Here is a 144,179-nt window from a genome sequence, read left to right as displayed (position 1 = left end):
AAACAATAGAAATAAAATGTCCATTACCAGGGCGCAGTCTAGCATAGAATGACGGCTCCTGAGACGGCTTAATTCTGCTACATGTTGTTTCTCATTGGCCAGCAGGCTGGCCTGAATGTGGTGGCAGGTTTGCAAAAATGAAAAGGCACCAACTGTGTGAGAGCAATCAGAAATAGGTAAGGCTTCTTGAGGATTACACTCAGAACTGACACACTGTCCTTTTTGCTGCATTCTGTTGGTCTGAGAGAATTATAAGGCCAGTTGTATTCAAGGGACAGGGAAAACAGCTATTTCCATAATAGTTGTGGCTATTCTATCTCCTGGTGAGAGGAACTACAGTCAGCTTGTAAGGGACAGAGATACTGGGAAGGAAATAATTGAGGCTATTTTTGCAATCAATCTTAGAATTATTATTAACTCATGGATATAATCCTATTTGATGTATTTTAATCAATTACAATTATTCTTATTGATAGTAGTTGAATTGTCCATATTAGGACAATGGAAGCTGCTATTTGCTTGGAGCCCCCTGCCATATACTCTAGTCTGGAAACTATATTTCCTAGATTCCCCTTTCCTATGTGGTATTGGGTCTGGATTTGACAATGTCAGAAATTCATGCAAAGTTTGAAAGTTGGATGAGGGAGCCGAAGCCATTAGTCTCGGACCAGATCCATTCACTTCACAGACCTGTCCATGAGCTCCCATCTCAAAGTCACTGTAGGTAAAGTGACAGCTTCTCAAACTCTTCTAGAATGCTTGCTTTTCAAACACATCCAAGCTTCATGCTGAAGACTAGTGATGCTCTCCTCTGGCTGCTTTTTCAGCTTTTCCACACTCGTATAAATTCAAATTCTTATAACAAGCTCTTTTATTCCCATAATAGTTGTTGTGACTCTTCTCTTATTTGAATCTGGGCTGATAAAGCATTTCTTCAAGTTGACTTCTGAGTCTTTTTGACATAAGATTGTGTAAGTTTAAAAACTTTTTTTCCTGGTATAAGAAGATAGTCTAAGGTTGTCTTGTACTATTACTGCCCAATCTGGAATCAGCAAATTCTTCAGGGACCTCCTGGTTTTTGGTATTTGTTTTTTTTAATTTACTTGGAGTAGTTCCTCTCTGAGTATATGGCTTATTCATAAATTTCCTTTCACTATCTGACATTAAATCATTAAATAGTGTATTTTTTCCTATTGTCTGTTTCCTCCTTTAGGAAATTTAATGAGAGCAAGGACTTTTCTTTGTTTACCACTGTATCCCTAGTATATTTTTGGCTATTAAAAAATTATTTTCTTATCCTCATCAAGTGATTTCTTATAATTTCTACTTTATTATATGAATAGGTTTTTGAAGGTTATGTGCAATGAAGAAAATGTTGGCAAGATAAATAAGTTTAAACTTTTTATGTTAAAATTACTATGCAAGGTGACAAGCCCATTGCTAATTTTTTGAACTTATTATACTGAAATTAAATTCAGCATTTACAGTTTCAAAAAAAAAAAAATCCCAGAGAAGTGCCTGTGATATCCCAGGCATTTTTATTCCAGAGACAAGCCTTAGAATCCACGTAGTAAGAATCTACTTCACTGAGGCAAAATTAAGTGTGGCTTTCAGCAAAAATGTGCTGCAGTGTGGCTGTCACGTGGCACCTAGTAGTTCTGTGGTTTTTGTGGACACAAAGAATAAACAGTGAACTCAGAGAAGTACTACCACATTAGTCTATTTTATATAAGTGCCCTGGTACCAAACATTTGATGCTAACCACAGAGCAAAAAAGTTAGTGTGTAGATTAATACATGGTAAAAATTGAAATGTAAATAATCATAATCACACCACTATAAACCACAGGTTTTTTATAAAATGTCTCCATTTTACTTACTGGCAGGCTAGGTACCTATAATTGGAGAAAGGCTTCAGACTAGAAAAATATCATCTGTCTACTGTAAACGTCAATGATTTGAATTAAGATAGAAGCTATAAGTTTCTTGGTTTTTTTAACAATTTTGTGTTTAACAAAATTTTCTTGGTGTTTTAACTGCTGAATGAAGAGTGGTCCTTTATGTTTTACCAAATCAATATGTTTTAATATAAAAATAAACATGTTGGAGTTATATTTGTAAGAAGAGTTTCCAAAATATAACAGGTTTTTAAAAACAATACTTATCTTTATATTTTCCATTTTCTTTATAACTTGCTTATATAATCTACAAAGATACTTTGAATTATTGGTATCTGGATTCTTCAGTTTTAGTGTTTTGTAAAGTAGCAACACATTGACAGTGGAAAGTGTTAACTCTTAAATGAGTCAGAAACCACTCACAGATTTCTTAAAGCCAAAGAAGTAAACAAGAATGACCTAATCACTACTGCCAAACCAATTTCCAAGTTGTCATCTGTAGTGATCTACAAAGTGAGTCGGTTTGGTAAATTATGAATGAGTTAAAGAGATAATATTATTATTTGTACTCTTTTTATACTATAAAAATAAAATATGTCAAGTTAGGGAAGCCTATTATGAAAAGAATCTATTGCTTTATGATTAAAATATATCTATTTTTGATAGCTCAAAATTCATTTCACGGTAAGCTTTGATGGGATGAGAATAAGGGAAGCAGAACATACTGGATAACAGTAGTACATTCCTGTGACAGCAAATGGAAAATCATCAGATTGCAAGCCTTCTGGGCTGGGCTTTAAACTTAAATAAATACCACACACACGACACTCATTTTCTCCTGCTTGTATTGTCCCAGAGGTAGATACCAAGATGGAGTTAGAAATGCGAGTTACAGTGGAGGTAACACCCATGCAGAAGCAAAAGTGAAAATGATCAGAGAAAGCCTACAATCCACAGCACAAGTCTGATGCCGGTGAAAGTGAAAGGGGAAGGATGAAAAATTGAGGAGGAAGAGCCTCAAACCCCTTGCTGCAGCTCTGAAAAAGTTACAGTCAGCCCAATGGGGTGCACTGGTGCAAAAATTGCCCATAGAGAGTTTCAAATTGGGAGGAAATTGCCATGTTCTAGTACCCTGATGTGCTTAGTCTCTCCAGGGAGCTGCTTGAAGCCAACTTGATCTTGATTTGAACCCTGGGCTATATCCTGAAGGCAGTGTAGTAGGAGGCTGTACCCTTCATGGCAGCTTCTTTCTTGAGGGGTGATCTAAGCAGCTTGCCTTCATGGCTGCCACCTTTCCTATTCAAATTATAGTGATCCATAGAGATATCTTTCTCTTTAACAATAGGATAGAATGTTTTGTTTTGTTTTTCAGTTTTTTTCTTGCTTGTTTTATTGAAGTGTAGTTGATGTGTAATATTATATGTTACAGAGGTACAATATAATGTTTCACAATTTTGAAAGATTATACTCCCTTTATAGTTAATGTAAAACATTGGCTATATTCCCTACGTTGTACAATATATCCTTGTAGCTTATCATCTAGAGGGACATGATACTTTGTACCTCTTAATCCTCAACCCCTGTATTTCCCCTCTACCCTTCCCCACTGGTAACCATTAGTTTGTTCTCTATAACTCTGAGCCTGTTTCTTTATTATTATTATTTTTCACTAGTTTTTAATATTTTTTAGATTCCACATATAAGTATATCATAAAGTATCAGAAGTCTTTGTCTGATTTCACTTGCATAATATTCTCCAAGTCCCTCTATATTGTTGCAAATGGCAAAATTTCATTCATTTTTATGGCTGAAGAGTATTCCATTGTGTGTATATGGGGGAGGGGAAAGATGCATCAATAAGAATTCTGGGATAAACTAATAGTAATGTTAATATGGTTGGAGGCTCCTCGAATGACTGGTGGACATTGAGAGATGGCTAAGGTACTGATTTTCTTTAAAGGGAACATATCAATATTCTTTTGGTTTGCATTTTCCCAGAATCAGACCCTTAGCCAAGGATTTAAGTGGAAATATTTTACTTTGATGGTGACTTCAAAAAGCACAAATAGGGAAATGCAGAAGTGAGACAAGGAGAGGAAGAAAGTCAATACAGGACATACTAACGAACATGTTTTCACTTTGAACGATGAGAGTAAATCCCATTGGGACCCTCTGGGAGACATAGAACAGGCTTCAGATTTGTCCTATTTAAAGAGCAAAAAAACCTGGGTGTTCACCCACCATCTCCAGTTCCTTATTTTTTAACAGCTGTTCCCATGGTCCACACATTTGGTCCATGCAGCTGTTCCCATGGTCCAGTCTGCCACACATTTGGCCAAGCACCCTCCCAAGATCCAAGAAACCCCCTGGCTAAGGGTCACAGTTCTTGGAGTAAGAAATTGTTAGTATGTATAGGAAACATAATTGCACAGGGGATGTGGGTTGGACACCAATAGCAACTGCTGCAATCAACCCCTTGCACTAAAGAGATTTATCTATGCCCACCGTCTAACCACTATTCTTTAATCTAGTGGCAGAATCAATAAACTAGAGAATGACAAAAAGAAAAAAAAAAAAGAAAGTGAAAAGGAGAGATCAGCAAAACCAAGAGCCAGTTCTTTGGGAAGCTGATAAGACAAACAAGTAAATACACATGCAGCCTATGACTCAGAAACCCTACTTCTGGTATAATGCCAAGAGGCCATCTTACACAGGCCTATGCAGAAACAGATACAAGATGGTTTATCTCAGCATTATTTGTGAAAGTGGGCATTTGAAGGGCCTTAGTTGTCCATCACTGAGATAATGGATAAATAAAATATGATGATGCATATTATAGTATGTTCTGAAGTAGTCAGAAATAAATGAACTAGATGTAATCAAAGCCACATGGCTAGATCTTGAAAACATTAAGTGAAAAAATACATAGTGTAATATTATTTGTGTAAATTAAAAACACATGAATACAAAAGAAACACTGTGTGTATTAGGGATATAAACTTCTTCAAAGACATAAAATATATCAGCATATACCTTGAGAGAAAGGGCACCTATATGAGTTGGAATAGGATCTGAAGAGAAAATATAGTAAAATTAAGACAAAACCAAACAAGAGAAGCATTGTGCCAAATGACAGTGTACCATGAACCTAAAAATGAGATGGGCAACTATTTTCACCTGAGGTTAAAAAATAAATTGTATGGCACTAATTAAATGACGTGGAAGTTGTATTTTATATGATGTAAAGATCACATTCTTTCATAGAGTCAGATACATGGACACCTGGCTTTGAAATAATTTGAAATTTCATTTCTGATTCAGGTTTCCCTTGGGTTTTATTATGTTTTTTCTGTGAGCAAAGTTTGGCCATGATATTCTCAGTCCCTAAGGAATTCAAATATCCAACTTAAAACTTCATATAATATTATCATTCCAGAGGAATTAAAATAATGAATAACATTCAGTGAAAAAAGTTCAGAAATATTATTCATAAATTAAAAAATCAGAAAATGTCTTCTACTTAAAGATATCTAAACAAAATATATTTCTTTCTGTTTCAAATGTTACAGGCAGAAATTGCTAGACTTCTGAATTCTTAACATTTATTCACATAATTTGAGGAAACATTTTTCTAGTTAACTTCAAAATAAAAATCTAAAAATAGACACTCAGAATAAAACATTCCCTCAATAGGGTCATAATCAATTTTATCATTATACATTTTCTAAAATTTTTATATATAAACAGAAAAGTTTAATCATGGAAAAAATATATAGTTAACCAAATATCAAAATATCCTAAAAATAATGAATTGCAATATCTGATCCTAAAATCCTAGTTTTAGATGTACATTTTTAATGTTTCAGTTCCATTTTTTTGACCTTGAAATATTTTAATGATTTTTAAAGTCAGTGTACGTTTTGGGGTCTACACATTTTGGGGTCAGATTTAACTACAACTTTACTTATGTTGTAAAGTATATATTTTATACATTTTAAAGTATATATTTTCTAACTATAAACATATTTAACAGAGATAATAATTTATCTCTGTTTTGGACACTTTCAGAACATAATAGCCAAATTCACATATTTTTCTTTGTTTTGAATACTAATGATAGCTTTGTCCTAAGCCAAATACAGTTTTGTACAAAAACAGGCATATTTAAGTTTGGTAATCAGTTTTGGAGTAGAAATAGAATAAAATCTTCCTTTAGGCAAAAGCAATTGTCCTAAAGAAATGTCTCCAGGATCACGTGACTGTATCATCACAGTATATCATTCCCTTTTTAAAGTCCCTTCATTGAACTCTTTTGTCTAGAGTAGCAACAGGAAGGCTCAGGAGGCAGGGGATAGGGCTTGGAGGATGGCGCAGGCGGAGTGAGCATTTGTCTATTCTTTTTCTATTTTCCCATGTTGCCTCTCACTGAAAATATATCAGGAAGTGTACATTCTTAAGGGTACAGATTAGGTGATTTTCAGAGCTGCTGTACCTCAGGTTAAATATACATATGTAAGGCATTCACGTTGGTGATGGGCTACTAAGAATTTATTCCCATTACTTTCACTTTCAGTTTCTCACGGTATAGTGGTCCAGTTTGACAACGAGTGTTGTACTACTGGCACCAACTGTTCAAATTTACCTTGCTTTAAATCTCTTTAACAAGAAAAGCGTCATCTACCAAACCTTTTACAAAATGCTATCCAAAGGCTTATTCTGCACATTTAATTCACTTGGGTATTTGTTACCCAGATTTTATTTAGCAATATTTTTCTTGTTCTCAACTTCTTCTCTGATTATGGTTTTCAGAACATGGTTTGTGTCCAGCTTCATTCTGGGCTTGTAGATAATCTCTCCTGCTGAATTTCACTCTGAATCTTAATAGAGTCCCTGATTTTTGTGTTTTGTTCTTTTGCTGCCATGATGTGCAAATGAGCTCTTGCAGTTCTGCAGGTGGAAGTTGTCTGATTTTACATATGTGATTTAACCTCCAAATTTGATCTCTGAGCTCCTAAAAACCAGAAGCTGTTACTTATCTTTGTACCTCCTATATATATATCAGAGCCTAAAAAAATGGCAAGCATTCAGTAATTGTTGAAGTGATTACAAAGAGAAGCAAATTTGGGACTGGAATCTGGGGGAAACTTATTTTAATCATCAAATTCATTCCATACAATGTCATATTATATGGTCAGGTTATTTTATGGGATACATCTTTGTCAATGAACAATTATCCAGTCGATCTAGGAAAAATGGAAACCTTGATTCAAGCCAAATTTGAGGATTATAACCCAGGAAGAGCAACTCAGTTCTCAGAACACTCTGAGAACTGTTCTGCCCCTTAGAACTCAAGGCACAGCTATGTAAGTTTCTTGAGACAGAAATGATACATGATTGGCACTTTACATAATCCAGATCTAAGAGCCATGTGACCTCTTATGAGATCAAGAAGGAATTTTACTTGTAAGGAGTTGTCTTACTGATGATAGGAGAACGTTGCTCTTTATGGTTGAGCAGGTATTTCTGCCGCTGGGGAAGGTTTGTTTGATGCATAATGCAGATACACAATACACAGTGAGGGAGAGAGAAGACCAAAGAGCAGAGATTTTTGTATTTATATTTTTCTTGTCTTGTCATAAAATATGAGTTTTAGGGGGGTCACATTGTGGTTCAGCAGTAATGAACCCGACTAGTATCCATGAGGATGTAAGTTCAATTTCTGGCCTTTCCGTGAGCTGTGGTATAGATTGCAGAAACAGCTTGGATCCTGCATTGCTGAGGCTTTGGGGTGGGGTGGCAGTTGCAGCTCTGATTCAAGACCCCGTAGCCTGGGAACTTCCATATGCCACAGGTGTGGTCCTAAAAAGCAATAGATATGTGGTGTGTGTTTGTGTGTGTGTGTGTGTGTGAATTTTATTTCACACTTTGTATGTATATATTGCTACCAACCTCACAACAAAGAAGGAATTATTATCCTCATTTTATTTTTTTAAAGCAAATCTGATACTTAAGAGTGTTTGAGTGATTTGCCTGAGGTGGACAGGGTTAGTATAAGTAGTAAAAAATATCTTTCAGAAGTCTTGGCTCTTCTATATAAATTCAGTCAATAGAAAATAAATATGGTAATAGAAATAGGGAATTTCTCCAGTCCCAATATTCTCGTCACCCATGGAAGTCAGGAATATTGGTAGTGGTGGTGGGTATTGCCAATTTAGAATGAGGTCGTTGAGAGTTCCCATCGTGGCTCAGTGGTTAATGAACACCCAACTAGTATCCATGAGGACGCAGGTTCAATCCCTGGCTTTGGTCAGTGGGTTAAGGATCCGGCATTGCTGTGAACTGTGGTGTAGGTCAAAGACGTGGCTTGTATCCTGCGTTGCTGTGGCTGTGGTGTAGGCTGGCAGCTACAGCTCCAATTCAGCCCCTAGCCTGGGAACCTTCATATGCCACTGGTGTGGCCCTAAAAAGACAAAGACAGAAAAAAAAAAAAAAGAAAAAGAAAGAAAGAATAAGAGGTTGTGGATCTTACCTAATGGAGTGTGGATTTCCATTCAAGACATAAAGAAATTCTGATCCTCTAATTGGCAGGAATCCACCCAAGAGTGTAAAGGAGAAAGAGCAAAAAGATGTGTAGAAGTGATGCCGTTCTCTGTCTAGAGGTAAAACTCAACAAGACATCTAAAAGATCCAAGATTAGAAGATCTGATTCATAAACTGTCTCCCCAGTGTACCACATACCAAATAAAATTCCAAGGGAAAAAAGACTGACTTCTTTTTTTATCATATTGTTTCAGTTACCTATTGCTGCATAACTTACCCCAAGATTCAGGAGTGTCAAACAGCAATTTTGCTGTATCTCACAATTTTGTGAGTAAAGAGGTTGAGCAGGTTTTAGCTAAGAGACACTTCTCTTCCATGTAGGATTGATTGGGATCATCAAGTTACTTAAACTGATAAATGGAATGGTCTGGAGGGTCCTATAAGACCTTTCACTCACATGATTGTTACCATGGTAAGAAATTCTAGATGGCTGAGTTCAGCTGGAGCTATTGACCAGAGCACCAACATGTGATCGTTGTAGCATGAGAAAGTTACAAGGCAGTTGAATTTCATACATAACAAGCCAGGGCTTGCAGAAAGAGTTTTTCAAGAAACAGGAAGTAGAAGCTGCCAGTTTCTTATGGTCTGGTCCTGGAAAATGACATAGTGCTCTTTCTGCCATAATCTAATTGTCAGAGTGGGTCTAGAGCCCACAGTGATTTAAAGTGTGGGTACAGTACATAGATCCTCATTTCTGGATAGGAGGAATGTCAAAGAATTTGGGCTCATTTTTAATTGACCAAACAGCCAAATTAACATTCAGAATTCTTGCTTATAAATGATATCCTGCAATGTATTTTTTCAGTACCCCAAAGAAAGGAACTTTTTTGTTCCTCTCTGTTCTCAGATTACTATTGCTGTAGCTGTATCCCATTGTGCTTTATATTATGGCTACTGTCTAGATTTTAATCAGCACTTCTAAAGTCTACACGAAGATATTTTTACATTTATTCCCAAGTTGTTTACATACCAATATGAATGAAAAGTTAAGGCAGAAATTTTAGAATGCTTATTGTTGTCCCCATTCTTTCCTTCTTGGCCTCCAAATGTTTAAATGCTTCCAGACTCTTTGCTCTTCTAAAGCAGATTGAATATGCCATCCCAGCATGCACAGAATTTTTCTCATTGTCATTGAATGATAGAATGTAAACCCAATAAGTATTTTGGGAACCACATAAACCAGAAGTGAAATCTAAGGCTCAAAGAAGTTTGTATGAACTTGTCCAAATCATGCAAATAATTTATAGGCCTACCAGAACTCACATTGAGGGCTCATTGTCCTCTTCAGTTATACAAATGGCATATGTATTTTGTGTTCGTATTTTTTTTTTTCAAATGGTATTTTATTAGAAAACTAAAAATGAAAAACTCTTTTTAAATTACAAATTTACCAAGTCCAGAATACCAAACCATAGAAATGATTGAATTTCCTCTGGTTACCCAGTTGGATCCTTCCTGGTCTTCCTAAGATAGTTCTGGTCACTTGAGCCTGATGGGACCACTGACTCTTAATTGTTCACAAGATAATTTCTTATAGAAAATAAATGCATTCCCCCTCCATAGGAATGCATTAACATGCTAGTCCCTATCTCAGACACCCAGCAGAAAACTTTAACCTCTTTTAAACTCTAAAAGCAAAATCAACTTTATACTCCATCTTAACTTATAGGCCAACATAGTTTCCCTAAACTTCCTCAGACTACTTGCTTGATGTTGAGGATATAGTTAATAAATAGCACTTAAGTAGATAAGATTGTAACCCCCTGGTTTGTAATTAATGCATTTGTTCATTTAATTGATTTTACAAATAAGAGAAATTCAGTCATAAGAAAACTCATTTTAAGGAAATGGTAAATCTCATTCAGTCAAGGTAGCAAGCAACTCTTTCAAACCACAGAGAGAGAGAGTTTTTTCAGTACTTTTACTGAAGTCTAGTCTCATCACTAAAGAGAGAACACCTACTTTATGTGATCAAAGTCAGTAAGCTCTAGCACTGAAAGTAGGACAAAATTCTTAAATAAATCAATAAACACACTATTTCACTTGACTAATTCTATGAAATACCACACACATGCTAGTGTGTCACAGCAGTAGCTGGGGAAAGAGGGAGGATAAAAAAATGTTATATGATTCCTGCATTTTCAGAGTATCAAGCATACAGTGAAACAATGAACACCTTCTATACAGATCCTCAAGATTTTAATTCCAAATTAATATGATCACCATACCTTGGCCATTTCTCACACTCATAACAGCAGCACATATAAAACAGAATCTCTTAGAGTTCCTGTCATGGCTCAGTGGTTAATGAACCCAACTAGCATCCATGATGACATGGGTTTGATCTTCGACTTTGCTTAGTGGGTTAAGGATCCGGCATTGCCATGAGCTGCGGTGTAGGTCATAGACACAGCTCGTATCCCTCATTGCTGTGGCTGTGGTATAGGCCAGCAGCTACAGCTCTGATTCGACCCCTAGCCTGGGGAACCTCCATATGCCATGGGTGTGGCCCTAAAAGCACAGAAATAAAAGACAAAAAAAAAAAAAAAAAACAGAATCTCTTCATAATGGATGTGATAGGCTTCCATTTCCCAGTGGTCAATTGTTTACCCGAAAGGACATTTCCAGGTTAGAAAATATAAATATGCATATACCAAGAAATAAAAATCCCTGAGACTCTATTACCCAGAGATAGTGGAAACACTTAAGGATGGATTTATTTGTAATTCATTTTTTCATTTAATATAAAAATATAATGTGAACTTTTTTATGTCTAAATCCTCTTCTACAGCATCTTTTTCTAAAAGCTATATAGTATTCTACCCTCTGGCTGGTTTATAAAAATGTACTAGTTATTGGTCATTTAAATTAATTATAACTTTTTACTAATTATAACAATACTGAATGAATATCCTAGAATTATATTTGTTGCATACATTCATGACTATGCAAAATGACAGAATCAAAGTGGAATCTCTGGGCCAAAAGCTTTGCACATTTTAAGGTTTTTACTGCATATTCCCAAATTGTATCCAGAATCTACCAATTTTTATTCTCTAAGCATTCTATAAGCTATCTATTTTCCCATACACTGACTAACATTAAAAAATGATAGTCATTTTTATTAGCCAAAAATAACTTATCTCACTAATATTTCAATTTTCATTTATTTGACTAGAGTTAACTTACTGTACTATACTGGGATTTTTTTTTTCTTTTTCCATTTTGTCCCCCACTTAGAACTTCTTGAGAATAGGAGCCTAGTCTTGTGTCCCTCAGGTCTAGAGCAAAGAGTGTCTCTTCCAACACTTGATCAGTTCGTACCTAATAATGTATGTTGAATAAATAAATGAAAGTAACATCAGAATAAGTTAGTACAGAAACTTAATAGTGAGTATGGATCAGCCATGATAATGAATTTGTTAGACACACTTACACACAAATATGCAAAAGAGCAATTCACACATGCATAAATGTTATTAAGAATGAAATTCATTGTCTCATGAGTATCATACAGGAAACTTATTTAGTAGTAACTGGAAAAGGACCGGTCCAAAGTAGTGAAAATCTTTAATCTTGGAACTCTTTTATTGTGGTTTTACTAATTTATGACCAAACCTTCAAAACTTGAAGTAGGAGCCTCCAAAATCCTTTCTAAGCCTACTTGTGGGCTTGCTGCAATAAACAGAGGTGATGCATAAATAATTAGGGCTTTCCCTTACCTATATTAAATTCATAGTTTAAACCTCAAAAAAAGTGTATTCTCTTAAGTAATATGATGAATTCTGTTGATTATTCAAATGCTGACAAAAGACAAAACCTAGTTATCAAATAGAACATAATAAAAAGGGATATAGTTCAAATCAGTAGACTACTAGACACAAGTGTGTGGAGTGAGCGGCTGTGTTTCTGTGTGTGTGTCTTTCCATCATGCTACCAATGAATGAAAGAAGAAGTTCACTACCCTGAAGATTTCTAGGAGGAAATCTTCCTGGATGTCAAGGCAATATGCATCAATATTTGCTATTACCTCCTTGGGAACACAATTCCCCTCCTGAACTTCTTTTGTTTTATCATTCTCATTTTCACTAGAGCCTGGGGTTCAGTAAACAAAGGAGGAAGATAATAGATGATTCATTGCATGATAGAGATTAAAGTTTAAATTCCACTCATATTCCTTGGCCAGGATTCTATCACCTGGGAAAGGAGGCTGGAAAAGGTAATCTCACTATCTGCAGGTGTAGTAAGCCGCTAGCCATTCCATGCCACATCAACTTTTGGTTTTTGTCATATTTGTGTAGCATCACGTGGTGCCTTTGAGTATTTTGCTCTACCCAAGTCTCATAAGTGCTACAATTTCCTTGGTGTGTTTTACATTCACTTGCTTTATATATTTCAAAAGATTTATTTAAAAAGAAAACTATCAAAACTATAATTGGAAAGCCCAACTGAAATATCCATGAATAGAATTGAGCTATAAAAATAAATGTACTAAAAACAAAAAGTTATAAATACTAAGGTGTTAACAGTGCTTTCAGAAGCCTCTAAGCTGAGGTTGGCACTTTCTTTGTTGAGAGGGGGCTTATATAATGATAGAAAGAGGCACAGTGTATATTTGACCAGTATCGAAAAATATTCTTTTTCATTTTACAATTGTGAATTTCATTTGTTCTTGATTATAATATTGACAAAGTTATTCTCGTTTTCTGAACATTTGATTAATATAAAATTTTCAAAGTTTCAGTACAATTTTGTTGTAAGTACAGTTTTTCAATCATAGTTTTTTAAAAAATCTAACCATTCTTTTAAAAAATGTGTTATACTTGATTTACAATGTTCTGTCAAATTCTGTTATATAGCAAAGTGACCCAGTCATACATACATATACATTCTTTTTCTCACACTGTCTTCCATCATGTTACATCACAAGTGATTATACATAGTTCCCTGTGCTATGCGGCAGGACTTCATTGCTTATCCATTCTGAATGCAATAGTTTGCATCTACTAATCCCAAACTCCCAGTCCCTCCCACTCCCTCTCACTCCCTCTTGGCAACCACAAGTTTGCTCTCCATGTGTATTGAGTCTGTACCTGTTCTGTAGATAGGCTCATCTGTGCCGTATTTTATATTCTACATATAAGTGATACATATGACATTTGTCTTTCTCTTTCTGACATACTTAGTATGAGAATCTCTAGTTCCATCCATTTTGCTCCAAATGGCATTACTTTTTTTTTTATGGCTGACTAGTATTCCATTGTATATATGCATCACATAGTCTTGGTTTGGTTTGGTTTGGTTTGTTTTGATTTTTAGGGCCACACTTGCGGCATATGGAGGTTCCCAGGCTAGGGGTCATTTCAGAGCTGTAGCTGCTGGCCTATGCCACAGCCACAGTAATGTCAGATCCAAGCTGCATCTGTGACATACACCACACAGCTCACTGCAATGCCAAATCCTTAACCCACTGAGCGAGGCCAGGGATAGAGCCTTCGTCCCCGTGGATACTAATCAGATTTGTTTCTACTGAGGCACAACAAGAACTTTATACCACATCTTCTTAATCCACTCATCTGTCAGTGGACACTTAGGTATTTCCATGTCTTGACTATTGAGAATAGTGCTGCAGTGAACATAGGGGTGCATGTATCTTTTTGAATGAAATTTTATCCTGATATATGCCCAGGAATGGGACTCCTGGGTCATATGGTGGTTCTATATTTAGTTTTCTGAGATACCGCCATACTGTTTTCCATAGTGGTTGTATCAATTTGTATTCCCATCAACAGTGAAGGAGGGTTCCCATTTCTGTACACTCTCTCCAGTATTTGTTATTGTAGACTTAACAGTGATGGCCATTCTGACCAGTGTGAAGTGGTACCCTATTGTAGTTTTGATTTGCATTTCTCTAATAATTAATGATATTGAATATTTTTTCATGTTCCTATTGGCCAGCTGTATGTCTTCTTTGAGAAATATCTATTTAGGTCTTCTGCACATTTTTCATTTGGGTTGTTTGTTTTTTTGCTGTTGAGTTGTATCATATATTTTGGAGATTAAGCCCTTGGTAAAATACAGTCCCTTCAGCAAGTGGTGCTAGAAAAACTGGATAGCTGCACATAAATCAATGCAACTAGAATGCACTCTCACACCATACACAAAAATAAAGTGGCTTAAAGATTTAAACATAAGACAAGACACCACAAAGCTCCTAGAAGACAATATAGGCAAGACATTCTCTAATATCAACTGTACAAATGTTTTCTTATATCAGTCTCCCAATACAATAGAAATAAAAATAAAAATAAACAAGTGGGACCAGATCAAACTGACAAGACAAGCTTTTGCACAACAAAGGAAACCATTAAAAAAATGAAAAGACAATCTACAGAATGGGAGAAAATAGTTGCAAATGATACAACCAACAGAGGCTTAATTATTCTTTTAATAGAAGACATTTATATGTTATAACATATATTTGAACTTACTTACTTCTGCCATCTCATATTTTGTCTTTGGCACTGCTTTTTTTGTTGTTCTTTTTTTTGGATTTGATGTGCAATGGCTTGATGTGGGATCTCAGTTCCTAGACAGTAGTGAAAGCACCAAGTCCTAACCACTAGGTACCAGGGAACTCCCTTTTTGTTTCTTTCGTGATGTTTGATTGATTGAATTCTTTTTCTAGACTTCTTTTACGTTAATGGGATTGTGCATTTTTTCCCTCAGATGTGGGACACTACACCAATGAAAGGTCCTTCGTGGTACTGAGGAACAAAAAGCCACTGAAACTATAAAACCTGACTCTTGATCAGCCATACTTTCAGAGTAGGATCTTGATCAAAAGGGGAAAAACTAAAAAATTAATGAGCAGGAGTTCTTTTGTGGATCCAGGTTAAGAATCTGGCTTTGTCACTGCAGTGGCTTGGGTCGGTGCCGTGGCACGGATTTGATCCCTGGACTGGGAACTTCCACATGCCATGGGCACAGCCAAAAAAAAAAAAAAAAATTAATGAACAGAAACCTCCATTAAATCGCATATTCTGTGACAATAGCAGAGACCAACAGGGGGAAGAAAGAATCTTTTTTCCTGGCAAGGGCTCTTTGTTTACTATAGCTGTTACAACTTCCTTTAGCCCTCTATAAAGGTGTTCTCCTTACTTTGCACTATGGGGACTTGTATGTGGCTTTCCTTGGTTGAAGACCCCAAATTACAATTCTCTGCTGATCCTGAATAAACTCTTTCCTGGAGAAATATCTGGCAGTCTGTTTGATTTAGGTCAATACCTCCTTATCTGCCCAAAGAAAGAAAGCTTTACTTGGATGACATATTAGAATTCTCCAGAGACACAGAAGTGGTAAGACAGGTAGACAGATTGAGATATCTATATACCTTACTGGTACATATTATATGGATATGTATATATATATGAAGAGATTTATTATAGGGATTTTTTTTGGGGGGGTTATAGGTAGGGCCTATGGAATTTCCCAGGCAAGGGGTCAAATTAGAGCCACAACTGCTGGCCCACACCACAGGCAAGGCAGCGCCAAATCTGAGCTGAATCTGTGTCCTACACTGTATCTCGGGACAATGCTGGATCTTTAACCCACTGAACAGGCCCAGGGATTAATCCTGCCTCTTCATGGATACTAGTTGGGTTCATTTCTTCTGAGCCACAATGGGAAATCCTATTATAAAGTGCTTATGCCATTATGGGAGGCTGACAAATCCCAAGAACTGCAGTCAACAAGCTAGGGACTTAACAAGAAAGCCAATGTTGTAATTCCAGACTAAATATTCGTAAGCTTGAGGCCCAAGAAAACCCATGTCCCAGCTCAAGATAGTCAAGCAAGAGAAAATTCTTTCTTAGTCAAAGGAGTATTAGCCTTTTGTTCTATTCAGGCCTTCAACTAATTCGATAAAAGGATAATATTTTTTACTCATTCTACTCATTCAAATGTTAATCTCCTCCAAAACACTCTCACAGACAAATCCAGGATAATTTTTAACTGGGTATCTGTGTACCCCATGGCCTAGTCAAGGTGACACATAAAATTGATCATCACAAGTCCACCTTTTGTCAATTTGGCACCAATATCCATCTCATGAAACCATGCTTAATCTTCAAATAAAAACAATAATAAAGTTATAATTCCTGGAGTTCCCATCGTGGCGCAGTGGTTAACGAATCCGACTAGGAACCATGAGGTTGCGGGTTCGGTCCCTGCCCTTGCTCAGTGGGTTAATGATCCGGCGTTGCCATGAGCTGCGGTGTAGATTGCAGACGCGGCTCGGATCCCACGTTGCTGTGGCTCTGGTGTAGGCCGGTGGCTACAGCTCCGACTGGACCCCTAGCCTGGGAATCTCCATATGCTGTGGGAGCGGCCCAAAGAAATAGCAAAAAAGACAAAAAAAAAAAAAAAGTTATAATTCCACCTAACATGATACAACTATCTTGAGTACAACCAAAAACATACTAACCTCTTCCCTAGATATCTTATAATTTAAATACTATGATGTAAAACTAACAATACTTAAATACTGCAATATAAAGTCAATATACTTGTGTTACAACATAGGGGAATTAAGAAAGAAGACAAAGGTATATAGATATATAGATATACACACAGATGTATTCATAGAAAAATAAGGAGGAACTTCTCAATGACAATTATGGTCCTTAATTCCATCATTGTCGTGTGGTTGTTGTTCATATTTATAATTGCCTTCTTTTATTACCCACTTTATATCCCCTTGCCTTTAGCAAGCACCTCGACTGGTCATTTTTTTTTACCTGATGGGGTGATCCAAACCTTCATTTCCCAAAGGGTTCAAGCCATTGGTAGTCCTTCCAGGATTGAGTTGTTGTAGTCCTCTATTGGTTTTAATCACAAGGCAAGGTAGTTCTAAGAGATATTTGTATTTCACACACATACTCTTCGATACCTCCATTGTGAGCAACAGTCCAGTTTCCCCTTGGTAGTCAGGATCTGACAGCCAGCACTGTTAACTCCCATCTTGGCCTATTGATTTAGAGGCATGAGGAATCCAAAGCAGCAGAGTGGCAGTCTTAATTTCTAGTTCAATAGAAAATCATGGTCGTGTCTCCTAAGTGAAGCATTCCTCCCTTTGGAACAAAGACCCCTAGGCCAGCAGAAAATAGTTGTAAGAACAGAAAGCTAGAGAAATTTTGCTTGTGGTCAGTAGGGGTAATAATGAGTGGTGCCCATGATTATGGCACTACCTATATGAGAAACTGCCCCACATATTGGATGTTGATTCAGACTATATGCAGCCTTCTAGAGAAGCTTGCCCCAACCCTGTGAGCTATTGCCACCTAGCTGGCCTTATTAGCCATTTACCCTGATGATTACTCAGAGGCAGTATCTCCTACTATTCATGATCATTTTTGAGCTTGCTGTTTTTCTGAATCTGCTCTGAATTCAGCAGTGGTTTTCTTCAGGATGTGGTTTTCTTCAAAACATTTGAGCTTTGGTGTTTCTCACTCTGCTACTTCTCAATCTAATACAAACTACAGTTGTTACTTGAACAATGGAGGAGTTAGGGGCATAGATCCTGCCTCCCCCACTGCTACACAGTTGAAAATCTGGGTATAAGTTATGGTTAGCTCTCATATCTGAGTTTCTACATTCTTGGATTCATCCAACCAAGGATCAGATTGTGTAGTGCTGTAGAATGTATTTAGTGAAAAAAAAAAAATTCCATGTATAAGTGAACCTGCACAGTTTAAACCTGTGTTGATCAGTTTAAACCTGTGTTGTTCAAGGGTAAATTTTTTTCCATCATCTATAAAATTTATTGTTCCATACAATCAATTTTTCCACCATCCAAAAATTCCTTAAGTCTTATCTATTCATGGAACACTTTCTCATTTTATAATGCTACTGTGAATTTCTTCTCAGATTTTAAGGATTTGGGGGCATAAAGTGAAGGAAGTACATGTGTTTAACCTCTTATAGATACCACATTCTGGTTTTTATGTTCAAATGTTACATTTTGAGATCAGAACCAAATGACCTCTGGTTTAAAACAGTGAATTTGCATGTATTTAACTCCTATATCTCAAAAAACTTCACCAAGATAAAGATACATGAATTTTAAATATATATATGTGTGTGTGTATTTAAAATGCAAGGACAAATGAAATGAAAAAGGACACATAATGTATGAGAAATTTCCTCAACTTTCAAAACATAAAGTGTAGTTGGATAGGTAATAAGTGACTGAATGGAGGGAGTACACAGACCCAGTCAGATCACCCTGCAGAACCCCTCAGAGTCTCAGCACTCGCAGGCTGCAAGGAACCTCTTGGCATGCTCCAGACCCACTTCCCTGGGCTTCACCAGTAGGCGGCTTTTTCTCTACTCATGTCCACACCCCTCACCAAGCAAGGGACCAGAATGTTATTCTCTGAATAATTTGAACCAGAGAAGCTCCAGATTCAGGAAAGCCAGTTGAATAGGGGATTGTGATAGGCAAAAGACTAACAACATGAGATTAAAAGAATTATTACATATTGAACCATAAACTCCTATACTGGTTTCTTTGCACTGCTGTAACAAAGTACCACAAACCACAAAAAATTTGCTGGCTTAAACAACATAAATGTTTTGTCTCACAGTTCTGCAGGGTAAAAGGCTGAGATCAAGGTATAGGCAGGATTGGTTCCTCCTGAGGCTGTGAGGAAAGATCTGTTCTGAATCTCTCTCCTAGCTTCTTGTGTTTTGCTGGCAGTCTCTGATGGTCCTTGACTTCTGCCACATCACCTTGAGCTCTACCTTTATCTTAAGATAGCATTATCTGTGTGTGTGTGTGTGTGTGTGTGTGTGTGTGTGTGCAAAAGATCCTCTTCTCACAAGCACTAGTCATATCAGATTAAGGGCCCATCCTATTCCAGTATAACCTTATCATGACTAAGTACATTTGCAATGACCCTTTTTCTTTGTAAGTTTATATTCTGAGGTATTGGGCGGGTTAAGGCTTCAAGATAAAAATTCGGTGAGGAGGAAACAATTCAACTCGTAATAGCTCTCTTACTGATCCTGTTCTCAGAATTCCAGTAAGTGGGCATATTACACATTCTTGTGTTAACAGACTATCAGATATTTCTCCACCAAAGCTGGGTTTATTCAGGATCAGGAGAGAATTGCAACTTGGGGCCTGCAACCATGGTGAGCCATGTGCAGGCGAGCCTGGGGCAAGTCCCCACGTGTCAAGAAAGGAGAACGCTTTTATAAAGGGGGAAAGGAAGCTTGAGAGAGCTAGAGTAAACGGAGTCTGTGGCTTTTCATTGGCTGAGTCCTTTCCAGGAAAGAATAGGAGACTTTCTTCTTCCTGTTGAGTTTTGCTCTCATCACAGGGTATGAGAGGCACGAGGGGCATCCCCCTTTTGGTCTCCAGACTCTATTTAATTGAAGTTTCTGTTTGTAATTTTTTTACATTTGTCACCCCTCCCCCTGTGACTTTGAGGAAACTGAAAGCACTTAAGATAAAAGATTTTCAATAACTAACTTACTTTTGGAGTTCTTAAAAAATTGTGTGTTGTTTCTTATTACTCTACCTGTTTCGAGGTCCCATTCATGTGTGTACAGATTACAAATCATTATTTAGTTCTTAAATATGGATGAGCATCTATGAATCAGTAAATACCAGGAAGGGAAAGATTAAAATTAAACACTCTGAAATAGAGGAACCTGGAGAAAACAGAGACCGTGCAGGAGTAGAAGAAAGCTTTTCAAAAATTACAGTTGTCTCAGAGATAAAAGAAAACAGTGCAATTGTAAACCTAAAATGGGATTCTATGAAAAGGAAATGTTCGGAAAACAAGAAATTTTGGAATTCTTGGAAATCAAATTGGAAATTTTGGATTCTTGGAAATTGAAAGCAGTAAGGAATTATAATTCCTTCCATTATTAAAGGATGGAATAAGTGAAGGAGAGTAGATTATTAAGGAAATAATATAATATAAATATATATTCAATTTATTTCCCTAGAGACTTTCTTTCTCAGCCCTCTTTCATCTTGCCTCAATGTGAACCTGTTTTTCAATACAGTGGTTTGCCTAAAAGTGTGGATTAATGACTACATGGATTCTAGACATGAATTTGCTACTTCAACTCTTGTGATCTCACAGGCAGATTTTTTAAATCCCTTTCTACCACTTTGATTTCAGAGAAAACAAGTATAAATTCCATTACTTTATAAATTTGTGTCAGCCAAAGGTATAACATTAAGAATATGAAAGGAGAGGAGTTTCTGCTATTGCACAATGGATTACGAATCTAATTCAGATCTGGTAAAAGCAGACAGGATTAAGATGGTGGAATAGAAGGACTGGAGCTCAACTTCTCTCCTAAAAACAACAAAATTCACAACTAAAGACTGAGCACTCTTCACCCAAATGGACTGGAAACCTTAAAAAAGATATCCTACTCCAGAAGAAAAAGAGGAGGACACATCAAGAGGCATACATACAAATTGAAAGTGAGAGGATGGAAGAAAACATTTCATGCAAACAGGGATCAAAAGAAAGCTGGAGTAGCAATACTCATATCACCCAAAATAGACTTTAAAATGAAGAATATTTTAAGAGACAAGGAAGGACATTACATAATGATCAAAGGAACAATCCAAGAAGAAGATATAACAATTTTAAATATCTATGCACCCAACATAGGTTGACCACAATATATAAGGCAACTGCTAATGACCTTGAAAGGACAAATCGACAATAACACAATCATAGTGGGGGATTTTAACACCCCACTTACAGCAACGGACAGATCATCCAGATAGAAAATCAATAAGGAAACACAGGCCCTGAATGATGCATTAAACCAGATGGACTTAATGGATATTTATAGGACATTTCATGCAAAAGCAACAGAATAAACATTCTTCTCAAGTGCACATGGAGCATTCTCTAAGACTGGTCATATCCTGGGCTACAAATCCAACCTCGGTAACTTTAAGAAAATTGAAATCTTATCAAGCATCTTTTCCCACCACAACAGTATATGACTGGAAATCAACAACAAGAAAAAAATCTGCAAAAACCACAAACACGTGGAGACTAAACAACATGCTACTAAACAACCAATGGATCACTAAAGAAATCAAAGAGGAAATTAAAAAATACCTAGCAGCAAATGACAATGAAGATACGTCACTCCAAAACCTATGGGGTGTGGCAAAAGCCGTCCTAAGAGGAAAGTTTATAGCAATACAAGCCCACCTCAGGAAACAAGAAAAAGCTCAAATAAACAAGCTAACTTTACATCTAAAGCAGCAGGAGAGAGAAGAACAGACAAGACCTAAAGTTAATAGAAGGAAAGAAATCATAAAGATCAGAGCAGAAATCAATGAAATAGAAACAAAGAAAACCATAGAAAAGATCAATGAAACGAAAAGCTGGTTCTTTGAAAAGACCAACAAAATTGATAAACCCCTAGCCAGACTTAATCAAGCAAAAAAGAGCGAGGACTCAAATCAATAAAATTAGAAATGAAAAAGGAGAAGTAACAACAGACATTACAGAAATACAAAGGATCATAAGAGACTACTATATGCAACTATATGCCAATAAAATGGAAAACCCAGAAGAAATGGACAAATTCTTAGAAAATTGCAATCTTCCAAGACTAAACCAAGATGAAATACAAAAGATGAATGGACCAATCACAAGAACTGAAATTGAAACTGTGATTAAAAAACTTCCAACAAACAAAAGTCCAGGACCAGATGGCTTCACAGGTGAATTCTATCAAACATTCAGAGAAGAGCTAACACCTCTCCTTCTGAAACTATTTTCAAAAATTGCAGAGAAACTCAAAACTCATTCTATGAGGCCACCATCACCCTGATACCAAAACCAGACAAAGATACCACAAAAAAAGAAAACTACAGGCCTGTTTCACTGATGAACATCGATGCAAAAATCCTCAACAAAATACTAGCAAACAGCATCCAACAACACATTAAAAGGATTGTACATTATGATCAAGTGGTATTTATCCCAGGGATGCAAGGATTCTTCAATATCCTCAAATCCATCAGTGTGATACACAACATTAACAAACTGAAGAATAAAAACCATATGATCCTCTCAATAGATGCAGAAAAAGCCTTTGACAAAATCCAACACGCATTTCTGATAAAAACCCTTCAGAAAGTGGGCATAACGGGAACCTACCTCAAGATGATAAAAGCCACATACGACAAACCCACAGTGAACATCATTCTCAATGGTGAAAAGCTGAAAGAATTCCTGCTGAGATCAGGAACAAGACAAGGATGTCTGCTCTCACCACTACTCTTCAACATAGTTCTGGAAGTCCTAGCCACAGCAATCAGAGAATTAAAAGAACTGAAAGCAATCCAAATTGGAAAGGAAGAAGTAAAACTATCACTATGTGCAGATGACATGATACTATACCTTGAGAATCCTAAAGACTCTACCAGAAAGCTGTTAGAGCTCATCCACGAATTTGGCAAAGTCGCAGGATACAAAATTAATACACAGAAATTGACGGCATTTCTATACACTAACAATGAAAGAGCAGAAAAACAAATTAGGGAAGCAATCCCACTTACCATCGCATTCAAAAGAATAAAATACATAGGAGTAAACCTACCTAAAGAGACAAAAGAACTGTACTCTGAAAACTATAAGACACTGATGAAAGAAATCAAAGATGACACAAATAGATGGGAAGATATACCATGCTTGTGGATTGGAAGAGTTAATGTTATCAAAATGACTATACTACCTAAGGCAATATACAGATTCAATGCAATCCCTATCAAATTACCAACGATTTTCCACAGAACTCGAACAAAATATTTTAAAGTTTGTTTGGAAGCACAAAAGACCCAGAATAGCCAGACACCCTGAAAAAGAAAAATGGAGCTGGAGGAATCAGGCTCCCTGACTTCAGACTACACTACAAAGCAATCATCAAAGCAATCATCAAAACCATATGGTACTGGCACAAAGACAGAAATATAGATCAGTGGAACAGGAGAGAAAGCCCAGAATTAAACCCATGCACCTACAGCCAACTAATCTATGACAAAGGAGGCAAGGATATACAATGGAGAAAGGACAGCTTGTTCAATAAGTGGTGCTGGGAAAACTGGACAGCCACATGGAAAAGAATGAAATTAGAACACTCCCTAACAGCATACACAAAAATAAACTCCAGGAGTTCCCGTCGTGGCGCAGTGGTTAACGAATCCAACTAGGAACTATGAGGTTGCAGGTTTGGTCCCTGCCCTTGCTCAGTGGGTTAACGATCTGGCGTTGCCATGAGCTGTGGTGTAGTTTGCAGATGCGGCTCAGATCCCACGTTGCTGTAGCTCTGGCATAGGCCGGAGGCTACAGCTCCGATCTGACCCGTAGCCTGGGAATCTCCATATGCCGCGGGAGTGGTCCAAGAAATAGCAAAAAGACAAAAAAAAAAAAAAAAAAAAAAAAACTCCAAATGGATTAAAGACCTAGATATAAGACAAGACACTGTAAAACTCTTAGAGGAAAACTTAGGCCAAACACTCTCTGACAGAAACGACAACAACATCTTCTCAGATCCACTTCTTAGTGTATTGATAATAAAAACAAAAATGAACAAATGGGACCTAAGCAAACTTAAAAGTTTCTGCACAGCAAAGGAAACTCTAAACAAAATGAAAAGACAACCCACAGAATGGGAGAAAATCTTTGCAAGTGAATCAACTGACAAGGGATTGATCTCAAAAATTTACAAACAACTTCTGCAGCTCCATACCAAATAAACAAACAACCCCATCAAAAAATGGGCAGATCTAAACAGACAGTTCTCCAAAGAAGACATACAGATGGCCAAGAAATACATGAAAAGATGTTCAACATCACTCATTATTAGAGAAATGCAAATCAAAACCACTATGAAGTACCACCTTATACCAGCCAGAATGGCCATCTTCACAATGTCTACAAATAGTAAGTATTGGAAAGGGTGTGGAGAAAAAGGAACCCTAGTACACTGTTGGTGCGATTGTAAATTGGTGCAACCACTGCGGAAAATAGTATGGAGATTCCTCAGAAAACTAAACATAGAACTACCATTTGATCCAGCAATCCCACTCCTGGGCATCTATCCAGAGAAAACCACGACTTGCAAAGACACATGTAGTCCAATATTCATCGCAGCACTATTTACAATAGCCAAGACATGGAAACAACCTAAATGTCCCTCGACAGAGGAGTGGATCAAGAAGAAGTGGTACATATACACAAGGGAATATTACTCAGCCATTAAAAAGAATGAATCACCGGCATTCTTAGCAACATGGATGGACCTAGAAACTATCATGCTATGTGAAGTCAGCCATACAGTGAGACACCAACATCAAATGCTTTCATTTGGTGGAACATGTGGAATCTGAAAAAAGGACAGACGGAACTGCTTTGCAGAACAGATGCTGACTCACAGACATTGAAAAACTTATGGTCTCCAGAGGAGACAGTGTGGGGGGTGGGATGTGCTTGGGCTGTGGGGTGGAAATCCTGTTAAATCAGATTGTTATGATCATTATACAACTACAGATGTGATAAATTCATTTGAGTAAAAAAAAAAAAAAAAAAAAGAATCTAATTCAGTGGCTCAGGTCACTGCGGTAGTGAGGGTTTGATTCCTGGCCCGGGATGGAGCTGGTGTAGTTCACAGCTATGGCTCAGATTCAATCCCTGGCCCAGGAACTTCCATACATGTTCCAAACATACTGCACTTTGTATAGCATTTGTGTTTTTCTTCAAAAGTGAGAAAATTCACTGGATATATGTTTTTAATTTAGCAATGTTGTAGGTGTCTCTTTTGATCCATGCTTTTAGATCACTTGAATAGCTCCATAATATGGCTGTGTCATAATTTTTAGACCATCCACTATTGCTGGATATTCATAATATTTGCGATTTTTTATCACTATAATATTAAAATCAACTTCCTTCTACATATATCTTTATATATTGGCTATTTTGCTTCTGATATATTCATAAAAAAGGAATTTGTTAGATTAAAAGGAATACATAAAATTATTATTACTATGGAATAGATACTACATGAACATGGTAAGAAAAAAATCAAAGAGAAGGCATATAAAAACAACATGCTTCATTACGTATTGATTCTTTTTATGCTTAAACAGAAAATTTTGTAGAGTCTGTCATCTAAAATATATACCAGCTCAGGGGGTTGGCTTATAATCATAGGTACACCAGTGACTATCTTAATATCCAGTATTCAATGAAGCTCTTGATTTATCATAGGCATTGAACTAAAATGTGTGGCAGGTTATTTTATAGGCATTTAAATTGGTCAGACCCATTGTTTAATAATTTTAATCTAGAAATCGATATTTTATGGATAACATATACTACCAGATTTTCAAAGGATATGCAGACCATTCAGTTTGGAAATTTTCAATTTTTATTGCTCTTCTTATACAAAATAGGATTTGGAGAATCAAGATGAAACCAGTGATAACTATTTTGTTGGTAATTTACTAGTCTTATGAGGAATGCTTAAAGAAGTTGGCTGGAAAAAACAGTATGTGCCTTCCCCTGCTCCTGCTCCATCACTGTATTATGACAATGAATCATTTTTATTTTCTCTGATGTATCCCCGGTGGCTAGAGTAAACATCAGACACATGGTAAGAACTCAATCAATACTAGTTGACTGCATATTATTCAAATTTAACCAAGAACTTGAAGCCATGGGCTTTTATATTATCTGGTTCCAACATATAAACAAGAGAGAGCTAAGCATTCATTCTAAAATTGTATGCATATAAAACAAGGGAAATCAAGTAACATATTAGAGGAGCAATCCAATGGAAATAATGCCGTAAGTATCAAATTTATTACATCACAAGTTCTAGTCTACTTCCTGTTGTTGTCTTCACAGGGCTAGGTTAGCTAGTCTGATCCCAGGAGCATCCATGCATCATGAGATACTATATTACAGGTATATAATACAACTCAATTTACACACAGGAAAAAAAAAAAAAGGAACAATTAGGACCCAGAGGCACAAACATTCAATTAATTAACATTTAATTAAGGTTATGAGGAGATACTTCTGGAAAAATCAAGACAAGCCTCTGATAGTTTGGAAACAGAAATGTTGACTAATTTCTTAAAGTCCTTTCTACCATTTTATTTCAGAAAAAAACAAGTCAATTACTTTATAAATTCATGGTTTTCTTCCAAATGGAAGTGAGTAGTAGGAGAAATATTTGCCTTCAAACTGTGTAAAACTAATAAAGGCAAAAGAATTTTCCACTTCTATGCACCCCACCCCCACTGTTGAATAAGAATATAGCAAATCTTTCAAAATCCCAATAAAAATCATGAGATACAAGTTATTTCCTTGTCTTTTATAATTAGTCTAAAAGTAGAAAACTAGAGTCTGTTTCAAATTCAAAGTACTGATTATGCTTATTTAAATATTACCTATATAATTCTAGGGAAGGTGCTGTCTGTAGCTATGATGTGAATCTGATTTGACAGTATACTTTTACATTGGGCACAAGGACTAATAAATCTTATGAGATATACTAGTAGAAAAATATATCTGAATTAGTAAAATTTTATTAATCTTTTGGAATTATGAAATATATGCTATTGACTCACAAAACAACATGCTTTCAAAAACTTCTGAAGCAAATTCTTTTTGAAATTTATTTCTAAAAGTCACAGAGACAAAACTTTAAAAGCGACACATTTATACTAAGGATACATGCATGAGCAAAAAAAAAAAAGGGAATACAAAAAATGAACATAGTAAAATTTTAATGAATACAGTATTCCAGATACAAGTAGAATACCACTAGATAAGAACTGTATTTACCTCAAAAGTCTATGATAGTATGGATTGAGATAAACCAGGTTTAGGATAGTCAACTTCATTATTCACATTTTAATCAGTGCTGACTAGAAGCCAAAGCAACTTATTTCAGGCTAAGGTTTTCAATGAAGTTATAGGATGAACCTTCTATTTAATAAGCATGTTTTAAGGTGACCTGTACTCATTTAAAGGTGGCTGGGGCAAGTCAAACCATGGAGAGCCCTTACAAAGACTAAGCACCAAATAATAAATTGTCTGTGGCTTTCATTTTGGGCCACCTTAAAGTTTATTTTGTTTAAATGTGTTTTCCATTAACATTTACATACAAATTCTTTTAGGCAAAAGATTTTAATATGGAAATGTCTGCTTGGAGATCTTGCCAAACTGTTACTTACAATAGTTTTTAAGCAATGACTACTTCAGAATAATCCCAAGCTGATGCTTACTTGGTGACAAGTTTAAGATGCAGAACTTTCTTAGTATTCTGGTCCCTGAAATTCAGTAGGGCCAAATGCATTAACTGGAAGTAGCATTTGTTTGTTTTTTAAAATATTACTCAAAGATGATAATGAATAAAGTAACTATTTAGGCTCCAATACACAATCTTCCTAAATTTTCACCCTGTAAGAAATGATTATAATGCCTTTCAGGCTTGTTATCAACAAGAATCAAAAGAACCAACAAGGAATTTAACATTTCAACAAGCTAGGAACTACTTACTGTAAGCATATAGTGAAATTTTGGAAGACATACTACCATACTTTGAGAAAACACTATTAACAGGTAAGCATGTGTTGAAGGCAGTTTATAAATGAAACATTACAAATCTTGTTTATGCATACAACTTATAAAATAGAAAAAAAATGTGCTATTTTTCCAATAGTATAGAATCATACTAACACTATATAGTTAAGATTGAAAGCTTCTGTACACATGTCCACTACACCTCCACAGCAGCACATGCCTCTTAGACATTCTCCATTTGTTATCCAACATATGCCAACCACAGCTTCACGGATTTCTATCAGTTTGAGCAGGCTAAAATGATCACTCTGCCTTATCTATTTAACTATGAAGTAAAGTTATCCAGTTTCAGGGAATAAAGTTTCATAATCAGTAAAGAAACATATTAAACCTCCCCAACAGGATGGAAAACTCTAAGGTCATGATATAATCCTAACAGGAAGATATATTATGCCCCTAGATACAGTGTATGTGGGAAAAGTTAGAAGCCTGGATAAATATATTAAGATATATGGGACCTAAATGATCATCAAATCAGTAATTACTACTAGAAACTCAAATGTGAATTACTGGTGTTTTTCTAGTGCAACGTCATCCAGTTCACCACTTAGGACTACTCACTCAAAGTTGTCCTGCCACTATGTGTTTGCTGTTAGTGCAAATATCCAATAGGGAGCAGTCTAAATCATATGAAATTCTTGAAAAAAATTAGAATGACTGTATATCTAACCTTATCTTTGTATTCTGAAAACAGTGCTATAAAACTCAATTATTTTCATAGCTTCTTAGATCTTCTACCATCTTAGATTCAAATTAAACATGGTTGCCTGTAAGGAAGTAAAAAGCAAAGTACATTTTGGTTATGTTTTGCTGCTGTTCTCCTCTAGCATGTGCTTTATCAATGACAGCACTACTCTAGGCATTTATTGTACTACTTTAGCATAACAGAAGATAAGAAAAACTGGTAGCTGGAATTTTGACAAGTGATTTTTTTTTTTTGCGGGGGGCCTTACTTAAAAATGAGAGCCAAACAAAAAAAACCCACTTAAGATCTAAAATCAGAAGGGCTCTTTGACAACCCAAACTCAGAACTTAAGTCTCTTAAAAAACTTAAGACATGGAAAGCTGTTTCTGAAAAATATATAATCTAACCTTTTTCTTATTCACTTTGGCTTTTTTTTTTTTTTTTTTTTCTTAAATGAAGATTGGTGGTAAAATGACCTCAAAAGATAACTCCAAGTCACATAGGGCATCATTTGTCAGTGCTTTGTAATAGAAATATATTTTATAAATATTAACTTGAATGTTTTCAAAGAATTTAAGATTTTTTTTTTAAAGCTCTAGTCCAAGTTTTTAGCTGTTTAATTTTTTAAAAAATATAATTTGGGTATCCAACAGAAAGAACATAACTGGGCTAATCTACTTTGATAACCTTACAGGACAGTGAGGTTCAGATAGAGATCATTTCCTGAACATGGTTGACCTTTAACAGAACTGATTATTTCCTCACCCAAACAGTTATGCAGGATACTGCCAGATCTCCACTACAAAAATCTTGCCAGTATTTCTAGACAATTACCACCCATGTTTAAAAAAACCTTGTATCACCAGAGGCAAAGCACATAAAAGTGAAAGTAAGTAAACTTGTTCCTAGTCTATCTAAACTCTTATAAAATCATATGGAAAAATTAATGCATAGAAAGTAATTTCCTTAACTATCTCTCAGCCAAAAAGTAGTTACTCGTTCTCTGTAAAAACAGGAAACTCAATCATAAAATACCTACTTGTTTAAATTAAATGCCAATCTTGAAGTCTTTTGACACCATGACATAAAAAAAAAGTATGCAAATTCAAGATGATATTTGAAATGAAAGCTATGGTTCAAAATTTTGTGTTTATAGTAATAGACTAAAATCATGTCACTGCAAAATTCCCCATGACTTTTGGCACTGACATTAGGAAAGATTTTAGTCTTTTGGTCACTTGAAGCTGCTACTAAATACAACAACAGGCCTTTAAAAAAAGGGAAAAGATAGTGAGGAACTGAAGGATAGTTAGGTAACTACATCATATACAAGCAAAGCATAGTCTGAAACAGTCATTTTCTGCTAGGAATCTGAAGACAGAAGAACAGTTTCCCACCATCCCTTCCTTTTTGAGGATCCTCTAATCAGAAATAATTCCTTTAAGTTACTCTGAGTGGTATTGCCTGGCAGCAGCTTCAATTTCCTAGGCTAGTCTTCAATCCAAGTAATTAAGTAATGTCACAAGGAATAATCATACATGGCAACAGGGTAAAAAAGCAGGGCAGTTCTTCCATGCACAAACATTTCAGGAGAAAAACCATCAATTTTAAAGATAACCATCAGGTTTCAGGTATCCTAGCACACTCTAAACCCTAAGTTTTGCTTTACACCATTGGTGACTAAAATTAACAATACGTTTTGCAGTGAGCTTTTTTTTTTGTTTGTGGTTTTTTTTTTTTTTGCCTGCAACTATATATATACATTGCAAAACTATTCTGCATCACATGATTTAAAATGAAATAAATATAAAAATGAACCACACAATCAACACATAACTTTAATACTCCACATTATTTATCTTGATCACAATGGTGGTAACCTCCTTGTCAACAATCTTGTGAGTTAAGGAGTTGATTCTCATTCTCGTATCCATCAGGCAGATATGCTCTCCTCAGCTGGTCTGACTTGGGTATGGAGCCTCCATTCTTCACATGGCGAGACAGGAAAGCACGGACTGCTGGGTGATCAGCCTTCTCAAGTGGGATGTTAGCTTCCAGGCACATTTTCACAAAGTCCTGGATAACACTGACTTTCTCTGTTTGCGCAGTACTGTTGCACTGAAGGGATGCAGTTAGAGGCCTCTGCTTCTTTCTCACATTCTGCTCTTCAAATTCTGCCTTTCTCTTTGTGTGAGTCTTTGACTTGAGGTGGTCACTAATGGCAGACTTGCGAACATGATTCAGAACCACATTGCAAGAAGTGCAGAAGAGTTTTCCTCCATCTTCATGCAGCTCACCTCCAAACTCAGTGACTCGATCCAGGGGAGTCACATACAAAGCAGTCTTAGACCGGTTTCTAGCAGGTGGTGCTGTCACTACAAATCTTTCCATTCTGATGAATTAGGTTCTTTCAAGACAAAAGATACAAAGATAAGCTTTATAACAACACTTCATTTGGCAACTAATTAATAATAAAGGGTAGGTATAAATATTTAAAGATTAAAGGTTTCAGAAAACTTAAATTAATAGACTGTGTGTCTATTAGGTCTTAACTTACCTGAAATGTGTAAGAGAAGGCAAAACCAGAGCAAGTTACTAGTAAAAACTAGGTCCACTCCTTGATTTTGATGAAATACAAATAAATTATAACTGTGAAAAAAGAACTCCAACTACCCCAGATATCACTATCCTTTAGAAAAACCCAATTACTAGTCAACATTTATGGTATTAATTGTATTACTCTCATCCAATTTATATTGTGTTCAAGTTTAAATTGTTTTAAGAAAATAAGTAAAAACTAAGAAAGAACACAGACCAAAAGCAACTAAAAACAGAAACAATGACATTAAATTTTAAAGTCAAAAATATAAAATATAGAGCTCCAAGTAATTTTATATATATATATATAGCTCTACTAAGAGAGCTTTCCAAAAGGCGATAGAAAGATATGCAAATGCCTGTCCTAACACTTTTCTTTTTTCTATTAGAGACTAATATTTACATTTGTTAATATTTATTTCACTTATTAACTATTAAGTTAGACCAAAATTAAGAACTTAGCACAGTATCTTGTATCTGATAGGTGCTCAGTCACGATTTGTTGATATGGATTAAGTAGACATTATCTTTACTATTTTTCCAAATATTTAACTCAGAAGCAGCTTAATAATTTCTCAGTTTATCCCAACAACATTTTTTTTGTGATCACTGTCAAAATCATAAAGTTATGGGCACTGAACATTTGAGATCATGAACAAAGACTGTCAGTGATAATTATTTGTTCCCTGGGGCAATTGGAAATTGAGCTCTTATTACATTAACCTAGATACAAGAAATTGACATGAACTTGATAGAATTCAAGATGGAATTCTGTCCTGATAAAAATATATTAGAGAAAGATTTCCAAGTGTGGTCAAGAAACTATGCTTTATAAGTGTAATCAGAAACAATGGAGTATTCCATTAATCTGTGCTAGAAAATTCATAACTGGGCAGCATAAAATTTTTGCTTAAGAATTTGTGTTAGACACCTGTGGACATAACCTGAGAGAATAACTCAACATTTCACAGAAATTGTGGAAAGTATGATTAGTTTAGGTTTTAATATATTTAAATTTTTTTCCATTAAAAGTCTGTTTAATGCAAGGCTCTTAGGTATCAAATATCATTTAGGCTATAGATTTTCAATGGCAGCTAAGACAATTCCCACTTACTAAATAGCGAATTACCATTACATATTTGTGCTTTAAGTTACTGTTATGTGCTTTATAATCATATAGCAAACCAGTGCCAACTATAATTAATGGTTCTAAGCTAGTTATGAAAAAATTACATATTTCTCCCCATTAATGCCTAAATCTTTCTAGGTGAAAAGTCTTCTGTTTTTGGATTTCAAACTCTAAAACATGTTCGTTATTCTTTGAAGCACAGAGCTCTTAATCACTTGTGCTAATGTGAAAGGCCTATACGTTCCAAAATCTTGTATATTTTAAAGTATATTTGTGTTACTTCGGAGTCAAACATCCACCCAGTAGAAGATGCTCGAGTTGAAGATGCTCGAGTAGAAGATGCTCGAGTAGAAGATGCTCGAGTTTACAGAACCAAAGAACAAAACTTCTGTGTTTTCTACAGAAGATATTTTAAACAAGGAAGTTAAAAAGTTGAGCGCAGGAATTGGCCAAGAACAACAACAAAGAGAGAGAAGCAACAAATCACTTACTAGATAAAAACAAAACTCATCGTAAGTTTTCAAGTTTAAATGTTTACCGGATTAGTTTCCAGTTTTTTTCGTCTTGATGCCTAGTAGTGATGGGTCTTTAGCGCAAAACCAAAGACGCATAAAATCCTGGCACTTTCCGTTTGTTCAAATCCAGAGATGCCTTCAAATCAGTTTTTCAACAAGTGGTGGTGAGGAAATAGTTTCTGGGCTTGCACCCTATCTTCCCTGAGGTGCCGTGAAGTCATGCCTTTACTGTAAAACACGAAAAGCAAATGGAAAGAAAAAATGGGGGAGGGGATAAAAAAGAAAGGTGGATGAAAAAACGAACAAGTACTTCCACAACAGCCACCACCCAGGTGTGTTTAAAATCGTTCTAGTTAGTCCACACCACAAATCTGGATCCCGACGTTCACTCCAACATTCCTCATCCCGGTCCCTTCTCAGTCGTCCGCCCGGCTCAGCACCTCCTCGCGCGCCCCAGGCCCCAGGGTTCGCGAGGAGGGAAAGGCGGGGCTCGGGACGCTCCCAGCGTCTAGACTCCCTCCTCCCGCGCGAAGCACAGCACGTCGGCGCCCCACAGCCTCTGTCCCGCTAGCTCGGCAGGGCCGAGTCCCAGCTGCCGGTTGTGGGCCCAGGAACTCGACAGCCGAGTTGGCGGCAGTCTCACGGGAGGACGCGGCAGGCGCCTGGCGGAGGCGGCTGCTGTCAGGCTTCCCGTCTCCTCCCTCTTCCTCCCGCGGACAACGGCGCCCCGGCCCCGCCCCCGGCTCCAGCTTCGGGACTGAAGGCCCCGGGCCCAAAGCCCGCACCAAAGGCCGGGCCCACCCTCGGCCTCCCTAGCTCCTCGGTACCGTAGGATCAGGGCGGCCGCTAGGGGAAGTGGACGATACTCGGCCGGAAAGGAAAGGAGGAGGAAAAAAAGGAGGAGCAATTGAGTGAGGGAGGAGGAGGGCCAGTCGCCGCCGCCGCCGCCGCCGCCGTCGTCGCCGCCGCCGCCGCCGCCGCCGTTGCCCGACCGAGCCCCGCGGTGGCCGCCGTGTCCCCCACCGCGCCCCGTCCTCCTGCGCCGCCAATGGCTGAGCTCGTAGGCGGTCCCCAGCAACGGCCGAGCAACATTGACCAATGGACTGCGGATCTAGCAAACAGATAGCTGATTTGACCAATAGTGATGGAAGGGCGGGCATGCGCATGATTGGCGGCCAGAGTTATCCAATGAAAACTGGGGGCGTGGGTGGGCGGAGCCGGAAGTAGGGACAGCCGAGAGGCCCCTGTCCGGCTGGGGCGGAGGGAAGGGGGAGGGAACTAGAGGAGGAGGAGGAGGAGGTTAGCCTAGGCAGCTACAGCCGCGGCGGCGCAGGGGCTGGTACGCGCTGGGCGGCGAGAGCCTCATGGCGGAAGAAGAGAGCGATCAAGAGGCCGAACGCCTCGGAGAAGAGCTTGTGGCCATTGTGGAGTCCCCGCCAGGCCCTACTGGGCTTAGACCTACGGGCGACGGCAGAGGCGGCGCAGGCGGCGGCAGCTGCGGTGGCGGCGGCGTCGGGATCAGCAGTCGGGATTACTGCCGACGCTTCTGTCAGGTGAGGCGCCGGTCGGCCGCCCGGACTTGTCAGCCGGGTCCTGGGCCTCCCTGCTTCTCTTGGCCTTTTCGTCCCCGAATCGGCTGTGTTCGGCGCTCGCTCCACCAGCCCAAAAAGGAGAGTGAGGGTGAATCTCCTCCCTCCTTCTATCCGGCTTGGGGTGGGGGGCGGGGAGCAGAACGGGGATGACCCGCGCAGGTATAGGGTTGCAGAGAAAGTGAGAGTTTGGACGGGGTGAGGGGCTGGAGAGAAGGAGGGTCGGCTGGCAGGAAAGCTCTGTGCTGACATGCCTCCCCATCTCCATACAGACCCCTTTCTGCCCGAGGGTCCCGCCTTTCTTGTGTTTCCTACTCAATTTCTTGTCACTTCATTTGGAATCTCTGAAACATTTCCTGCCTTCCCTTCTCCGCCCCTTGCCCCCTGTATTCTCCCCTTTTTCGGAGATGAGAGGCTAGCCCTCTCTCTACCGCCCCTCTCCTGTCATCGCCACCCCTCCCCCTCTGCTAGGGTCTCCTGTCATCCCCTCTTGAGATCCCGCTGGGCCAATTCTCCAATTGGCTTAGGCGCTGACCCACGGTGATTTAGTTACTTTCTTGTGAGGTGGGGTTAAGGCAGTGGAATTGCCATCTCTCCTTTTCTTATCCCCTTTCCCCGACACACAAGCTCTTTTCTAATTAACTGCTAATAAAGTAGTTTTCCTGAAACTATTGCTCCAGTTACATCACCAACGCCCTCTCTTTTAAATTACAATATATTTTATTTAGCCTGTAAAATACACTGTCAAAACAGTGACAGTAAATTATTTACTTGGTTGAGTGCCAATACTCTTTGATGTAAGGTGTTTAACCATAATCAAATATTAAAGCACCAAAGTACTTGTCTAGGGGTAAAATTTGTGTTACTTATATATATTTATAGTTTAAACATTTTGTTCTTATTCACAACACTTATTTTGCAAACTATTTTAGAAAAAAAATTAACTACTCCTTTTTCCATCCCATCCCATTATTCATTTACTACCTTGGATGTATTAATTGGCACTACTACCTCCAGCTCTGTTATCTTGAAGAAATTACTTAACCTCTTTGTATCTTAGTTTCCTCTTTTGTCAAGTAAAGATAGTGATTAAATGAGTGAATATGTGAATATTCTTTATATATTAATTAAAGTTGGCCATTAATTTCATTCTGGTAACAAGTAGGAAATACAGTTAAGCAGAAGTGGGCATCATGTTTGCTGAAATTTGATTTAATGTCTTTCCAAGCCTTGAAAGAAAAAAGGGTGGGGTTGACATTTTCAGGTAAGTTTTTTAATACTTTAAATTGCTTTTGATTTCATCCCTGGCTTCCCACAATATTAAGTTGGTTTGATGGTGAAAATTGTCTTGGTAAAAAGGGTATGTTAATTTTCTTGTCATTGCTCTCTATTTTAAAAAGTAAGTTTATTGGAAAATTTTTTTTTGGTATTGGCATTCAGGATTTAGAGTTTCAGGTTTAGAGGTTACAGAGCTTGTCTTCTAACTACATTTTACATGTAGAAATCATTTTATCCGTAGACTTTGTATCTATAGGAATTTTAAATTTCTAAAAAATTGGTTTACAGTTGGTCTTTTTAATATACACAGGCAGAAAGTCGTTTTTTTTTTTTTTGCTATGTTTTGCTTTTTATATCATTAATGAGCAACTTGGTTTTAGTTACATTTAGCTTTGTTAATTTATGTGATCAGATAACCCTTAATTGCTGTAGAATTTGGAATTTTATTTGTGGACCAGAACATTTTTGGAGAACTTTTTAGCTACTCTTATTCCATTTCTTGAAATCAACTTTAAGAACAAACAAATAAATTTAGCTTGTGAAACACAGTGAATAGTGACAGTAAATTATTTTAAGAACAAATGCAGTTGACTGTTTTGTGAAACTCTGCTACCTCCTAAAATATCCTAGGAAATAAAAGTAAACAGGAAGAACATAATGAACTTTTATTTTATGTTACTAAATTATGAGTGTTATACTGACATACTTTCATTTTGTCAACCTTTTACCTGAAACCTCATAACATATTTTATAATACTTTAGATTACCGGAAAACCTGTTCTTGGGTCTTCTCCTGGTTCCACCTTTCACATGAGCTTTATGAAGCCCCTTTTTGTATTAAAACTTTAGGATGGAATAAAGGATTACTGTATTACATTGAATTTTATAGATTGTTTAATAAAATTCTAGTATACTAGTTCTGTTTTATTTGCCAGTAAGGGAAGCAGTGGATTATGTAATTTAATTCCCAAAGATTTTTTCTTTTTAAACATTTGGTTTCCTAATATTTGCTAAGGGTAACTTACCTTCATTAATAAATGACTTAATTGTGAGTTATTCATAAAATGGATAATATCCATTTGGGTTGGTGATAGTTAACTAAACAGATGAATTATACACACAGTCTTGTGGAGTTGAGAAGAAAGGCTCCAATTTATCTGCCTCCTTTTAGAGAGAAATATGAATCAAAATTTCTTGGCAGTTAGTTGTGTGGGTGAAGGGAGAGAGGAAGGAACACTTCTTTTCAAGAATGGTTCTGTGTCTTTTACCATAAGGAAAAGTAAAACAGAAGACTCTAGATAATATAACTGATAAATTATGCAGGCACTCAATGCATTTCATGATATACTTTTCTATTTGAGAAATAATACCAGTAATTATAAAATCTCAAACAGAATGCTTCTTTAGGTTACAGATGATTTTGAGGGATGATGGGTTTGGGACATTGAAAATGTTAATTTCCAGTTACATTGAATAATGTTAGATTAACTGCTTCATCATGTCCTCCCTTGGCTCTTATTAGACATGCAAAAATGCTTCAATAGAATTGGCCCTTAGCTGATATTTAATTTGAGGATAAAAGGAAGAGAAATGTAATTTTTATTGAGGGCCTGCTAACTCTTACAGCCTTCACATAGGTCTTACCATCCAAGTTATGTCATTGAAATTGAGGCCTAAACAAGTTAACTTATCAGGTGAACAAACTGGGATTTTGAACCCAGCCTTCAATTTCTATTGAAAAACAGATTGAAATTACAAATATCTTCAAACAATTATAAGGTGATTTTTTTTTTTTCTTGTCAAGTTGTACAAAGGAGAAAAAAAAGTTACTGGAAGAACACAGGGAATCATGGATGAAAAATATAAAAAGTACTCTTTCATTATGCCACAGTGTAAAAAATATTTCAAGAAACAGGTAATTATTTCTCTGACTTGTTAGGTGCTGTGAACATTTCCCCAATTCCTGAAGGTTTTGATAATTCAGCCTAATTTTGTTGGTAGAGATATTGAAATTATTTAATCATAAGTTGTAAATTAAGCAAGTAAAGGTACCGTATTCTTAGCTCAGTACCAGAATGAATACAGTGAATGATAAGTATTTCTGGAAGCACTTTGCTATCTTGATTAAAATACACTTTAAAATTATTTCATATTACAGTGGGGTTAATAGGCATCCCATGAGGATGTCATGAGTATAAATTGAGAGCATGAACATGAAGTGCTCAGTACTATACCTAGCACATAGATAGGCTTAAATAGATAGAAGCTATTAATATTTCTCTCATGTGAAATCCTCTGAAGGTTTAAGAGGGACATTAGAGATAATCTAATCTGTAGGTCACTTAGAGTTTGTATCCTACAGTAAACTTTAGAGAGAATTTAGAAATACTACAATCCTAAAATTCTGTTATTTAACTAGAAAACCCAAGTGTTCCTGATGAAGCACTAAATGATTTGCAAAAATAATTACAATTTTTTTTTCAGATTTTATTTCCTACAGGGGACATTGGACAGTGTCTGGAGATATTTTTGATTGTTTTAGAAGGGGGGCTGCCACTGGCATCTAGTGGATAGAAACCAGAGATGTTGTTGAACATCCTACAATGCACAGGGCAGCCCCAGCAACAAAGAATTACCTGGTCCAAAATACCAATAGTGCCAAAGTTAAGAACGCTGCTATATCTTACTTTGGAACTCTTAGTGGATACTTAATGGCTTAAAAAAAAGTATTTCATGATTCTAACTAATTTTAATCATTTACTGTGTACCAGGCACTTTAATAGATATCTAAGAGACAATCTAACAGAAAAAGGGTTTGCCTCGTAGTTTTATAAAATACATGCTAATGCCCCTTATTTTAGAGAAATTAAATTTTAATTGTTTTAGGAAAACATAGCCCTTATCCCATAGCCTTGAAATAAAGTTTACATAGTATTTATGGTTTCTTAAGTAGTTACTTGTGATAATACATTTTTACTATTCATGCCAGTAATTGGAATTATTATTTTTTATTTTTATTTACATTTTTTTTTTTTTTTTGCATCTTAGGGCCACCCCTGCGACATATGGAGGTTCCCAGGTGAGGGGTCAAATTGGAGCTACGCCTGCTGGCCTACGCCACAGCCACAGCAACGCAGGATCCAAGCCGTGTCTGCGACCTATACCACAGCTCATGGCAATGCCAGACCCTTAACCCACAGAGCGAGGCCAGGGATTGAACCACGATGGAACTCCTGGAATTATTTTTTTATTTAAATTTTTATATAGGTTTTATATGTACTTGGTTTAAAAAGTCATATAAGGCTAAAATAACAGGAATTATATTTTGCTACTAGTAGAGACATGACTTAAAAAGCTTAAACAATAGTACACATGTATTTCTTATGTGAAAAATCTTGACTGGATAGCATGGGGATGATATGGTAGTATTATCATTATCGTACTACTGTTTGCTCTTTCTCATTTTTGTCTTCCTATCTCAAGTTTGCCTCATGATCCAAAATAGTTGCTGGAGTTCCAGCCATCACATCTGAGTTCCATGTGGCAGGAACAGGGTGTCTCCGGGGTAAGCCAAAAACACTTTGCCCTAAATCCCTACTTAGTAACTTCCATTTCCATCATGTTAGCTATCCCCATCTGAAAAGAATATTGGGATTTTTTTGTTGTTGTTATTTTTCTCCCCTGATACATACATGTCCATGATTCAATTCATAAGTAATGAAGAAAGCAAGAATTAGATATTGTAGAGGCAATTATTTTTTTTAATTTTGTTTTTATTTTTCTATTTTGCCACAGCTTATAATAAAAAAAAAATAGCAGTCATACCTTGTCCCTTTCCTTCCCTGAATATTGTTCAGAGACAATCACTCTTGTAGCAATTATGATATTTACCTTCATGTTTTTTATGTATTATAATTGCTGTAGTTAGGAAAAACAGAACAAAAAAATGAACACTAGATCTTGATGGCTGTATTTTGGGAGCTAAATGCTTTGCTATTTATGCTTTTTTTAGGTTGACTTTCAGAATTGGATGGTACAAATTGTTCATAATGACATTGTTTGTTATAGCAAATTATTGAAAATAACCTAATGACCTAAATTAGGGGAATTGTTACGTGCAATGGAATCCTATGTTCTCCTAATAGTCATGTATTTAAAGTGTATTTATTCATATGGGAAAGTGTTTGTGGTATAATGGCTACTAAAATGACACAGAAAACAGATGATTTCACTTTTGTAAGTAAAAAAGACTGAAAAGAAACATACCAAATTGTTAACAGTGGGCAGTTTATTAGTGATAAGTTTGTAGCTAAAGCTTTTTTCTTTACATTTATTTATTTTTTATATTTTCTTGATTAAACCTACTACCTATATCAGAAGAAAAATAAAATATAAAAAGTACATTTCAATTTTTTCTCTATTTCACAGATAATTTCTGTGAATAAATTTAAGATTATTTTAAGCATGGTGAAATTTTAACTCTTTGTTTCCCAAAAATATGTGAAGTGCTTTTTTTAAAAAAATAATTGTTTATAAGTGAATTTATGAGAGTCTTTTTAGGGTAACTAGTAAGGTTCTAAACTTGTGTAACTTGTTTACACACAGTTTTACATTAGATACATGTGCACTGCTGCTTTCTAAAAACCACCCAAACATTGGCTCGAAAAAATTTATCTCAATTTTAATTTTGTAGATAAAATGGTAGAAAAAAATTAGTTTTTTAGTGATACCATTATTTTGCAGCTCTGCCCAGCAGAAGTAAGGCACCCATTGTACTATTATTGCTGACACTGAATCTTTTTGATTTTCCTGCTAAAATGTGCTAAACTATACCTTAGCAATTACTAACAAAAGCAAAAAAGAGAACTTTAAGTCAAATTTAAGAAAGCTATGGTAAAATGTGTGTTTGGTAAGGTATTTGAAAAAATAAAATATGATCAATAAAATATAGTCAATTAGTATGTCTTTTAAAATATATATTAATATGTAGTGGTAAGGACATTAGGCCATTTAAAATCTAATGTAATTTATTTAACTAAATATTCTAGTTATGTTGTAAATCAGAGTAGTAGCTAGTCTGATTTGGAGAGTATTTTTAAGGTTTGTGATTGTGAATTAATCTAATACAAGGTAGTCTTAACCTTTCATGTAATATATATTACATTGTTTTTTTAGCTCCTTATTTCTCTGACAGGTCAGCTCATCATTTCAGCAGCATACTCTATTCAGTATGGTTCTGCTCTCTAGGATCAGACCCATTCAACGTCATCTGATTAGAGCACTGGAACACTTTGTGGCAACTAAATCTGAAAGGAGGTCCATCTGTGTAATGTACTACATAAGATCCTAAAGTCCAGTGCATTGACACTCTTGTACCAACCACTTAATACCCTCAACTCCCCAAAGCAGCAATGAATGTGAAAATAGCTGAAAGGCTTTCCATTTAAACAGTAGAAAAAGAGAGTCATTGATACTAGGATTGACTTTTATTGTTTATAGACTTGGCCCTCCATATCCTAGGGTTCTGTAGCCTTGATTTCAACCAACTAGGGATGAAAAATTATTGAGGGAAAAAATCCAGGAAGTTCCAAAAAAGGTAAAACTTGAATTTGCTGTGCACCAGCAACTATTTACATAGCATTTACATTGTACTAGGTATTTAAGTAATCTAGAGATGATTTAAAGTATATGGGAGGATATATGTAGATTATATGCAGAAATATTACACGTTTTTATATGAGAGACTTAAGCACCTGCAGATTTTGATCTCTGTGGGTGGAGGTGGGGGGTTGGGGGGGTTGTCCTGGAACCAATCTCCCAGATCCTAATGAATGACTTTATGAGGCACTGGGCATATACTCATAATCAAACAGGCATTGTCCATATTTTGGTGTACAGCTATAACTTTAATATGTTCTATGAAGAAAAGATATATAGTATTATAAGATGTGAGCTAATAAAAGACTTGTCTGTTTTTGCATTCTTGGGCAATTGGCTGAGATTCTTTGGTTTAGTTTGAACGTGTTGAATTTAAGATGCCGTTCCTCATCCAGGGAAAGATCTTAAAGATGGCTGGATTTCCACAATCAAGAGCTCAGAAGTGAGATCTGGTCATCAGAGCTATATGGACGGTATTTGAGACCATTTATATGAATGTGCTCATATAAGGAGATAACTTCATTTAGAAGTGAACCTTCACAAACTCCATAGTTAAATGGTCTGGTAGAAAAGGTTGTATCTTCAAATGAAGTCTGAGAAGGATTAAACAGCTTAGAGAAAACCAAGGACCTATGGTATCAGAGAAGCCAAGAGAAAAAAGAATGTTCCAGGGTAGAGTGAATGGTAACTGGCATTGAAAGTCATTGAGATCCAGCCACTGAATTAACATGGAGATCGTTGGTGATTCTAGGCAGAGCTGTTTGGATGTGGTGATGGGAACAGGAGTCAGAATGGAGTAGTTTGAGGAGTGGGAAGCAAAGGCAGTAGTATAGATAACTTGTGGATTGAAGGAAAGAAGGGTTTTTTCCTAAAATAAATTGTTGAAAATATGGCATGGTTAAAATCTGATGAGATTGATTCATTCAAAAGAAAGAGGTAAATCTCCAAAAGAAAGAAGGAATAATATATGAAATAAGATTCCAAAAGAGGAAGGAAGGACAAGATTCAAAGTATAAATGGAGGAGTTGCTTTGTATAGGAGCTTTGAGGTAGGTGGATAGTTCATCTGTTGAGAGTACATGGGGATGGTAGTTTCTTAGACAGGCAGATTGAATGAATTGACCTACAGAACCATTTGTGTTTGCTGACTTTGGGTGCTGAGTGACCACTAGTCAGTACATTTATTTCACAGAGTTTGTCTGCGTAGGTAAAGGCATGGAGAATATGATTAGCAACATTCATTCAGAGTTGAGTGATATACTATCATTGATTAGTTAATTAACTTTGAGAAAGAGGGGGACATCCTCATTTTTTGACTACCTTTGTGGTAAAACAGAAGTGAAAAGAGAAAGAGAAGGAAGGAAAGTAGTTCTATCAGTAGATATTAATAGGTGCACAACATTGCTCATTATACCTTGAAAAAATATATGTACATGTGTGGGTATATTTGATACCCCAATAAAACATGTACACAATTTAATAATATTTAGTTCTCTAACTACAGTTTGCTAAAATTAACTTGTATGTGTTTTGGTTACCCTAAAGTTGAAATATTCTAAATATTCACTAATCACTAATTCACTAATCATTGCCAGTGATTGGATATGTGTGTGTTATATTTTTAGTATCTGGAAGATTTATTTATTTTATTGAAGTGCTCTATATATGTATATAACTCATATATAGAGTGTTTCATGTGTGTCAGATACTGTGACAAGTCTTTTACCTGTTCGATCTCATTTAATTCACTCTCCAGTAGGGTATGTGCCATTATTCTCATTTTACAGATCAGGAAATTAAGGCCAGGAGAGATTAAATGGCTTAAGTCAGATTGGAATCCTGGCCAGTTTCTCAAGAGCCTGTGTACTTAGCCATTCCAATATACACATATATTGTATCTTGGTACATGCATTCAATATGTTATACCATCTATGCCTATGAATTGATATATATTATAGCATACTTAAGCAGTTATTGACTAAGTAAAAGTGATTTAGGAGTTCCCGTCGTGGCACAGTGGTTAACGAATCTGACTAGGAACCATGAGGTTGCGGGTTCAGTCCCTGCCCTTCCTCAGTGGGTTAAGGATCTGGCGTTGCCGTGAGCTGTGGTGTAGGTTGCAGACGTGGCTCGGATCCCGCTGTGGCTCGGTTCCCAGGCTACAGCTCCGATTCGACCCCTAGCCTGGGAACCTACATATGTCACGGGAGCGGCCCAAGAAATAGCAAAAAAAGACAAAAAAAAAAAAAAAGTGATTTAAAAAGACTCAAGGCACGAATTCATGAATGTAAAAGAGAGAAAAAGAATCGAACTTAAGCTATCAGAAGTTCCCTGTAAGAAGTGATTCTCAACCCCTTTTATTTTTTACCCCCACCTTCCTGAGTGGGATATACTTTTCTCTGAATCAGTCACTCACTTTAGTGGTTATTTTTAAAATGCAAGAGTTATGCTGATTACAAACCAGTTGAAGGCTGGAAGGTATGGAATACATTTTAGATGCTTATCTTAAAAGATTAAATTTTAAATTTTATCCCTCCATATTATTTAGATTTAACCTTGAATATCTTGAAATATTACTAACCCAGAGTACAGTGGATGTGCATTTTTAGACTTTATTATCTACATCTGTCTTTTACCATGCTTTGAAAACTCTTGCCAAAGATCTCTCAGGTTATAGAACTCATTAGTAAAATTTAAGTTTTGTATTCCATGCTCATGAGAATGTGGTGAAATGGATATCTCATTTTCAGATGGTAGGAGCAAAAATCACTACCTTTCTGAACCATAATTCACCGAAACATATTAGAAACATTTAAAATAATTTGTACCTTTTATTTGTACTTATAGCATTAATTTCTGAGGAAATATAAATTTGGATATAAAGCAGTTTATCATGGCATTAATTGTAATTAATGAAAGGAATGAGTTGAAAATGAAAAAGCAACCAGAACATCTAAAACAGTTGAACGTTTTTCAACCCTCATAAACTAAAATACTATTCGGCCGTAACAAATGATATTTTCATTGACTTATGTTATGACCTAGGAAAATCAAATATAATGACAAAAAAAATTAGGTGGCAAAATTTGTTCGTTGGAGGATTACACAATTTGAATATAGGCTGGTCGATTCTCACAGTACTCATTTGAATATTTTAGAGGGGAAAAGTGCTGTAGAGAAAAATCAGATTAGCTGTTTCGCTAGAAATAGAATTTCTTTTCTTCTTTTTTTTTTTCTTTTTTGCATTTTGGGCCCCCACCCTTGGCATATGGAGGTTCCCAGGCTAAGGGTTGAATAAACTGTAGCTGCCGGCCATAGCAACGCAGGATCCAAGCCGAGATCCAAGCCATGTCTGCAACTTGCACCAGAGCTCATGGCAACGCCAGATGCTTAACCCAGAGAGCCAGACCAGGGTTCAAATCCGCATCCTCATGGATCCTAGTCACGCTGGTTAACTGTTGAGCCACAAAGGGAACTTCAGAAACAGGATTTCTTGATGATAATCCTTAGGAGACCTTCGTGTACTTCAGGAAGTGTGTGAACTCTGAGATTTTTTGCAAAAAAGTTGTATTTGCATTTCCTTGGTGAGCAGATCTAAGAGTTTTTGGTTTGTTTTTTGTTTTTATCAGATTCTCATAAGAATTTCAAAACTTGCTAAACAAACACAGCCCACAATCATCCAAACAGCAGTTTATGGACTTTTGCTGTAAACCATTGATACATATAAGAAGCACTGCCTGCTTTTTGCAAATAAAACTTTATTGAAGTATGCGCATATATTTCTGTATTTTCTATGACTGCTTTCATGATATAACAGGGTTGAGTAGTTGAGATGGAGAATATATGGCCCATAAGTTGCATTCTGGCCCTTTCAGAAAAATTATGTCAGTTCCTGTCCTACTTTCTTATTTATTCATTTCAACAACTCTGCTAGATAGGTACTATTTTTATCTTCATTTTATGAATGGCATAGATCAGACCAGAGAGGTTAAACAACTAACCCCAAGACACACAGCTAGAAAAGAGAAATATACCAAGATGTTAATAGTGGTTATATGTGGGCAAACAATGATGTATGGTTTTTAAAAAAATATATTATCAAGATTTTCTGTAGTGAGTGTACATAACTTTTAATCAAGAGGAAGAAAGGTATAAAAAATTAGATACAACTGAGTTATGAGAATCTTAAAATTCATCCTTTTTTATTATTTTGATTTCCTACATTTCATCCTGTGTTTATGAAGAGGGAATTTGCAATTTCTGCTTCCCTGTATGGGACTTAACTCTTAATACGCAGCCCTTAACTCTTGATTTAAAAAAAAAAAAAGAAAAGAAATTATTCTATTTATAATCCTTAAAAACTATATTAACTGAAGACATTTTGGCCTTTACCTTACGGTGAGACTGTTTTCTCTTTTATATTGTGAACTTTTAACAGTCGTTAAGTACTTGTAGCTTAATAGATGCCATAAAGTGCTGCATACGTGTCTGTCTGAGACACACACATATATCTTACTTTTTCTTAATATCAATTAATTGAATTATTCTTAATTATTTTAGACATAGATCTAGATACATAAAAGTGTTGTAGAAGGTATTCCTAAGAGAAAGAAAATTGGCTGTGTACTGTGTGGAAAGCTTCATCCTAATGATTATAGAGGATTTAAGGAAGAAAAGGTCACAACCCCTTACCTCAAGGAACTGAATCATCTCCTAAGGGAGAAAAGGCATATCTGACTACAGCAACCACCATTAAAACCTTGATTCAAGCCGTAGTCATCTTTCCCATAGATAGTTTCATCTCCTTGCTTCCAAGTTTTCTGTTTTTTCACCACACAGGGAAAGTGATCCTTTTAAAGACATGAGAGTGAGGTCTTTTCGAAACCTTCCATGCTTTTCTGTCTGTGTCAAAACCAAAATTCTTATAGTGGAGTATAGGACTTCATGATCCAAACCCTGTCCCATTCTTTGATTTGTCTCCTATTGCTCTGTCTCCAGTACTTACCTTCTTGCACCTTCTTTCAACTTAAATAATTATTCTTCTGCCATTTGGCCTTGGCTTGTCTGCTAGAAACACTTCATTTGGATCAAATGAATTGTCTCCCATTATTAAGTTCACAAAGAGAGATTAAAATCTAGAGTCCCAAAGAGTTTAAGTTCCCAGATTCCTTCCTTTCTGGAATATTGCTTAATCTGAGCCAGTGTGCTTGGCTAGTTAGGGCTGGGGATTTTTTAGGAGCTGTAGCTTGAGAGTGGCTTCTTTTGCACCTCAAAAGGAGGTTTATTTAACCATCAATCTTACTTTTTAAAGAATTCAGAAGGTCAGTAGGGCAAACACTTCTTACTCTATCCAGCCAACACCCATTAAATTTAGAAGCACTAGTAATTCCTTGAACTTAGTACAAAGTATAGTTGACTCTCATTACTTTGTTGGTAGGATTTAGTGATATCACTAAAGATGGATATTAGAGGGAAGAAGCATGCACAAAAAACAAGGTACTGAATCAGTTTTGGTTTCAAACTCACCAGGGTGCCGGTCAGTTATGACAGCTACTGTGTCTATTACCTGCAAAGTTTTACTAGGAAAATTAATCAAGTGGTTGTGCCACTGTATGCTTATGATATTTTCTTGAGGAGTGGGGGAAGCACTTAACCTGAACATTTCTTGTTCCTTGAAAGTTGTATCTGAATTTCTGTCTTGCAAAGTTTACAAATTTCCGTGGATGGCAGCCCTAGGCACCAGGTCGTATTTGATGTCCCTTCCTTTAGATCTCCTTCATATTAAAAGCTATACATTTCTGTTTTTTCTGAGTTATGCTGATCCTCCTGTGCTACAGTAAGTGTAGATTTTATTAAGTGGCACAGCTTCTATACTTCCTCTAGTAAAGGGTATATCACTTGAGGTGTGTAAAACTCAAGGCATCATCTCTGTAAGGCTCCGTCCTTGTCGTTTCCATAGCTCTAGTGTTCTGCCTTTGTCTCTGGATTTCTCTGTCCCCAAGCTGTGCCAAGACATTTTTAGTCCTGTGCTGCCTTGGCTGTTGCCAATTCCCCTGAAATTCTTAGGCCTGCTGAGATAAAGTCATAAAAGCACTCCTGTTGCACCCCATATTTGTGTTAATTTGGTAATAACCTTAAGTAGGTATCTGCAAGGAAGCTGCTTTTAATGTTCCCTATGTCTGTACTCATATGAGCCCAGTGCAGACTGTAACTTTTTTGTTACTTGCTCAAGACCCTTTCTTTTTTTCTGCTTTTAACTGTTCTAGGCCTTGCATAATTTATTCTACTAAATTGGCAGTATAAAGATTCAGCTATAATGGGATATGCCATTTCAGATAGACATAGTTGGTCTCTGTTTTTGTTTATATCTTAGCCTGTTCTTAAGTTGTCCCCTCCTGTCTTCCTTTCCTTTTCTCTTTGCTTTTGGGCTTAGGTTTTATTATTCTTTGATTATCTCTTGTAAGATCTCCCATAATGTCAGATATAAAAGCCAAGGTATTCTTTTTTTTTTTTTTTCTTTTTCCCATTTTCTTTTTAGGGCCACACCTGCAGCATTTGGAAGTTCCTGGGCTAGGAGTCAAATTGGAACTGCAGCTCCCAACTTACACCACAGTCAAGGTAACATCATATTGGAGCCACATCTGCCTCCTACGCTGCAGCTCATGGCAATGTCAGAGCCAGATCCTTGCCAGGGATTGAACCCGCATCCTCAGAGAGTGTTGGGTTCGTAACCCACTGAACCGCAATGGGAACTCCAGGAATTCTGGGTTTATGAAAAAGCATTCATTATCAGACAGATTTTGCTCACTTTCATCTCCCAGTTTTAAGGAAATCTTACCAGCTCAATGTCAAACCTAGGTCTGACCTCTTATTTTATTTTTCTTCAGTTTTGCTTTTTTTTAATCCATTCCCTGAGGCCTGAGTTCCTGGGGCGCTTTTCTTTGAGAGACCACGCCATACCATACATTGTCCTCTGTAAAAACTAGTAATTTGAAATGCACCTGGAATGCTTCAGGTATTTAAAGATAATCTTACAGGGGATTTCCCTTAGCGGTAACGAACCTGACTAGTAGCCATGAGGACGAGGGCTTAATCTCTGGTGTTGCTTATTGGGTTAAAGATCTGGCATTGCCATGAGCTGTGGTGTAGGTTGCAGATGTGGCTGGGATCTGACATTGCTGTGGTTGTGGCATAGGCCGGCAGCTGAAGGAAGCTCTGATTCGGCCCCTAACCTGGGAACTTCAATATGCCACATGTGCAGCCCTATAAAGACAAAAAAAAAAAAAATTTCAGCTTTTTTTTTTAACCTTTCAAATCTATGCAAATTTTGTTACCTATAGCAGTCTTGATCTCCATGGTTTGGTTTTTTAGTTGTTCTTATTATGTAATATCTATTTCTTTAAAAGATCTGTCTTGCTATAGTTGGATTTGCAGTCTGGTTCACTGAGATTTCTGTCCTACAGTTCCTGTGCTCCCTCTGTTAGATACCTTTGGAACCAGTCCTTCCTTTCTAATGAGTAACACTAAACTATTCTTTTTCCACAATTCCATCTTTAAGAATACAGAATTGACAAATGGAAAAAAAGAAAAAAACCTATGGAATGGGAGAAAATATATGCAAATGATGAAACCAACAAGGGGTTAGTATACAGAATATACAAACAGCTCATACAACTCAATATAAAAGAAAAAAAAGAAAAATCCAATCAAAAAATTGGACAGAAGACCTCAATAGACATTTTTCCAAAGAAAACATATAGATAGCCAACAGGCACATAAAAATATGCCCAACATAGCTGAACAAACAATATGCCTTGTTGAACACTGGGTGGGTTTTAGGTTCTTGCTACTAAATATTACATACTTTTGCAGATTCCAAACAACTTTTAACTTATTAGCATCTGTTTAGAATCTGTTTTCTAAATCATTTCGTGGTTTTTTTTTAAGTTTTATTGAAGTATAGTTGATTTACAGTGTTGTAGATTACGCACAACTTTTAACTTATTAGAATCTATTTCTAAACCAGTTTGGCAGATTTTTTTAAAAATTTTATTGACCTCTAGTTGATTTACAATGTTGTGTTAATTTCCGCTGTACAGCAAAGTGATTCGTTTATATGTATATATTCATTTTTGTATTCTTATTCATTATGGTTTATCACAGGATGTTGAATATAGTTCCCTGTGCTATACAGTAGGACCTTGTTATTTATCCATCTGATATATAATAATTTGCATCTGTTAATCCCAAACTCCCAACACCTCCCTCTGCCACCTCCCCTCCCCCTTGGCAATCAGAAGTCTGTTCTTTATATCCGTGAGTCTATTTCTGTTTCGTAGATATGTTCATTTCATTTGTGTTATATTTTAGATTCCACATGTAAGCAATATCTATGGTATTTGTCTTTATTTCACTTATCATATGCATGTATGATAATATCTAGACTGCAAATGGCATTATTTCATTCTTTTTGATGACTGAGTAATATTCCAATGTATATATTCATATATATATATATATATATATATATATGTATGTATGTATTCCATTACACACACACACACACACACACATATCTTTGTCCATTCATCTGTCAGTGGACATTTAGGTTGTTTCCATATCTTGGCTATTATAAGTGGTGCTGCTGTGAACATAGGGATACCTATATTTTTTCAAATTATAGTTTTGTCTGGATATTTGCCCAGGAGTAGGATTGCTAGATCATATGGCAACTCTTACTTTCAGTTTTTTAGGAACCTCCGTACTGTTTACATTCCCACCAACATGTAGAAAGGTTCCCTTTTCTCCATACCCTCTATGGCACTTGTTACTTGTAGACTTTTCAGTCACGGTCATTCTGATTGTTGTGAGGTGGTACCTCATTGTAGTTTTGATTTGCATTTCTCTACTAATTAGCAGTGATGAACAGCTTTTCCTGTGTCTGTTGGCCATTTGTATGTCTTCTTTGGAGAAATGTCTATTTAGGTCTTGTGCCCATTTTTTGATGGGTTGTTTGTTTTTTCGTTGTTGAGGTGTATGAGCTGTTTGTCTATTTTAGATATAAGCCCTTGATAGTTGCATCATTTGCAAATATTTTCTCCTGGTCTGTAATATGTCTTTTTATTTCGTTTATGGTTTCCTTTGCTGTGCAAAAGCTTGTAAGTTTCATTAGGTCCCATTTGCTCATTTTTTGCTTTTATTTCCATTGCCTTGGGAAACTGACTTAAGAAAATATTTGTATGGTTTATGTCAGAGAATGTTTTGCCTTCATTCTTTTCTAGGAGTTTTATGCTGTCATGCTTTTAAGCCTTTAAGCCATTTTTAGTTTATTTTTGTGTGTGGTGTGACGGTGTGTTTTAACTTCGTGGTACTTTTTTATATGACATTAATTTTAGATTTTCTTTATATGATTATCATGATAGGAAAAAATCACATGACAATGACTTTTTTTTCTGACAACTTTATTTTCTTTATTCTCAGTGAAAACTTAAAAAAAAGAGAGAAATCCTCAGCTATCAGTTCAGGCATGAAGTAATTATTTGTATTGCTGTATCTAGGATATCTTTCATTTGTCAGTGAATATTGAACTAAACAGTTGAAACTCAGCAGTAACTTTGAATAGATTTTATTTGGGAGTGGTCTACCTGCTTGCTAAAAGTGAGTAAAGTTTATTGAATTAATCACATCTGGAAACAAATAATTAACCACTTTATACTGATGCAATGAAATGGTCTCCAAAGTAAGCTTAACCTTGCCACTTTTTAAAAAACATAAAGTACACTGCTAATAATAGCTATTTATTTTGTACCAGGAATTATCCTGGATTTTATCTTTTTTTTTTGCCTTTCTAGGGCCGCTCCCGCGGCATATGGAGGTTTCCAGGCTAGGGGTCTAATCGGAGCTGTAGCTGCCGGCCTACGCCACTGCCACAGCAACTCAGGATCCAAGCTGCATCTTCGACCTACACCACAGCTCACAGCAATGCCGGATCCTTAACCGACCAAGCAAGGCCAGGGATCGATCCACAACCTCATGGTTCCTAGTCAGATTCGTTAACCACTGAGCCACAACGGGACCTCCGTATCCTGGATTTTAATATATTATCTGTAATTAAGGTAATATTAAATTCATTTACCAGAAACTTAGACTGAGAAGCTTAATAACTTTGCTAAGGTTATATAGCTACTAAATGACAAAGCCAAGTCTGTCTGATTCCAAAACCTGTATTCTTTCCACAGTGCTACCACACTACCTGGTTTATTTTGCTAACTGTAAAAACAATCCCCATAGGTAAGAATAAATCTTGGTGTGAAGTTAGATAACTAAGTAAGGAAAATAAATGTAGAATTGTGTTTATATTATAAAATAGCATCCATGAAATAAATGAGAACAATTGATATTTGTTTTTAAATATTTAATATTTTTTAAACTTTTTAAAAACATTTGATTTTTTAATTTAGTTTTTTTTTTTTTTCCTTTCTTTTTAGGGCTGCTCCTATAGCATATGGAAGTTCCTGGGCCTAGGGATTGACTTGGAACTGGAGCTGCCAGCCTACACCACAGCTATAGCAACACAGGGTCTGAGCTGCATCTGCAGCCTATACTGCACCTTGTGGCAACATCAGATCCTTAACCCACTGAGCGAGGCCAGGGATCAAACCTGCATTCTTGGGTTTTTAACCTGCTGAACCACAGCGAGAACTCCTAATTCAGCTTTTTAAAATTTTAATTTTTTTATTTAATGTTTTTATTCAAAAAACTGAATTTTATTTTTAAACTTAAAAATTAAACTAATTTTATACTTATTGAAGAGTACACTTGTCAAGATCAGGAAAGTAACATTGTATAATATTCACTAAATTACAGACCTTATTAGAAATTTACCAGTGTTCTAACCAGTGCTCTTTTTCTGTTCCAGAATGTTAATTTCTGATCTTACATTGTATTTAGTTGTTATTTCTCCTTATTCTCTTCTATACTGTAACAATTCTTCAGATCAGTTTTTGTTTGTTTTTAAATATCCTGCAACTTGGGTTCATCTGATAATTTCTCATGATTGGAATGAGGTTATGCATTTTTGGCAAAAGTGCTACAAAAACTCTCTTGTCTTGAGGCATCATAACGAGATTTATGATAATAACATGCTTTATTACTTACTGGTGATATTTACCTTGATGGCTTTGTTAAGTTTGTGCTTGTGGGTTTTCTCCACTCCAAAGTTACTATCTATCTATTTGTAGTTGATAATTCTCTTGGGAGAGATATTTTGAGACTGCAAATCCTACATCTCCTCCAGCTTGTCTCACTAATATTAGTGTTGAACCATGGTTCTTGTATGCAACATTCATTACTTTGTACAGTATTTGCTTAATGGTGATTCTCTATTTTTCTCCTTTCTTCTGTGTTTATTGATTGGTATTCTACTGTGAAGAAGAGCTGTCTCATTTCTAGCATTTATTGATAAAATTGATTATTTGTATCAGTATGGACTCATGGATATTTATCTGGTTCCACGGATTAAAGTCCAGTACTATCATCGTATATTTTATTGTTCAAATTGTTCTAGCTTTAGCTGGTTGGAGTGACTTCAGGTTGGTTCCTGCATTCTTTTTTTTTTTTTTTTTTGGTCTTTTTGCTATTTCTTTGGGCCGCTCCCACGGCATATGGAGGTTCCCAGGCTAGGGGTCCAATCGGAGTTGTAGCCACTGGCCTATGCCAGAGCCACAGCAACGCGGGGTCCGAGCTGCGTCTGCAACCCACACCACAGCCCACGGCAACGCCGGATCCCTAACCCACTGAGCACAGCCAGGGATCGAACCTTCAACCTCATGGTTCCTAGTCAGATTCGTTAACCACTGCGCCATGACGGGAACTCTGGTTCCTGCATTCTTATATCCCATCATTATTTCAGCATTTCATTACTTTCTGGCAGCACAAAATGTTCCAGTCTTTTCTTGATATTTTCCCTGCTCCATTTCTGCCAGAGGGGGGCTTGAGCAGCTCAAGTTCCCTGAGCTTAAGGAGCCCCCCAAGTTCCTCATACTGAAGAATAGTGTTTAGAAACCAAGATTTGGGCCCTAAGAGTGTATATTACTACTGAGGTGTCATTGTTCCTAGGCTCTTTCAATGTACAGAGCTAGGAAATACTTACAGATACAGTAGCTATATTATAAATGAATAGCATAATCATGCTGAAAGGGATATCAAAAAAGGCTAACTTAATATTTCTTACAGTGTTTATTTTAGGTATTTAGGTTTACAGATTTATTCAATGCATAGATTGGCATGTAGTATAGCCATTTTTTGAAGCTCTTAGAATGGAAGGTAATTGTGGTGTGACTTCTGGTTTGTTGGTCAACTTTTAAAAGTGCGTGTTTTTAAACTGTGAACTGTGAGGTGTTTGAAATGAAATTGATGCCGATGGGAAGTTTCAGGTGGGAAAATGACAGGGATTTGAATGGCCAAGTAATAGTGAAGTCATGCTTGATTTTGTGTTAATGATCTAGTCTATTATTACCTAGATATAGAAATTAAGAGGATTGTTTGCTTAGTGACAAGCTTGTATTTGTTAGTTTTCATTGTTATGTGAGAAAAAAGGAGAGCTCGGTGAAGAAACAGATAACCATATTTGAGCACTTTACATTTTTTGGTTCCTAAACTCCTACGTTTGTATTATTTTTATAGATTTGTGTATTGGTCAGCTCTGGCTGCCATAACAAAATATCACAAACTTGGCAGCTTAAACAGTAGAAATTTATTTTCTCAGTTCTTGAGGCTAAGAATTCTGAGGTCAGGGTGCCTGCATGGTCAAGTACTGATGAAGATGCTCTTGCTTGCAGACTGCTGTCTTCTCTGTGGCTTCACCATGGCCTTTCCTCAGTGCATAGTTGTGGAGGGACAGAGCACTCTCTCTCTCTCTCCTTCTCATCCTGTAAGGCCAACAATACTATCTGATTAGGACCCCTCCCTTTAGGCATCATTTAACCTTAATTACTTCCTATAATCCTGTCTCCAGATACAGTCACACTAGGGATAAGACTTCAATGTATGAACTTTAAGGGGACACATTTCAGTCTGTAGTAGTTTGGATGGTGTATTTAATGTTTTAAAGTAAAGAATATAACCCTTGATACAGTAATTCTTTAATATAACAGTAAAGGCTGTTACTTGTTATAATACTAAAGAAAAAGAAAAAAATGTAAGATGGGTTGCTTGCTGCACAATGGCCTGGTAGAACACATTCAGATTATGATGTCATGGTGTCAGCTTTCATTAGCTGAGTGCTTAGGAGAACAGTTACAGTGCAGGAGAAAAATTTCAAAAAGACAGTGTAATATATAGTTTTACATATGTTAATATTTAAAAGAGAAGTAGTGTTATAATGAATATTATAGTGTTGTTAGTGTCTGGCATGACATTAAACAAAATAAAACGATACAGTCAGCCCTCTGTATCTAGGCTCCATATTTGTGTATTCAACCAGCTATGGATCAAAAATATTTGGAAAAGAAATTCTAGAAATTTTCAGAAAACATAACTTGAATTTGCTTTGTGCTAGTAGCTATTTACATAGAATTTACATTGCATTAGGCCTTATAAGTAATCTAGAGATGATTTTAAAGTATATGGAAGGATATGTATGTATGTAGTTTATATGCAAATATACCATTTTATATAAAGGACTTGAGCATCTGCAAATTTTGTTATGGGGTGGGGAATCCTGGAACCAATCCTCTGCAGATACTGACAGTCAACTGTATATTAATTTCAGCTAGTGTTGTTTATGTCCCTTCAAGGGTATTGTGGCAAACCTGTTGGAGGTGTGCCCACGGTACTTTTATTGTGTTAGCTTTGGGCTCAGCTGAATCAGGCAGGGTATTAATAGCTAAATTTTGGTGAATAAGGGAAGCTACAATGAGAATAGAACCTAAGAAAGAGAATGCTTCTCTTCTAAGGAAATAAACCCAGCCCATAAGTAGGAGGTGAATAAGGTTTTAAGTAGAAATGTATTAGGGCACACTATTTGGGACTAAAATTAGGAAAAATGTGAGACGTCAGATATTGATTTTTTAATGTGGCACCAGGATTGTGTTGTGGAGGCCAAAAAGAGGCAATAAAGGTGGTCAGACGCTTTAGTGAAGAGAAAATTTAAAGCCAGGGAACCACTGTTTATCTAACAATCTTTTCTTCTATTTTATTTTTTGCTTGTAGTGGTTTGGAAAAAATCTGTCCTTCTACTTAGAGTCATCATAGTTAGTAGTAGTTTCTACTTCCTAGCAAGTAAAGACTACTAGATATAGAAGGGGACACAGTTTCACAGAGATAATACCCTCTAGCTTTCTTTTTTATCCATATATGTTTCTAGAAACACTGGAGACATGCCAGCCACCTGGCATTGCAGTTTGCAGTTGTCAAAGAACTGTGAAGGGTCTGGGATTTTATCTAAGGCAGTTGCCACAGTTTCATGAATGCTGGCCTAAGACATGAAACTCCTGGGTCAGAGATAACAGACTTTGTTACTCATGGCATAGTAAGCAGCATGAGCTTCAAGTTCATGATGGTTCCCTTTGCCCCTCAAGTTTCACAAAGGTGATGTGAATGGCCCAGGTTGATCCTGAACTCATAGTAAGTTTATATCTCGGCTCAGGAACATCAACTTAGAAAGTCCTATTCTTTCATAGTGGTTTGCAAGCATATCTGTCTGACCTGGGCTCTAGAGGGAGACATTGTCATGCTTATACTGGACAGTAAACAGGTTCACTGCTTTGGAGTGAGACATCATCTGTTTTTCAAGAATGTTTCCTATAAACATCTTTGAAAGGATGAAGGCAGTCAGGGCCTCTTTTAAATTGTGGAAATACATGAGACCCCTGGAAAATTGTCTCCAACAGGAAATGATTAGTATGTAAAGTCCTTGAGCTCGCTCTGAATGTCCTTGGCTTTTCTGCTCTGCTCTGCTCTGCTCTACTCTAGTTTTACCAGCTTTTAAATTATGAGTTGGCAACCATTTTGTGTAAAGAGGCAGATATTAAATATTTTAGATTCTGAGACGTGGTTTCTGTCAGAACTACTCAATGTGTTGTAGTAGGAAAGTAGCTATAGATAATATGTAAGTAGATGAACTGATTGTGTCCCAGTAAGCCTTTATGGACATTGAAATTTGAGTTTCATATGATTTTTATATCACAAAATTTTTTTTCAACCATTTGAAAATGTAACATCCATTCTTAGCTTGTTGATCATACAAAGTGGGTGTCAGGCCAAATTTGGCCCACATGCCAGTTTGCCAACATGTTTTAAAAGATGAATTTCTAAAATAAAATAGTTTTATTATAGCAGTCGTGCATGCGAGAGATTATAATTAACATTTTGTAGTGATTGATAGTTTTAAAGTGTTTTCTCATAAATTATGCCTGTTTAGCTTCAGAGTAAATCTGCAAGATAAACATTATTACCTCCATTTTATGGTGAGGAAACTAATGCACAGAGAAAGATGACTTAACTGAATTCATAAAACTAGATAAGTGACAGATTGATTATATTCTATATTGTTTTCTCCATAATAAGAACTTTCATAATCAGAGCATCATGCCACTCTTTAATCCTCATTTGTTTCCAGAATGTTTAGAGTTTGGTCTTGTAAATAATAATGATAATAATAGATTAACATGCTTATTTATAATTTTATTACTATATTTTGTGGTATAGCTATTTTAATATTTGATAATCGATGATTTGACAAAGGCTAGATATGGGATGTGAAGGCATCTGTTACAACATTTGGCAAAGATTTGGCAGTTGAACAGTGTGGTTGTTCATACATTTTATTTCTTTTCCACATTTTCAAATATAATTTATTTTCAGATGTATACCATGAAACCGTAAACAAAGAACTTTCTTTCCCTTCTCAATTATTTGTGTTCATGTTGAACTAATGTTTTAATTTATCTGATGTTTTTCCAGTTTTTTAAACTTGTGTTGAGAACATTTTCTCTAATAAAGTGCTTTTTTGATTGTTTCCCTATTAGGTGGTTGAAGATTATGCTGGAAGATGGCAGGTCCCTTTGCCACAGCTTCAGGTTCTTCAGACTGCACTTTGCTGTTTTACTTCAGCCAGTGCATCATTCCCAGATGAATGTGAGCACGTACAATATGTTTTGAGTAGCCTTGCTCTGTAAGTACTCTTTACTTATAAAAGTATTTTCTTGATGCATTTGAGAATTCATTTTTGATTATTTTCTCTGTGTAAGGAACCTTTCCTAAAAAAAAAAAAAAAAAAACCCGTCCTAAAGTCTTCCCTCAAAAAGGAAATTTCTGTTTCTTAATTTAAGTGTTTAGGTTTAATTTCGAATATTTAACCACTATTTTAGTTTCGGAATTAAATGAAATTGTTATATAGATTCTTAGGGTCACTACCAGCACTTTCCTTTCCCTTTTAATTCCTCAGATTGCCTTAGCAAACTTTAATGGTAAATCCCAGAATGTAGCAATTGAGGCCATCATATTAGCAGAGGGACCTTAAATCAGGCCAAAAAGAGGTTAGGAAACTTTGGTTTTTAAAAATACTTGTAAAGGACTTCAAGTTAAAGATCACAAACTGAGTACTTTATTTGTCCTTTTTGTCATCCTAGATCCTACTAAATTAGTACAGAAATAAAAAAGGGAAGTATAGTGAAAAGAAAATAGAGAAGAGTCATCAATGAATGACAAAATTTTAACAATTTTCTATGGGAAAGAAAACAGATAGAGGAATGATCTTTGAAACATGGCAGAGCAAGTCACAACTTATTTATTTATTTATTTTGGTGCCTCAACTTATATCATAGTATTCATAGTATTCATTTATTAACATTGCAAAATACAATAGAAAATATCAGAGTATGTCTCATAGGATAAGTATTATTTTATGAATTTTTTGTTTTATATATTTTTATGCATACATATACTTTATTATTAGTAAAATATTTTTTGAAACTGTGGGTATCATTAAAAAAAAATTATCCCCTGCCTTAAAAGAAGACTGTCCTGCTTCCCTTCCCTTGGAATCCTAGGGAGGTGTAGAATTTGAACATGCAAGGTATGAAATAGAGAGTAGTGAATGAGATACTTTGGGAAAATACAGATAAAGGAGTTAATTGCAGTTTTTCTATTCAGGCCATTCACCAGACCTTAAGGCCAGGGTAAAGTAGGGAAGCATCATTGCTACTTTCTTTTTCCCTCTAAAGAAATTAATTGACTTTGGAGCAGTTACCTTTGTATGCTGGCAATTAACCGTTCTTCTTTAAGACAGCTAGCTAATCACTTAATTACCCTAAAGACAAACTTACCAGTCCTCAAACTCTAGACAGCTTATAGTGCTCCCTGATTATGGCATTATTCTTAAATATTGATGAATATTCAGTAATCATCAGACATTTGAGGAATGCATGAAAAAAAATACAGTGAAAAAAAACTAAAAAAAATTCTGGGAGTTCCCGTCGTGGCGCAGTGGTTAACGAATCCGACTAGGAACCATGAGGTTGCGGGTTCGGTCCCTGCCCTTGCTCAGTGGGTTAACGATCTGGCGTTGCCATGAGCTGTGGTGTAGGTTGCAGACGCGGCTCGGATCCCGCGTTGCTGTGGCTCTGGCGTAGGCCGGTGGCTACAGCTCCGATTAGACCCCTAGCCTGGGAATCTCCATATGCCGCGGGTGCAGCCCAAGAAATAGCAACAACAACAACAACAACAAAAGACAAAAAAAAAAAAAAAAAAAAAAAAAAAATTCTGGACAAAACAGTGTTAAAGTTGAAAACAAAAAATTTAAAAGAGATATAAATCTGTAATTAGCATTTTCAGAGAAACCTGAGAGGACATTAAAACCTCAACATGCTGTGTAAAAGGAAAAATGAGGTATACCAAAAATGAGTTTGTAGAAATTAAGAAAATATGATAGTTAAAATTTAAAATTCTATAGGAGGGTATTCTTTGGTGGTGTAGTGGTTAAGGATTCAGCCTTGGAAACTTCCACACCCTGTGAGCAAAGCAAAAAAAATAAAATGGGAGTTCCCGTTGTGGCTCAGTGGTTAACGAATCTGAGTAGGAACCATGAGGTTGCAGGTTCGGTCCCTGCCCTTGCTCAGTGGGTTAAGGACCCAGCGTTGCCGTGAGCTGTGGTGTAGGTTGCAGACGCGACTCGGATCACACGTTGCTGTGGCTCTGGTGTAGGCCATCGGCTACAGCTCCGATTAGACCCCTAGCCTGGGAATCTCCATATGCCGCGGGAGCAGCCCAAGAAATGGCAAAAAATAAAATAAAGTAAAATAAAATAAAATAAAATAAAATAGTTAAAGTGGTAAATTTAAAAAAATTAAATAAGTAAAATTAAATTCTGTAGGACATTTGGAAGGTAAAATTGAAGAAATAATTCAGAATGTAAAACAAAACCATAGAGAAGAAATGTGTTAAAAAAAATTGATACAGTGGCTTCATAAAGGAGGTTCATTATTGTATGTGCTGGAGTTCCAGAAGAAGAACTTAAAGAATATACATTAGAGAAAAATTTCAAAGACATAATAAAAGAATTTCCCAAAAATAAAAGCCATAAGCTTCCAGACTGAAAGAGCCCAAGAAGTGTTCAGCATAGCGAATATAAAAGAGACTCAGCTAAACACTTCATTTTGTGATTTGAAAATACCAAGAATGAAAAAAACAGATTTGAGCACCTTCTAGAGAGAAAAAACTAGGTTACCTACAAAGGAACAAACATCAGATTGATATCAGTCTTCTTATAACCAACAGTACACGGTAGTTTGTAATGAATCAGTGTCTCTAAAGAGTTGAAGAGAAATTATTTTCAGTGTAGAATTTTGTACTCATCCAAACTGTCAGTGAAGTATAAGAGTAGAAACAATATTTCTAGGCATGTAAGGACCTGGAAGATTGACTTGTCTACATAATCTTTTTTGGGAAGTTATTAGAGAATGTGCTCCAGAGGAATGGGGTGAAATATCAAAAGACCAGATGACAGTGGATTTAGAAAACCATAGCTTTTAGTTAAGGTAGAGGGAAGAATGGTCCCAGAATCACTGTAGGTCTTACAGATATGTCATCTCCAAGAGGGAACTATCCAGTAAAAATGGAGATTTGTAACTAATCTTGAGGATATGGAACCATATAGTTTTCTTCATGTAAATGATTCTTACTGACATTGTTTTTAAAGTACAAAAATAATTATAGTCATATAACTGAGGAAAATTATTAACCTATATAAGACTGTTTGATGGAAGGTGTGGGTTGAAAGTGAAGGACAAGGACACTAGTTCTCTTCCTTTAATTCTTATTTTACCAAATGGAGTGTCAGTAGTACATGAAACCATAAATAAACGTATAAGTAAAGTTATAAAAATAAAAGAGAAAATAATAATGAATAACTTTTGGGAAGATGGAACTGGTTGTATGAGGGGTTAAATTCTCTCACAGCAGGAAGTTGAGTAATACTGAAAATTGGTAAATCAAGAAATACTAGGAAAGCTTATTATCAGCAGCTATTAAAAATATTAGAAGTTGTTAATTCCGAGGCATTGGACTAGTGAGAGAGGGCTGAAGCCTTTTTGTATACTATATTGTTAAATCTTGAAGATATGTAAATTTCATATTTATATATGAACTGTATTTTTTGCATAAAGATTTTAAAGAGTACATGTACATGGTGCTGCTTTAAAAGTTTATTTATATGTGTTTAAAGTTGTAGGAGGGAGCTATGTGAAGTGATAGATATGTTAAAACTGGCTTAATTGTGATCAATTCACTATTTCTGTATACCAAAATATCAAGTTGTATACCTTATATATAATTTTTGTCAATTATGCCTCAGTAAAACTGAGAAAAAAAAATGTGGGAGAAAAGAGTTTAGAATATAATGTTATTTAGATTTGTAAGAGCATGGCAGTTTATTTTTTTTAAATATTTATTTTGTGATGCCTAAATGAATATGAGAAATATTAGGAGTTCTTGATTATAATTTAGAAATCTTAGGCTATTAGATGACTAAATCATGGAAGGTCAAGGGCTAGAACCAGTTTCATGATTCTCTAAATCCAGAGAATAAAATACCATCTAGAACTGTTCCTTTCCATCATTCTTTTGGCTTCATTCTCTTAGGGCTGCTGACTGTCTGGAGATTAAGTTTAGTTTAATAACCAAGGGAGAAGAAATCTCTGCTCCCACTTCTAATCCTCAAAATATTTTGGGAACTCAGGCCTAGCTTTGGTTATGTTCCCATTACTTGAACTAATCACCGTGTTGAGGACAGTATGGTAAGATTTTTGGCCGAGTGATGGCAAGGCAAGCCCATCCCATGGCTAGGGAAAATGGGATACTATGTTGGTGGCCCCGTGAGGACCACAGAAATGTTGGAGGGATAAGCAGTTTCCTCAAGAAGTGAGTGTAATAGTGTGAAAGAGAGGTAGTAGCTAGGTAGACAAAAATAATAGATGTCACTACAAAGAATATTTTTATATGATATTTTGAAAGGTACCAAAACAATTTCAATTATTTTCTGCTGATTTCTGAGGAAAATTAAATAAGTGTTGAAAGAATTACATTATTTGTAAGCAAGAAGTAGTATTCTTGATCCAGTGTCTATTTGGATATTTTCCCCCCTTTCATCTCTATAATCTTTGTCAACTTTAGTGTTGTAATGTAAAAATGTACTTTAAAAAAATTAAGTCATTTATTGATTTGTTTCATTTTTTGCTAGCTTTTTTACTTCTGCTTATGAAAAGAATAATGAATTAAGCAAAAGCAAATCTTATCTATCTTTCTAGGCAAAAGAAAATAAATTATCTTGGTGGTTTGTTAAATAGTAATGTTTCTTGTAAGGAAAACTTTCTGCATTATTTAAATTTACTTTAACTGAAAAGATAATTTTACTTTTGATACCAGAAGAAAAATGGGGAAATAGCAACATGATAGTACCATTCAAAGAGCAGTAAGTCTATATAATAGTGTTCTATTTAAATATTTAAGCCAGAAAACTAAAAATTATTATTATTCCATAATTATTCCTTCATTCATTCTATAAATCTCTGTACTTGGTTCTAGGAATAAAATAGAAAAGATAGATAAGTTCTTGTTTTCAAAGATCTTATAGAGCTAAGTTATTACACAAGCAGCTCCACTATTATGTGTTGAAATTATGAAAGAATTACAGGGTACAGTGAGAGAGTATAACAGGAGACCTGACTTGGTCTGGGAGGTAGGGAGAATTTGCTTGGTTAACTAATACTTGAGCTGAGCTCTGAAGGAATGATGGAAATAAATTTGATGAAGGAGCAAGAGACTCCAAGGAATGGCAAATAGAATGTTCAAGGTACCTGGAAAGGATGTCAGGATATTAATGTAGTTCATATGCCTCGTATCTGTTTGCAGAATTCTTATGATGTATATCATGTATTTTATATTTTTATTTATAACAAAAAAGTATAGATAAGCTAAATAAGTAGTGTCTCTAATATTGTCATATACTTGTGTGTGTGTGTGTGTGTGTGTGTGTGGTATGAGTATAAAAGATATATCAAGAAACAATAAATGGAGTTCCCATCATCCCTCAGCGATTAATGAACCCGACTAGTATTCATGAGGATGCGGGTTCGATCCCTGGCCTTGCTCAGTGGGTTAAGGATCCGACGTTGCTGTGAGGTGGTATAGATTGCAGACATGGCTCCTATCTTGCATTGCTGTGGCTGTGGTGTAGGCCAGCAGCTACAGCTTGGATTCGACCCCTAGCCTGGGAACCTCCATATGCTGTGGGTGCAGCTCTAAAAAGACAAAGAAAAGAAAAGAAAAAAAAAGAACTCCAACAAACAGCCTAACTTTAGATGCCAAGGAATCATAGTAAGAGGAACAAACAAAGCTCAGAGTTAGCAGAAGGAAGGAAATAAAGATCAGAGTGGAACTAAATGAAATAGGGACTGAAAAGGCAGTAAAAAGATTGATGAAACTAAGAGTTGGTTCTTTGAGAAGATAAACAAAATTGACAAACCTTTAGCTAGACTCACCAAGAAAAAAAGAGGCCTCACAATCATAACTGAAATAGGAGAGAGTATAAGCTGATTCCACAATACAAAGGATCATGAGACCACATTCATCTCATGGTATGCATGGGGGCTTGGTTCCAGCACTTCACTGATACCGAAATCCATGGATGCTCAAATCTCATATATAAAATGGCATATTTACATATTTACATATAACCTAAGCACATTCTCTGATATGCTTTAAATCATTTCTATATCATTTATAATATCTAGTACAATGTAAATGCTATGTAAATCATTATATGTTGTGAGCCACACGGGAAGTCCAGTAAATCATTATAAATACAAAGTAAATGCTATATAAATCATTGCCAGTGCTCAGCAAATTCAAGAATTCTGGATTTTTTTTTACCCAAATGTTTTCCATCTGTGGTGGACTGAATCCATGAATGTTGAGTGTACAGATATGCAGGGCTGACTACTATGAAGACTTATACTCCAGTAAATTGGACACCTGGGAAGATGTGGATAAATTCCTGCAAACATACTGTTTACCAGAACTGAATCATGAAGAAATAGAAAATCTAGGTAGTCCAGTTACTAGTATGGAGATTGCATCAGTAATTCAAAACTTCTCAACAAACAAAAATCTAGGACCAGACAGTTTTACTGGTGATTCTACCAAATATTCAGACAACTAATACCAGTCTTTCTCAAACTCTTCCAAAATGTAGAAGCAAAGCAAACACTTACAGGCTCATTTTACAAGGCCAGTATTACCTTAATATCAAAACCAGACAAGGACATCATGAAAGAAAAGTGCAAGTCACTGTCCCTGATGAACATAGATGCAAAAATCCTCAACGAAATATTAGTAAAATGAATGCAACAATACATTAAAATTTTGACAGAAATAGAAATAATCTTTAAAATTCCTAAAATTTGTATGGAACTACAAAGAAACCCTTAAGAGGCAAGGCATTCTTGAGAAAGAAGGACAGAGCTGGAGGCATCATGCTTCCTGATTTCAAACTACAGTTGATCCTTGAACAGTGTGGGGATTTGGGGGACCAATTCTCCCACCTCTTATGCAGTTGAAAGTTATTTCTGTTTATGTAAAAACCCAGGTATAAGTGCAGTTCAAACTTCTGTTGTTTGAGCATCAACTGTATATTACAAATCTATAGTAATTAACAAAGTATGGTACTGACATAAAAACAGACACGTAGATCATTGAACAGAATAGACCAAAATTAAACCAACACATATAGGGTCAATTAATTTATAACACAGCAGCTAAGACTATACAGTGGGAAATGGATAGTCTCTTTAATAAATGGTGTTGGGAAACTGGACAGCCAAATGAAAAAGAATGAAGTTGGATCACTATTTCATATCATATACAAAAATCAGCTAAAAATGGATTAAAGAATTGAATGTTAGACCTGAAACTGTGAAACTACTAGAAGAAAACATAGGTGGTAAGCTTCTTGATATTGTTCTTGGTGATAGTTTTTTTGGATTTGACACTAAAGGCAAATGAAAGAAACCAAAAAATCATCATTTGGGACTACATCAAACTAAGACATTTCTGCATAGCAAAGGTAATAACCATCAATAGAATGAAAAGCAGCTTTACTGAATGAGAGAAGAGATTTGCAAATTATATATCTGTTAAGGAGTTAATATCCAAAACATGAAGAACTCATACAACTAAAAAAAAAAAAAAAAAAAAAATCAGATTTTTTTTAAAAAGGGCAGATCTAAATAGACAGTATCGCAAACAAAACATATAGATGGCCAACAGGTACATGAACATGAGTTCATCATTACTGATCATCAGGGAAATGCAAATCAAAACCACAAGGGGTTATTACTTCACACTTACTAGAATGATTGTTATCAAAAAGACAAGAAAGAGTAAACATTGCAAAGATGTGGAAAGAAGAATCCCTGTGTGCTGTTTTGGGATATGTAAATTGGTGCAGCCACTATGGAAAGGACTGTGGAAGTTCCTCAAAAAGTTAAAAATAGAACTACCATATGATCCAATAATTCTACTTCTGAGTATTTATATGAAGGAAACAAAAACACTAACGCAAAAAAATTTTGCCACTCCTATGTTCATTGCTGCATTATTTACAGTAGCCAAGATATGGAAGCAACATAAGTGTCCATTAGTAGATGAAAGGATAAGGATGTGTGTGTGTGTGTGTGTGTGTGTAAAATTGACCATAAAAAAGAATGGAGTCTGGTCATTTGGGTCAGTGTAGATGGACCTTGAGAGTGTTATTCTAAGTGAAGTTAGTCAAATAGAGAAAATCAAATATCCTAATGATTTCAGTTACATGTGGAATCTAAAAATAAAATAAAACTGAACTCATGGATACAGAGAACAGATTGGTGGTTGCCATGGGTTGGGGTTGGGAGTGGGCCAAATGGGTGAAGGTAGTTAAAAGGTACAAAATTCCAGTTATTAAATAAATACATCATTGGATCTTTTGTATAGCATGGTGACTGTAAAATATAATAATAACTGTATTATAAATGTGTAAGATGCTAAGAGTAGATTTTGTAAGCTCTTACGATAGAAGAAACATTGTGGCTATGTGTGGTGGTGGTTGTCAGACTTACTGTGATCATTTTGTAATATATGCAAGTATCAAATTATTATATTGTATACCTGAAATTAATATAATGTTGTATGTAAATTATATCTCAATTTTTAAAATTTACCAAGATGAAGGCACCAAGACATTTTTAAAATATTTAGTAAAAATAAATATGTGACTCATCTTGACTGTAGCCTATTGGTTATATTTTTCTTAAGCCATGGACTTGAAAAAGTGTTTCATTCTTATTTTGGACCTGGGGAGATAGAATATAATTTCCTGCTGGTCTTATAGGGAATAATCACAGATTTATTTTTGTTTCCTTTTTAATTTTCTTTTTGATTAAGATAGGTTTATACAAGTTTAAGATAAGTTTATGAGTAATTGATAAAATTTATAGATTACTTAAGTGAAGATCTAGTTAGGGAAATGTAAGTCTTGCTAGATAATTCAGTAGGGGGAATTTGATTTAATTCATAGAACCAGTTTCATAATTGTTAGATGATCTGAGAGAATAGACCAAGAAGATGCTGAGCCTAGACTTGGCAACTGTAGTTAATTTGCTGTTAGCCCTGGAAATGGAAGGATGAAGGAATGATGATGGAATGCTAAATTCAGAGACTGGAGATGGATGGTTGCTGAGGGAAAGAAGCATTGACCTGCGTGAGAGGAGACCTTAAAAGAGATATAATCACCGCTAAAGAGGATCCAGAAGAAGAAGGGCAGAGGCAAAAGACCCCTCATTGCTCCCTTCCTTCTAACTTTCAGTTTTCCACCACTGCCTCCCTTGGCCAAACCTAACCAATTAGCCAGTTGGTTTCTGCATGACATAGAGCTCTGTTCCCCAGCATCCCCTCAGTTTAGGTAATATAAATGTATTGAGAAGTTTTGGGATGGTGGTTATTGCCTTCCAGCCTTAAGGGAGGAACCAGCACCATTGGAAACCACTGAAGAATCACACACTGACCCAACATCCCTGGCCAGCACAGTGAGGAAGAAAGTTATTCCCCTGAAAATGGATCAGTCTTCCTTCATCCAAAAACGGCTGGGAGAACAGGAGCAGAGGGGACCATCACATGATTCTGGGGGCTGGGAGAGGTTTGCTGGACCCCAACGGTGGCTCCTTAAACACTAAGGGAGAAACAGATTCCTTCTCTGTGGGCAGAATTCCTCACCAGAGCCAATTCTTACCCTTTATAAGGCTGTTACTTCCCTAACACTTTCATCCTGTAGGTTCAGCACAAGTTTGTCAGCAGTGATGTAGATATGATTCTGTGGTGTACTGATTGTCTTGGAGATCAGAAACCTTTATTTTTGAAAGCTATTTCCACTGTTTTATTGAATTTTTGGTTGATAGATTTTTTAAAACAATGGACACCACTGTTTTTTGTTGTTTTGTTTTCTGATGAAGAGTCTGCCATCCTTATTTTTGTTTCCTTGTATATAGTGTGCCCTTTTTGGGAAGCTGTGTATGGTTCAGAATTCAAAAAGTATGGTGAGCATACAAAGAGATATCCTTCAATTTACATCTCCATGCACCTTAGTTTCCATTTCCTTAGGCAACTAATGTAATCATTCTCTTGGATTTCCTTCAAGAGTATTTTATGCAAATATAAGAAAAAAATCATATTTTACTTTTCTTCCATTTAACAAAAATGCTAATATGTATCCACACTGTCTGGAACCATTTCTTCACTTGGATGTCTTTCCCATCATAGAAAGATCATCATCAGTCACTAAAATGGCTGCAGAGTAGAGTTCCCATTATGGCACAGTGGAAACGAATCTAACTAGTAACCATGAGGTTGCAGGTTCGATCCCTGACTTTTCTCAGTGCATTAAGGATCTGGTGTTGCCGTGAGCTGTGGTCACAGATACAGCTCGGATCCTGCGTTGCTGTGGCAAAGCCCGGCAGCTATAGATCCGATTAGACCCCTAGCCTGGGAACCTCCATATGCCACGGATGTAGCATCCCCCCCAAAAAAATGGCTGCAGAGTATTTCACTGTTACGGATATATAAAAATATAATTAACTGGCACTCTGTTAATGGGTATTTAGATTTTGTTCCATTCTGTCGCTATTACCAAAACCCTTTAATGAATTACCACACGTGTGGCCCTTGGAATATGTACAGGCATACCTTGTTTTGTTGAGTTTTACTTTATTCGATTCACAGATGATAGTTTTTTACAAATTGAAGGTTTCTGGCCAAACCGGAAACCTGGTTTCTCAAACCCTGTGTTGAGAAGGTCTGTTGGTGCCCAACAGAATTTGCTGATTTCATGTTTCTTTGTCATATTTTGGTAATTATCATAATGTTGGAAACTTTTTCATTATTACTACATTTGTTGTGATCTGTGATCAGTGATCTTTGATGTTACTGCCATGACCCAGTGAAGGCACAGGTGATGGTTAGCAATTTTAGCAGTAAAGTAGTTTTTAAATTAAGGTATATACCTTGTTTTTCTTATATATAATATTATTGACACCTTAATAGACTACAGTATAGTGTAAACATAACTTTTATATGTACTGGGAAACCAAAAAATTTGTGTGACTTGATTTATTGCAACATTCACTTTATTGTGGTGCTCTGGAATTGAATCTCTAGTATCTGAGGTATACCTATACAATGATATTTGTATATCATACAGGTATCCTAGAGTAGAATTGCTAGATCAGAATCTAAAGTTTGTCACTTTGGTAGTTCCTGTCGTGGCGCAGTGGTTAACAAATCCGACTAGGAACCATGAGGTTGCGGGTTCGGTCCCTGGCCTTGCTCAGTGGGTTAACGATCCGGTGTTGCCATGAGCTGTGGTGTAGGTTGCAGACGCGGCTCGGATCCCGCGTTGCTGTGGCTCTGGCGTAGGCCGTGGCTACAGCTCCAATTAGACCCTTAGCTGGGAACCTCCATATGCCGCAGAAGTGGCCCAAAGAAATAGCAAAAAGACAAAAAATAAAATAAAATAAAATAAAGTTTGTCACTTTGAAAGTGCCACATTTTCTCTATAGGAGTTGAACCATTTGTTATTAAGACCTACATCTTTGTCAATGCAGTGTTTTAAAACTTTTTAAAAATTATGATTATTTTCAAACCTACACAAAAGTAGAATACCATAATAACCTGCCCTTACCCATCATCAGGTTCAATAATTAATTACCAGTATATCATCAGTCTTATTTCATCTGTACCTCCACACTCCTTACCCATTGCTAGTTCTTTTTTTTTATAATTTTATTGAGGGATAATTTCCATGTTATTAAGTTTATGCAATTTAAGTATAATTATATAGATTATAGTAAATTTATAAAGTTGTGCAGCCATCACCACAATCCAGTTTTATTACATTTTCTTCACCTTAAAAATTTCCCTCATGGCTCACTTTCAGGCAGTCCCCAGTCTGTCACCAGTCCAAGGCAACTACTGATCTGTTTTCTATCTTAGTAAGCTGCTATATCTAGACATTTCATGTAAACAATATCACATAATATGTAGGCTTTTACATATGAGTGTTTTCACTTAGAATAATGTTTTCGAGGTTCATTCATGTGTTAGCACTTATCAGTAGCTCATTCATATTTGTGCTGGATATAACCCATTGTACCTTTTGTTTATGCTTTCAGCAATTGATGAATATTTAGATTGTTTTCAGTTTTTTGGCTATGAATATTGGTGTAAAAGTGGACAAATGTTATTTCTCTTGAGTAGATACTTAGGAATGGAACTGCTAGATGCTGTGATAAGTTTATGTTTAACATCTTTTTAACATAGAACTGTTAAACTGTTTCCAAAGTGAGTATACCATTTAAAATTCTAACCCGCTGTCTATAAGTGTTCCAGTGTCTGTACATCTTTACTAACCCTTGTTATTATTTGTCTTTTTCATAATAGCTGTTCTAGTAACTGTGTAGTGGTATGGCATTTTGCTTTTAATTTGCATATCCTCAGTGCTGTGCAAATATGTTTTCATGTACTTTTTTGTTATTGCATACCTTCTTTGGCAAAATATTCACATCTTCTCACCATTTTTAAATTGGACTGTTTGTCTTCTAATTCAGTTATAAGAGTTCTTTATATATTCTGGACATATTTCCTATCAGATCAGATATGTGATTCGTAAATACTTTTTCCCACTCTGTGGCTTGTCTTTTCATTTTCTTATTCAAAAAGTTTATTGGTGCTTTTAAGAAATTTAATTTTGATGTTCCTTGTGCAGTCTCTCACATTTCTTATTCTTAAGCATTTTAGAATTTTTGGTTTCTACTTTTTACCAAATTTAAGAAATTTCTTCAAAAGTTTTTTTAGAAGCCACAATTATGTTTTCTTAAAGGACGCCACTTGAAGGGAATCTATGTTTGACCCACACCTTACTGATTGTTCTGTTCATTTTTTTCAGTCTTTTTAAAATTTATTTATTTATTTAGGGCCACACCTGTGGCATACGGAAGTTTCCAGGCTAGGGGTCAAATCAGAGCTGCAGCTGACAGCACATGCCACAGACACAGCAGCATGGCATCTGAGTTGTACCTGTGACCTACACCATAGTTTGTGGCAACGCAGGATCCTTAACCCACTGAGCAAGGCTAGGCGTTGAGTTCGCATCCTCAAGGACCCTGTTGGCTTCTTAACTCACTGATCCACAGCAAGAACTCCCTTTTTTAGAGTGTGTTTTATTTTAGTAATGCTATATTTTGTTTTCACTGATATTGTCTTCTGCAGTATAATTTGGCAGTAATCCCACAAAATGTTTTTTTCATCTCAGATATATTTTTTATCTATAAAAGTTTTAATTGGGTCTTTTATGTCTTCCATTTCTCTGCTTAACATGATTATTCTTTACCTCGGAGTTGGCAGACTTTGGCCCATCAGATCAAATGCTGTCCATGGCCATTTTTTTGTTTTTGCTTTTAATAATGGCTCCCAAGCTAAGATGGTCTATGTATTTTTATTTATTTTTTTATCTTTTTATTTTTTTGCCTTTTCTTGGGCTGCTCCTATGGCACATGGAAGTTCCCAGGCTAGGGGTCTAATTGGAGCTGGCTTATGCCAGAGCCACAGCAACGTGGGATCCAAGCTGCGTCTGCGACCTATAGTACAGCTCATGGCAACGCCGGATCCCTAACCCACTGAGTGATGCCAGGGATCGAACCCACAACCTCACGGTTCCTAGTCGGATTCGTTAACCACTGCGCCACAATGTGAACTCCTAGTTTATGTATTTTTAAATAGTGGTGTTAAAACAAAAATGTGAGAGAGACCTTAATGTTGCCCAGAAAGCCTAAAATATTATCTAGCAACCCAGACTCCACCGTAAACACAATTTAACAGTGGAAGAATTTGAAGCCAGTGGTGCACTGAATGAAGGTCATGATAGCAGTAGCCCATGTGATAGCAATAACACAAACCCACTTAACTCTTGACCAGACTTATTTAAATCCTCCACAGTAAAAGTAAGTGGAAGAAAAGGCATGTCTGTTTCCAGGCTCAAATATTAACATCAGTCTATACTTTTGTATATCATGAAATCCAATTTTTGGCTAAAAAAATACAAACACATAAAAAAGAGCAAGAAAAAATGCACTATCAAGAGTCAAAGCAATTTGTAGAATCAAATTCAGATATAAAGGTCTGGGGAGGAGTTCCTGTTGAGGCTCAGTGTGTTAAGAACCTGACTGTTATCCATGAGGATGTATATTTAATCCCTGGCCTCAGTAGGTGGATTAAGGATCTAGCATTGCTGCAAGCTGCACCATAGGTCCCAGGTGCGGCCTGGATCTGGCATTGCTGAGACTGTGGCACAGGCCAGGAGGTGCAGCCCTGATTTGATACCTGGCCTTGGAATTTTCATATGCTGCAGGTGTGGCCGTAAAAAAAAAATTATGTGAAAAAAAAAAGGTCTAGGGGAAATAGTGGATAAAATGGTTGAACATACTGAGAATTTCAACAGAGAGCAGGGACACTTTAAGTCTGATTCAAATAGAAATGCTGGAAATGGAAAAATAAAGTAACAAATGAATAATGCCTCTGCTGGGCTCATCAGTGAAGTCAACACAAATGAGGAAAGAATGCATGAACTTGAATACAATATAGGTAAAAAAAAAAATTAAACTAAATGACAAAAAGGAAGAGAGAAGAAAGAACAGAATATCTGAGAACTTTGGGAATATATGAAACTGTATAAAATGTATCTGCTAGAATCCCAGAAGGAGAAGAAATACAAAGTAGTAGCCATGAATTTTCCAAATATAATGAAATTTAAACCACAAATCTAAGAAACTCAACAACAAGCAGGATAATTTTAAACACACACGTACATCCACACATTCATTCATTCATTCTCTCTTTCTCCCTGCCTTCTCTCTCTCTCTCTTTCCATATCTTTCTTCTTCTCAGACTACCATATAGATTCCCAGATGCAGCACATTCAAACTCAGAAAATTACATAGAAAATCTTGAAGGCTACCAAAGAACAAAGACATTACCAACTTTAGAAGACTACAGCAGATATCTCAGATTATACAAGAAGGAATAGTTAAATGACATTGTTAAAGTGCTGAAAGGGCAACAGTCTTTTAACTTTCAATTCAAGAGGGAGAAATAAAGATGTTTTCAAGGAAGCAAAAATTGATAGTCTTTATTCCCAGAAGATCTCAACTACCAAAAAAAAAAAAAAAAATATGTAGCACAAATATGCCAGACGAAAAATCTACCTAAAGAAATTCAGACATCTGAAAAGGGTACAAGCTTAAGATACATTCGACCCTTGAACAATTCAGGGGCTAGGGGTGCCACCCTCTTACACAATTGAACATTCATGTAGAACTTTACAGTTAGGCTTCCATTTCTGGTATTTTGCATCCATGGATTCAGCCAACCACAGATTGTATAGTACTTTAGTACATGTTTATTGAAAAAAAAATCTACATATAAGTGGACCTGCACAGTTCAAATCCATGTTGTTCAAAGGCCATCTATAAATATAAAATAGAATTTTAAAAAATTTTAGTGAAACAACTGTCCATTGAAGAGGTTGGCAAACAGTTTTTTTTTTTTTTTTTTTTTCTTAAAGTTTAGATATTTTAGACCTGTAGATCAGTGTCTGGTATAACTACGCAGTTCTGCTCATGTAGCACCAAAGCAGCCATGGTCTGAGAGCATAAATGAATGCATGTGGCTTTGTTCCAGTAAAAGTTTAGAAAAACTGGCAATCTGCCTATGGGTCATGTCTTTTAAATGCTGAGATTAAAGCAAAAATTGGAATGAACTATTATTGGTTTATAGCATTAAAATTAAAAAGAATTATAAAGATAGGATTATTATCGTATAAGTAAAGCAGTATATATATTTTGAAGCTAGGCTGGGACTTATTAAATATATAAATGTGTATATATAGTTATATATATATAGAGAGAATGATATATAGATATAAAAATATAGAGAGACATATAGTAAACGCTAAGATAAACACTAAAAACATTGAATACAGTGGTGGGTAAAATGGAGTCATAAAATTACTCAATCCAAAGGAAGGTGGAAGAAGAGTGAAATGGAGCACGGAACAGAGAACAAATAGAAAACAACTATTAAGATAGTAGGTTTTACTCCTACACCTTTGGTGGGACTGTAAATTAGTGCAACCACAACGGAGAACAGTATGGAAGTTCCTTAAAAAACTAAAAACAGAGCTACAGTATGGTCCTGCAATCCCACTCCTGGGCATATATCCTGAGAAAACTATAATCCAAAAAGATACATGCACCTCTATATTCATAGCAGCACTATTCACAATAGCCAAGACATGAAAACAACCTAAATGCCCATTGACGAATGAATAAAGAATATACACACACACATATGTACACTATATATACTATATTATATATATGTGTGTGTGGGTGGGGGCGGTGTATTAGCCTTAAAAAAGAATGAAATAATGCCATTTGCAAAAATTTGGATGGACCTAATTATCATGTTAAATGAAGTAAGGCAGACAGTGAAAAACAAATATATCACTTGTATGAGGAACCTAAAAAGGAAAAAGAAAAGTGCAAATGAACTTATTTTCAAAATAGAAATATATCCACAGACATAGAAAAGAAACTTACGGTTACCAAAGGAGAAAGGGGTGAGGGATATATTAGAGGCTTGGGATTAACATATACACACTGATGTATATAAAATAGATGACCAACAAGGACCTACTTATAGCACAGGGAACTATGCTCAATATTTTGCAGTAATCTATAAGGAAAAAGAATCTGAGAAAGAATGTATTCATATATATATATAACTGAATCATTTGACAGTACATCTAAAACTAAGACAACATTGTAAATCAACTATACTTCAATTAAGATAGGTTTTAATCCAAGCATGTTAAAAATTATATTACATATAAATTGTCCAAACCTATTAAAAGAGACAAATTAGTTGGTAAAAAGCAAGTTCTAAGACATATATCCATACCTCATACCCTTTTTTATATAAGCAGTCACACACTTTTCTACACTCTACTTTTTTCACTTAATATTATATCTTGGAGATTACTCTATAGTGAAATAGACATAGTCCAAATTCCTTTTTACAACTTACAGTATTATGTAGATGCATCATAATTCATTCAGGGTGTCTTCCTGTTAAGTATTTGGATTGCTCCCATTCTTTTACAAATAATGCTATGATTAAAATCTTTTTGCTTATATCTTTTTGTGTGTTTGCCAGTAGATTTTGGGAGTAGGCTCCTAGAATCTGTGTCAAAGGATGAATAGATATGTAAATTTGCTAAATGGTCTCACAGTTCCCTTTATACAGCTTGTGCCATTTTGCAGTCTTACCCATAAAATGAGGCTTTTTTTTTTTTTGTACCTCTGAACTCACCATAGTTTTTGTTATCAAACATTTGATATTTTGCTGAACTAATAGAAAAGAAATAGAATGTCAATGTGATTTTAATTTTATTTCTTTTTTCACATTTTTTCTCCAGCCCTTTCTCTCTCTCCTTTCCTCTGGGACCCCTATAATGTGAATGTAGATGTATTTAATGTTGTCCCAGAAGTCTCTTAGACAGTCTCTCTCTCTCTCTTTTTTTTTTTTTTTTTCTTTATTCTGTTCCATGGCAGTGATTTCCACCATTCTTTCAGCTCACTTGTTCATTCTACTGCATCATGTATTCTGCTCTTGATTTCTTTCTAGGGTATTTTTCATTGTAGTTATTGTATTGTTCATATCTGTTTGTTCTTTAAATCTAGCTCTTTGTTAAACCTTTACTTGTAATTTCTGTTTCTGTGCATCAGTTTTTTTTCTTGAGATCTTGGATCATATTTACAATCATTATTCTGAATTCTTTTTCAGATAGGTTGCCTGTCTCTACTTAGTTGTTCTTAAGGGATTTTGTCTTGTTCCTTTGTCTGGAACATTTATCTTTGCCATCTCATTTCATCTAACTTCTCTGTGGTCTCCATTCTACAGGCTGCAGTGATGTAGCCTCTCTTGCTTCTGGTGTCTGCCCCCTGGTGGGTGAGGTTGTTCCATGGACTTGTGTAGGCTGCCTGGTGGGAGGGATTGGTGCCTGCCCCAATGATGTAGAGCTGGGTTTTGTCCCTCTTGTGGGCAGGGCCATGTTGAGGGGTTTGTTTAGAGCCAGCTACGTGTCCAGAAGGACTTTAAACGGCTTGACGCTGATGGGCGGGTCTCTGTTCCCACTGTTTGTTGTTTGGCCTGAGGCTTCCCAGCACTGGTGCCTAGAGGCTCTTGGGTGGGGCTGGTTCTTGTTTCCAAAATGGCCAATTCCCAGGGAGCTCATGCCAATGATTATTCCCTGGTGGCCTCTGCCTCCACTGCCTGCCCCACAGTGAGCCACAGCTGACCTTTGCCTCACCAGGATATCCTCCAAGACACACAGCTAGGTCTGGCCCAGATTCCTATAAATTTACTGCTTTGCCCTGGGACCAGTGCATGTGAAACCTTGTTTGTGTACTCCTAGAGTGGAGTTGCTGTTTACTCCAGTCCTGTGGAACTCTTGCATTCAAGCCCCACTGACCTTCACGTGCTCTGGGGGTTCCTCTTCCTGATATAAGACCTCCAGGCTGGGGAACCTCATATGGAATTCAGAATTTGCACTCCTGTGGAGGACCTCCACAATATAGTTATTTTCCAGTTTGTGTGTCACCAATCTGGGGGATACGGGATTTGCTTATTATCATGAAAGCACCCATCTTACCATCTTATTGTGACTTCTTTGTCTTTGGGTGTAGAATACCTTTTTTTTTTCTTTTTTATTTGAGGTAATTTCTAGTTTTTTTTTTTTTGTTAATGGTTGTTCAGCAATTAGTTGTGATTTTGGTGTTTATGTGAGATGAGTTAAGTACTATTCTGCCATCTTCTTCCTCTTGTATTTCTCTTAATGTGAGTTAAAGTGAACATCTTTTTGCATATCTTGAAAGACCATTTATGAATTTCATAAGCTACCTGTTTATAGCTCAAGCCCATTTTCTATAAGTTAGTTGGACTTTTTCTGCTCAGTTTTCATTAGCTCTTTATGTATTAGGGATATTAACACCTTCCTGTGATGTAAGTTGTGAATATGTATTTTTTCATTTTATGTTTTCCTCTCCTTATGGCATTTATAGACATTTTTAAATGTAATTAAAATCTATTGGTATTATTCTATTGCTTCTAACTTTTGAATCATAGTTAAGAAAGATTTCTCTATAACCAAGTTATTTAGGATTTTTTTTCTGACATTTGTACTTTTTTATGTTTTTAATCCATTTTGTATTTTTTTTATGTTTGGAAGTTGGAACAAAGCAATTTGTTTTTTTAATTTTGGGTTATCTGATACGAAGTCAATATTTTCCCTATTGATTTTAGATACTGCTTTTGTCATATACATTTTTCACATGAAATTGCCCTATTTGGGAATTTTCTATTTGATTTCATTAGGCCACTTGTCCATGTGCCAATATAATGCTGGTTCAATTATAAAGGCTTTACAAAATGTTTTAATACTGGCTAGTTGCTTCTCATTGCTCATGCTATTTCATGGTTTTCCTAGATATTCAACTTTGTAATCAACTTGCTACTTTCAGAAAAACTTGAAGGTATGTAAATTTATAAATTAGTTAAGGAGAATTTAACTTACTGAAGTGTATTTTTTTATATACTATTTATCTTCCTTCAGTTCAAGAACACTGGAACACCAAGGCTGAAACTTCTTCATACATAAATGCTATTGATATCATATATTTTTGCTATATTTTTTAAAAGCCCAGATGAAATTATAATTATGGCTTCATGCTGTCTAAATTTTTTAACCTATATGTTTACTAATTTGCATCTTAGACTCATCTTGCTAATTTAATTTCTCATGTCTTTGTAAAGAATCTGTATTTTTTTCTCTAGTTGTTTATACATTGTTCTTTGTATTTGGTATTTTATTGTTTATTATGATTAGGTATAGATTTATTTTTATTAATCATTATTGTGATTTCCTAGGCTTCCTAGATCTGAAGATTGGTATCTTTCATCAGTTATGAAACATTCTTATGCAGTTTTGTCTTTGCCTTATTCTCTCATTCTTTCTCTTCCCCTCTTTTCTTTGCTTCCACATGCATGTGTGTATAAGTATGAATAGATGTGTACACTTCATTCCCATGTCTTTAACTCTTGCTTGTATTTTCCATTTCTTTGTCTCTCTGTTTGCACTTTAGTTATTTTTTCCCAGATCTTTCAATCTACAAGTTTTTTTTTCTTTAGCACTGTCTAATCTGTGATTAAATATGTCTATTGACTTTTAATTTCATTGAATTTACTTTTTATTTCTAGAAGTTATTTTTGACTGCTATCAATTATTGTTGTTTATGTTTTTAATATTTCTTTATTCTTTAAACTATGCTATACTCATTTTATATTCTGGGTCTAGTTTAAATATATAAAGGCTTTGTGAACTTTCTGTTGCTTCTTGCTTGTGGTGTTTTGTTTCCTTATATGTTGTGTTTTTTATTATCATCATTGTTTATTTATATTCTGATTGTATTTTCCTGGAATTAATTCACTTCTAAAAATTGAAATATGGATTTGAAGTGGGTATTCAGAAAGGATTTACATTTTGTTTCTGCCAAGGACCTGAAGGTATTACTAGTTCGGGACCAGTCTTATCTAAATTCTTGGCTTGAGAATTTTTAGACCATGTATGTAATGAATTCAGGTGACATCCTATATGAGAAGATTTTAAATGAAAGATATTTTTTTTCCTCTATTTCTGTCTGGTTCAAAGTACAGCCAGGAAGTTTTCCTTATAGTCTAGAAATGTGGTGAACTGGATGGGAGAAGCATATTAGAATAGCATTTGAAGTTTTAGTTAAGGAAAAGGCCAGCTATTTTATCTAACATTTTACTTATTTTCAGAGAGTGAATCATTAAGAGTACATAGTCTGTCATATTTGAAATAAAGTAATGTACATTTCTTTTTCAGTATATATTTGATAGAAAATTATAAACCTTTTCTTTCCTCAGTAAAGGCATTACTGAAGAAAGTATTTTGAAGATAAATGCATTGGAATGCTTGAGTATGACAAAGTAAATGCTCTTTGTTAAGATTAAGTAGTGCTGAGTTGAAATATCTATATGATCAAAGATTTAGAGTTAATAAGTGTAGAATTTGATAAAAATTGAATGTTTAAAGTGTTAGCAATGACATTTTATTCTAGTCTTATTTAATTCATGTACAATAGACCTAATTTTCTTTGGCTTAAGTTAGTAAGTGGATTTTCTTATATCTAGATAGTTAGACATTATAATTTAAAGGCATTTGCCTATGGTGGATAAATGTACAAATCCACATTTTTGTACTTCAGTGTGAAAATGCTTATTTGCTTCAGAGACCCCAAAAAAGAAAAGTAATTCTGGTCATAATTACCAAACACTTTATTTATGTGTTTCTGTATTTTAGGAAGTCTGGTACTTTATTAACATAATGTGAAAATGTGGTCTGAATTCTAAGCAACACAATGACAATATAGTTTGTTTCATAAATGGGGACTCTAGTTGTACTGCAGTTATTTAAGCTTGGGTAACAGGAATATACTGATTGATGAAAGTCAAATAAAAATGACTAAAAGCTTTAATTTTTTAAATTCAAAAGGCATACCATCTGTAATATATTGGTCCAACTACAAATAATTTATGTTTTTGTATAAATCATTTTGTTTACATAATTCTGTTTTCAATAATTATTTCAATATAGGTGAATGAACTGGAGGTAGCACAAAATTTAGATTAATGTTAATTATAAATTGGTTAATGTACAGAATCTTATATACTAAACTATACTAAATATGTATTTTATTATACAATTATATTAAACATTGTACTGATCACATTCAACATCAAAAACCAGTATAACATTATAAAATAATAAGTTTTTGGAAGGAAACCTTTTGATGAATTTAGTTAGGTATCTTAAAAATTTTTGAAGTTGCCATCATGGCTCAGTGGTTAACGAATCTGACTAGGAACCATGAGGTTGCAGGTTCCATCCCTGGCCTTGCTCAGTGGGTTAACGATCCGGCGTTGCCATGAGTTGTGGTGTAGGTTGCAGATGCGGCTCGGATCCCACGTTGCTGTGGCTGTGGTGTAGGCCGGTGGCTACAGCTCCCATTGGACCCCTAGCCTGGGAACCTCCATATGCCGCAGGAGTAGCCCAAGAAATGGCAAAAAGACAAAAAATAAAATAAAATTAAATTAAAAAGTTCATCCTCTTTAAAAAAAAATCTATTATTTAAGTGAAGAAAAATTGGTGTCTTATATTTCAACAAAATTGACATTCACAGCTGAGAAGAACAAATCTTTGAAGATAGGTTTCTTCTTAGATTGTTGAAGGAAACTTTGACAGCAATGTTAATAATAAAAATAGTACTACTATATTATTATTAGCAAGTGCCTTTAGCAGTACCAAGGATTGATTTAAGTGCTTTATAAAAGGTAGCTATTATTATTGTTCCTGTTTTATAAATATATAAACTGAGACACAGATATTAAGTGACTTAACCAAGGTTACATGTCAAGAAAGTGATGGAGCTGAGATTGAAATCCATTGTGGTTCTAGACCATGGGTGAGTAAAGGGCCAGATAGCTAATATTTTTAGGCTTAACCTATAAGATTTCTGTTGCCACTACATAGTTGTGTCATCTTAATGTGAAAGCAGTCATAGTCAACATGTAAATATCTGGGTGTGGTTGTGTCCTAATAAGGTACTTACTCACAGTGATATTTAAATTGCATGTCATTTTTGCTTGTTATGAAATATTATTCTCTTGTGTTTTGTGTTTTTTTAACAATTTAAATATAGCTTACTATTCTTAATCTCATGCATTTTGCAAAAACAGGTCTTCCTTAGGTCAGATTTGGCCCATGGCTGGTAGTAGTTTGCCAGCCCTGCTCTAGACTGGTACAGTCTATTTTGGAGTCCTACCTTGTTCTATTGTGAACTCATTTACCCTGACCCTTGTAGAGTTTGCTTCCAGAGAGCTAGTCAAATTGATCTCTAAACATTTGGCTGATCCTTTACACTAGGCAATAGGAAATTCAACAGGTTTGAAACATGAAATTTCTTTTTTTTTTTTTTCAATAATTTTTTTATTTTCCCACTGTATAGCAAGGGGGTCAGGTTATCCTTACATGTGTACATTACAATTACATTTTTCCCCCACCCTTTCTTCTGTTGCAACATGAGTATCTAGACAAAGTTCTCAATGCTATTCAGCAGGATCTCCTTGTAAATCTATTCTAAGTTGTGTCTGATAAGCCCAAGCTCCCAATCCCTCCCACTCCCTCCCCCTCCCATCAGGCAGCCACAAGTCTCTTCTCCAAGTCCATGATTTTCTTTTCTGAGGAGATGTTCATTTGTGCTGGATATTAGAGTCCAGTTATAAGTGATATCATATGGTATTTGTCTTTGTCTTTCTGGCTCATTTCACTCAGGATGAGAGTCTCTAGCTCCATCCATGTTGCTGCAAATGGCATTATGTCATTCTTTTTTATGGCTGAGTAGTATTCCATTGTGTATATGTACCACCTCTTCCAAATCCAATCATCTGTCGATGGACATTTGGGTTGTTTCCATGTCCTGGCTATTTTGAATAGTGCTGCAATGAACATGCGGGTGCACGTGTCTCTTTTAAGTAGAGTTTTGTCCGGATAGATGCCCAAGAGTGGGGTTGCGGGGTCATATGGAAGTTCTCTGTATAGATTTCTAAGGTATCTCCAAACTGTTCTCCATGGTGGCTGTACCAGTTTACATTCCCACCAACAGTGCAGGAGGGCTCCCTTTTCTCCACAGCCCCTCCAGCACTTGTTATTTGTGGATTTATTAATGATGGCCATTCTGACTGGTGTGAGGTGATATCTCATGGTTTTGATTTGCATTTCTCTTATAACCAGCGATGTTGAGCATTTTTTCATGTGTTTGCTGGCCAACTGCATATCCTATTTGGAGAAATGTCTATTTAGGTCTTTTGCCCATTTTTCCATTGATTGATTGGCTTTTTTGCTGTTGGGTTGTATCAGTTGCTTATATATTCTAGAGATTAAGCCCTTGTCAGTTGCATCATTTGAAACTATTTTCTCCCATTCTGTGAGTTGTCTTTTTGTTTTCTTTTTGGTTTCCTTTGCTGTGCAAAAGCTTTTCAGTTTGATTAGGTCCCATGGGTTTATTTTTGCTCTAATTTCTATTGCTTTGGGAGACTGCCCTGAGAAAATATTCATGATGTTGATGTCAGAGAGTGTTTTGCCTGTGTTCTCTTCTAGGAGTTTGATGGTGTCTTGTCTTATATTTAAGTCTTTCAGCCATTTGGAGTTTATTTTTGTGCATGGTGTGAGGGTGTGTTCTAGTTTCATTGCTTTGCATGCAGCTGTCCAGGTTTCCCAGCCATGCTTGCTGAATAGACTTTCTTTTTCCCATTTATGTACTTGTCTCCTTTGCCAAAGATTAATTGACCATAGGTGTCAGGGTTTATTTCCGGATTCTCTATCCTGTTCCATTGGTCTGTCTGTCTGTTTTGGTACCTGTACCACACTGTTTTGATGACTGTGGCTTTGTAGTATTTCTTGAAGTCTGGGAGAGTTATGCCTCCTGCTTGGCTTTTGTTTCTCGCCAATTGCTTTGGCGATTCTGGGTCTTTTGTTGTTCCATGTAAATGTTTGGATTGTTTGTTCTAGTTCTGTGAAAAATGTCATGGGTAATTTGATAGGGATTGCATTGAATCTGTAGATTGCTTTGGGTAGTATGGCCATTTTTACAATATTGATTTTCCCAATCCAGGAACGTGGAATATCTTTCCATTTCTTTACATCTTCTTTGATTTCTTTGATTAAAGTTTTATAGTTCTCGGCATATATGTCCTTTACCTCCTTGGTCAGGTGTATTCCGAGGTATTTGATTTTGTGAGGTGCAATTTTAAAGGGTATTGTATTTTTGTATTCCTTTTCTAATGTTTCATTGCTGGCATACAGAAATGAGACTGACTTCTGAATGTTAATCTTATATCCTGCTACTTTGCTGCATTTATTAATCAGTTCAGGTAGTTTTGGGGTTGAGTCCTTAGGGTTTTCTATGTATAGTATCATGTCATCTGCATACAGTGACAGTTTTATCTCTTCTCTTCCTATATGGATGCCTTTTATTTCTTTTGTTTGTCTAATTGCTGTGGCTAGGACTTCCAAAACTATGTTGAAGAGGAGTGGTGAGAGTGGGCATCCCTGAAACATGAAATTTCTATTTGTACATATGGTCTAGTTTCTTCCCCTAGTTATTTTACTACTTCGTAAATGCTAGTTTACTTCCCTGAATCTTACCCTAAGGCAGAGCTAGCTAGACCATGTTGTTTTGTCATTATTTACTCTTTACCTATTTTGAATGTAATTTTCCTCATTTCAGTGTCATTATTATGGAGTTGGGCCTTGTTATTGAGGTAGCTGATAGTGAGACATGTACAAATCTCTTGTAATGTTGGCTCCCCTTTCATGTTCACGTAACACAGACATAATTCTGCATGTTTGGTAAATTATCTACAGGGTCATATTAATCTGCACACTCATCTACATTTATTGCCATAGCATATTTTATTTCTACTAAAAATCTTTGTATCTCTACCTCCTTCAGTAGAATTCAGTGTTCCACTAGTCAATACTATCTACTCAGTGTAATGATACAATTTCTACTCCATTCTACCCAGTGCAAATTTAACACATTCATGTTTCAACATAATAGAGATAAATGCTAAGTACAGTACTATGATAATACAGAAGAATCACCTATATATTTGGATAGAAGGAAGGGAGTATTTAGGCTAAGTTTCTAGGTGAAATCTTATAAATAATTCTTAAGGAAGCAGTAGATCTGAAGACCTTTAAGCACACAGTAAGTCTAGGAAATGTAGGGAAGTTTGCTGCAGTTGGAGAATATGGGATTTGGTAAAAACTATGTGTGTAAGAGTAGTTTTGGATCATACATAAAGGTTCTTTTTTTATTTTTATTTTTTTGCCATTTCTTGGGCTGCTCCTGCTGCATATGGAGGTTCCCAGGTTGGGGGTCGAATCGGAGCTGTAGCCACCGGCCTATGCCAGAGCCACAGCAATGTGGGATCCGAGCCGCATCTGCAACCTACACCACAACTCACGGCAACACCGGATCCTTAACCCACTGAGCAACGCCAGGGATCAAACCTGCAACCTCATGGTTTCTAGTCGGATTTGTTAACCACTAAGCCATGACGGGAACTCCAGACATAAAGTTTCTTATGTCAAGATAAGGAATTCGAATTTCCTGCTCTACATCAGTGATTTCAAATACCTAAACAGAATGGGAAGAGAATATAAATAGTACATATTTCAGGTAGGCCATGTGTGAGAGAAATGAGAAGTGGATGGAGACTGGCAAATTCGAAGAGGTCTCTGCGCTGAATCAAGGCAGTAGCTGCTCAGGTTATTTTGCTATGGAGAGTTGCATGCCCTGTGTTAACAGGGGTTTCTATTTTTCAAAAGCTCAGATAAATAACACCGTTTTTTAAATATTGGCAATTAAAATACTTTAAAATAATATTTTAGTCATATAAAACAACTGTGTCAGCTGAAGGTCTTTGCTTTAGGTGGTACAACCTAAACAGCAATTGATAAATTTGGTAAATCTGTAAGTAGTCAGGTAATTCTGTGTTTTAGAAACATAACAATGGTAGCCATGTTGAACATGGATTTTAGGTAAATGTGGAATAACAAGACAAGAGATAGGGTCTGTTAGAAGTTTTAAGGTAAAATAGATGTGAATTGATGCTTTCTTAATAGGAATAGAGATCCAGAGGTACATTGGTGGGGCTATTTTATACTTATCAATGGTAAAATAAATGCATAATTAATTAATACATAGTTGATATTTCTTAATAGGAATAGAGATCCAGAGGTACATTGGTGGGGCTATTTTATACTTATCAATGGTAAAATAAATGCATAATTAATTAACACATAATTGATAGTGAAAAATAATTCTCCTTTTCATTCCTGATCCCTAGTTTCTGTTTCCTCTGTGTAGAGGTATCTGTTTTTACCAGGTCATTGCATAATATCCCTCTAGCAGTATGGCAGTACATGCATTGGTATATATGTGCCCACTGCTCTCTCCCTTCCTTTACACCAGTGATAATGTAATGAACAGATTTCTGCTTAACATATCTTGGAAATTTTTCCCTTATCTATTCACATAGACATAAGTATATTCTCATTAATATTTGTGTTATGTTTCATGGTTTGGGTATGTTATAATTAATTTTCCCAATCTTCTGTGGTAGACGTTTGGTATGTTTCCATTCTTTTTACTATTATAAACCATTTGTGGATTCGTACCCATATGTGTGTGTGTGTGTGCGTCTTTGAACTTATGTGTGTATTATTTGGAGAATTCTTTGGAGGATTAAATTCTTACAAGGGGAAATGGTAAGTCAAATGTTATGTGTGCATTTAAAATTTTGTTGACTATTACTGTGTTGCGTTTAAAACAGTACCACTTAACTATCCCTTCAGCAGGATATCAAAGCCTGTTCTGTACATACATCATAGCCATCATGGAATTTATCACCACTTTTAGTTTTGTAAATATGATGGGAGAGAGAGAGATATTTTATCTTTATATTTTCACTTATGTAATTATAGTAAAGTAGAGGATCTTTTCATATTTGAAAAAATATCCACCTGCAATTTCTTTTCTGTAGTCTTCTCCCAGTTTTCTACTAGGTTGTTGAATTAAAAAAAAAAAAAATTACTTGTAGAACCTTTTTTTTTTTTTTTAAGGGCTGCACCCATGGCAAATGGAAATTCCCAGGCTAGGGGTCGAATCAGAGCTACAGTTGCTGGCCTACACCACAGCCATAGCAACGTGGGATCCAAGCCACGTCTGCTACCTATACCACAGCTCACTGCAATGCCAGATCCTTAACCCACTGACCGAGGTCAGGAATCAAACCCACATCCTCATGGATCCTAGTTGGGTTTGTTAACTGCTGAGCCATAAAGAGAATTCCTTGTAGAACCTTTTTAATTGAGGAAATTAGTGTATCATTTTGCTTTTGACTGCTTTTGTTTTTGGTGCATTGGCATTTAGAAATTTGAAGTAGTCAAATTTATAAATATATCAATTTATGGGATATGGTCACTATGCTCTATCTAGAAGAGTCTTTATCATTATTATGTAATACTTAGGTCTTTTATACAGTTTTTTAAATTCTCAGTTATATTCTTATCTTTGCATTTAAAAATTTGTCTTTAGTGATTTATTTTGATTAGAGGCAGAAAGTGAAAAGTGAAAAGACAAGAAATAACACTTGTTGGCAAGCATGTGGAAAAAAGGGAATCTTTTGTATACTGTTGTTAAGAACTGTAAATTGGTGCAGAAGTTATGGAATTTCCTTGCAAAATTAAAAAAGGAACTGTATTTGATCTAGCAATTCAACTTGGGTATTTATCCAAAGAAAATGAAAACAATAACCCAAAGAAATATATGCACCCCATGTTTAGTATAGCATTATTTACAATAGCTAAGATATGGATACAAGTGTCCACCAATGGATTAATGATAAAGAAGATGCAGTATATACATATATATATACACACACACATACACACACACACATACAAATAGAATATTATTTAGTCATAAAAAAGAATGCTGTATTGCCACGTGTGATAACATGGATGACCCTTAAGGGCACTATGCTAAGTGAATTAAATCAGATAGAGAAAGTCAAATACTGTATGATTTCACCTAGGTGTGGAAACTTTAAAACAAAAATCCCCAAATACCAAGCTCATAGATAAGGAGAGCAGATTGTTGATTGCCAGAGGTAGGGAGTGAGGCATAGGTAAAATGGGTGAAGGGAGTCAAAAGATAATCCCCCTCCCCCCAAAAAATGACTACAAGGGAAAAAAAGGTTCAAACTTCAGTTAGAAAATAAATAAATCATGGGAATATAATGCAGAGTATGATGACTACAGTAAATACTGCATTGTATATTTGAAAGTTGCTAAAAGAGTAAATCTTAAGATTTCTTATCACAAGAAAAAAATGCCATATGATGGATATTAACTAGACTTGTTGCAGTCATTTCACAGTATATTTAAGTAGTGAATCTATTGTACACATCATATGTCAAGTATGGTTCAAAAAAAAGGATAAAAAGTGTTTTAAAAAAAACTTTAGGTATTCCTAGTTGAGTGTTTTCTAGATTAATAAAATTTAAATATTTTCAGGGATTTGTGGTATGTGCTACTTTAGAATTACTAAACAATATTAAATAATTTTTAATAGTTTTCCATGCTCATGATTATGAAATAAATCATATATCTTCCCATGTGAACTCATGAATTATTGAAGAAACGAAGTATTTAGTATTAGTATTTTCCAAATAACTTATTTAAAAAGGAGGAACCAGAGTTTGGACAATTTATCATCAGTGGGATTATCAAGGTAAGCTTAGGATTTGAGGACTCATCTGTCATTTATTAGATATAGAATTGGCGATAGTGCTATAATACAAATATTGGCTGGAAGTTTTCATTGTGACTCTCTAACTTGTATTTTTGTGTCAGTTTTACCCATTCCCTTTATCTCTCTGAGAAAAATTAGATTTTGAATTTTCTCTGGGGTCCTTATACTGGGGTGAGGCTGGACTCTGCTCAGTTTGAATCATTTTGACACTTGTAGACACATTTTTGCCACCTGGTATACCATTGCATTTTTTCCACCACTGTGAACACTGGTAGGCATAAGTAATATAATTGTTCATTCTATAGTTGTAGAACTTTAGGTTTCTTTTTTATTATAATTTTACTGAAAATATAATATGAATCCAAAATGATCAATACAATTTTTCATAGCCAATTATTGTAAAACTAAATATCTGATATTATATAACTAGTATCTCTTGAGAATCTTTTAAATTGGGGCAAAAAAAAAAATCAAAGAAGCAATGCATGTTATCTTTCACTTATTCTTTCTAGGAGTTTCTTTGAGTTGCTGCTGTTCTTTGGAAGAGATGAGTTTTATGAAGAGCCCTTAAAGGATATTCTTGGATCATTCCAGGTAAAACAGTTTACTACTTAACGTTTTGTCTACATTTAAAACATTTATTTCCCCCCTAAAAGTATTTCATTGATTAAGTTTTTATATTTACTAAGGTGGCAATACTTAAGATTCTGTCATGCTGGGGCAGAAAAAGTTCTTAAAATTAACTTTTAGCTGTATTTTTAAGCAGTTCATATCTAGGATTCTAATTCCACATTGACTAGAGCTTGCTGCCACCACCCTTGTAGATTCCCAAGCACATCTTGGATATATACTTGCTTTTTATATCAAAAGCCCCGTGTAGACCTCAGCCCTAGAAAAAGAACTCTTTTTACCTGTCCCATGCCACTTCTTCCCTTGGCTGTTTGCCGATTTTCTTGCCTGTTTTCTTAATAGCTTTCCCCAATAGGAGGCAGATTTTTTTTTTTTTTTTTTGCACATGCTCTATGAGTGAAGAGTAAATCCAGAAGAGAATGACAAAAGATCTAAGACTTCACCTGTAGATACAAGAATATTTGATGTTTTTATCATTTAGTTGGGAAGCAATACCTAATACTATATGTAGCTCACTTATGTGTACTTAGCTGTATCATTGCACCTCTCTCTGGGGGCCTAAAGGAAGGTGTACTTTGAGCTCCCCCTAGGGGTAAAGTTGTTCACAGGGTTAACATTGCTCAGACAACAAATTGCATTCTACCTTGAGGAAGGAAATCGGAGTAACAGAAAAGTTGTGCAGTGCTTTCTCTCACCTAGAATTTTTATTTCATGTTTATAGAAGGGCTTTTAGACTAAATTAAAATGTATTTTTGTAATCGATCACTCTTGTACATATATAAAATAAGAAAATTCTAAGCAAGCGTAATTGGCTAAGGTGGGCCTAAAACTTCTTCACATTCAGAATCTGACTCTAAAATTGCTTTTCCACTCCAGTAATCAGTGTCTGTTTTTCTATACCATTTTAATCTTGAGTGGTATCAAAAGTGTTGGTGATACAGCATTTCCTAAAATAATTAATAAAATAACTAAAAGCCATTGGTACTGAGCTTTTAAAATCTTAAGGTTGTTTTATAATAAGTTCTGTTTAACCAGTCAATTTTGGACTCGTGCTTCAGGGGTACTGTTAAATTAGGTTAATTACCCGATACCATTTGATAGCCAAGAGTTAAAGGAGTGGTCTCCTAGTCTCTTGGATTTTATTCTGAGTCACCAATATACCTTTTGGCAAATTTTCATGCATGCAGAATGTCTAAATCCATCATGACAATTACCAGACTGACATGGATTTAAAGATAACACTGTATATGAAACATTATCTTACTTCAAAGTTATAAAAACCAAACCCACACCATAGTAGCAACCCAAGTCACTGCAGTGACAATGCTGGATCCTTAACCCACTGCAAGAGAACTCCATGGCAGTCCATTCTTGAACTTTTACTTCATCAAGTTTTCATATAGTCCCTACTATTTGCTAGGCACTAAGCTCTGGGGAAAAAAAAAAAAAAAAAAAAAAAACAGTAATAAGCAAAAACATAAAAACCTTGCTGTTGTGAGTTTAATTCTAGTATAGAAACAGAAAGACAAAAAGTCAAACCTTTGTAAATGAAGGGTATTTTAGAAAGTGGCACATGACTTCACTGGGAACCACTGAAGTTGTTTATAGAGGAGATGAGAGACAATATTTGCCTTCTGTTTTAAATGTGTGAAATCATAACATTTGTGAAGGGATATATCCTTTTTTTTCTCCTTGTGAACAGGGTTATCAAAATAGTTAATTCCTCAAGGGAGATTTCATGGTTTTACACTGTTTTTTATCTCTTACTTAAATTCTAAAGCTCACCCCTTCTATTTTTTGTTTTTAATCTCTGCCATTTCTGCTACTTTTGTTGCTGTGGCTTCTTTCTCTGAATTTTTCCTGCCTCCTTGGAGAGATTTCACCTTTTGTTACCACTTTAGCTTTACCTGGAGAATTGTCTTTCATTTTCTAACCGAGCTGCTGCTGCTAGTGCTTCCCAGACTTGTACTCTGAGGGACCCAGGAAGGGCCATATTCTTTTAAAACTTCACATTTGCTAAGCTTTGTGAATTCTTCAGGCTTTTGACTGACCTTTGATAATCCAATGACAATTCCAATGCCACATTTTGAAACTTGATTAAAGATTACTAGTGCAAACCCTATTCCCAAGTAGGTCATTTCTATCCTTCTTTCATACAAAGTCACACCAGCTTAAGATCATGCTCTTTCTCCTTTGCTAGAAGTAGGACAAGCTGCTGTTCATACTGCAATGTACATAAAGATCACCTGGGAATCTTTTAAATCCAAATTATAATTCATAGTTCTGGGGTGGGGCCTGAGAATCTTCTTTTCTGACAAGCTTTGAGGTGATTCTCATGGTTCTGGTCCCTGAACCTCACTTTGAGTTAGGAAGGGACTCATATTCTTTGCTGGATTTCAGTTAATTGTTCCTTCTTTTCTTCTCTTCTCTCCTCTCCCATTTTCCAACTGTGAGTATCCCAAATTTTCCACTCAGTCATCTTGGGCAAGTTACATTATTTCTTTAGTTTCCTCATTTGTAAAATGGGGACAATAAAGTACTTAATATATAGGGTCACCACTTTGGCATTGCTCATAGCAAAATGATCAGGCTTAAGGCTTAAGCCTGGCTGGGAAAGTGTGTGACCTCTGAGGTCATAACTGTCTGGATTTCTGTTTTTCACAATGAGACCAAAAACCTGGCTCTTAAGCTTATTCTGTTCTTCCATGGATTTTGGGTTTCCTAAAACTTGGGCAGTTCAAGTAGAAATTATTAATTATTCTTCTTCTTCTACTATAATTTTGCCTCTGCTTTATTCCAAGGGGAAACTTCATTCTTAGAGCCAAATGTTCCATCTATAGATGGTCCCCTACTTAAGGATGGTTCAACTTAACGATTTTTCAGTTTTACAACAGTGTGAAAGAATACCATTCAGTAAAAATTTTAGATTGAATTTTGAATTTTGATCTTTTCCCAGGTTAGTGATATGCCATGTGATACTGTCTCCTGATGATGGGCGGCAGTAGCAAGTTGCAGCTCTCAGCCGTGCCATCATGAGAGTAAACAATCAATACACTTACCAATCATTCTGTTTTTCACTTTCAGTATAATATTTAATAAATTACATGAGATGTTCATCTTTTTATTATAAAATAGGATTTGTGGTAGATGACTTTGCTCAACTGTAGGCTAATGTCAGTGTTCTGAGCATGTTTAAAGTAAGCTAAACTAAGCTATGTGATGTTTGGGAGATTAGGTGTATTAAACGCATTTTTAACTTACGGTGTTTTCCAGTGGTGGTTTATTGGGACTTAACCCCAGTGTAGCCTGAGAAAGATCTGTGCTGGCTTCTAAAAGCTTGCTTTCTTGGCACTTGGCTTCCAACAGTTTTTCTTTACCTCAACACAGGACGATGACAAATTTCTCATATGATGAGCCTACCTCATTATTATTTTTAAATGTGTTCATTTGTGAGCTTTCCATAGGCTTGTAGTTGAATTCATGCACTTTTTCTCCAAAACCCATAATTAAATATTTTAGATTCCCAATGAAATAACAAAAATAAAATAAAATTTGGAAAAAAAGCTCCTTGTGAATGCTGGAAACTAGGATGAGGGTTTATTAATAGTTGACAAACTGAATGTGATTAAATAGGGAAATGAGATAAAAGAGAGACCTTACAGTCCTATCTAGTAATACCCTGCTCCCCGCACCAGTTTGTAACAATAGGGGCTGGAGGAAATAGCAGATGGTGGAATATTTGGTGTGTGGCCAATCTCAGTTTTGTTGGTGCTTCTTGAAAATGACTGGGTGTGTATTGGAACTGACAGAGTAGGAATCTCGATGTGACTGTTTTACCTACATTAAAAATGGAATCCATGGCTCTGCAGGAGGGCATTCTTTCCATTGAGAGAATAATAATACAACCCAAACTAAATGCAGCCAGCCCCAATACCAGAGGTGAGAAAGTTTTGTAAAGAGGTGTGGTTCTTTTCCACTGTAGCTTCATCAAAATTTACTGCCTCATGGGCCATTAATCTATAAACATAAATTTCTTCCTTCTCTCTTTGACTTTGAAGGATTTGACAGAGACCTATTTACTCACTAGTAAAATGGCTGTCTGCTCTAAATTCTCTAGGTAAAGAGGAATAAAGAGACTAATACCAGTAACCATCAGTTACATGGTAAGACACCACAGTTTAAAGAAAAAAAGGATCAGTTATGTTCTTGCTGTGGTTGAGTCTAGGGTATTGTCCATGAAACTGGAAATGAAATTGTAAAGAAGGGACAGCCCCAAAGAATGTATGGAAGTAAATTATTGTATGGAGATGAAACTATGAAATTAAAAGTGTCATGAAGGCAATCAACAGAAGATTAGCTTCAGAAAAAAAGTAAAATAAATCAGTGAAGGAAACTTTCTACAAATTTATTTTCAATTAAAGCTACATGCAACCCTATCTTCTTATAGTCTTGAGTTTTCAGAATAAACAAAAGTTTCTACAGATGCAGGACTCATGTAGAACAAATAGGACTCCCACAAAGGAAAAAATAAAATCAGGCCTGCAACAGACTTCTCCATCATAACAAATGCCAGAATAAATAAATAATGTCTGGAGTTTTTCAAGGGAAAAATATATTATTTAATAATACAGCTGCCAAGCCCTATAGTTTATGAGAGAGAGCAACAGAAAATAAACAGTCCAAATGCTTGGAAGACCAACCAGCTACACATCTTTTGTTTGGAAAACAAGTAAGTATTCCAGCTGATTTAGAAATGATCAAAACAAAAGAATTTACACATACAGTTGTTGCAGAATAAAAGAAATAGGACTGAGCTGAAGAAACAGGTAAAAATTAGTACACTGTTGTTAATATAGTTATTATGAAAATCCTATTAATATCAGAAATGATTCCAGAAAAAGAAAATACTAGTTTTAAATAAAAGCACACACACATAATTGGGAAATAAAGTCTCATTATGGTATTGACTGAATGGAAGTAAAGGAAGATAGGGAGGAATCTTGGGCACCTAAGCTGAAGTAACCACATGGAGTAGTGCCATTCACTAAGTGAGCAGTGATTAAGGGGAAAGAGGAGGGATATAAAAAGAAGATAAGTTCCATTCTAGACAAAAGAGTTTTAGATATCTTTGGAACATCCAAATACTAATACGTAATGTTAGATTTTTGGTTTGCATATGAATCTTCCTAATTTTTTTAAACTAAGACCTTTTATTAATCAAGAGAAAAACATATATTTTTGCTCACTTATTTAATTTAGGGGGAAAAAAGAACAAGAGAGAGATCCTGAAGTAGTCAATAAGATGCTAACCAATAAGCTAAAAGTGTTACTGCTAGAGCTCTGAAAATGTTTTAATGAGCCTGCCTTGATCTCAGAGGAAACTCTCTCTCCATCCCTTGGGGTCAGTGTGTAAGTCACAAAGATCTTTTCTGTTCAGACTATAAGTTTGCCTTAGTTAAGCTTTTTTTCCTGGGACTCCACCCAATTTTTTAATCTTGCATGCTTCAGTTGAGTGGAGAAAGGTGGAAGGGGGTAGTTCTTGTTATGGCTCAGCTGCTTAAGAACCCAACTAATATCCATAAGAATGCGGGTTTTGTCCTGGCCTAGCTGACTCAGTGATTAAGTATCTGGCATTGCTGCCAGCTGAGGTGTAGGTCACAGATGGGGCTCGGATCTGGTGTTGCTGTGGCTATGGCCTAGGCCAGCAGCTGCAGCCCTGACTCAGTCCTTAGCCCGGGGACTTCCATATGTTGCAGATGTGGCCCTAAAGAGTGAGGAAAAAAAAAAAAAAAAAGGCAAAAGTAAAAGACCAGACCAGACGCAAAAGAGAATTTTAAATAAATGATTATACCCATCCTGTTTCAGTGGGGGAAGTATCCATCTCCCCTAAGAAGTTAGAGTAAATAAATAGTCATCATCATAAGACCAGCAGGTCTCTGAGATTTTATTATTTTTAGCTAATATGAATAAGTTTAGAACTATTGACACTAAAATCTTATCAATCTTATCTTTTAGCTAATATGAATAAGTTTAGAACTATTGACACTAAAACCTTATCAAAACCTGGATCATGTCCCCTCCCCTAAGCTACTTGGAATAAATTTTTCAAAGACTTAATTGGACAAATTCCTCCTCTTAGTATTCAAAACCACCTTTGTAGTGCCAATGAAAGGCTTTTAAATACAACCATACCAGCTTACGGGCAAGAAATTTTCTGAGAAACAATTTAAAAATTGTGTTCGCATATTTTCTGCTCGAATAGAGCCTCTCCTGTCTCTGCTCAACTCCATTTTGACTGCATATGCCTTGTCCCACCTAAGGTTTTCCACAGTTAGCAAAGCACTAATCCGTCTATACTGTGATTTGATAGTCTCTCCAACTACATTATTAAATTGGGTGGGCGAAGAACTTTCATCCTGATGTTTCCAATGCTACTTTAGTAGTCTAAGTACTGGTGTGTTTGCCAGTACAAAAGAAGGATAAATAAGTCCTCAGACATTTCTGTCTGATGTCTAGCTATTTCTTTCTTTTAAAAAAATTCTATTTAGAGGTGTATTATCCTTGCTGAACTGTTTAAAAAAGATAGGAAATAATGAGGTATATTGTTGAAGCTGCTTACTTCATGGTCCATTGGTTACCAATGTGTAGAGTAAGATGGGGGGAGCTGAATAAATGTATTCAGAGGATGAAACCATCAAATTTTTACTTGTTGATTCCCATTGATAATGTGTAGAAAAAAGAGAAACTGAAGTATGCTTAATTTTGAGAAAAATATAAGGGAAAAGATTTCACTATCTATGAAAGAAATGTATTTGACAAGTGAGCCACATATTTAGCATTGGGAATAAAAGGGATTGATGTTAAAATTAAAGTTTCAGGTTCTGAAATCATTTTGCAAAGATTGTATTCTTTAGATAAATCTTGTGTTGAAATGGGTAAAGCTTTAATATTTTTCCTCTGGCATTTTTATTTGAAATTTACTAATAATTTTTTATATCACAACCCCAGAAATATTTTCACTTTCTGTGTGTATTTTTTTAATAATCTGTTTGAGTAGAAACCATTTCTGTTCGGCTGTTGAAGTTCTGTAATCACTTTGAAGAGATAAAAGACCCAGAGTTATTTCAAGCATAAAATATATAATAAACCTGAGATAGTTAAACTCAAGGGACCAAGAGCAAGCCTCCAAAAGATAGGGGTGTCAACATCAGTAAGTTGCATATCTCAGGAAAGGCCAGTATACTCGGACACATGGAAGAGCAATCATCTCAAAAGAAATGTGCATTGACAGTTATTCACACCATAGTACCCAACCATAAATAAAGATCTTATGTATTCTATGCAATTTTGTGTTGTCAGGAGTAGATATGTAAGTGCCTTTAAAATCAATGATAGGACTTTTTGAAACTACCTCTGAAAGCATATCAGGTTCTTTGAGGCATTCATTATTCATTAAAAGCTGATTGTGTAGTGTCCTGATACATAATAATTAGAATTATCAGCATATTAGTGCTGAAGTAGTTTCTATTTTCTCAGAGAAAACTTACCTGTAAAGAACTATAGAGGGTATTAAGTCCAATCTAATTTTTAAATAAATGATGAAACCAAGAACCAGAGATATTCACTCATTCATCCATTCAACAGTATTTAGTAGAGATAAGTAACTTGCTCAATCTGAGGCATAGCCTATACTGTGACACGTTCTCTTGACTGACTCCAGTGCTCTTTCTCCTGAAAAGATTTTATATTTATTTCTCTGCATAGTATCCTGTACTCAAATAAATCTTGCATATAATTCTGCTTTAGGGTCTATCTTACAGGTAGGAACCATAACAGTAGCACTTCTCTGCTGGCCATGTTATTTCATTACTTGTTTTAAAATATTGATGGTAGGATTGTGATTTCATTAGCGTGGCAACCACCAGTTAATTCTGAAACCCAATTATACTTCCCCTTCAGAAGGAAATTGATAATTTCACATTTACATTGTTACCTAAATTCTTTCAAAATGTAATTAGGTTTATTAAACAGGAAGTAATTACTCATAATTAAATATTCATTTTTAAAAAAGCCTCAAAAGATCTATCTTAAATACTTGACTAAGTGCATGATTCCAGTTATTTACAAAAACTTAATATGTGTAATTTATAGGCGTAATGCATTTTTATAATTTTGATACTGAGAGTCATCTTAGAAACTATTTAATTCAACAGTCCCTTATTTTATAGATAAGAAAATTAAGGTCCAGTGGAGGTGAGGTTTATAGAAGCAGAACAAGGACCTAAATCCTATTCTCAGCCCAGCATTCTTTCCAGTATTTCCTGATCTATTATTTGAAATTATATACCTGTGTGTTTGCAATAATATATACATCAAAAAAATAGGTTTAAAGACATGTTTCTTATTTATACTACTGTCTTAAATGCTTCAGAGCCCTAACGTTTTAAAACCTTTTCAAGACTGCCTTACTGGGGAGAGGGTGGAATAAAACTTTAGTGTGGTTATCTGAGTGAGAGCAGATGAAGGCCTAGACTAGAGTGTAAGTTAAAGAAATGGCAAGGAAGAAGCAGATCAGATCAGGAGATATTAAAGAAAGCTGACATGACATTAGGGTCAATGGAAAATGAGTTTTATATTTGATTCCAAACACAGATATAAAAACAAATAATACCTAAAACCAGGAATCCCCAGACTTCTGATATCATACCCATCTAGATTTTTTTAAAGTTTGAGCACATATCCCCCAAATTAGTATAATTTGTCATTTAGTACATGTACTAATACTATATACATTATAAAACATAAAACTATATTTTAAAAGGATAAAAATAAAATAATATTTTAACAGCATTGACTTTAATGACACAAGTATGACTGAATGTATTTTTGAAAAATTTTAACAGTTGGTCATAGAGTAGTTCGGTCTGACTTTTAAGTTCAGTTTACTTTGATACTTGGTTTTAACAGTTGTCATAGGTAAAAAGTAAACCTTTGGTCCAAATGGAGACATTTTCTATTTGATACTCAATTTTAAATGCTCTCCATCAAACTTACAATTTTATTGCAATTTGACTACTAAATTTCTATTGTTTCTAAAAGCATTGTTTTCTTGAACACTAATAATTTTTTAACAAATAAATTGAAAACTCATTAAAATGTTCCAGATGAAGGATATATAAACAGAAATTTCTAATTTTAGTTTTTAAATGTCAGTGGATACAAGCATTATATGTGACATCGATTTTCAGCAACAGTCATATAATGATGCAAATACGTTGAAACATCCATTTACAATTATTTTCTCCTTAAGAACTTCTTTTACAAAGCAGTAGCTTTTTTCATTGTGTACTATTGTCTTTATATGAGCAAATTTATTTCCTCAAAAACATGGTAAATACTTCTTAGGAACTTAGCCCAGAAAAACAGCAAATTTGTGAGAATTGTCTTTATGTAAAAGAAAGTTGCATAACATCTTTGAATTTAAAAGTGTTTTGCCATAAGATAACCAATGAAAGCATAATAATAAAAGATATGATCATTCTTATCTCACTTCAAAGTATTATAAAAATTTTACTGTATTTTTAAGGCTTCATTTTCGTAAAGTTAACCACACTGAATACCTTTTTATATTTTTTCCTTTGATTTGCTGCGATAGCTTGCTTATGAATGAGTTTGACTTGGTATTTTGTAAGTTTATTCTGGAATCTGTATTTCACTTAAAATAAGACAGATGTTTCATAGTGCTTCTATTTATACAGATTTCCATAAACCCTGTTTTGATTTTAAAAGTTATTTATTACTGAGAATGACTTCTCTGGTGTACCTTTCCTTCTCTGATTCTGTTGAAGCTTTTAACTACCTACGAAGTAAGATAGCAACACTTAATAATGCAGGGCCTTCCTCCTTTATGGTAAGTACTAGAAGAGTGGAGTAGTACAAATTTTGAATATTGCAGGAGAAAAATTATTATGAATTGAAGTAGTTACTGGAGGCTTTTCTATGTGGAAAGATGCTTAGAAAAGGATTTAGTTAAGTTTATATGAAGTTGTAGGAGAAAAAGAGTGATACAGAAAAGGCATAAGCAAGAAAGTACAAGGTTAAGTTTGGGAAACAAGGAAGAAACTAGACTGGAGAAAGAGTCACGATGTGCAATAGTAAGTGAATGAATAGGTAGGTAAATTGAGAGGTCCTTAATCAGAGCATTAAGAACTTTCATCCTATGAGAAGTGAAAGCGTTCAGATCAAGTTTGTGAAATGGCCAGAACACTGACCTGCAGCTTCACAGACATGTTGTAGTGGCCAACTCTAAAGTGGCAACAGGTTCAAGGAAGAAGAGTCTTTTAAAACTAAACAGATTCCGAAAGAAGAGTGAGGAAAGTTATGTTTTCTGCAAAGACACAAGATTGTCTTTTTTTTTTTTTTTTTTTTTTGTCATTTTTCCAGGGCCGCACCCAGGGCATATAGAGGTTCCCAGGTTAGGGGTCCAATCGGAGCTGTAGCCGGCAGCCTATACCAGAGCCACAGCAACGCCAGATCCGAGCTGTGTCTGCAGCCTACACCATAGCTTACAGCAACGCTGGATCCTTAACCCACTGAGTGAGGCCAGGGATCGAACCCACAACCTCATGGTTCCTAGTCGGATTCGTTAACCACTGAGCCACGATGGGAACTCCAAAAGACACAACATTGAATGGAAGTTTCTGAGGGAATTATATTTAGTACACTGCAGTGGGTAAATAAAGGATTACATTCATATACAGGCCCAATTTTTTACTTCAGGAAAGCATTCTTTAAAAATACAATATGAATATACTCTAGAAAAGTTGTAAATTCTGTAGTGATTTAAGTGCTTCCTTTTTCACTTGGAGGGCTTTTAAACTGAATATCATCCAAAAAGCCTCTATACTATTTAGAGAAAGAGCCAAAAGATACTTAGAAATTTGTTTTCTTTCATCCTATGAAAGACCAAAATGAAATCTTATTTCATCTCTATTTCTTTTTTTTTTTTTTTTTTTTTTTGTCTTTTTGGTATTTCTTGGGCCGCTCCCATGGCATATGGAGGTTCCCAGGCTAGGGTCTAATCAGAGCTGTAGCTGCCAGCCTATGCCACAGCCATAGCAACGTGAGATCCGATCCTTGTCTGTGACCTACACCACAGCTCAGGGCAACGCCTGATCTTTAACCCACTGAGCAAGGGCAGGGATCAAACCTGCAACCTCATGGTTCCTAGTCGGATTTGTTAACCACTGCGCCACGACGGGGACTCCTCATCTCTATTTCTTATCCAGAGTTATTTCCCCATAGAAGTGGTCTCCAAAATATGATGTACTTGACTCAAGGAGTGTCCACACACAAAAAACAAACCTTTCATTTATAATTTTTATCTTAGAAAAATGAACTTAAGCTAGTTTATTAATTTTAGTGAAGGATTGATAGGTATACAAGTATATAATTTATAGTATAAACATTTATGAAAATGCACAGTAAATGTAGCCGGGTGCAGTCAAAAAGTATGCCAGAGTTGACTCTGGGGTGAGGATTGTTAAATATAGATTATCAGGGTTTTCCCCTAAAAACTTTGATTCAGTAAGTTGGAGTTGGGACCTGGGAATCTGTTAACAAGACCTCCAAGTGTTTTTGTTTGTTTGTTTATCCAGTTTTCCAGCTTTAAGAAATCAGCAGTAGATCTATTCACCATATATTGACTTAGGCCCAAATCCTTTTCTAGGCCCCACAGTGCTGATGGCTGTGTGATTGGTGCCTCATACACTTTAACACTGTTAGAAAGATAGGCTGTCCAAGAGCTCAGCTGCAGAGCTAAAGCCTAGTTAGTGAATCAGAGGCTGGCATCTAGGTCACCTTATTTCTTATGCTTTAATTGGACCAAAAGCCAGTTTACAATAGTTTAATTTTATGGACATCAATATGTATGTCTACATGAGTAGACATACATGAGAGTAATTTAGGAGTTTGTTTATGGTGAGGTTTGAAATTGATGATTGTTTTTAACCATGAAGCTGTTGCCACAGATGATTATGTTACATGTGTTAAAAAATCATGGCTGATCAGTAACTTTAAACCTTATTTTAATGACTGTTGTAACATGCTAACACAAGAAGTGTAAAAATTAATTTTATGCTAAGAATTAGGTGTCCTAAATAAAATATTTACTCAGAATCTTAAACTAGAAAAAATAATAGCTAACTTTTTTTTTTTTTTTTTTTTTTTTTTTTACTTTTTAGGGCCACACCCATGGCACATGGAGGTTCCCAGGCTAGGGGTCCAGTTGGAGCTGTAGCTGCTGGCCCACACCACAGCCACAGCAATGCGAGATCCAAGCCACATCTGCAACCTACACCACAGTTCACAGCAACACTGGATCCTTAACCCACTGATCAAGACCAGGGATTGAACCTGCATCCTCATGTATGCTAGTTGGGTTCGTTAATTGCTGAGCCACGACGGGAACCCCAATAATAGCTAACATGTATTAAGTGCTCATTATGTGCCAGGCATTATCCCAAGCACTTTTCAATAATGTGTATTATTGAATCCTCACAACAATCCTATGAAGTAGGTGTTATTAGTATCCACTATGCAGAGGAGTTAACTGAAGGAGCAGAGAAGGTTAAGTAACTTGCCCATTGTTTATAGTTTCTTCTTGCTTGCTCATTTTAATTTGGAATGCCCTAAATAACTTTTAGAAGATACTTCCATGTTTTGACTTCTTTGAATGATTCTTTATCTTGAAACTTGATTTCTTCTACTTCTTTGTTCTTTTATAAAACAAAACCTTTTATGTATTTTAATAATGAATGAAAAGTGGCATATAGATATCATTTTGGAATGCTAAATGATGAAAACATGGCAATTTAATAAAAGCAGAGTGTTTATTGCCACTTTGAATATGTAACCTAATGATTAATCTGATAAGTAAAATTTATAAATATATATGGTTTTATCCTTAAACTTCACTTTATAACTGTTATTAAGTTTTTCATGTCTGAGTGATTTTTTTTAGTACAATTCTGACACATGTTTGTGTTTTGATGTGCAGGTTATTCTAATTTTTACCATTGCCAATTTCAATATTTACTTTTTTCTTAAGGCCTTAGGCTCAATTTATGCATTTAAAAAAAATCTGCCTATACCTCCACTAGGCCTTTAGTTAATCTTTTTAAATTATGAAATTAAATTCCATGAAACATTTTAAAAAATATCTAACAAAGTATATAATGAATCAAGAAAGCATAAACAAATGATTAAACCTTATAAAATTTAAGTCTAATAAATCTATAAATTCAGTAAACCATGTTCTCCTGAATATTAAATATTATTTACAAACTTATGTTGCATAATTAATATTTTAATCACAAGGCTAAGATAACAGATTCTCTAAAATCATTTCTAATACCTTTAAATTCCCCCAGAGGACATAGACAAATTATCAGTTAATGCCCAACTTATCAATAATGCCTTTATCTTAGATCTAATGCAAAGTCTTCATATTATAAGCTGGATTTATTCCTTCAACCTGTCCTTTTTCAGCCCAAGACTATAAATTTATTTACATAACAAAGGGGAATAGAATTTCCATCTTCCAACCTTCTACCACATCTAAAATTCTACCTTGGGAATCAGAGAAGGGTACCTGTACCTACCTGCCAACTAGAGTTTGCATTGGACAGGGACCTCTCCATTCCCTTATTGTCAGGCTCTTGCCTGCCATAATTAAAAACTTAAACTTTATGAGCCCTCACATAAATTTACTGAACATACACGTTTTACATTTTTGCAACCTGGTTCTTTTCCTAGAAACGCTGCATCCTGTGAGTTTTTCCATTAGGTTTTTGAAATCTTTTCTTTGCAATGATGCATCCCTTATGTTTTTCCCTTAGGTTACACTCCATCCCTGATGAAATGGGATTTTCTAAGTTCAATTATGTACAAACTGTGTAACCTTTGGCATTAAAGCCTATTTGTGTACTCATGGGGCTTTGACACCCTACTTAGGTTACTAAAGCAACCCTTTCTCTTTTAATAGTTTATCAGCTGCCTCATTGACCATCAGTCATTTTACTGACAATGATGATCAAGTTTAGTTTTTAACCCCTTTAAATTTACAAAGCCAAAATGATTTTTCTCTCCTAGGAATGCCAGAATCACCTCCGCAGATATGGAAATGTGAATCTGGAACTGGTGACTCGAATCATTAGAGATGGTGGCCCATGGGAAGATCCAGTGTTGCAAGCTGTTCTTAAAGCCCAGCCAGCATCTCAGGAGATAGGTACTTCAGGAGACTCAAAATCTAAACCAACATTTGTGAGAAGCAAACACAATTTCATTTTCTAACTAGAGCAGTAATAATGATTTTTCTTTATTTTATAATATTGAATAAGAGTAATGTATTTTCACATGAAGTGTGTTTAATTTGTTATATTAACTCAACGAAAGAGTGATTTTTTTTTTTTTTTTTTTTTTTTTTAAGGAGTTAGGAGAACCTCTGTTCTTCTTCTTTCTTTCTTTTTTTTTAATAATTTTTTGGCCATGGCTTGCAGTAGCTTGATATGGGATCTCAGTTCCCAGACCAGAGATTGAACCTGGGCCACAGTAGTGAATGTGCTGGATCCTAACCTCTGGTCCACGGGGGAACTGCCCTAAGAGTGATTTTTTTAACAGAAGACTATGTACAATTATTTCTACTAATCTCCCATTTATTAATGGGAATTCAGTGTTAACACATTTACCATCCAGATATTGCTTATTTACAAATTTTTTTTTTTTGGTCACTTTATATTTTAAAAATCTAATTAAGTAGGAACACTCTTAAAACAAAATGCCCTGTTTAAGCACATAGAATCTCCATTATATAGGAAACTCTGTGAAGGATGGAACTCAGTGTTTCAGTTTTTGTTTTGATATACACTACTGTGTATCCTGTATCTAGCCCAGTGCCTAGTACAGAGTAGGCACTCAGTATAAGTAATAGTTCATTGAATGAATCACCACATGATGAATGCATAAGTGAATGAATGACTTAATTATGTGAATAAGTAAATTTCAATTCCAAATACTCTAAAAGCAGTATTTCCCAAATATTCATTAATAGAAATTGTTTGTCTTATTCCCTTACCACCTGCATACTTTTTTTTTGACATTACTTCCTCTCCAACCTAGATCCACAGTGGTTCCTGTTAGCCAAAATTTCCTTTTGAGTCAGGAAGCTCTGTCAACTACTTCTAGTTAAATCTTAAAAAAAAAATTTTTTTTTTTTGCCATATTAGTCCTGAGCCCCAAAACATTTTGGTCACCAAAACTTAGAGTGTAAGCTCAGTAGCAGTGAATAAGCACAAAGTGAGAGCATGGTGAGAGCCTGTGGAGTGCAAGACAAGACCTCCCAGCCCTGGAACCATTCAGACAATGGTCTGGTGAGAAAGACATTTCACATCACTGATTGTCATGAGTAGGCTAAGATCTTTCCATTTGTCCCAGGTAAAGGGGTGGGAGTGGGTTTTGAATAGAACTGAGTGGAGAAGGGGCTATGATTCTAGGGCTTAAGAGCAAGCTGACCCTGGATACAAGTGTAGAGGACTAGAACAAAGATGTGAGAGCAGATGAAAAAAGAGATAAGATCAGAAGTAGTACATAGTGGTGGAATGAGATGGAAAGTAGGCCAAGACTATAGAAGTAAAGAGCTAAGGTATATGTGACAAGTGGTATAGTAGTATAAATATAAGGAATAATGCAAAGGAGACTAGCACTTCATGTGAGGGTCTCAGAATGGAATTAAAAAAAAAAAAACTGAGATCAGAGGAGGAAGAGTTGGATCATTGAGAAAAGGTATGAACCATCAAATACAAGGAAGGTAAGGGTGACAGTATGAAGGAATCTCTGAGGAAACTGGGGAATGTGGCTGCAGGGGTCAGGAGCTATGCAAAGGCAGATTCATAGGGATTGAGAACAGAAGAAAAGAATTTGGGCTTTTAAAGTAGCTTTAGGCTTCTCTGAGTAGGAGCTAGAACCACAAAGGAGTAGAAAGGAAATAGGAGCTGGTTGGTGTGGGGGCTGATGGGCTTAGTATATACAGTTTATGTATAGGTATGTATGTATGTGTGTATGTGTACATATACACATTAATAGTCCTTTTATATTTAAACTAGCATACCTCACTTTGGGAAAAGCTGCTCTAGAATCTCACTAATGTGGATGACTCTCCTCTAGTTGGTGATCATTAGGGTAAAAATAAGTCTGAAGTTTATCTTTGCATTAGAAGTTTATATATACATATTAGTGTCTGCTTATATGTTATAAACAGAATTATAAGGCAAATGTTGAAGCTCAAACAAAACAGTATTTGTAGGCATTTCAGAAGCTAGTGATTAACCATGTGTAACCAATTAAAACACTTTTGGATTCGAAGTCATGAAAATGGGTTCCAGTTGCTGCTCTGCCACTTATTTAATTAATTCTTTGTCCTTGGGCAAGTCATTTGACCTCTCTGAGACTCAGTTTTGTGATCTATAAAACAATGATTATACCTGTCATGAGGTTGTTGTTAGGTCTAAATGATTATATAAAGGTGTTTGTATATTTTAAAATTGTGTAAAAGCAAGTATTAATTAGTAGTTATCCTTAAGGATGCATGAGCATATATAAGCAGTCCTATTTGGCACTACTGTTAGCTTAATTTTTTTTTGGAAAGTGATAAAACATATTTCTTTTAATGATTGAACTTCATTAATTCAGATTACATTTCTCTATAACTAATCTGAATTAATGTGATTTTAATGACAAATTAGGATTTGGCCTTTTAATCTTACAGTAATGAAAATACTGGGCAGCAAGAAGATAACATACATAATCTTAGACTGGAAAGAAATTCCAGACCTCATGTCATTTGAAATATATTTTAACATAATAGTGTATATAAAAAAAATTTCATGTTTTTTTCTTTTTATAATTTTGTTTACTTTTTAGACTGAGAAAGAATCTGCAGATATTTCTTGAGCACAGCTTTGATGTCACTCATATTTCCGTTTTTCCAGTCATTTAAATGAATATTCTTTTCACAAATAAACTCTAAGGAAAGTGATATTTAATTAAATAACTAGTTAGTTTAGCTAGATACCACATGTTACTGCTAAAGTTTCAAAGAACAAAGTTTGTGACAGTCTTTTTTTGAGAGTAATAAGAGTCTGTTTTCTTTTTAATATAGTGAACAAATATTTAAGTTCTGAAAATCCACTATTCTTTGAACTACGTGCCAGATACCTAATTGCCTGTGAACGCATACCTGAAGCAATGGCTCTTATTAAATGTTGTATAAATCACCCAGAAATCAGTAAAGACTTGTACTTCCATCAAGCACTCTTCACGTGTCTGTTTATGTCACCTGTAGAAGATCAGCTATTCCGAGAGGTATTGTTTGAGATTATGTTTGCCTATTACCATTTGCACCTTACCAAAAAAAAAAAGTACCCATTCTTATTAAATTCCCTTTACAGTAAAAACAAAAGTTTTAAGATTACAATATTTAGATGTGTTCCCCTTGGTTCCATTCTTTATGCTCATATTGAATTATACTGAGTCTGATATGAACAAATGATGAAATAAAAATTTTCTTTGACAAGCCTTATTTGGGTTGAATGAGCTTCTGATGTGACAGAGAAGAGGTTAAATAAAAACTGTGAAGCATGATTTTTGCTTCTTAAATAAATAGTAAGAAATTAAATGCTTATATTTGTTATTTTGTTGTGTTTTTTTAAAGCTGAAAGAATTAATCTTTTCCTAATATGAACCCTGTGTTCCTACAAGTTGTGGACATTAGTGAGATTAAAAGTAGTCACTGTAAACTGTAGGTGCTGTATAGTGAAACTATGAAACCATGAAAATATTTCTATACAGTTCATCATTGTCTTTGTAGAAGAAAACTAGAAATCTCATTTCTGAATGCTCAATTTAAATATTTATTGCAGCTGTCTTTCTAAATATTTTTAACGATACAAGTTGATTTTTCTTTTTCTCTTATAGCATTTACTGAAAACTGATTGTAAGAGTGGAATTGATATCATCTGTAACACTGAGAAAGAAGGCAAGACTATGTTAGCCTTGCAACTCTGCGAATCCTTTCTTATTTCACAGCTCCAGAATGGGGATATGTATTGTATCTGGTAAGTATTCCTAATACATAAATTGAAATGGTGAGATGGGGAAAAGAATTGTTTAGCAGAGACTGTACTTAATATTTTTTAAAAAGTTATGTGAAAATGTTAAGCCACTGTCTTTTTCTTGTTTACTATACAAGAAACAGTAGTAGGTTGCAAGACCTAAAGGATTAAAAAAGTGATCATGTACCAGCAATTGTGTTAATGTTTAAGGAATGTATTATAGTGAAATGATTATGTTTTAAATTTAGTATTTTTTTAGTTTATTTTTTAGAGCAGTTTTAGGTTTACAACCAAATCAAGAGGGAGGTACAGACTTTCCCATATACTCTCTGTCCCCACAAATGCATATCCTCCCCCATTATCAAGATCACTCACTGTGAATAGCACATTTTTCACCAAGGATGAACCTACACTGACACATATTAGTCATCCAAAGTCCACAGTTTACCTTAGGGCTCACTCTTGGTGTTAATTATTCTGAGTTTGAGCAAATATATAATGACATATATTCATCATTATAGTATCATAGAGTATTTCCACTGCCCTAAAAAATCCTCTGTGCTCTACCTATTCATCTCTCCCTCCCACCCTGCCCCCACCTCTGGAAACCACTTTTTTTTTTCTTTTCCCTATCTCCATAGTGTTACCTTTCCAGAATATCATATAGTTGGAATCATACAGTATGTAGCCTTTCAGATAGGCTTCTTTCATTTAGTAATATTCATTTAAGGTTCCTCCAAGTCTTTTTACAACTTGATAGCTCATTTCTTTTTAGTGAATAATATTCCATTATCTGGATGTACAGTTTATTTATCCATCACCTCAGAGGACCTCTTGGTTGCTTCCAAGATTTTGCAGTTATGAATAAAGCTGCTCTAAACATCTGTGTGCAGGTTTTTGTGTGGACATAAGTTTTCAACTCCTTTGGGTAAATACCAAGGAGCATGATTGCTAGATCATATGGTAAGGGTATGTTTAGTTTTGTAAGAAATTGCCAAACTGTCTTCCAGAGTGGCTGTACCATTTTTCATTTCCATCAGCAACGTGTGAGAGTTCCTTTGCCACATCCTCACCAGCATTTGTTATTTTCAATGTCCCAGATTTTGGCCATTCTAATAGGTGTGTAGTGGTATTTCGTTGTTTTAATTTGCATTTCCCTGATGACATACAATGTGAAGCATCTTTTCATATGCTTATTTTCTATCTGTATATCTTCTTTGATGAAGTGTCTGTTAAGGTCTTTGGCCCATTTTTTAACTGGGTTGTTTTCTTGTTGAAATTTTTTTTTGTCTTTTGCCATTTCTTGGGCCACTCCCACAGCATATGGGAGGTTCCCAGGCTAGGGGTCTAATCGGTGCTGTAGCCACCGGCCTACGCCAGAGCCACAGCAACGCGGGATCCGAGCCGCGTCTGCGACTTACCCCACAGCTCACGGCAACGCCAGATCGTTAACCCACTGAGCAAGGGCAGGGATCGAACCCGCAACCTTATGGTTCCTAGTTGGGTTCGTTAACCACTGCGCCACGACGGGAACTCCCGAATTTTAAGAGTTCTTTGTATGTTGTGAATAATAGTAATTTATCTGATGTGTCTTTAACAAACATTTTCTCCCAATCTGTGGTTTGTCTTTTAAGTCTCTTGATATTGTCTTAAATGGAGAATCTTTTAATCTAAATGAATTTCAGCTTATCAATTATTTCTTTCATAGATCATGTCTTGGTATTGTATCTAAAAAGGCACCATCATATGCAAGGTTATCTAGGTATTCTCCTGTGTTATCTTCTAGGAGTTTTATTATAAGTTTTGGCATTTTCTATTTAGACCATGATCCATTTTTAATTTTTGTAAAAGGTGTAAGGTCTGTGTCTAGATTCATTTTTTTTTTCTAATGTGGATGTCTAGTTGCTCTAGCACCATTTCTTAAAAAGGCCATCTTTGTTCTATTGTATTGCCTTTGCTCCTTCATCAAAGAACAGTGACTGTATTTATATAGGTCTATTTCTAGGCTCTCTGTTCTCTTCCATTGATCTATATGTTTGTTCTTTTTCTAGTACAACACTGTCTTCATTATGTTTGATTTATATTAAGTCTTGAAGTAGGGTAGCATCAGTCCTCCAACTTTGTTCTTCAGTGTTGTATTGGCTATTCTGGGTGTTTTGTCTCTCCATATAAACTTTAGAATAAGTTTGTTGATATTTGTAAAATAACCTGTTGGGATTTAGACTGGGATTGAACCTGGGATTGATTAAATTGGGAAGAACTGATAACCGACAGTATTGAGTCTTCCTACCCATGAACATGGAATCTCTCTCCATTTGTTCAGTCCTTTGATTTCATTTGTAAGAGTTTTGTAGTTTTCCTAATACAGATCTTGTAACCTTGTACATATTTAGTTAGATTGATACCTAAGAATTTCATTTGGGGGGTGCTGGTATAAATAGTAGTATGTGACTATTAGTTTTTCTCAACATTTTTAAAACACTTAAAAGTTTTTAGCAGAATATATGAAGCATCCAATTTACCCACCAATCATGTAATTAAGAATGTGGTTTGAGAGTACGTTTATTATCAACCCTTCAAGTGCTATTAGGTGAAATCATGAATAATAATTAGGAAATATTCTGACAACTTCTGCCTCTCCTACCCCAGTACACACAAACACAACCCTACCACTCTGACATATCATTAATTCTTAAGAGAAAACTAGGTTTCATTTGCCTAACATCATAATATGAAATGATATGGGCTATAAACATTTTTAAATAAATGCTTTCAAATTTTTAAGTTCTTAAATACTTAAAAAATAATAGCTTGAAGAGGTTTTAAACTTATTTAACATATTATAGATTTTATAGATTAAAATCTTCGGACTCAGAGATAAGGGTCAAATAGCTGATTAAAAGCACAGGGTCTAGAAATTAGTGGACTTATCTTTTACTCTTATTATACAAACTTTTATTAAAAAGTTTACCATGTATATAGGAGATGGTGGTAAGACATAAATTTAAATAATTTTTTTTTTTTTTTTTGTCTTTTTGCCATTTCCTGGGCCACTCCCGCGGCATATGGAGGTTCCCAGGCTAGGGGTCGAATCGGAGCTGTAGCCACCGGCCTACACCAGGGCCACAGCAACGCGGGATCCGAGCCGCGTCTGCAACCTACACCACAGCTCACGGCAACGCCGGTTCCTTAACCCACTGAGTAAGGGCAGGGACCGAACCCTCAACCTCATGGTTCCTAGTCAGGTTCGTTAATCACTGCACCACGACGAGAACTCCAAATTTAAATAATTTTCAAAGTATTTGAGTTCCCATCATGGCACAGCTGAAACAAATCTGACTAGGAACCATGAAGTTGCGGGTTTGATCCCTGGCCTCACTCAGTGGGTTAAGGATCTGGCGTTGCTGAGAGCTGTGGTGTAGGTCGCAGACGCGGCTCAGGTCTGGCATTGCTATGGCTGTAGCGTAGGCCAGCAGCTCCAGCTCCAGTTAGACCCCTAGCCCGGAAACCTTCATGTGCCACGGGTACGGCCCTAAAAAGACAAATAAATAAATGAGTCGTTTTCAAAGTATTATTTCTTGATATGTAGTTATTCTGAAAGGGGACATAGTCATGACTATTATAGTATATCTTTTCCTATGGTGATAGGAATGTTCTCTGTCCTAGTCTGTAAGCTATTTAAACAGGATATCGTTAGTCTTTTCATTTTAACATATTCATAAGTAAACTGGAATCAGGTGTAAACAAACCAAAAAAAAAAAAGGAAAATATATTTTCTTCTCTTAGCTAAGCAATTTCTCCTCTTTAGGAAGGAACTTTAAAAATAGAACAGTGCCTATCTTTCCTGCTCCTGGCCACAGTCACCTTCTAAGAATAGAAGCTGCCTAACTGAAAAGAAACCTTTAGCCTTCTTCTTTGTCCTTCCTTCTTAATTGGTTGAGTTCTGATCACCTACCCTCTTATTTCTTCTACCTCTCCTTTATATTTCTGAGTGCTGGGTCTTTTTCTTGCTTTTAAAAGTTGATTTTCACTGTAACTTGAAGAGCAAGATTCTTTCCAGCTTACTAAGTCTGTGTTGTCTGTTTCATCTTGGTCTTAAGCTTAGTCTTCATTTCCCCTCTATGAGAACAAAACCTGATTCACGGTCCAGTTTTGCTCTATCTCAAGCCAGTGAAGCAAGCTTCTAATCCATTTCTCTCACCATCAATGACAATAATAATAATGATGATGATTATAATAGCAACTACTTACATTTGCTGAGTGCTTCTCTTAGTCTATGCTTTATGTATACATTATCTCATTTACTCCAGTAGTTTTATGGGGTAGATAATAGCCCAAGCTACTGAAATAGTAAATAATGAAGCCAAGATTCAAACTCAGGCAACCTGACTCACAGACTCTTCCATTAAACATTACTTACACTAAATGGGTATACTATGAAAAAAAAATTTTATGTGGTGAGGGTGGCTGTAGTCCTCGTTATAAGTCTCTCTGCAACTAGATAACTTGATGGTTGTATTAGTAGTTAGGTGCCTTGGAAATGTGTTTGTACACCAAATCAGTGCTCTATTTTCCTTTAAGGTCCTTTGTTTGTAAAGAAAATGTAAGCTTCATTAAACTTTGGTCTTTGCAAAGGTTACCAGTGAGTGATTTATGAAACATCAGTATATACGAGACATTTCACTTACATGTTTTCACTTACCTCTCTTAATTCTTTTTATGTATAAGAAAACCATGGGTAAAAGAGATAAAAGCCACACAGCTAGTAATAAAATGGAGGTGGAATTTATACTAGTCAGTTTGCAAATGATATCATCCTATGTCTAACAAGTGTAGGGGAAAGGTAGTATTTATAGAACAGATACTAAGGTGTATGACATGAGCCACAAAAAAGGGCAAGGATATAGGTGGTCCTTGAAGATAACTGTTAATAGTGAGATTGCTTTTTTTTTTTTTTTTTTTTTTTAACTGCCAGTTGATTTCAATCTTTCCTTGTTGCAGACCAGAAGGAATGCCAACAGACCCCAAGTGTTATAGTTTAGAGTTGTGAATATTCCAGAGATTCCCTAACTGACTTAATTGGGGTCAGTTTCCCATCCCTTAGTTAATATTTGAAGGAGAGTGAGGAGGGTCACATAGGAGGCATGGCCACTGTGGTTCCAACCCTGTGTAGCAGGGCTATTCTTAGAAAATGGTTGTTTAGCTGTGAACTGGGTAGTGCCATGCCAGTTGGTATGTAATGCTCTGTTGAGATATAGGTCTCTCTTATTTCTAAGCTTCTGTTCTCTCCACTTCTTCCACAACACAGTGTGTCGTCAGGGAAATAGGACTTAAATAAGGAAGTATATGAAAGGCATGAAATCAATGAGAGATAAAATCTGTTCTGAAGTAGTTATTACTTTAGTTCAAGGTATATCATGAAGGTTTTCATGAAGAAAAAGCACTTGATGTGGACTTTGAAAGATTAGCTCATCTTAGAAATAAAGAAGTATTTTTCCAGGTAAAGCAATAAGCAAAAAAAGTGAGAGTAAATGAAGTACATTAACTGACACTTGAAGAAAGCAACCTAGAAGAATGCCCAGGATTCAAATCTTGATCCTACTAACTCTAAAACTCATGTTTCTGTTCCTTTTTTTTTTTTTTAACTCTATAAAGCATATTGAACAAGTACTTAGTGAAAAAATCTTGGAGGCTGGAAGCAGATTGGTTTAGCAACTCTTGAAGAAGTACATATGGAAAATTAAAGGGCCAAACATGGTACCATTGAGAAAGAGTAACTGTGGGCATCCTCTGTTAGTCCCAAATAGGTAATAAAAGCAACTTTGGAGTTAACTTAAAAGCCATTTACACCCACTTTGTATACATCCAGACAGGGAACTATCGAATCAGGGAAAGATAGCTAATGTCTATATTTGAATAAACTGTATTTTTGATATTTCTCTTTTTTTTCTCATTTACAGGGAGTTGATTTTCATCTGGAGTAAACTTCAGCTTAAGTCTAATCCTTCAAAACAAGTTTTTGTAGATCAATGCTACCAGCTTTTACGAACAGCAACTAATGTGAGAGTCATATTTCCTTTCATGAAAATCATTAAAGATGAGGTAAATAGGCTATATTTAGCCCTATATTTTAAATTAAATTTAAATGACACTTCACGGAAACTTGAATCTCTTTTATGGTAAAATTTATTTGATTATATAATAGAAGAAAGGGAAGATTTTAAGGCCACATTCTCCATTTACTATATCCTCCCCTCCTCCCAACTATAAACTCCCAACAGGGTATATACATAAATGGTATACTTGTAAAGAGTATACATAAATGAAAATAACTGAAAAAAGGAAAAAAAAAGCCAATTTGGTGTTATATAAAGTTTAATATGGGAACAACTGCTTCTGTAAGAAGCTGTCTTTTTTTTTTATATAATGATTTTTATTTTTTTCCATCATAGCTGGTTTACAGTGTTCTGTCAATTTTCTACTGTACAGCATGGTGACCCAGTTACACATACATGTATACTTTTTTTCTCACATTATCATGCTCCATCATAAGTGACCAGACATAGTTCCCAGTGCTACACAGCAGGATCTCATTGCTAATCTATTCCAAAGGCATCTGTTAATCCCAAGCACCATCTATCCCACTCCCTCCTCCTCCCTCTTGGCAACCACAAGTCTATTCTCCAAGTCCATGATTTTCTTTTCTGTGGAAAGGTTCATTTGTGCTGTATATTGCGTGTTCACTGCAGCACTATTCACAATAGCCAAGACATAGAAACAACCCAAATGTCCATTGACAGATGATTGAAGCTGTCTTATCTTAAACTTAAATAAGCCTGTCACTTTTAACATCATTCTAAATCCTGTTTGTAGAATCTTAATTTATAAATGAACTTTGTGTACCTATAGGTATTACCTGATTGGTGTCATAGAGAAATACAGTTCATAGTTTGAAGTATGTTTTTTAGGTGAAAAGCAACAATAAATTGAGGCATTTTTGAAACCTAAGGAGAGATTTTTTTAAAGTGTTTATTTAAAATAATAGTTAAAAATCCATTACCTGTTTTTGAAAATAGTTCTGAAGTAAGTTTTTCATGGGCCACTGGCAAGTGAATACGATTCTACATATAATTCCTCTGAAAGTGGATCCTACTGATCCTTTTACTTTTTCTCCTCAAATAGTAACAGAACTTTGAATACAAAGATAGGAAGATAAAGCTACCTTACATTTTAGGTAGCTCCATTTAACTGAATCTTTATGTGGGTTACTTTTAAATATATAAGGAGGCATCCATTAAATAATATATTTTAATTTTTTAATATATTTATGCATTTATCACATTCATTATCACATTACTCATTATATGTATGACCACAAATAGTCATAGTCTTATATTGTACAGTTAGCATTCTATCAGATGGGTTTTTTTTGGTCTTTTTAGGGCCATACCCATGGCATATGGAGGTTCCCAGGCTAGAGGTCAAATCAGAGCTGTAGCCACTGGCCTATACCACAGCCACAGCAATGCCAGATCCAAGCCACATCTGTGACCTACACCACAGCTCATGGCAACACTGGATCCTTAACCACTGAGCAAGGTGAGGGATCAAACCTGTGTCCTCAAGGATGCTAGTCAGATTCTTTTCTGCTGAGTCACAATGGAACTCCCAGAGGGTTTTTTTTAAGTTTTCTGTTTTGCTGACTGCATTAATAGCTTCATTATTAATGAAATGTCATTCAAATGCATTGTCAAAGTAAACCTTTCTCCTCACCAAAAAAAAAAACCCAAATAACAACAAACAAAAAACCACTATGCTATAGAGTACTTCTTAACATTTGAAGTGCATCTGAACCACTTGTAAAACTTTAAACAAATTAAAAAATGTATCTTTTTTTAAAACATATGATTCTCATTTATACCAAAACTGAGATACTTCATTTTAGAAAGTTTACAACAAAGGTGAAGTTCAACCACTATCATAGAGCTTTCTCGTTTTCATATGTCTGGTCAACCTAAGAATACATGATAAGCGGGAAAAGTTCAAAGATGAAATAAATGTTTAAAATGTGCTTTTGATAATATACTCTACTAAAAACATTTTTTTTTTTTTCCTGCTGGAATAGATCATTCATATGCCTCAGTGCTGGGAAAAGAGGCATAGGCAATGCTGTTTGAGTTCAGAAGCAGACATTACAGTTAGCATACCTGAAAAGGCTTCACAGAGGAAGATGCTTTCAGCTGGGTTTTGAATGATAGATGAGGATAATATTAATACTTGTAGAGGATTCTGTAGTTTATAGAGCCCTCTTTTGTCATTTTATTAGTTGGTTCTCACAACTATCCAGTGGCATTAATAGGGTACCAGAGAAATGTGGGGAAGTCTGTGGAAGATGAAACTAATCAAAGAGTTTAATTTCTGTGGGGTGGGGCTGAGTTTGCTAGAGGTCCTGATACCACACTGAAAGTTGAAACTTTAGCCCATAAATATACTGGAATTGTTAAAGGATTTCACATAAGAAAATAAATAGCCTGTTCCCTTTTGTAATGATGCTGAAATTTTTAAACCTCAGCAACTAAGTACATTATAATTTCATGAGGAGAGATAGAAATATAGATAGAACTTTTTGAAAGAAAATGAATTCTGTTTTTCAGCGGTGGATTTGAATTTGCTATATTTGGAAAATATAGGTAGGAATATCTAATCTAGAAAGAAGGACAGACAGAAATAAGAAATTTGAAATCAGTAAAGGATTCCAAGCTGGAAATGGATTTATAGGATACCAAAGTCAATGGAATACATCTGATCTCTTTCATTCTGCAAACATTCATTTTTAAGGTCACTATATGCCAAGCCCTATGCTAACCCCAGAAGCATGTAAAAAAAAAAAAAATGAGATACTGCTCCTGTGATTTAGAAATTCAAAGTCAAGGAGTAGGAACATAGTTATAAAAAATATGTACGTGCTTATTAGAAGTAAGTATAATTTATTCTCAATGGAAAGAATAGAGAATGTTTAACCCTACCCCAGGGCAGGAGCCAGAATAAGAAAAACTTTCAAAGCAGAAAGAATGAGCAAGAAATGGGTAGGAATTTACTAGCTAGGTAAAGTGATGTGCAAAGTTAAAGGCTGCTTGTGGAACTGCTAAGAGTTGCTTAGCATATAAAGAACTAAGAGGACACAAGACTGGCAATGTAGTGTTGCTTCCTGTCATCTGTAATATACCATATGCAGGCAGTATGATATACACACACACACACTTTTAAAGACATACTATTATCTTTTTCTATTCAAACAAGCATTTAGATCATTCCAACTCACTAGAGCATTATTTATAGTTTGAATTAAGGTAGATAGACAACAAATTACCAACTTAAGGCTGATGCAGTTATCTTTGAGTCACCAGTAAATGTTTCAAAGCTTTAATACTTTTCAGATAACTTCCAGTAAGTTCATTATTCTGATAACTTATTAGATTTGGAAAGTTGATAACTGCTTTCTTCGTGTGGGTCACACTTCTCCCCTTATTTGGATAAATAATATTATTTAATAAGTAAGTAATATGATTTAGTACAGCTTTATGAAAGCATTTACATAAGCAGTTTTTTTTAACATCAAAAATTGCTGTGTTTTTAGAATACATATAATTTAACCCTTCTGCCACAGAATGTGAAATTAGTACCTTAAAACAGGGGCCTGGATTTGTAAGAAACTTTTAATCTCCATATGTTTATAAAGTATTTTGTATTTTTTTTTTTTTTTTTTTTTTGTCTTTTTGTTGTTGTTGCTATTTCTTGGGCTGCACCCGCGGCATATGGAGGTTCCCAGGCTAGGGGTCTAATTGGAGCTGTAGCCACTGGCCTACGCCAGAGCCACAGCAACGCGGGATCCGAGCCGCGTCTGCAACCTACACCACAGCTCACGGCAACGCCGGATCATTAACCCACTGAGCAAGGACAGGGACCAAACCCGCAACCTCATGGTTCCTAGTCGGATTCGTTAACCACTGCGCCACAACGGGAACTCCAGTATTTTGTATTTTAATCACCATAAGGTTATGAAGCATTTTATATTATGGTTAGTAGGGCTTGTCAGACATAAAAATTCAATCCATTGGAAGCTAAAATGCTATCTTTTCCAGAGTATTCTCAAGTTAATGAAGACATATATTTTAAAAAGTTTAACAAGACTACCCACTGAGGAAATTGCACATTTGGAATATTGTATTATTCAGCTTTCATTTCAGAGTTATATTTTAGAAGGATACTAGCAAGTGTTAATAATGTCTTTGCAAAGATATTTAGTAGTAATATTTTTCTTTTTATAGGTTGAAGAAGAAGGCTTACAAATTTGTGTTGAAATATGTGGTTGTGCTCTACAACTAGACCTTCATGATGATCCCAAAACTAAATGTCTAATTTATAAAACAATTGCACATTTTTTGCCAAATGATTTGGAGATCCTCAGGATTTGTGCACTCTCAATATTTTTTCTTGAGCGCTCCTTGGAAGCTTATCATACTGTTGAAGAGCTTTACAAACGTCCAGATGAAGAATATAATGAAGGCACAAGTAGTGTTCAAAATCGTGTTCGTTTTGAATTACTTCCTATTTTGAAAAAGGGATTATTTTTTGATCCTGAATTCTGGAACTTCATAATGATTAAGAAAAACTGTGTAGCGTTACTGAGTGATAAATCAGCAGTTAGCTTTCTAAATGAAAGTACACTGGAAAATTCTACAGGTAATGTAAAAAAGGCAGTAGAACAGCAAGGTTTAGCTGAAGGGCTTGACTCTTTTACAGATCAGAGCACTGGAGAGCTTGATCCTGATGAATTATCTGGAGTACAACTAAAAGGTCATATTAACGCAAAGAAAAACCTTACAGCTCTTAATGCTTCCAAAGTAGATCACAGTGTCCCAAGGCATCGGTGTATGTTATGTAACAAGGAATTTCTAGGTGGTCACATTGTAAGGCACGCCCAGGCTCATCAGAAAAAAGGCAGTTTTTCATGTGTGATATGTGGTAGAAAATTTAGAAACAGAGGACTTATGCAGAAACATTTAAAGAATCATGTTAAGAAAATACAGAGGCAGCAAATTGCTGCAGCTCAACAGGAGGACCAGGAGAATCCTGCTTTGGAAGAAATAAAATGTTCTGATACTTTCATTTCATTTGAAAACGGGAATTCTGATAATAAGGATTTGGAAGTAGAGACCATTACTGCTTCCAGTGATGGAAACAAAGACATCATCTCTGCACATGTGGGTGAATTCACTGCAGTTCCTGTAAGTGAATCGGAAGATGTCATTGAAAGCATTATTGAAAATGGCAGGCCTGATACTTCTTTAAATAATGTGTCGGAGCCATTACCTATTTGTGTGGATGACTATGAGGAGGAAGAAGATGAAGAAGGTGATTATGAAGAAGATGATTACGATCTAAATCAAGAAACTTCAGTACTTCATAAAATCAATGGAACTGTGTGCCATCCCAAAGACATATATGCGACAGATCAAGAAGGAAACTTTAAGTGCCCTGCTCTTGGCTGTGTCAGGATATTTAAAAGAATTGGATTTCTAAATAAGCATGCAAGGACTGTACATCCAACTGATTTAAATGTGCGGCAAACAGTAATGAAGTGGAGCAAAGGAAAATGCAAATTTTGTCAAAGGCAATTTGAAGATTCTCAGCATTTTATAGATCACCTTAATAGACACAGCTATCCAAATGTGTACTTTTGTTTGCATTTTAATTGCAATGAGTCATTTAAGCTGCCATTCCAACTTGCTCAGCACACAAAAAGTCACAGGATATTTCAAGCTCAGTGTAGTTTTCCAGAATGCCATGAGCTTTTTGAAGATCTTCCTCTGCTCTATGAACATGAAGCTCAACACTATTTAAGTAAAACACCAGAATCATCTGCACAACCAAGTGAAGCAATTCTTTGGGATGTTCTTACAGACTCAAAATCTAATCATCAGGAAAAAGACTCATCTAGTAATGAGAAACAAACTATTAGTCTGCCAGTTTCTACTAGCAAATCAAGGAAAGATTCTACAGAACCAAAGACATGTATAGAAAGTACAGAAAAGAAAACAGACCGTTTAATTCAGAATGGAAATGAACATTCTGATGACACTGTTTCTGATATAAGCTTGATAGACCAAAAGATGCCTAACATAGAGCCAAATTCTGAAAATAATTGTAGTGTTAGTGATTTAGTCAATGGACACAGTGGAATAGAGCAAACACCTTTAGTTTCATCAAATCCTGCTTTGAAAATTGATACAAACAGAATCAGGACAGAAAACGGTTCCATTTTACCCAGTGTTGTACCACAAGAACACAGTACCCTGCCAGTATCTCAGGCACCTTCCAAACCAAATCTGACAAGTGAACATACTTCATATGGCTTAATTTTAACAAAGCCATATGTCAGACCATTGCCTCCCAGTTACCTTGATGAGCGGTACCTTAGTATGCCAAAACGCAGAAAATTTCTGACTGATAGGGTAGATGCCTGTTCTGATCAAGATAACGTTTGTAAAAAATCTGTGAAAAGATTAAGATGTGGCAAATGCCTGACCACCTACTGTAATGCAGAAGCACTTGAGGCTCACCTTGCACAAAAGAAATGTCAGACACTCTTTGGATTTGATTCAGATGATGAAAGTAAGTCTTCTATCTTCTCAGTAGGTATATCTGTAGAAATAGAAAATGCCATAGATCTTTATGAGGTTAAAAAAATTAAAATTTGTATAACACAGATAATAAAGCTCTACCCCATACATTATTTTCTTTAATCTATACAACCACCATGAGGTGATATTACTGTTCCTGTCTTATAGATTAAGCAACCGACATTCACAAGTTAAGTAATTTGCATAGGCACAGGCTTGTGAACTTAAGGAAGCCAGAACTTGAACACAGGTTTTTCCTGCTTTTAGATGATATTCTTTAACTGTATTTGAGGCTTTCCTTCATTCCAAGTTTCATATAATTAAAGGTCTAAAAACAAAGTAATTACGATGGAAATGTTTTTCATCTGCATGCCAGAATGTAAATCGAGTGAAGCTGAGCCTCTATTACTGAAACAAAAATATAAAAGAACCAGAAAATAATCAAAAAACAAAATTGAGCAAAAGAGGAGCTTGCCTTTTGACTAATATCAATGTTCTTTGAATGAATAAGGGTATAAATAAACAGGAAATTAACCTAAAAACATCTATAGAATTTGAATTAACAGACATGTTCTGTTTTACAGGTGCCTGATAAAAAATGTTTCAGAAAGATCTGTCGATCAAGCAGTAGTGTGCAAAAAGCACTACAAGAAAATGCATCATCAGTTTGCTATTTCCCTGATGGCCTTAATTTTAGAGCGGTCTTGGATTACTAAAGATAAAGACAAAGCACATTTTCTAGAATGAACTCACAAAGATGTGCTGGGTTAGACTCCAAAAGGGTTATTACAAAACTCCCAAAGTACCAGTTATCCAGAAAACCACATTTTTAAAAAAGTTGATGATGATTAATAGCAGCATGTTCAGTTTCACTTATGTGAAAAACATGTTCAGGCAACTAGTCAAAAAGAATAACCAGCTATGGCCTTACAGAAAGGGAAAAAACTAACCTGTTATAAAAAAAAATGGTGGGGATGGTTTACAATAAACAACTTAAAGTATTTTACAAATGGGATTTGTTTTCTTGTCATGCAGATTATATTCTCCTTTCTGGTCATGCTTTAAGGAACTCTGTTTGGTTTATTATTATTTAGAAACTGATAGATGAAAATAAAACTTGACTTATTACCATGTTAGCCATTAAAAGAGTATAACTTGTTTCCAGATGATTAAGTCAAAGTTCAGTGAATGACATGCCAGCACTGAAAATTTAAAAACAAAAGAAAACAAAACAACAGTGCTTTGCTAATAAGCTCTTGACTTCCACTTTCTATATTTATAATATCAGTGAGTTAGATATAAAAGGCAGTATCAGTACAAAATGTATCATCAGGAACTCTGAGGAGAGATGGGAGAAATCTAAGACATTAAAGGCTATCTTAGTTGAAGGAAAACACTGAATTGCAAATTCCTCAATGTGAATAATGGTATAAGCACACTGGGATATTTCTATTTGTATATAGAGTAGTATTAGGACATTGCTTGATGATTCATAGTAAGGTCCTTTAGACATTAATATGAGTTATCTAAGTACAGTCCTAAATAACTGGCTGTAAAAAAAAAATACGCAGCTAAGAATCAGGTCAAGAATCCATTGGTTTTATTCCATTAGAAGAGTTAATTTTAAAATAAGCCATATTACTCGTGCTTTCTTATTTATTTCTGATGAATTTGGTCTGAATAGTAATTTTTATATATAAAAAGAAATATTTACACAAAAATTTGCACAGCAAGAACACAGTAAGATATAATGATGCATTTATTTTCTTTGATGACCAGTAATTTCCCTAAGGAAGATTTTAATTTAGGTCAATAAATTGTTAAAACAAAAAAAATTTTTTTTAAATACCCTCTCAGATGTGTTCTACTTGTTCGTCTCTAAAAGAGGAAGCTCAAGACCTCCTTTTATCTAATAGTGTTTTAATTTATACCAAGGGTAAATGAACACAAATGCAAAGGCAAATTCTTCAAAAATAGAGCTATTAATAATGTACTAATGTCAACCAAATATTTCAGTTATTCCAACTGATACATTCTTGTTCAAAGCATATAATTTCATCAGACCCTACTATTAATTTTGGATATTAAAGCTTCTTTAATGAAAATACACTAAGTGGGACTCCTCTTCTAGGGTAGCATCCAGACTTTATTAAATTAGGATTTCCAGGTCATGACAAATCCAGATATATTAAAATTTTTTCCAATTTTATTATTTATCATAGGCATTCACTACTATGCAATTGATAGTCATAAGTCCATTCCAGTCAAATCAGGTTTTTGTTTTGTTATGTAGCCTACATTAGGCTGTGGAATTTACATTTAAATAACAGAAGTAAACACAACTTGATCAGATTTTTAAATCCTTTAAGGTCAACTAACAAAATATTTTCCATACTTCCTAAAACTATAATACTTGAGTTCTATTTCAGTTCACTCTAAAATACATCATGTAACAAAAAGTCTGTTTGGAAACTAGTTCATATGAACAGTGAAGTTACTCTGAAATATTTCTGCTTTGTACACTTTTCAGATGTTTAATATCACAGCTTAACATTTTATCACATTTTTAACTTTTATTTTTTATAAGTTGTAACTATTGACATAAATCCATGTCTGCAAATTACTCTTCATTCATTTTGCAGTTCATACCAAGATGTTTTAAACATACTTCACTTATTATTTTTTTGTCTTCTAGGTTTTATTTCTACTTTTGTGTTGCTAAGGGAAAACTGTTTCTGAGATCAAATTGGTTTATATATAACTAAATCAAGGAATGTTTTATAAAATCTATTTGACCACATTGTTCTAACCTCTCTATACGTATCAAATAACTGCTATTGAAAGAATGTGTATATGTTCTTATGTATGCCTTATAAAACATAAACTTAGATCATTTTGTTTTTATGGGGTGCATAAGCTTCCAACAGTTCTAATGTGAGATTCAGAAGACAAGAAAGCTTTTTTTCCCTCAAATTCTTTTCTTTTCTACTTCTATTTTGAGGATATGTTTGTCTTACATGGACCAAGTTTCAGTACTTTTTTGTTTTTAAATAAAAACTTCCTTTGAAACATTAAATAGTAACTTTTTGCTATGTTTCAGTAAGGTCAAAAAAACAGCAAATCTTAAATTTTTGCTGCTCAAATATTATGGAGAAGATAGAAAAGGAGAACTTCCGTGGACAAGGACACTGGTACTTTGGGCTTTAGCCATATTCATTTTTTTAAACCACCAATTACATAATGAATAGATAACTTATAACACTGAACTTGTGATTGTTTTCAAATCACACTTGAAAGTTCAGCTGTACTCCTTTCATGTTTGGTTTAAACTGTAGTATGGACGAAAAACCTAAAAGGGATAATAGTGTTTATTTTTTAATTTATTTGGTACTGTAAAACACCTTTTCAGAATGACTAAATGCTGCATATGCATTTTGGAATTGTTAATATGTGAAAGATATTACAGATTCAGCAAGAAAGGAAATTTGTGCTTCCTTGTTGAATATTAAATTATTTTACTTTGCATTTTATAAGAGTACAAATCAAAACTGAGCCATTGAACTGCAATAAATCAACAATAGTGTCTCATTTCAAGAAATTTTTTGTATTGTACATAGATTTGTTCAATAAAACATTGTCCTTGTTGGTAATGAAGTGTTCAGTTTTATGTAGCACATTGCTTCAAAAGGAATTAGGCTTAAGGTATACATAGTAAATAAGAAATTTCTATTATGTCTCATATTCAATTACTGAATGAGTTTTAAAAACATAAAAAATAAAACTAAAGGTTTATGCAAAGTATTTTTCGACATAAACTAATATCCATATGCAGGAATTACAGGCTGATAGATTTCTGGTTACTGAAGTCATTTCAGGTAAATGATTTTGGTATTATATAGTAAGTACCCTCTGCAAACTTAGTAGGTGGAAGACAAATAACAGAACTCTCCAAAATGCAAGAAAGTGGATGGACTGATCTACATTGGTAATTCTTCAGAGATGAAGAGCCTCTGATGGAATTTTAAAAGACTGTGAAGTCATTTTGAAATAAGATGTAAATTATGAAAATTATTTCCTATAAAAGCATTTCAGTGGGAAAAATGTTTAAGCTGATTAGTAATCTGTACTTAAAAGTGAGGTCCTTGGGCATGAGGGTTCCTACTCTTGGTTCATTGACAAAGGAAAACCCCCTACATTTTTTTTGCTGTAACTTGCAACTTGAAAAAGTGGAGGCTGAAGTAGGAAGAGAATATGTTGCCAGCACTGCAAATAAAGAATAGATACTGTATTAAATACAGTGATTTGCACATACTACAATGTTATGCTTTGAAAAACACTATGAGAAAGTTACTAAAGCATTCTAGAGTTGAAATCTAGTATTTGCCATCTATGATTTATGGTCATATGATCTTAGACAAATAAATGTATTAAGATATTTAGATTGGAGTTCCCATCGTGGTGCAGTGGTTAACGAATCCGACTAGGAACCATGAGGTTGCGGGTTCGGTCCCTGCCCTTGCTCAGTGGGTTAACGATCCGGCGTTGCCATGAGCTGTGGTGTAGGTTGCAGACGCGGCTCGGATCCTGCATTGCTGTGGCTCTGACGTAGGCCGGTGGCTACAGCTCCGATTAGACCCTTAGCCTGGGAACCTCCATATGCCACGGAAGCGGCCCAAAGAAATAGCAAAAAGCAAAAAAAAAAAAAAAAAAAAGATATTTAGATAATGTTATTGGGGTTATCTAGACTTTGAATTTTTTTTTCTGAAATTTGAGGAATGCTGGGAAGCAAATATACTTTGAAGATAAATTAGATTGCTTTCACAGCATAATATAAGAACCATACTGATTTCAAAAATCATAACAGGCCAGAAGTTTGGGCTGTTTATCAATATTTGAAATGGAGGTAATCCAATACTACATGGAATAAAAACAAAAAACGGGAGAGGGGTTCCTGCCTTATTTATGGGTGCTGCACACTGGAGAAGAAATGGTTTCTGTTTTACTAAATTACTGTGTACCAGCTTACTTTTATATGTATTGCCTCTAATTATTAACCCAGAGGTATGAAGACTGCTTTTTAGACACCAAGGCTCAGAAAGGTTAAATAATTTGACTAATCACACAGCCAATAAATGAAAAGGTGGGACTGAAAAATCAGACTTTTTCCTCCCAAAACCACAATGCCACACAGATTCCATTCTGCCACGTGGTTTTCCTTATAAAAGTAGAGCATGAGTGGATCTAATATATCCAAATGGCGAGAGGTAGACTTGCCTGAGGATGTGATTTCAGAGACAAAAGATGAAGTCTGTAAGGACATGGCTGGTTGATTTTCATTTTCTTCTACTGGCAGTGATTCTTAACAGTGTGATCCCTGGAACAGGAGAGTAAGCATCACCTAAGAATTTTTTAGAAATATTAAATTTCTGATAAGGTGGGGGACCAGTCTGTCATTTAACAAATTCTCCAGGTGATTTTGATAGAGTTTGAAAGCCGCAGATCTAAAGCAAAGAGGTTCTTCATTATTTCCCTAGAAGGTAAACTATTAAATTCATAGAGCCCTCTTAGAAACTCAATTTCCAGGACATTTTTAAAAGTCCCCTTTTCAGAGGTATTTAAAATAAATATGTTGAATGAATGGGTATTTTAACAGGGCAAATACCCCCAAGTCACTCTAATCCAGAGAACTTTTTCTCAAAAAGTGTTCAGTAATTGAAACTACTAGAGTGCAATTAAAACAGCTCAAAGAAGTGTGGTGATCAGTTGTAGTCAAATTCTAGAATGCATCCCACTGAGCTCAGACTTCCTCACCGGTTAAAAGGGGAGAGCCATTCTTGCAAGGTTAAGAATTAAATCCATGGGAGTTCCCGTCGTGGCGCAGTGGTTAACGAATCCGACTAGGAACCATGAGGTTGCGGGTTCGGTCCCGGTCCTTGCTCAGTGGGTTAACCATCCGGCGTTGCCGTGAGCTGTGGTGTAGGTTGCAGACGCGGCTCGGATCCCGTGTTGCTGTGGCTCTGGCGTAGGCCGGTGGCTACAGCTCCGATTCAACCCCTAGCCTGGGAACCTCCATATGCCCCGGGAGCGACCAAGAAATAGCAACAACAACAAAAAGACAAAAGACAAAAAAAAAAAAAAAAAAAAAAAATTAAATCCATGAGGGGCCTGATACTGAGCCCTTTCTGTCATGATGTTACTAAATTTCTCTTCATGTTATGGCTCCTGTACTATCCTTGGCTCCAGCCAAAAATAGCCTCACAGTTTTATTCCATGCATTTTTTCACTACTGCTCTCTCTTACCTGTAATTCTTTTTCTGCCCCACTCCTCATTCTTTGCTTAATCTTTCTGGGCATCACCACACTCTTCAGAAAGCCTAATCTCTCTTGATAATTCCTGATTTCTCTATTGAAACCTATTTCCCCCAGTCTTTCTTCTCTCAGTAAATATCCACTCCAGTTGCTCAAACCAAAGCCTTGCGATAATCCCTAACTTGTCACATCCTCCACTCTCACCTAGGCTACTGTATTAGTCTTCTAGTTGGGTTCTCTGCCCTCTGGCAGTCTGTTGTGAACACCAGCAATTAAAATGATCCAGTTTGAAACAAGTCAGATCATGCTATTCCTCAGTTTAAAATCCTCCAATGGCCTTAATTCACTCGTTTATTCAAATATTTTATTGCATGTTTACTATGAGCCAGGCTTTGTAATAGGCAATGAAAAAAGAAGATAAAAACGCCTGGCTCACAGAATTCATATTCTACCAGGGGGCCAAAAACACAGTATAAATGCTAAACAGAAAAATTAAGTGGGTAGAGAAGATATCAGTAAGTTAGTTTAACCATGTTTTGAAAACTTAAAGACTGTATTTACAGTGTATTTTGTTACTGGTATTTAGCTGTGATATTAATAAAAAAAGTTAAACTTGCTCACCTGGATCTGCAGATGTGTACATTTCGCCTATTAACTGGCAATAATCTAATTAAATGTTAAATCTAAAATATAGCTAAAACAATCGAAGGAGACAGAACCAAGTGACAATGTGTCTTAAGTTCCCCTCTCATGAATGTGGCTGGCTGTCATACTAGTTAGCAGTAATAGCAAGAGCTAATATATACTGGTCTCTTCCCCGGCACCAGGCACAGTTCTTCGCCCCCCCTCCCGCCCCCGCAGCAACAACGCTATGAAGTAGGTATCTCTACTAGATCCACTTCCAGACAGAAAACTGGGGGACCAAAGAGCTTGCTTACAGTCACAGTAAATGACGGAATAAAACCCTGGCAGTCTGACGTCCAGTGTTCCCAACCTTACACTAAAGTCAAGCTCCCGAGGATTAGAAGGGAAGCCACAGACGAGCCCAGCATTTTGGAAAGTCAGCTGGAAGGCAGGCAGAAGTGGCAAATGACAGATGACGTTTCCCTTAAATCTTCCAAGTATAATGTTTTTCAAAACAAATTATTTTAACACAGAACTATGTAATTTTAGAATATGAAACTATAGGTCCACCCAACTCAGAAGTGGCTGCGGAGAACTTTCAAGTGCTCCGAGGGGCTGGGCCTGCGGGAGGGGAGGAGTTGCCTTCACTGGGCGGCCCAGCGGAATGACGGGAGTTCGCCGTGCGCGGGGCCGCCGTTCGCTTTCCACGCACCTGCGTAGCTCTGCCAGGCGCTCTTCTGGAGGAGGGTCTCTTGAAGAGCTCAGAGATTCGTTTTCCTTTGTGGAAGGTCAGTGTCCCTGGTGTAAACGCGGTGCTTCCTTAAAGTGAAGTCCCTGGGAATGCACTTAGTCCCAGCCAGCCCGGAACAACAGGTTGGAGCACGGCGTTTCCTGATCGCCCTCACTGACGATCACTTCCGCCCACGGGCCTGGAATACCCGAGGCCCTTTGGCGGCGAACTTAAGGAAAGACACTTCCGGTATCTGTTGCCTAGGCGCTGGCCCGGTGGGCCTGAGGGAAGCGACGTTCTTGGCGTCGTCTTCTCCACCCCCCTCTTCCTGGGGGTCGAGATGTCCGGGCTTAGTCATGCAGAGATGGAGGGCTGTCGTAACCTGCTCGGCCTGCTGAACAACGACGAAATCCTGGCCCTATGTGACACCATCACCAACCGCCTAGTGCAGCCTGAAGACCGCCAAGGTAAGGGTAGACCCTACTCCCCGAGGCGGCCGGCCCTTCCCACGCCTCCCCGGTCCCTAGCTTGCGGGAACGTGTGAGTGCAGGCCCTCCCGGGCCTTGCCTGCAGCCCGCCCGGGATCGCGCTGGTGCGGAACCTTAGGGGAATCAAGGCCACCGCGCTGCTCTGTGTCTTTGGAACCACGGTGCAGCCTGGGGTGGTCCCGCCGCGCCTAGGCCGTGGGGGAAGTGGAGGCGCTGAAAACGACGCAGCTTCCAGGTTTTAATCATTAAATGTTATGGGGCAAATGCTGCTTGTTTCGAGAATTCAAAGTTCGTGAATAGTGATTTTTTTTTTTTTTTTTTTTTTGGTAAAGATTTCAGTTGAGTCACGGTGTTTCCTTTTTCAGTTTCGTTTAGGAGTGTCAGCTGTTGCCAATTTTTTTCTACGTGCTTGGGAGAAGATACCATAAACACTTTGTATCAGTCTGCTACGTAAAATCACTGTTGTAAAAGAGCAGATAGTTTGAAGCCATGTCTCCTTTTGGATCCAGTTTTTTCTGAGATAATTCTGTGAACTAGGACTGAATTACTTTCAGAGCCAAATAAACATTTCAGTAGAGTAGGTTTGTTTCATGGATTAACTAACCCATATAAAAATTCAATGAGTAGTTTAATTGTATCATCTTGTATATTACCTAGCTAGTTTTATTTTAAATTTGCTGAGTTTTACTTTAAAATGTGTAAATTTCCGACTCATACTAGCGTATGACTTAAGTATCTACAAAAGACTTGCCTTTTAAAACTTTTTCTGCTTTTAAGTCGCTTTTACATTTTCGCCATTTAATAAGGTCATTCATTTGAAAGTGAACTATGAACATGAAACGAATAAATTTCTAATAACTCAGACCGAAAATAATTTTAGGCTTAAAGTAGTTCTTTAGCACTTACATAATCACCTTCTAATAATTTAGTGAATGTGAATTTAAAATCATAGTCTATAAAAATGCTGCATTTAATTGATGGTGGTTCTAAAAGCAAACAAGAAGAAACGAAACTACCCAGTACAAAAATGTTAAATGATTTGAAGTTATTTTTCAGAGAGGAAAAAAATAAGCACATGAAAAGATAGCTCTTTAGAAAGCAGTGAAATGAAAACCAAAAATATAGTGTCTTTTATATATACCAAATTGGCAAAAACATCTAAATTTCAGGTGTTGTTGCTTTTGTGAAGTCAGTCTTTGACCATTACTGGGGAGTGTAAATTAGAACACTACTTTGGAAAACAAGTTTGATATTTATCTTCCAGAATGGGAAGACTGCCTACCCGAGCTTCTCAGACTTGAATATGCCTATAAATCTCTCAGGATCTTGTTAAAATTCAGTCTGATTGAGTAGTTTTGGAGTGGGCCCAGAAGTTCCACATTTCTAACAAGTTCCAGGTAATACTCATGTTGCTCCGCCCCTCTGTGCTGGGAGACAGATATGGAAATGTTCAAAAGTAACAGTGTTTGCAATTGGATACACAGGATAAGTCTAACAAAAGGATACCTTGGGGTATAGTCATATACCTGTGGTACAGCACTGAAAATGAATTAACTACAGCTGTGTCTGTCCACATAATTAATCTCAAACATTAAGCTAATTACAAAAGACTATTGATGGATTAGATTTATAGACTAGTTTGAAAAACACTGTATTGTGTAGAGATATAGTTATGCTGTACATGTATAAAAAAATTGAGGGAGCGATAAACACCATTTAGGGTAGCAGCTTCATGGGAGGTGAGTGAGGAGAGAGGGAATAGCACGGTAGGGAGAGGTAAAAACAAAGGCCTCAGAATTCCTGTCGTGGCGCAGCGGAAACGAATCCGACTAGGAACCATGAGGTTGCAGGTTCAATCCCTGGCCTCACTCACTTGGTTAAGGATCCAGTGTAACTGTGAGCTGTGGTGTAGGTTGGAGACACGGCTCAGATCTGGCATTGCTATGGCTGTAGTATAGGCTGGCGGCAACAGCTGCGATTAGACCCCTAGCCTGGAAACCTCCCTATGCCACAGGTGTGGCCCTAAAAAAAAAAAAAAAAAAAAAAAAGATAAATAATAAAGGCCTCAGAGATACTAGTAATTCCTATGTCTTAAGTTATGTGGTGTGTACATAGGAGTTCATTTTATTGCCATCCTGTATACCTTATATGTTAAACAATAATCTTTAGTCTGTTGTTTAAAATAAATTCTTTAAAAATAAGAGAGAATACAAATTTTGCTTTTGCCACTTCTTAGAAGTATTTACATAATGTATTCTTGACTTTCATTATCTGTAGAGTGAGAAGATTGAACTGAAAGCTCTTGCACACTTTTTGCACTTTAAAGTTATCTATTGTAATTTTACTTATTTATAAGGATTAAGAATAAATTTGGGTCCACTGACCTACTAGACTTCCTCTTATTCAAATTTTCTCTCAAAATACAACCACTCTTTTTTTTAAAAGTAAGTGCTTACATTTACAATCTCTTGAGAGAAGTGAAAGGAAGGAGGAAGTTTAGATACAGAAATTTACAGAAGTTACAGCATAAAGAAATTTTTTTAAAACCTCAAACCTGACAATCTACTTCTCGGCTTTTTAAAGTGATAACCATCTCATACAAAAGCTTATGCCATGGCAAGAATTTATAAATATTATTTGATAGAGTTTTTGCTGACCGTGAACAAATTTACAAGTGATTCATAATTTTCTATTAATCTTTACAATTTTCTTCTAGATGCCATTCGTGCAATATTAGTGTACAGTCAAAGTGTAGAAGAACTTTTGAAACGTAGAAAAGTCCACCGCGAAGTCATATTTAAGTACTTGGCAACACAAGGGGTTATTATACCTCCAGCTACAGAAAAACACAATCTTATTCAGCATGCAAAGGATTACTGGAAAAAACAATTACACTGGAAATTGAAGGAAACACCAGAGCCAGTTAAGACAGAGGACGTTAGAGTCTTTGAACAGGTAAAATCGATCTTATGGTCATATCCTAAACCGTAGTTCTGAGTAAAAATCTCTAGATAAACCTAGATTGGGGTGAAATGGTTGTTTTATTTTTTGTAATTCTAGCTTTACTTTATATCTTTTGCATCCTAAAGAGCAGTTAAGCATCTGAGATCAATTATATTTAATATTTAGTAATGTTTATATAATATTCTATTGATACGTGAGAAAAAAATGGGAGTTCCCGTAGTGGCGCAGTGGTTAACAAATCCGACTAGGAACCGTGAGGTTGTGGGTTCAATCCCTGGCCTTGCTCAGTGGGTTAAGGATCCGGCGTTGCCGTGATCTGTGGTGTAGGTCACAGACGAGGCTCGGATCTCACGTTGCTGTGGCTGTGGCGCAGGCCAGTGGCTACAGCTCCAATTGGACCCCTAGCCTGAGAACCTCCATGTGCTGCGGGAGCGGCCCTAGAAAAAGGCAAAAAGACCAAAAAAAAAAAAAAAAAAATGTTTTCTATCTCTTTAGCAGATGAGGACTATTAATTTTTAAAGAGCGGATAAACTATAGGATCTACTGAATTTTAATTTACCCCGTGGTTCTCTAATTTTTTTCCCCCACTTTAAAAAAATACTATTGTAAGTCCTTTCTCATTTTGAAGATTTTCTTTGGTATTAAGTGGCAAAAATTTCATGAAAGAAACGTAGATTTATTTATTTTTTAAATTTTTTAGCTAGAAAAAATCTTATTTTAGTAATTTTCTCCATTTGACATTGGCTGTTCCTGTTTCTTTGGTGTATCTCCACTGTACATTTTAGATATTGTGTAAATATTTAAATATCAATTGAATCTTTAGGTAATTTGCAGTTTTTAATTAGACTACATACCTCTTTGAATTAATGGGGTTTTACAGTGAGAGATGCTTACCATCACATTAGGAAAAGGTCTTCCAAGGGCTTCCTTAAGGTACTGAAAAGAATGTTGACTTTGAAATCATATAGATATGACTTCAAATTAGAGTCTGCTGTATACTAGGTGTAAATGAACAAGTAAGGTCCTGAACCTTGTTTTCTTTATAAAATGGGCATAACAGGAGTTCCCGGCGTGGCACAGTGGTTAACGAATCCAATTAGGAACCACGAGGTTGTGGGTTTGATCTCTGGCCTTGCTCAGTGGGTTAAGGATCCGGCATTGCCGTGAGCTGTGGTGTAGGTCGCAGATGCGGCTCGGATCCTGAGGTTGCTGTGGCTGTGGCGTAGGCCAGTGGCTACAGCTCTGATTAGACCCCTAGCCTGGTAATCTCCATATGCCACAGGAGCGGCCCTAGAAAAGGCAAAAAGGCAAAAAAAAAAGGCATATCAGGAATAATTCTGTCATAAGGCTTATGAAGATAAATGGAACTAGTACTGAAATGCCATGTACTGTGCCCAGTAAATACAGTACCTTTGGTCTAAATGAGGTACTGTGCTCTGGAATACACAATTGAACATAAAATCTAACCTATCAGGTATATTTTTGTAATTATTTCCTTTGGGAAAAATAGTATAAAATTAATCCTAATTCTAGAAAATACCCTGTTTCATTCATTAGAAGTTCTCTGTTTAAAGACTTATTAATTAATCCACAAAGTGTACCCACAGTTAAAGAAAATGCTATGTAAATCATTATTATTGACTCTTTCTTCATGCTGATATTTCAAGAGATTTTGTTGAACCTTAATTTCTTAGCAGAATTTTCAGAAGTTTAAGCTAAGAAATTCTAAAATGATTTTTCCCCTTTTTGAGAAAAAGTTTACTGGGCATGATGGATTTATATTTTATTTATCTGTTTTTTGTGTGTCTTTTTAGGTCTCCACCCACAGCATGTGGAAGTTCCCAGGCTAGGAGTTGAATTGGTGCTACATCTGTGGCCTGCACCACAGCACAGCAATGTCAGATCCATCAGAGCCGTGTCTTCGACCTACACCACAGCTCACAGCATATTTTATTTATCTTAATCAGCAGGAAAAAGAAGATAAAAAAGCTGAAAAGATTGATTTTCGTCGATTAGGTGAAGAATTCTGTCACTGGTTCTTTGAACTTCTTAATTCTCAGAATCCTTTTCTGGGACCACCTCAAGATGAATGGGGGCCACAGCACTTCTGGCATGATGTCAAGCTTAGGTTTTATTATAACACATCTGAACAAAATGTGATAGACTACCATGGAGCAGAAATTGTGAGCCTTCGTTTGCTGTCACTAGTGAAAGAAGAATATCTTTTTCTCAGTCCCAACCTAGATTCCCATGGACTGAAATGTGCTTCTTCTCCCCATGGTCTAGTTATGGTTGGAGTTGCTGGGACTGTCCACCGAGGGAACACTTGTTTGGGCATTTTTGAACAAATTTTTGGACTCATCCGCTGCCCTTTTGTGGAGAATACTTGGAAAATCAAATTTATCAACCTGAGAATTATTGGAGAGAGTTCCCTTGCTCCTGGAACATTAACGAAACCAGCTATTACACTTGAACCAAGCGATCTAGAAGCCTTTTATGATATAAACAGTTTATGTGGTCCAGTGAAGTACGACTTGTAAGGCAGGCATTGGATAGTGGGACTGGAGACCAAGCTTTATCTAGTGGAAATGAGGCAGTGTTGAACAAAAGAAAACTAATAACAGGCCTTAAAGCATTGAGTACTGTATGTCAGTCTGAAAAATCTCTACAGAAATTCTTCCAAATACTACATCAGTAATGTCTAAGTGATTTCAGATTCGGGGATTGACATATTTTAGTTGAAATGTCTTTATTGACAACAGGCCAACATATTTTGTGAATACTTGCCTCTTTCTACCTGAGCTGCAGCAAATGTTTGAAAGTTTCATCCAATTTGTCAAATAAATCCTACTTTAGATGTTATAACTACGGTGTGCCTTAGAAACCAGTTAATATTTTCATTGTACTTACTGGATATTCTCCTAATATCTGTACTTTTCATGTGGGGGGAAAAATTGTGTTCAAGGCTTCCCCTTTTAAGTTTTTCTTAGTTACTCTTACCTAAATCTGGATAATTTGACAAATGCATCTTATAACATTATTGCTTAAGAAGTAATACATATTTTAGAGATGTTTAATGTAAACTCACTTCTCATTTTAGAAACCTTGAATGACATATCTATACAAAAAGTCCAGTGATTTAGTTGGTGGAGCAAAATTTAACTTGCCTTTTTAAATATTAGAGGGACATTTTTCAAAATTATCTATTGTTGTCCAAGCTAAATATTTTAACAATCTGCAACATTTTCTGAAATATTTTGGGCAATGATAACGTGCTGTTCTCAAAAAGCAGACCTTTTTCTTATCTAAGGCTTCAGCTAACAGTTTTATAAAGCATTTTATTATACACCATAAAGAAAACATACTGTTGACATTTTTTAAAGTTCCTAACTTAAATTACTTTTTTTTTTTCCTTTTGAATGACATTGGAGAAAGGGACCCCCCCCCAAAAAAATACCAAGATATACTCTAACATCATAAAGTTATTAGAATTTTTTCACCTCTAATTTGTTTTACTAGATTTGAGTTACAAAGTTAAATTGCCAGATTACACAGTTGGCTTTCAAGTTTAAATTCCTCATCACCCAGCACCTACTTGCTGAATCTGAATTTAGTTAGGAATTTCAATTACAAAAATGCCTTTTGGAAAAAAATTCAGCTGGGAAATGTGACGAGGTATTGTGCATATTAATTTTTTAATTTTAATTCTGTTCGTGATCATCTAGGGTAACAGAACATTTTGGAGGTGGGAGGAAAAATTTCATTTGGGGTTTTTTTTTAAATGCCATGCCTCTAATGAGTAGTACAAGTTGATATGTCTTAAAATAAGAACTTAATAAAGAAGGGAAATCCCTTTTGTCTGTTGTAAGAATTGTGTATTGTTTAGATTTAAACCCAAGTTATCTTTTTCTTTAAGCTTGAAATATTATCATAACATGCAGTTGATAAATATCCTAAGGAAAGGATGAAATATAAAACTATTCTCATCTGTTTTCTTTGTGCTATTGATGTCAAATACTGCAGAAATAATAGTGAAGATGCTCAGTATGGGCAGAAATTGCCTATAGATATCTTCAGTATTGAAATTTTGAACGTGTAACACTCAAGTAAGGCCGCATGTTCTTTTAATCATCCTTAAAAATCTGAAGTCTTTCTGATAGACTAAATGAGGTTAAAAGCTGTATTTTATTTCCTTTGAGTCCCCACAGCTGGGTACACAGTACGAACTAATGTCTTAAATGAATGGGTGAATGAATGAGCAAAAGAAGCTTACACACTGTATAAGACACTTTTTTGCATATGGATTTTCTTTGGTTCTGGTCATTAGTGATTTTTTGGGGGGGGGGGTCATAGCATCTGTTTGAATTTAATATACAGATATATAAACTCATAGGCCCCAAACTAAGATTAGGATAAAATTTAACTTTCCATTAAAATTTTCTGACATTCAAAAGTCAAAGGTCAGAGAAGGATATACTGGAGGGCCCTAAGATACAATAAATCCTTACAGGGGAAGTGTATACTTCTATTCAGAGAGAAGACCTAGCGGAATTGGGAATTGTTTACGAAGCTTAAAGTTTGGTCGGGTCTTGAGAAGGTCCGAAGGCACAATGCAGATTGAGCACTACTTTTACTACCACCCACTGCTTGGTTTATGTTAGGGAATGGCAGGGCATGCAGCTGTGGCTCTTATTTCCTTACACTCAGCTGGTATTTGTGAAGTTTGTGGAGTCAAGTAATAAAGAATACACATAATTCATTGTAATTGGATGGTCAAACTAGGGGACATCTGGGCTTAAAATTAATAGTTGGATTGTGGGATGTTTTACTAGTATCTAGAATACCACAAAACATTTAATGGTTTTTAACTAAAATACCAAATAGGAAAAAAGCCATCTCTAATTTATTAAATCAACTTGAAACAACAGGAAAATGTTCTTGGGTTTTCAGAAAGGAAACATTTTATGCTAAAGGCAGGCCAGTTAGCTAGTTACAGTAAGCAATTGTAACAGCACCAGAAAAAGATTTAAAGAATAGTGGTTTAATTAAATTTAAAAAGGTAATCAGAAACATTGTGTTTTAACAAAATGGCTCTTAGGGCTTAAAAGATCAAAATTGAACGAAAACCCTATCTTAACACTTTTTTTCAGCATCTGTTTTCACAAATGTAAGTGCCCTTTTCTCCACCCTTTTTTTCCCCTTTTTTTTCTTGGTGAAAGTTCCCAAGTCAAGGATTGAACCGGAGCCACAGCAGTGACAATACCAAGTCCTTAACCCACTGGGCTACCAGGGAACACTTGTTCACTATATTTTAATTTGGGCTGTAGGGGATGGTCATTGACCGTTTGAAAAATGAGAGCTGTGTTCTTTTTGCATATAGTATTAGGATTTTTGTATATTTCATTCATGGACTTCCCTAAAGCACATCTGTGAGTCCTATAGGGATCCTCATACTCCATATTCAAATCCTGCCTTAATCATTTTATTTCTCCCAGACTATTATTCTACTGTATTAAAAATTAAAATTATTTTTTAACACAGTGTCCTTGCAAGAGTCCTTAAGCTAGATGGAGGGCTGAATCTTAATGAAAGAATAGTCTCTAGCAAATTTGTTAGTTTATGATAGTTAACTTGTGTATTTTATTTTTCAGTAGATTCTAGATAACAAGAAAAAAAACCTGAAATACTGTCAAGTGAAATGAAATATTCAGAATTCACTTTTTTTGACAAGTTTAATGAACATACTTTGAAGAAAGTGATAAAAATGAAAAAAAAATAAGTAATGTTCTCAAGATCTTTACAAAACTTTATCCTAAGATGTTTATTTGATAATGATTGTATATTGCTAATTCTGATGAAAGATTTGAAAAAAACAAGCATTTCTTCTGCTGGTTCTATATTTGTGATCACCTACCTACACCCCTCCCTCCCCAACCCTATTTTTTAACCTTTGTATATAGCCAATTTGAATGCAGGTAGCACAGCTGCAGTGCTGGGAAACACAACTTTCTGGATCTGGGTTCTCTTCAAGTTTATATGCATATTATTTTTTGAGCACCTACAATCTGGAAGTCACCAAACCAAGCGCAAGATAAAATACATCAATAGGTTATTTACTTCTCACGTTGAATTCAGATCTCAGTGTCTGGTTTAGAGATCTTAAAGTGAGAACCAGATTAGGCCCTTTGCTAGAGTTGGAAGGAAAATATTCCAGAACTGTATCAGAGAGCATTAAAAATCCTTTCAACCTTATTTTTTCTAGTTTGAACCTTTCTTAGTCTTTCATTTAAGAGTTAATAATAGAATTGTGATTTTGAGTTATGATGGGGCCCAAAATATTAACTTGGAAACTCCACAATTACTTGTATTAGTCATGAAATGTTAATAGAATTACTGGCCTAATCTCATTTACCTTTTCAGTGAGTCATTTAATGAGGGTTCTTTTTTTTTTTTTTTTGTCATTTTGTAATGAGGGTTCTTTTGTTAGTAGTTTTCATCTTCAGTTTTTAGATACCCTAGTTGTCAAGTAGGAAATTAGTTATATTTGAATTAATGAATTTAAGGATTGACGGGATCTCCTGCTGCCCACTGCCAGCTGTTACTTATCTGATGTGATGTTTTCTGAACAACAACAAAAAATTTAGAAAAGCCTTTGCAAGCATTTAGTTTCCTAAACTTTGCTTTTCCATCCCTTCTATCTTTAACTATAGGAATAATTAGTATCAATTGTTCTAAAATTGTTACATGTTCTAAAATTGTTACATGTAATATATTTTTGCTTACCTAGATGGTGTATTCCTAGAACTGGTGATTCTTACTATTTCACAACCTTTTCCCCCCATGCCTTGCATAGGATAAATAATAGCTAAATTTGGAGAGCTTATATGGCAGTTACTTTTTGGCACATGATGCATATATTCATTCAGTCCTATTCATAGCTGAATGTGGCAGATGCCATTCATAATTCTTCCCAAGCTTTCAGAGCTACTGGTAGAGCCCAGGTTTTAGAGCCTGAGAGCCATGTGGTAACTGGTACATTATATTGCCTCTTATATACAGTAGATTTTTGAGGAATCCTTTTTGACTAGTTGTCATTTGCTGGTGCATATTTTCAAAGGAAAGGTGCCCTTAATTTGAGTTGTTTTATCTCAAGTTAAGTGGGAATGTTAATACATTCTGTATCTCCTTATACATCTTAAGATGGCTCATTTAGTAATTTAAGACTACTTGAAGATAGACAATATTCCTGATGAGAAAAAATAAATTGAATAATTGGGAAAGAAAATATGTGCAGTTTACATCAAATCTCTTCAACTCACTATGTCACCACAATCTCTATTCCTCTTTCCTTCCTGTTTGTGACTTTCAGCCTCAAAAATAGTCTTTGTTTTACACAGTTTCTTGTCATGTCTAGATGCAGCGTATTTCCGGTACTGTTTTCTATTTCAATGCTGTGATTAGACCCTCTCTATCTACACCTTGACTTACATAATTTCCTATTTTTTGCTTTAATATTTCCTACATATCCATGACATCCATTTTCTTTAGGTACAGCTTTCATCATATTTCCATGTTCCTCTCAGTGCTGTTATATTACCTCCAAAAATAAAATCCAAATTTCATAATTTTTTTTAATCACTCTCTAGCTTTGATTCCATTCTTTTTCATACGTGGTTTGGTCCAGCTGACATCTACTGCTAGGTAGTCTTTGTATTTATCCTGTGCTTATTCAGCCCTCTGCTTTTATTGGCAAGGACCCACAATTTTAGAATTTCATTTTTTTGTTTTGCAGACAGACTAATACTATAGAAAGAAAAGGACCTTGATTGAAATTGAGTTTAAAAACTGGAAATTTCTTCAATACGTCAGGCTTTTTTTTGCTTAAGAGTTTTGTAGACATTGTCTAGGATAATCTTCCCCCAGCTTTTTCGTGGCTGCTTCGTTTTCACCTTTGAAGAGTTGGCTTAAATGTTTCTCCTTTCTAAGTGGACCCTCTTGTTAAATTACCAAAACACCTTGTTTGTTTCAGTTTTTAGCACTTTAGATGTTCTTGTTAACTGATTTTCCTTGCTATATTTTAAGCTGAGAGTGGGGATTTAACTGTTTTAATTTCCTTGTATTTCCATTGCTTTGCACAAAGACTAGGTATTCAGTTATTAAAAATATAAGTAAGGGCACCATACCAGTTTATATTCAGAGCCTCATATATATTTCTGGTCCTTTGACTATCTGCCAAAGATAATGCCTAGCATATATATTAGATACCAAGAAATATTTGTTGAATGAATAAGGCCAAACTTATCTTCTTGAATAATGATATCTGAACTCAAATTAACAACACTCTTTGGTAAATGGAATTACTAAAGTCTTATGCTTTTGTAAAAGATAACTGAGGTCCTAGAAGTTAAATAATGTGCTGAAGTGCACATAGTTTTGTTGTAGAGATTTTTTCCTCTGGCTTTTATTTTTTAAACTACAAAGCCTATGTTTTTTTCTTGGCACTTTATTTCTAGTCTGACTACTCCTACTTCCTTTATTTTGAAAGAATTTAAACTGTAATCCACAATTTCTTCACAAGTAAAAATGAAGCAGGTGATTTCTAAGGTCTGCTAGAATTCTGAAGTTACTTGATCTTGTGATTGTATGCCTTCTGAGCAACTTCAAAGATGTTACTTTTTTTTTTTTTTTTTTTTTTTTTTTTTGTCTTTTCCAGGGCTGCAGTGGTGGCATATGGAGGTTCCCAGGCTAGGGGTCTAATCAGAGCTGTTGCTGCTGGCCTACACCAGACCTGAGCTGTGTCTGGGACCTACACCACAGCTCACGGCAACGCCGGATCCTTAACCCACTAAGGTCAGGGATTGAACCCGAAACCTCATGGATCCTAGTTGGATTCATTAACCACTGATCCACAAAGGGAACACCAAAGATGTTGCTTTTAAATGAACTTGTAGTTCATTGTTAAGGATATTATTATTTTGTTTCCTCATAATTCATACTCATTGAAAAATACACTTCTTATTCTTTGTTTTTTCCAGACACTTGAAAGGATATGAGTGTAGTGTGTATGTGTATCTATTTACAGAGGAAATAAAAGATAAAGGGGAAAAATGTATGAAGCCTTTAAAATACTCCTACTTTTTTTTTTTTTTTTCTCGTCTTTTTAGGGCCACACCCATGGCATATGGAAGTTCCCAGGCTGGGGTCCATTTGGAGCTGTAGCTACCGGCCTGTGCCACAGCCATAGCAATACCAGATCTGAGCTGCCTCTGTGACCTACACACAGCTCACAGCAAAGCCAGATCCTCAACCCACTGAGGGAGGCCAGGGATTGAACCCACATCCCCATGGATACTAGTCCCTCATGGTTAGTAGTCAGGTTCATTGCTGCTGAGCCATGATGGGACTCCCAAAATACTGTTCTACTTTCTAATCACTAGAAATGCTTCAGTTGTTTTTAAAATTACTGCTCTGTAAAACTTTATAGCTTTGTTGCATATGGTTAAAATATATTTCCATATTTTAATCAAGAAAAGAATTTGATAGAAGGCAAAATTATAGACTACTAGTAAACCCTAGTAAAAATAAAGGTATTAATCAAATAATGATTATTCCCTCCAAGAGATTGAGTAATAGGAGTTGCAAATATTTAAGAGTGACACTGGAGATAAGTGGCAGATTTGGGATAGAATTTTTCTGTAGAAAGAATGGCCCTCAATGGATATGGTGTTTAAGGTCATTGAAAATTATTCCAGGAAGTGTAATGGAAAACCTTTGTTTAGTAGACAGGGGGTTTTGCTGTAATGACTGCACTGATTGGAGAAGTACAGCTTTGTGATAAAGTTTAGAGTGCAGAAACAAGGTAATGATAAAAAATTTACGCATGTCAGAGGCTTTAATGTTCAAACTACTAACAAAGCAATCATCAAATCATTGAACATAAATTGCTAGGGATTAAGAAATTGTAGAATAAGCCATATTTTCATTCTAAGAGCAACCTTATATTAGAGCAAGAGTTTAGGTAGGACTGAAAGTGATTTACATAACAATGTTTTTAAATATTCTTTGAATTTGGTAGACATTTATTGAGCACTTAGTATGTACCAGGTATTTTAACAGAAGATTCTTGGTACATAAAATAGCTTACTGTTTGTAGTTTATGTATTTCTTCTCACTTTAATTTGTATAAAATAATGTTTACTGTTTAATAAAGAATTTTTTTAGAAAGTGCTTCTCTGTGTTCTCTCATTAACGCCCTCTTAATACTATAACCATTGCCATCTTTTGGTGCTTAACCTGAATTATAGATAGAAGTCCTAACCTTTAGATTAGAGCAGTGTTGCGAAAAGAATGAAAACTGGAGTTCCCGTCGTGGTACAGTGGTTAACAAATCTGACTAGGAACCATGAGGTTGCGGGTTCCATCCCTGGCTGCTCAGTGTCTTAAGGATCCGGCGTTGCCGTGATCTGTGGTGTAGGTTGCAGATGCGGCTTGGATCCCGTGTTGCTATGGCTCTGGTGTAGGCCAGTGGCTACAGCTCCGATAAGACCCCTACCCTGGGAACTTCCATGTGCCTTGGGTGCAGCCCTAGAAAAGACAAAAAGACCAAAAAAAAAAAAAAAAAAAAAAAAAAAAGAATGAAAACCCCAGTAAATAGTTTCACAGTTCAGAAGAAAAAAGCACACTCATTTTTTCATGTAATTCACATGTTTTACAAATTTTCAATGTAAGATGTTGTTTCATAAAAATCTCATTGTTTTTAACAGTGTTCTTACTGTTCGGTCATTAGGTATACATGTACACAACAAGGACTGTGTTGGTCAAATTACTTTAGCCAACGTGAAGTCAACAGTGCTCATCTTCACTAATGTACTCTATTGTTTATTTTCATGTCTATTAAATTGGCATTTTACAATCTTCCTTTATTCCCAATTCACAAAAATGACTTACTAAAAAATGAAATACTAATACTGCCATTCATAAAAATTCCATAATGTAAACAATAGAAGGAACTTTAGTGTGAATGCAGAATTAGAATCTGTATTGTGCAGGAGATCCTGTGAGTGTGGTGTTTTCAAAACATCAGCTGAACCATATAAGGAAGGACAATGATAAACATCTGAAATTTGTTTTGGCCTGCAATTCATTTACCACTGGTCAATAGCAGCTAGCCTGTCAAGTGCTTACACGTTGTCAAAGTTTTCACAATATTTTTAAAACACAATTTCTCCAGTAAACGAATTTAGGTAATTTTTTTTAATAAGTGTAAAATAATGCATCTCAGTTTAAAATTTGTTATGCAAGATGGGAAAGAGTCCAAAATTATAGAAGCATCCAACATCACTAATTATTAAAAAAATGCAAATCAAAGCTATAAGGAGATACCACCTCACACCAATGAGAAGTGCCATCATTAACAATATAAAAAATAACAAAATCTGGAAAGGATTTGGAGAAGAGGGAACCCTCCTACACTGTTGGTGGGAATGTAATTTGGAAATTATTATGGAGATTCCTCAGAAAACTAAAAATACAAGTACAGTATGATCCAGCAATCCCACCCCTGGGCATATATCCAAGCAAAACTATAACTCAAAAAAAGACACATGCACCCCTATGTTCATAGCAGCACTATTCACAGTAGCCAAGACATGGAAACAGCCTAAATGTCCATCAACAGATAAATGAATTAAGATGTGGTACATATATGCAATGGAATACTACTCAGCCGTAAAAAGAATGAATTAATGTCATTTGCAGCAACATGGATGCAACTAGAGATTCTCATACTAAGAAGGGCATACTATATGATATCAGTTATATGTGGAATCTAAAATATGGCACAAATGAACCTATCTACAAAACAGAAACAGACTCACATAGAGAACAGACTGGTGGTTGCCAAGGGGGAAGAGGGAGGGAGTGGAATGGACTGGAAGTTTGCAGTTAGTAAATGCAAACTATTATATTTAGAATGGATAAGTAATGAGATCATGCTATATAGCACAGGGAGCTGTATCTAATCTCTTGGGATAGACCATGATGGAAGATAATATAAGAAAAAGAATGCATATATGTATATAACTGAGTCACTTTACCATACAGCAGAATTTGACACAACATTGTGAATCAGATATACTTAAAAATTATATATATATATATACATATATATATATATATATATAGCTTTTTTTCAGGGCTGCACCTGTGGCAAATGGAGGTTCCCAGGCTAAGGGTCAAATCAGAGCTACAGCTGCCGGCCTATGCCACAGCCACAGCAATGTGGGATTTGAGCCGTGTCTGCCACCTACAACAGAGCTCATGGCAACACCAGATCCTTAACCCACTGAGCAAGACCATGGATCAAACCTCATGGATACTGATTAGATTTGTTACCAGTGAGCCATGATGGGAACTCCAAAAAAATAATTTTTAAAAAATTATAGGAGCAGCATCCAGAATTACATTCCCTAAAGCTGAGTATAAGCACTGTTGCCAGTTTCTGTCCCAGGCATCTAGCTCACAGAGCTCACTCAAAACCTGGCGGTGTGAAGACCCTTCCCTTTAGACCATAACTAGAATCCATGACTTAGAATGGTCCTTGCCTTAGATCAATCACTTGGACACTAAGCCACACTTTTGCATCTCTTAGTGATTGTTTATCTGCCCTTTATTTTCTGTATCATGCCATCAGATGTAATCCTCAGAAGTAATGCACACTTGCCTCTAACAACCATTAGCAATCCATTACATGTGGGTCTGAATTTGTAGATTCAGTTCAAATATCAAATCTCTAACAGAAGGTAATAATAATAAAGATTTAAAAAAACTTTGAGAGCTTGGAAAAACATTTTCAATATTAATAACAAATATAATCAGAACAAAACGAAAGCTATTGTGAAAGTTCTATCAGAAAGTAAATTTTGTAATTCAGTGACAACATGGAAGAGGAATTCGTTTCATGTGTGTTATAGAGGATATTTTATTTTGCAGACAGAACCACTGATGTGCAGTGTTGGAATCATTTTTTTTTTTTGGTATATTCATGTTACATGTATTAAGGGAGAAGTCCTTAACAACTTGTTCTATTCATCCCTGAAAACCATGAATGGAGAAAACAAGGTTACACTGAGAAGTAAGTTTTGGTGAGGACTAGAAAGGATGTGTCATGATCTTTAACGATGGAACACCAGCCATTTGGGGAGCAACGAATATGATGTTTAGGTAAATAAAAGTGTTATGCTCATTCCCTTCTTAAAAGAGAACTGTTACTATCAACAGTAAACTGTCAAGATGTTGATTCAGTGCCTAAGGGGAAAGAAAATAACGAATTTTATTCCTATGTCTACACCATGTTTAGAATGCTGTATGAAAAACTGGGCAGGAGGTTGAACAAAACTTTTTCCTCAATACTGTGTTTTCAGAGGAAAGGTGTCTATTCCACGTGAGTTTTGTTTCATTTTGTTAAGGGCTGCATCTGCAGCATATGGAAGTTCCTAGTCTAGGGGTCGAATCAGAGCTGCAGCTGCCAGCCCACCCCACAAGCCACAGCAATGCCAGATCTGAGCTGCATCTGCAACCTACACCACAGCTCACAGCAATGCCGATCCTTAAGCCAGTGAGCGAGACCTGGGATAGAACCCACATCCTCATGGTTATTAGTTAGGTTCCTTACCACTGAGCCACAACAGGAATTCTCATGTGAGTTTTGAGATAAGTACAGAGATTAAAAGTATTTCTTTGAGACACTGTAAAGGGCTTTTCTCCTTGGTTTTAGGTGCCTTGGTCATTTGGCACATCAACCAGTTGACCTACTGACTTAAAGAGACATCCCTCCAAGGAGGTGAATTGTAATGGCAAAGAGATCAGATATTTTAAGATTACACAACTCTTTTGCAAATGATTTAGCAGTGCAGAGCTTTATCCCCATTCAATTTCCATCTCATTTTCTTGGCCTAATGCAAGCATACGACTGAAAAAGTTTTTGTACAGAGCAAAAGGTTTTGTATATCACATGCCTATTATAATACCACAGCAATGACAAGCTTCCTCTTTCTGTATGAACATGGTAATACATAACAATTGTGGGGAAAAATAAAACTGCTTACATATCATTCTTACAGAAGTTCAACAAACTGTACACTAAAAACTTATGCTGACTTTTTTTTTCTTTCAGAGTTTGGAACAGAGAAAGGTTATTGCAAAGCCATGCAAGGAGAATGGTGGCTCATGCCCCTAAAACCCTGAACTGAATTCATGTTGACTTTA

The 144,179-nt window shown here is 35.7% G+C and overlaps 3 protein-coding genes across 14 annotated transcripts; 2 read left to right on the top strand and 1 right to left on the bottom strand.

The window, feature by feature from the left end:
• Positions 27,482–34,181, bottom strand: CGGBP1 (CGG triplet repeat binding protein 1). 3 transcript variants are annotated; one of them, XM_021070750.1, is made up of 3 exons: positions 33,964–34,181; positions 33,160–33,364; positions 27,482–31,301 (listed from the first exon to the last, which is right to left on the bottom strand). In XM_021070750.1, the coding sequence occupies exon 3, from the start codon at positions 31,283–31,285 to the stop codon at positions 30,782–30,784; it is 504 nt and encodes a 167-aa protein (XP_020926409.1). In that variant the 5' UTR covers positions 31,286–31,301; positions 33,160–33,364; positions 33,964–34,181; the 3' UTR covers positions 27,482–30,781. The 3 variants fall into 3 exon arrangements, with proteins under 3 accessions (XP_020926409.1, XP_020926410.1, XP_020926411.1); XM_021070751.1 differs by having other exon boundaries at positions 33,113–33,364; positions 33,964–34,156; XM_021070752.1 differs by lacking the exon at positions 33,964–34,181 and adding an exon at positions 33,501–33,957.
• On the top strand, positions 34,371–122,449 carry ZNF654 (zinc finger protein 654). 8 transcript variants are annotated; one of them, XM_021070740.1, is made up of 9 exons: positions 34,371–34,689; positions 57,689–57,834; positions 87,832–87,913; positions 102,101–102,236; positions 105,165–105,367; positions 105,980–106,119; positions 112,077–112,218; positions 116,445–118,791; positions 119,384–122,449. In XM_021070740.1, exons 1-9 carry the CDS (start codon positions 34,501–34,503, stop codon positions 119,389–119,391), a joined length of 3,393 nt encoding a protein of 1,130 aa, XP_020926399.1. In that variant the 5' UTR covers positions 34,371–34,500; the 3' UTR covers positions 119,392–122,449. The 8 variants fall into 8 exon arrangements, with proteins under 8 accessions (XP_020926399.1, XP_020926398.1, XP_020926406.1 ...); XM_021070739.1 differs by having other exon boundaries at positions 34,391–34,689; positions 116,445–122,449; XM_021070747.1 differs by lacking the exon at positions 102,101–102,236 and having other exon boundaries at positions 34,397–34,689.
• C13H3orf38 (chromosome 13 C3orf38 homolog) lies at positions 126,368–140,138 on the top strand. Of its 3 annotated transcripts, XR_002337963.1 has the most exons (4): positions 126,368–126,929; positions 128,215–128,347; positions 129,667–129,905; positions 131,882–140,138. XR_002337963.1 is itself a non-coding variant. In XM_021070748.1 (3 exons), the coding sequence occupies exons 1-3, from the start codon at positions 126,803–126,805 to the stop codon at positions 132,452–132,454; spliced, it is 939 nt and encodes a 312-aa protein (XP_020926407.1). In that variant the 5' UTR covers positions 126,369–126,802; the 3' UTR covers positions 132,455–140,138. The 3 variants fall into 3 exon arrangements, 2 of the variants coding, with proteins under 2 accessions (XP_020926407.1, XP_020926408.1); XM_021070748.1 differs by lacking the exon at positions 128,215–128,347 and having other exon boundaries at positions 126,369–126,929; XM_021070749.1 differs by lacking the exon at positions 128,215–128,347 and having other exon boundaries at positions 126,383–126,929; positions 131,885–140,138.

This window comes from Sus scrofa, chromosome 13 (genome assembly GCF_000003025.6).
Source record: "Sus scrofa isolate TJ Tabasco breed Duroc chromosome 13, Sscrofa11.1, whole genome shotgun sequence".
NCBI classification, from domain to species: Eukaryota; Metazoa; Chordata; class Mammalia; order Artiodactyla; family Suidae; genus Sus; species Sus scrofa.
Note: the sequence above shows the minus strand (reverse complement) of the source record. Positions and strands in the feature narration are given on the sequence as shown.

Coding starts and splice junctions, on each gene's coding strand:
- CGGBP1 (XM_021070750.1), bottom strand. CDS start 31,285: ATGGAAAGATTTGTAGTGACAGCACCACCTGCTAGAAACCGGTCTAAG.
- ZNF654 (XM_021070739.1), top strand. CDS start 34,501: ATGGCGGAAGAAGAGAGCGATCAAGAGGCCGAACGCCTCGGAGAAGAG. Junction 105,368..105,979: donor AAGATCAGCTATTCCGAGAG/GTATTGTTTGAG, acceptor TTTCTCTTATAG/CATTTACTGAAAACTGATTG. Junction 106,120..112,076: donor GGGGATATGTATTGTATCTG/GTAAGTATTCCT, acceptor TCTCATTTACAG/GGAGTTGATTTTCATCTGGA.
- C13H3orf38 (XM_021070748.1), top strand. CDS start 126,803: ATGTCCGGGCTTAGTCATGCAGAGATGGAGGGCTGTCGTAACCTGCTC. Junction 126,930..129,666: donor GCAGCCTGAAGACCGCCAAG/GTAAGGGTAGAC, acceptor ATTTTCTTCTAG/ATGCCATTCGTGCAATATTA. Junction 129,906..131,881: donor ACGTTAGAGTCTTTGAACAG/GTAAAATCGATC, acceptor TATCTTAATCAG/CAGGAAAAAGAAGATAAAAA.